The 144,179-nt window shown below is 37.4% G+C and overlaps 1 protein-coding gene across 2 annotated transcripts; it reads right to left on the reverse strand.

Annotated features, from left to right (window-relative positions):
* Positions 1-7,435: 7,435 nt before the first annotated feature.
* On the reverse strand, positions 7,436-113,377 carry ANKRD33B (ankyrin repeat domain 33B). 2 transcript variants are annotated; one of them, XM_016431419.2, is made up of 5 exons: positions 113,082-113,377; positions 111,524-112,767; positions 47,873-48,002; positions 25,096-25,236; positions 7,436-16,210 (listed from the first exon to the last, which is right to left on the reverse strand). In XM_016431419.2, exons 2-5 carry the CDS (start codon positions 111,947-111,949, stop codon positions 15,360-15,362), a joined length of 1,548 nt encoding a protein of 515 aa, XP_016286905.1. In that variant the 5' UTR covers positions 111,950-112,767; positions 113,082-113,377; the 3' UTR covers positions 7,436-15,359. The 2 variants fall into 2 exon arrangements, with proteins under 2 accessions (XP_016286905.1, XP_001372174.2); XM_001372137.4 differs by having other exon boundaries at positions 111,524-113,377.
* Positions 113,378-144,179: the final 30,802 nt, after the last annotated feature.

Genomic DNA, 144,179 nt, shown 5'->3' on the forward strand with positions numbered 1-144,179 from the left:
TTTTCCCCAGTTTATAGAGTATAATTTTTGTAAAATCCAAGGTTAAAATTTTTTGAGAAAATTTCAGGAAAAGAAGCTTGCTAACTCCCCAAATTAAGAAAATGAACTGTTCGGAGAAAATTCCATAAAGAAACTTACACTGCATCAGAAGATCCAGAATGAACTTTGGGGTATAATTGATTGAACTGAAGGGGGTTGAACACATTTATTCTGAATGTAAACTCTTATGCCAAAGGGGATTGCCCCCAATTAGCTTTTTGTCTAGCAAACATTGGTCTTGCTCTCTCTCTTTTATTTCCCTCTTAACTCCAACTATTGTCATTTCCTCTTAGAAAGTGCAATATTGTATGCATCTTTAGTTAGAAGATCTTTAAAGGTATAAGCTGGTTATGTTAAATGATTCACTAGGGAGATGAATCTCCCAAAGATTCAGGGGCAGGGGATTGTGAAGAGTGAATCAAACTCTCTTTGGACTTTTGAGTTAATCAATCAAAAACTTAAGTACCCTTACTTAGTACCTTATCAGTCACTAAGTATGAGAGTACACAAGTCACTTGCTAGAGTGGGTGACAACTCCAGAGGCCACTGATCTGCCCCTGGGCAGTGCTAGGCAAATTGAAAGACTATGATTAGTTCCCATAAAGTGGGGAAAAGACAGAAGTGATGTGGAAAAAGGACTATAAAAAGTCCTGAACTTCCTTTCTGAAGGACTTCTCCTTTGGAGTTTCTGCTCCTTGGATCCTCTCCTCTGGACTTCTTATTTGGAGGAAGGCTCCTTAGGGCTTTTGGATTTCAACTTTGAGTTGGACCATTGGCCTTTGGACTGGAATTTTTGGCTTTGGGACTTGGGCTTTTGCCTTTGGAACTTCTTGGAGCTGGGGACTTTCCTGTTGGCTTCACTGCTGCCTGTGAGCTTAGCTTATGAGGGTTTTTCTGCATTGGGACCTTGCCTGGATCCTGCCTGGCGTGCTGGTGAATTACTAGGATTCCCATGTGGAAACTGGAACTCTGTTGGGGAGAAATCTTCATTTTGCTGGATCAGCGTTTAGGATAGGATAGGATAGGCAGTCTCCTTAACTTTTTCTCTTCCACATTTCCTTCTTTTTACCAATATTCCAAACAAAATTGTTAAAAGCTGCTAATAGTTTTCCTGACTTAAAGGATAATAATTGGCAACCACTTTTTTATAATTCTCATTTAGTCAAAACATCAATTTAACCATTATAATAGACACAGAATTTGAGAGTTAGAAGGGACCTTGGTTGCCATTTAGTCCCACCCATACTCCAAATCAGACTCCCCCACTAAAATAAGTGGTCAAGACACCCAAGACTGCTTCAAGACACCCAAAGAAAAAGAAGTTTTACTTCCCACGGTATCTCATTCCATTTTTGGCTAACTCTTAATTAAGTTGCTTTACCCTCTGACTCTCAAATTCTCCAAAGGATCTTTTATCTGATCAATTGGGATATTCCTTCTTGGGGAATTCTTGAGGGTCCCCCTTCTTGGGGAACTCTTGTCCATGTCCTCCTATAACCTCAAGATGTGTGAGATAGCCATGGAAAACCTTTAGTTTTTTACCTTTCATCTCACCATGTGACCAGGTTGTCTTCTTTTTCCATCATGCTATCTTCATAGTATGTCAGATAGCTGGGGACCCAAAAAACTATGAATCAGGCTGAACTCAGGTCCAAGGCTGGGATCATAGAATCTTTTATAGCTTCTCACTGAGAATTGCTCTACTTTCAGTACTAGAATATTATTCTTAACAAGTCCACCAAAGTACACCAATTCTATCAATTGCTTTCCGGCGTCTCCTAATATCAAGTCATATTTTCCCACATTCTAACAGCACCAAATAGAACCCCATTTGAATCATTATCATCAAACAACTGCATCATTTTCCATCTCTAACTCTTTGCTCTGGGCATTTCTCTGGCTGTGTCCTATAGCTGGGACATTCTCTCTCCTCTGCTCTTACTACTGAGCTCTCTGGCTTCCTTTAAGCCTCAACTAAAAGCCCACCTTATATAGGAACTCTTCCTCAAACCTTCTTATTTCTAGTGTTGTTGTTCTTTTCTTTTCTTTTTTTTTAGTTGACAATCTAAAGATATTAGGAATATTACGTCTTCAGGGCAAGGGAAATGGAGGCAAGGCTCTGTCATCACAGGTTGGGATCTCGAGCTTGGGTCTTAGCTCCTCACTCTCCAGAGTTCAGAGGGCAAAGAGCTCTCTTTTCTCTCTCACTCCCACAAGCCTCTTCTCCTGTTCCAAATGCTGCTCCCCTTCCCAGCAACATTCTAAACGATGGTTCCTCAGTCTCAGTTTTCCTTTCCACACTTTGTACTTTTTGTACATTGCTTCTAATTTTGCCTCTAGGACCAATTGTATAGCAAAGCTCTTTCCTATTACCAACATTTCATATACTTGAGTCAACTATCACTCCTCTAACCCACAAATCTTTTCTCTAGGCTAAGCATTTCCTGTTACTCCAAGCAAGAAATCCTTAGATAACAGGAAGTCCAGGCCCTTCAGCATCCTGGTTTTCTTCTGGACATCTCCCAGTTTGCTATTGTCCTTCATGAAATGTGGAGCCCACAGCTGATACAATACAATACAATCTAACCATCCGGGTGTGGTGTGACCAGAGAAGAAGACAGCAGAATTATCAGCTCCTTAGTCCTGAAATCTAGGATTCTCTTCACACTGGCTGAGATTGTATTATAGTAACTCTCTTGGCTGTTAAGTCACACTTTAGACTCATCTCCACCATTCCACACCTTGTAATGCTGTCAACTCCAAACACTACCTGTTCTTCTCTCCCAAATGCTGTAGTCCTTCATTACCTAATACAAAGTCTGGCTCTCCATCTAAACTCAGGGCATCATAATGATTTCTGAATTGGATGTGGAAAGTTATTTTTCATAAGAAGGAACACAGTGATATATTTAGCTAAAATAACCTTTTATTTGAAGTCTCTCGTGTTCAATTTTTTTTTAATTTTTTAATTTTGAAGCCCACCAATTCTTTAAGTGGGGAAAAAAACCAAAGCACTCAAACCTAAATGAATGAAGGAGCAATAGTCAAATATTAGGGCTGCCCCCCAAATGGAACAGACTTCTTTGTAGGAAAGTGAATTTCTCATCACCAGAAGTACTTATGCAGAAGTTGAATGGCCATGTGCTAGGGATGCCAAGTAGGCAATTCCTTCTTCAGAGAGGGTTTACACTTGGAGATTCCCAAGCAAAGATCGTGTAATTGAAAATAATGTGGTACACAGGGAACAGTGAAGGCAGCTTCATTCCTCGGTGTCCCCATCTCTGTTACTGCGGCACCTGTCCTACCGTGCTTCACACACTTCCCCTTGGACCCCAGATGACTCTAATTTGTTAGATGGTGCTGCCAGTCCCAAACCTCTTTATTGAGAGAAGGAACAGTAACAGTTTGGGATGCAGCTGTTGGCTTCCATCTCACTGCTGACAACTCACTAGCACAATTTCCATATCAAAGCCTATTTTGTCTAGGGAACTGGGAGCTTCAGGGCAGAAGGAAACTTTCTCCTTTCATGTCCCTGGCTGGAATTCAGCCCAGGTCAATGGTGAAGGAGAGCAGCTCCTATGACACGTGCTTGGTGGCGGCATGAAATGAGTGGCAGGCAGGTGTTGTATTCAAAGAAAAAGCCCACAATTAGCTTCCTTCCTGGCAGCTGCCTCCAGAGCAAATGAAAACCCGGGCTCCAGAGGCATAAGTCTAAGCAATCCCCCAAAGAAAGGGTACACGTATGCCTGGAAGGGTCTGCTCTCTCCCCCATCAACCAGACTCTACTCAGTTTATCGCCTTTATTCCTGCTGGAAGCTGGCAGGTGTACCCAGACCACCTGGATGCCTGAGCACTCTGTTTTCTCGTTGCTGCTCTCTCAAGTCCAGGTGTGAACTCCCACAGCCGCAAGATGAGGCTATTTGTGTTGAATCCACACCAAAATGGCCTTTTCTTAGGCTTTACTATCCAAATTGCCTCGGTGTACTTTAGTTTAGCAGGGGGCCCGTACTGTCTCGGAGTCAAAATAAGGAGAGAGCGTGTGTGCATTGGCATGGAAGTGGAACAGAGGCACATGCAGTTCCATTGAGTTTCTCTGCAGGAAGGTGGAGATGGGCAAAAGAGGAGCTAAAAAATAAATAGAAATGATAAAAATGCATTTCTGATTCGGGAGAATATGACTGTTAAATGGCTGCTTAAAACCTTTGGTAAGAGTCAACATTTTAAGTTGTAAAATTTCTCTTTTTGAGTACCTGTCTCTCTACCAAAGGCTAACAAGTTCATTAAGTGAATGAATGAATGAATGAATGCACCTTTTTGTTGTTATTCAGCTGTGTCTGACTCTGTGACTCCATTTAGGGTTTTCTTGGCAAAATAAAGGAGTGGTTTGCCATTTCCTTCTCCAGCTCATTTTACAGATGAGCTAAATAATATTAAAAGACTTGCTCAGAGTCACCCAGCTAATAAATGCTTGAGGTCATATTTGAAATTACAAAATTGTGTCTTCCTGGCTTCAGGCCAAGTATTGTTTGTTTGTTTTAACCCTTACCCTTCTGTTTTAGAATGAATACTGTGTATTTGTTCCAAGGCAGAAGAGTGGTAAAGGCTAGGCAATGGGGGTCAAGGGACTTGCCCAGGGTCACATAGCTAGGACGTGTCTGAGATCACATTTGAACCCAGGACCTCCCATCTCTAAGCCTGGCTTTCAATCCACTGAACTACCTAGCTCCCAGTGGTTCTTAATTCATCACACCACCTAGATGCTCTGATTGCTCCCTTCTCCCTCCAAAAAAAGTAATCTATAAGAGAGAATAAAGAACTGGAAGATATTTAAGATAGTTAATTCAATTGTTTAAATTGTTATTTTACTGCAGATATGATGTTATATTACTAATCACTATTTGTCTTATTGTTCTTTTCTTTATTAATAATTTTATTTCAAGGTAGGTAAAATATGATGCAACCATAATTCTAAATCACCTTCCCTCTCTCAAGTCCCAAGTTTCAATTCACAGACCTGCCCATTAAAAATGAAAATAAATAGGACCAAAATACACATGAGACAGTCCTTACTTTTGTATGTAATTGGCATTTGTAGAGCACTTTCCAGTTAGAGACCACTAATATATATGTGTGTGTGTATATATATATATATATATATATATATATACATATATATATAAAATCTCATTTGATGCTCATAATTGCCTAAACCCCTTATTTATCCCCAAATTTGCACAGGAATTCAAAAGAAAATAACCTTCAAAGATAAGTTAAAAGATCAAGTTTAACGTTAAATTTTTGTACATTGGTGACCCTTCACCAGTTCTCTGTGGAGAACTTGGGGCCTAGGAAATAATTCAGAGACAGAGGTGGACAGAATAATTTCTGATTATCTGACATTATGATCCTTTTACTTTTTGCTACAGGAGAAACCACAATATAGGGTGATGCCTTTATTTTGATGTTTTTCCTCCAACTTTTTCCACTTGGGTACTTGCTCCCTCTGAGAATGCAGAGACAAAAGTCAAAGGGCCAGGTACACCTGGGGGACCCAGGAACAAAAAGGAATTGCTTATTGGTAAAATGGTGAATGTCAGAGAACACTAGAAATTCTGACTGCTGAGCCATGGAGGGAACATCTTCAGTGCTCTCTGTAACTGATGAACTTCAAGATAAGATGTTAAGATTAAAATTCCTTGGACCAGTGTCTGAATTTATAATTACTTATTAAATAACAAAAAGTCGTCCTGAGAAAGAGACCACATATGGCGAGCCGTTCTCTTAGCGCACTCTTTCAGGACTCAAATTTATGCCCTTAGTGATGTCCCTTTCCAAATCTCCCCTCTACCTACTTTGGAAGACTCCAACCTCACTCTGGGCAAGAGACAAGGGTCTTTACTTAGTTCAGGTTGCCAGGAGACTTCTAGGATGGCACCATGATCTTTCTTTTATCCCACGGTCTTATGTAGTTTGTTTACAGACAAGCAACAGCCTTTATCTGTTCTTAATTCAGGCAAAGGGTGAGTTTAGTTGCAACTTCATTCAATCAGAGGTTGAGGTTGGTTGAAATTTCAAACTTAAGAAAACTCTCTCCCTTTTTAAATTCCAAAGTTAATCTTGGAGTTCCAAAGAAAGTGGCACAAACTAGTGTTAATTTTCACAATAATGAAAGCCCTTCTCCACCTTACTCTCCACTCATTGTATTGTAGACAGATAGGTGGAGAGATGGATGGATGGATGAATGGATGGATGGATGGAGAGATGGATGGATGGATGGATGGATGGATATTCATTAGTGTATATGGATTGTCCAGTTTCCAAGCCAGAAAGATCCTGGAGGATAGAGGTGAAGAATAAGTCATAGAGTTTAAGCATTCTTTACATATTTGCTATTTTTAAAAATTCTGATCATAATTTATGTCTTTGAATGTAATAGGAAGTGACCCAAGAGTGAAAGACCTCTGCAGGAGGGAGTCTCGTCAGATAGAATAGATTCTATGTTTTGATATTTAACTGCTATTCTTCTTCCTCTCCTAGGCTAAGTTGAGCCCAATCAGCAAGTTAACAGGGAAGCCACTTCAGTGAACTGTGTTGAATTAGGGCTGTGTGCTACATTGTGAAAATAATAATAGCAGCTAGGTGGTATGATGCAGTTGCCCTGCCTGGAATCAGGAAGACCCAAGTTCAAATGTGGCTTCAGACACTTACTAGCTGTGACCTTGCGCAGGTCACTTAGTCCCTATCTGCCTCAGTTTCCTCAATGGGGATAAAATAGCTAACATTTCTACAGCTCTGTACCAAGCACTTGACAATTCTCATTTGATCCTCACAACTCTTGAGTAGATGCTATAATTATCTCCATTTTAAAGCACTTGGTATAGTGACTGGCACATAAGTGCTATAGAAATGTTAGCTACTGTTATTGTTAGTTATTTATTAGTTAATTATGGCTATTAGTTAGAATTTGTGTGCCACTTTAAGGTGTGCAAAGTACTTTACATCTCATCTGAGGCTCATAATAATCCTATAATGTATGTGCTATTATTGTCTTTATTTTACAACAAGATTAAATGACCTGCCCAGGGTCACATGGCTCAGAAGTGGTTGGCTGGTCTTAGGGAAGATTTGAACACAGATATTCTTGACTCAAAGTCCTGCACTCTATTTTCTGGGTCACCTAGCTGCTCTTTAATGACTCATAGAAAGTGCCAATTCCTTGACACTCATTAAGTCTTACCAAGAATGAAGTTCATAGCTCAGGCAGAGCAACATCTGGTGGCGAATTCAGGTATTTTGCTCAACTAACCTCCCTGCTGGAAAATTAATATAGGGACCTCCCTACCATCAACTTGTTTTGTACATGCAAGAAAGGCACTGAAACCAAGCCAAACAAGGGTGATGCTATATTTTTTTTATTTAGGGCATTACCTGATCAAGGCAATACCAAAATTAATTTTTCCTCCCATAGGAATTCAGAACTTTAATAAGATCAATGTAAGATCAACGGAAGAAAAAACTCAAAATACAACACTGCTAAATTTAATCAAGAATAACACAAGTCCTTATTAAATTAAGAATATAAATGTCCTTTGAAAACAAAGTCAAATGTTAGCTCAGAAATCTCACATTTGAATTAAAATTAATATAAATATCTAAGATTTTTAAAAAATCATGTATACTTTTTTACAATCATTTTCAAGTTAAAATAGTTTTATTCAAGCATTAGACAATTATACATTCAGAACAGGTTCACTGTATGCTTCTTTTATTCTCTACTCATGAATACTTTCCAATCTCTTCAATGGTCATTTGGATATTACCTTGATTTCACTTTGACATGAGGTACATAACTTGATAGACAGTGAGAAAAAAATTGTTTTTCAGTTATTAGATGATATTCAATTGAGTATGCTTCATTTTAATGGCTTTTCTGTAGTCCAAATACTAAAGATACTGTCTTTTCAATCTATGTTCCCGAATGTTCCTATAACCCAAATAAATCAAATCTCTTTATAGAGCTGTAGGTGATAAAGACATAACCTTGAAATAAACATTTTGACCCTCCAGTAATACAATTGGAGCCACATTCAACATCATTTTAACAAGACCTACACCATAAATAAAATTTACTTGAAAATGTTTTTATACTGACATATTGGGATTTTTTTTTTAATCTACACAGTGGCCATAAAAGAGCAAGGTTAAATTCTCAGGCTATTTTGTAGTTATTGTTGATCAGGACCAAAATATCTTGAAACTCTACAAATTTATGTACAGAGAGCTAGGATTTCATTGAAATGGGCTTTTATTATTCTCTCATTCTTCATTATCATTCAAAAGCTCTTTCCCCTAATTATCCCCTCAAAGGGCTGATAGTACAATTTTCCTGTACTGCTAGATGTATACATATGGTACAGCTTCAACAATTTATGTTCATGACAATGACATTTAACATTATATGTTCACTTTTTTTAAAAGGCTTGCAATTTTCGCTCTAAAACTTTATGTCAAATATATTTCCCTTAATCTATAATATAGAGGGGTTTATGTAGCCCTTATGGATTGATGTTAGATCCCCACTGTGGAGGGAAGATTGGGGAGAAAAACAGCCATTTTCTAGAAGCAAGATGAGGGATTGTGGGGCTTAAATCTTGTGTTGATTTTCCCTTTTTTTAAATTTTGAGTATTTTTCCATGGTTACATGATTCATGACACCCCTCCCCAACCCCAGCTCTTTCCTTCCCTCTCCTGAATCTAACAAGCAGTTCTACTGGGTTATACATGTATCATTGTGTTGATTTTCAAAGAAAATTCCAAAACCAGACAAGTGGAAACACAAAGAAACCATAGATTGTTAGGGTTAGAAAATACCTTAGAAAAGCCTCATTCAATGCTCTCGTTTATAAATTAGAAAAATGAGTTCCAGAGAAAGGACTTTCCCAAGATCACACAGAGCCAATATTAGAAACCAGGTCTCCTATATAGAGCCTAATAGTCTATATCACGATGGTGAATGTCACCATTAAACTTCAATAAATGGCCATGAGATTTGATTAGGTCCTAGATACAACTTTACACAGTGGGACTTCCTTCATTCAAGACCATAGGATTTAGAGTGAAAAAGAGACCTTAAACTTTCAATGTTGCCAACCTTTTAAGGAATTATTTGGGGCCCATAAAGATGTATTCGATGTCAAACAGTTAGTGTCAGAGTTGGAATTAGAACCTAAGTTTTTTCATTCCAGACTCAATGCTTTCCATATATCACACTGTGCTGGCCTTAGAGGGCACAACTTTTTTTTTCAAATACATAGGGCCCATTGAGAGTTACTTCTCACAAGGAGCCCACAGAATTTTCTAGTCTCACACTGAGCCATTATGCCCTTTTCTTGATGCATTTGTGTCTCACTATATCCTGTTCAAGTCTATTTAGCAAGACATAGCCACCCAAATATCTGCTTACTGTACCAGTGCTCTTTCCTTAAAATGCCATTTGTGACCCATATCCATACCGGGGAAATGAAATGATACTCATGTAATCTGAGTCAAGAAAGAGAATCAAACTAATTCATAGGGTTTTTTTTTCATTTATTTCTCTTTTATCTTCAGTGATTTTTTGTTATTTACCATCAATGTGCATAAAAGCATCAAAGTAAAAAAAGTAATTTCAAATTAATAGCTTATAGATGAACATTTATACCTTTGAACCAAGTACTTGGTACATCAAAAGATGGGAGAAGGAAGAAATGGCATAATCAACACCTTAAACAAGCTCCTGGTGGCTTTGCTGGGACCCATCTTGACTAAACCCCATTTTATTATCACTGACCCAATTTTGTTCTGACTTTTAAAGCAACTGCAGTTTTTTATAAGGGCCAATATTTTTAGTGTGGATAATGTAAGGTCCTTCCCGACCTAGAAGATTAGCAATCTTCCCAAAAAAATTTGGGAAACTGATGGCTTGCATAGCTGAAGTGCCTTGCACCATGACTGTCCACATGTAAACTACAGAATTGGAAAACATTATATAGTTGAAGGATCCTTGGAGTCTCTCTACTCCGACTCTCTCATTTGACAGATGTATAAATTGATGTCCAAGGAGACCAAGTGACTTTCCAAGATCAAAAAGTCAGTTGCTGGCAGATCCAGGACCAGACCCAAGTTACATCGCTACAAAGTTCAGCACCACCTTGAGAATGAACTATATGTTTTTTTAATGAAATGTCAAACTTATTCTCAGTACTGAAACAATAATACACAATGGGAAGAAAATAGTCCTGAGTTAACTCTTTGGCATCATCATATGGATTTTTATAATACTGTATATTGGGAATACTATAAACACTAAACAAATGTTGGTATCTTCTCCTATCCAAAAAAAATTATGAAAATGGATTTTCAGTATATTTTATTTATCTTCATGTGTAAACAAAATGTGCCAATGTTAAATAATAATGGATACATTGGAAGAGGACACCTCGAAAAAAACTGGGGAGATTGATGAGTTGCTTTTCCTTTTGAATGTCATAGGCACCACATCAAATTGTGAAAAGAAAAATCATGACCTCTCTACTCTCTACTTAATGTTAAAATTAGACAGCATTCTTGCCAATATACTATAAAGGAAAATCTTTTCTCCTAGCTAGATTTAGTAAAAATAAAAAAACCAATTTTCCCAAGGTGACTCTTTTTCATATTAATTTATCACTACCTACCATCTGAATAATTCAAGAATTTTGCAACTGGACAGGGTAGCACCTGAATCTAGCCTCACATGGTGAAGCTAAATTTGGGAGGCTTACTTCATCATAAAGCGTTCTCATTTCTGACCAGAGAAAACTGACTTTGGTCTGAAAACAAGGGAAAGGGTTTCACAAACATTACTTCAGAATTCATGTTACTACTTTATAAACATTGTGCATGATATTTATTTCATCAAACAAGAGGTTAAAATACAACTTTTGCCTAAACTGAAGGTCATCACATTCTTGAGGTACATAAGGTAGTGCTGCCAGGAAATTGCTATAAGTAACTTCAAAAAGAGAAAGAAAAACTTCAAATGCTATTTAGTGCTTCAGAGTCTGCTATATACCTTGCTCCGGTGGCCAACTAAAGTGCTTAAGCTTTTGGAAGTTTCAAAGATGCTGGATTAACTTCCTGCAGTCTTCTTTTTTCCCTAATTTTTTTTTAATGCAAGGCAGATCCTGGGGCCTTTTATTCACATTACTAGGTAGAAAACACACAAAAGAAGTATATATATTCTAACCCTAAACCTAGTATTCTGAAACCTAAATCAATGAAAATGTGTAAAAATATTTCTTAAAAATCTAAGCCTATCTATCTTTGACTGAAAATTTCCATGAAAGTCTTGATTTTTGTTTAACTGAGTATTAATTGTCACAAGAATTTATTGAAAGATCAATAATTGGCTTCATATGAACCAGAGTTTAACATTCTATTATATGTCCTAGGCTACCACAGATCCGAGTTGCTTAAGATCAAGGAAAATTCAAAAGGCAAAAGAATCTTACTGGGTAGTGGGGGAGCTGTGCAACTGCCTTATAACCTATTTATTTTATTTTTAGTCTAACTATAATACCCTTAAGGGATAAAAGTAAATGAAAATTAAAATAATGTCCAACAAAGTGCTTGACTGTATGTGTAAAAGTGAATTTTAGGAGAAAGAAAAAGAGAGACACACATTTGTCAAACTGCTACCCAATATTCATAGTAATTAAGAACTGAGATGGAATTTTCTTATGCCCTTGTCCAATATGGACTGTGCTTGGTTGGTTTTTTTTATAAATTATATTTTTCTATCTGCAAAAAGAAAATTGTAAAAAATTTCAGTCAAATGGACAGAAATAGGAGAAATCAGTCTTTCATTTCATGAAGTCTAAAAACTATCACTTGGGATTGCCAAAATAGGGAGCTACCATATCGCCCCTTTTTTTGCCTCCAGAATAACTGATGACAGGAATTCTACAAGGAATTTTGATAGGGAGGTGGTGAAATAGCCAGCAAAGGGGAGAAAGGAGAGGCCACTGAACACAGGGACAAGCTACAAAGAGCAGGCTTGGTGAAATAAGAAGTTGTTCAGGAGTCAAGGGGCAAAAGGTAATGAGGCAGAAAATGCCCAGTAGTCACACTTAATTCTTCCATTTTTGCTTTTCAGCCCCCAAAAGGCAGGAGTGGGATGGAGATGGAGTTGGGAAGTAAAGAAAAGAGTTCTCTGAAAGCAACTATTGAACCTTAGCAAATATGGCAAACGGGAAAAAACCAAACCAATCTGACTGCCATTTGGATAGTAACAGTGAAAGAACATTCTTAAAGTCTGCCAAGTTTGACACACTTGTGACATACACTTACTGAAATACTTAAGAGCAAGTTCCACAGTTTTCTTCCCCAGTACGGACAAAAAGGGTCAGTTTCTGCTCTAAATGAAACGTCTTTAAAAAAAGAGATGAGGAATAAATAACATAACTATCTTGTCTAAGAGTCTATGTCTTTTTTAAAGGCCTCCTTCATAAGAAATCTTCCTTTACTCAGCTGCCCTTCAGTCCCCCATCAGAGTGGCTTAGCTAGCTCACCCAAATAGCAGCTGATGAATAAGTGTAACTATTTTTCTTTAGTTTTCCAACCTGGTCTGCTGACGTTGACAACTATCGAATGGGCAGTGTGTGGTCTCTGGTGTGCTGATGATTGGGTCTGTGCAGAGTTCTGAAGTCCAGTATGAAAAATGACCTCATGTAAGAAAAAAGTTCCCTTGGAAAGGAGTAAATAGGAAATCCTGAAATTCCCAGGAAAGAAGAGACAGCAAATTATTTGGCTCTGTACGGTTGCACCCCTGCCTCTCCCTCCCACGGCTGGCTTAAAAAACAAGAACATAAGCGTCCTTGCTCTAGCAGAGAGACGGCCCTGGAAGACAACGTCTTTGCCTTGTGAAACTGCTGTACTAGTAAATCTGCTTATGCAGGGAGAAAAATGAGAAAATCTAAACAAGCTAGTCATGAGAAAGAAAGTGCAGAAATAACAAAGTGCTTTCCCTTCAGAATCTGGGTGGGACTGGAGTTAAGAATAGAGTTGGGTAAAAGACGGCACTCCAGGACGGTACTAAACGTTCTCCTTTGGTTCATTTTATGTTTTCCACATAATGTGGCCATCCGTGTATATATGCATACACACACACAAACACGTACACAGTAATGACTCCTCTGTCCTGTAACACACAACTAACTCTAGGCCTTCCATTGTGCCTTCCCCATCATATTCCTTTGACCAATTATCTTGTTTTCCTCAGTAACAGAAAAGTGACAAACACAGCATCTGGCTTGCCAAGACTTGTTTGGTCCAAATCTGCTGGCTGGGCAGTTTAGAAGAAAAAATATAAAGCCTGTTTTGCTGACATCATGAGCATTCTCTGTGCTTTTTGCCTATTCAGTATACAGACCCCAAAGTGTCCTTTGCCTATGGCTGAAAGTTAGGGGGAAAAAATGTAAAAAAGCATTCAAAACCCCCTCCCACATCTTAATAGTATATGATAGCTATGGGAATGTGGAGTGGGGTTGCATCAATAATCTGGCCAAATTCTGAAGAGCCACCAAAGGAGGCATATGATGAAGCAGGATGTGCCTAATAAATGCTGAGTCGCTGATATGGTATGAAATGACCAGCCTTTGGGGCAACATTGGGAGTACTATTAAAATACAAACAGCAGAGCAACCGCTGATTTGAGATAGCATTTGGCTAAAAAAGCTGCCTTCCCCAAGTGGCACCCCCTTACCTCACTGGGTACTGACAAGAACTTGGGGTATCAAATTTATTCTATTGGACAGAATTACTGCTCTGGGATGGATGATGACTATCGGGGAGTGAGAAGCTGAGCTGCTAACTACCCACTCAAGCCCGTTGCTGCATTTGTGTCCTCTTAGCACAAAAGTTGAGTGAACAGATTATCACCTCCCAAGTTTGATAAACAAGCCATTTAGATACATGCTGGCTCCTGACTTCACAGTGTTAAGAATGAGAGAGAAGAGGAGGAAGAAAATAAAGGGGGAGCTCTGGTCATCACATATTTCTTTTATAATAGCGATATGTTTCCACCTCAGGGATGTCATCACTTCCAAATTGCAGAAATGAGAATTATCCATATCTAGAAATATTTCTAAGTATAATTGCAATTCTGGGGACTTGTGAAGGCTTACAGATTTGCTCTCTCATCTTTCTCATCATGAAATTGTCTGTACTTATTTTTCTGACTGGCTTTAACAATTTAACAAATCCAAGTGCAAAAAGCAAATGACCTCTCTAGGGATGTCCCAAATAAATATGAATCTCCTATTAATCTAGGTAGGACATGGCTTTTCTTTATCATGTAAAATGGTCAGTCAGTGGTCCACATTTCAGGAACTGCTCATCTATATAAATTGATAGACAGACCCCTTAATAATGTTGGGACTGGCAAAGATAACACCCAAATAGCAAAGTTCTAGTATTATTGGACATCATTATGCACAAATTGGACGTGATTCAATTAAATTTCAATTTCCTAAGTATTTATGAAATGTATAGTGTATCCAGGGCACTGTGTTAGGCACTTAACTGCCCCATCCTTGAGTATGAAGGAGATGGGGGAGAGGAGAGTTTTGAGAAATGTATGGTATCTCTATGCTATCCTTCATGATGGAAGTGTAGCCAGTAGTGTATATATTACAAGAATTCTACAATACCCACCATCATGGATTCATTAGTCTCTCTTCTTGGTTCTGAAATACATGTGATGCAAAGGTTATTTCTACAGGCTACAGGCCAATGGGAGTTGTTTCTACTCCTTCCTGCTTCTCCTTAGCCACCTTTCTAAGCGATGAGATCTGAGCCAGATGGATATCAAGGAACACAATGAGGGGATAAAATAGTGGTGGGGGGAATGAAGAAGGGCCAGCATGACAGTCCCAACACCTTCCCTCAGTGACAGGGGAGGAAGTCTGGGAGATTTGTCTCCTACCAGCTGCCATGTTCATCTCCTTCATCCCCAGAAATGTGCCTCCCCATCTTCCTGCCCAGCTCCCAAGCCCCACAATCTCTACCAAAAACTTGTTGCCAGCCCATTTCTACTCAAACCAAAGGAGAGGAGCCCCAGAGCAGAGGGAAAGGGAGAAGCAGCAAGGGAGAGTGTCTCATCCTCACTCACTCTCTCCAGGTTCTTGTGCTCCCCACTTGCTCCCTCCAGGCTTTCTCCCACACTCAAAGGAACCCTCCCATATCCTGGATCCATGGCTCTGGAAGCCGAGCCCAGATGTTGGCATGCTGCCACCGAGGTTTCAAGTCCTATTTTTCCAGGGAGACACTCGTCTTTCTTTCAGGACCTCAGGAGCCTTCTTCTTTTCTGCCTCCTCAGCTTTCCTCCTCTCCTCTTTGGCTTCCTTGTATCTCCATTTGGGAATCTGCAAGTAGGTACTGTCCTTGGTGCTGGCCTTCTTCTTCACCCTCTCAGGCTGAAAGGTGGGAGTGGGGGCTTTGTTGATGCGCACCTTGGGAATGACAAAGCCAGGCCTCACACTGCTCCTCCGCAACAGGTGTAGGGGCAACAGACTGGCCTTCCGAGAGCCTGCTGCACCCCCCTGCGCCCCTGTGATGGGGGAAGGCTGCAGACTTGCTCTCCTCTCTGTCTGGTTTGGAACCACCTCACCCTGGGAGCTGGAAAGGCGTTTCTGGTGGCTCTCCCCTCTGTCCTCCTCACCATCACCAACCTCCCTAGTGTTCTGTCTGCGGAGGATCTCCTGCACTGCAAAGCGCCTCTTCCCCACACAGGGGGGGCTCTCGGGGCACACAGTCTTGCAGGCAATGGCCACAGCAGGGCTGTAGAGACTAGTGGTCATTCTGACCATGTGGTCAAGGACCCCCCCATCTTCAGGTTCTTGGACATAGTGAGAAGACAAGACTGACCGAAAGCACTCACTAAGCCTCTGTAAACAGCTCTTGGGCTCTGCTGGTTTGACAAGAACATCCTTGACCACTGGCCAGTCCAGCTTGTACTGCTCGCTGAACTGCTCAGGACAGGGCCTGTCCAACAGTCTCTGCAGGACACAGACAGCCTCGAACCTTCCTGTGTAAGATGCCCATTCCCGTGGAGTCATTCCTTTGTTGGGATCAGTTGCATGGGCATCTGCCCCTGAAAAATGAAAACAAAAATAAGTATGGCTGGATGTCACAGGAACTCTCCCTACTCTCTATCCAAGAGAACATAGATAACTGAAATTGAACTCAGTTTAAAATTCTTAACAACTCACTGAGTCACAACTGCAGGTGTCTCATCTTCAGGGGGAAAAAACCTCATTCCCAAATGTGGACATTCCATAGTATTGGCATAATCTCCAACAACAACGGATAGAGAAATCAAACTTTCATCCTAATATTGTTTGGTGCTTTATCTTTCCAGAGCTTGGAGTGAATGTATATATAAAAAGTTTTGTTACTTTCTAGTACATATGGTATATTATCTTATGCTAACAAAGGTCCCTTGGAACCTGCTTCAAGGAATAGATTAAAACAATTTTAATTATTTTATTAATTGGTGGTATTTTAATAGATGCCTATAAAGTACTTGAAAATAGTTTATACTCAATTAAGTATTTCCCTTCATCTATGATTTCATTGCAAAAGGGAATCATTATGAAAGAAGCTTCTACTACCAATACAGATCATGAGTTAACATACACAAAGCACTTTGCAAACCTTAAAAAGCACTACATACATGCCAACTATAATGACAAATTTTTAAAATTTTTCCCCCAGATGAGTCAATACAATTTTCAACAATAATTTTCTGACATTTTGTGATCCATGTTCTCTCCTTTCCTCCCATCCTTCCCTCTTCCCCAAGAAAGCGGATAATAGGATAAAGGTTGTCCATGTGTTATCGTATAATTTATATTTCTATGTTCCAATGAGAAGTAATAATAATAGCTAGCATTTGTATAGAGCTTTAAGGTTTGCCAAATATTTTACAAACATTTAATTTTATCTTTATGATAAATCTGGGAATAGGTGTTATTATTATCCCCACTTAACAGATGAAGAAACTAAGGCAAAGAGAAATCAAGTAATTTGTCCAGGGTCACACAGCTAGTAATAATCTGAGACCAGATTCAAACTTAGGTCTTCCTGGCTCCAGACCCAGTGTGCTATCTACTCTATCACCTATTCTTATCAGTACCTGATCTGCAACTTATTGTTAGTTATTTAAATTAATCTATAACTCAGAGAAGTGGTTATCTATAGTACTGAGAAAGTCAGTGACTTGCCTAGGGTCACACAGATAAGAAGTGTCTGAGGTAAAAATCTAAATTTGGGTCTTACAGGGCTCTACTCACTGTGCTACCTCACTGCCTATTTTTATTATTGTCAACATCAGCTCAACAACTTATAGCTATGTAACCAATAGAGTTGTCTAGGGCAGAGGTGTCCAACATGCCCCCATGGACCTCTAGAGTTCCAGGAAACAGATTAAAATCTAATCAGGAAAATTTTAACAAAATTAAAATCCAATAAAATATAACATAAATGTGTGTTCTTCTAAGTCATACCTCCACAGGGATCCCTTTCTATCGAGTTTGTGGCTACCACCAGTCTAGAGGGCTGAGTGACCTTCCCAAGATCATACAATCAGGGAGGAGGCTTGGAGACTCACTCTCAGTCCATTATATCACCCTACCTACCTCTCAGTAGTCCCAATGAACTAAGATTTATTGTATTGCCAATTCAAACGAAGCCAAATGCACAATGGCTATACAAATTACTTGAGACTTCTATCTTCAATGACAGAATCTTCAGTGGAAAAGCAATGGGATGATTTAGGGCTGTCAACTGCATACCACAGGTACTGACCATATTTGGTCTCCTTGTTGCTGTGCAGTTTTTCCCTTGGCCAAACACTGGCCTAGCTAATCTACACTATTTCGGTACATTTTCATCTTCAGACAAATTAAAGAGCTATGTGGGGAGTAGCTGCAATTATTTAGAACTGAAAATTAGGAAGTAACATTAGCTGAAGTACAATTTATAAATTGACTAAAAAGAAAACAGGGCACTAAAAATGTCATTACAAAAAATAAATGGCACATTAAAACTTAATTAATTGCATGTCACTTAAAAGGGAACAAACTGCAAAATTAAAATCTTAATGAACAATACATTGTTTGAAAGAGACATTTTTTAAATGCTAATGGAACACAAAAGGAACAGCTGTCAAAAGTTTAAGATTCTTCTCCCTGTGGAGAAAAATCTGCCCTCTTTTTTGCCCTCTATGTATAATCTTGGGATGTACAAAAGATTCAAAAGATCAGAAGACATTTCCATTAGGAGACATTAAAGTCTCAGATTTTCTGTGAGATATAACATAAATCATGGTGAACTCTAATTCAAAAGACTCACTATCGAATGGAATATTAATGCTATAGATAAAGCAATTAAATAATGGACTATAATGGGCTGATGTCAATTATTTTATACTTATGTCATGTCATTCAATGAAGACTTCAAAGAATCATCTTACAACATGACCATTGTTATCTATACCTTTTCCCCTACTCGGTGTTGAATTCAGAACTCAGCTCCCTGCCCATCATGAGAAGGAAAGGTTGGTCATCATAAAAGGTGCAAGTGTCCTAGTGCAGAGCTATTAATTGTAAAGACAAGAGACCCCCAAATCATCCTCACTGACTACATATGTCTAAAGGGCTCACAGTCAGAGACAAGAGCTTTTTTGCCCCCTTCCCGTAGCTAACTTATTATGGAGGTTTTAGAAGATGCTTTTCTTGATAATCATTTAACCAAAAGCCTAGCTACACTATTAATGAGGTGATTCCTTAGGGTTTGGAGGTATTATTATTAGGTCAACTGGTGCTAAAATTAAAAAAAAAAACTCAGCTCATATGTACACAATGCAATCACAGTGACAAAACACTGTATACTGTCTCATTTGACCTTCACAAAAAATATGGATGTTGGTAATGAACGTACCACATTTTACAGATGAGGAAATTGCGGATTAGAGAGCTAAAGTGATTTGTCAAAGGTTACACATCTCTTAATTAGTGTCAAGTTTTCTGATTCTAATTACTACTCTTAAATAACAACAACAACAAGAAAATAAACAAAAAAAACCTGGTGAGGCTCAGACAGGTACCAACATTCTAGGTAGGATTTCATGCTTGAGAACTTGGAACTTCTCTAGCACATCAACATTTTTCAGGTGAGGAAAATAAAGTAATTTACCCCAGAACACACAATTAGTAAATAACACAGGCAAGACTTATATCAGGCCTTCTGACTTCAAATCTACTGGACATATACTTAGCCAGTCATATATACAACATCCTCCAACTTTCCACCATCAGTAAGGCAAAAGAGGTTAGGAATGTATATATAACTCTAAGGTTACATGTTTTAGACATTTCCTTCCTTCAAAGTTGCTCTGGTTGTCCATTTAACTCAACTTTACTTGCATAAAAAATATTGGGATGGAGGGAAGGGGGAAGAGAAAAGTTGACTCAGTGGTTTATATTTTTTTTCCTAGTCTTCATCCATCTATTGTTCCCTTCCCCACAAGAGGTATGAAAAATAAAGACCCAGCTAGTACTGCTTCCTAATAAAGTCAATCACAGACAGTCATTGTTCCTATCCCACTAAGATACCACATTTGAGAACTATGCAGAGATGGTACTTGGGTAAACTCTGGTTCACATTCTATTTGTGCTCAAGAACAAGAATCAAGAGATGCTCCAAGTCCTTTAATCCCCGTTTGAATGACAGCTTTCTTGAGGAGAAGAGCTGCTTCACTTTTCACTTATATTCCCAGAACTCAGCAAAATGGCAGGCACAAAGCAGTACTTAATAAATGCTTCCTAATTTTGATTTTGCATTCTCTCTAGAGTACTGATAAGTAGCTTTTTAGGTTTTTAATAAATATTGACTGTCTGTGGTTTAGGGGAAAGAGAAATCAATTTGGGGTTCTAATATCTGGATACTAGGAGACCTTGTGCAATTCCTTTAACTACCCTGTGGCCTCAGTTTGCTCATCTATAAAATGAGGACATTCAACTAGATGATTTCAATGGTCCTTTCCAGCTTTAACTCCTATAATCCTAAAACTCTTATCTAGAAATCAGCAAAGGTGGTGATCTCTAAAGGGCAGGCAGAAAAAGCAAGTAGAAAGAGAACTTACATGAAGATTTAAAGAGACTAGTTCAGGTTCTCTACTAAGACTCAGTTTCTAATTTAGTAAATAACAGAAGAGAGTGTGATAACTGTAAAAGCTATACCATGTCTATAAACACAAAAGAAATAAGAATATGAAACAGAAAGAAATTTGGATTTCCATCTCAGAGTCTAACTTGGCTCCATGAAATGAAAACATTTGGAGTTACCTGAAGGCAGAATAGTGTATGTGACTAGGCCCTGTTCATCATTATAACTCTTCATTATATCAACTTTATGAAGTAGGATACGAATGTACATTTTGATTTTCCCAAACATCACAGGAGTTCTGGCTTACTCGGTATTGACATTTTGGTTTGAAACTGAATCCTGAAGCTTATTCTTAAAAAGGAAAAACAAGCATCACTACTGAGTTATGTTTTTGTGTAGATAAAATCATGCTCTGAATATAGCTTCTTGGGGCAACTTATTTAAACCGACCTGTCACTTTGGGGAATATTAATATTCTATCAAATTAATAAGGTTTCACATCCCTTGAGATTATAATCAGCACAGCTGGCACTGCTGATGTGTTTGTCCTTAGTAGCCACAGTAACAGAGTTCCAATAAATCAGAATTTCAGAACCTTAGAGAGAGAAAATCCTTTATTGAACTATAATTTTTTATTATTAAATTCCAGGGTTTCTGAAATTTCTAATATCTCTTTGTTCTGCTTGATCAGAGCAGATAAAAACAGTTATTGATGTGTGGCTATGTTATATACTCTATGAAGATGTTAGCCGTTTGGGAGGAGCAGGCAATCTAATAAACAATACATGATTTGTTTAAAAAAAAAAATAGGGGTAGGGAGAAACACACTTCCTGTTGAATACCAAGTATTTGGGACTGGGAAAAGTCAACTCACAAAGGAACACTGCAATGGATAAGTTAGAGGGCAAAATGTATTTCTATCAGCTGTCAATATGGAAGTATCCCTGTGTCTTTTAACTCTAATTACAGTCTCACAAAGTAACATTTTCTTGGTCAGAGTTCTAGAAGGAACTCTCTCAAAAGTTCACACACTGAAGTTTTAAGCTAAAGGAAATAAAATGTTATTTGACAATAACATTCCCCCCCCCCTCAAAAAAAAAAAAACCCTCCAAGATTAGACACTATCATCAATTTGCTTTTCTTAAAATTGAAGATTCACAAAATATATAGAATGTGAAGATTGGATTTAGCGATTTCCTGATTGTAAAAATGAAGATACTTAGTTTAACAAAATCAGGAATGTCTTGGGAACTCTAAATTACTCCACCCTACTTAGATCATACTTTAGGGGAAGATAAAGTTGTAATCTCCTGTTTGAACAATGAAGGTACTTAACTCTTACCTTATAGTGAAGCTAGAACTTTAAGCTAAGTCCATTTTAAGATCTTAATACAAAAAGGTGTTAAGTAACTATAAAGGTTAAATTAATTACAAAAAGGTTAAGTAACTAATAAAATGTGAACTTAACAAAGAAGTGTTAAGTAACTCTAAAGATATAATCTAATCAAAGGAGATGAGAACTAAAGAATGGGCATTTAGAGGAGGGGACACAAGGATGAAAGGTCTATACATTGGCTCATTTCCTCTCTCCGGTACCTTTTGTGGCAGAGAATTGGCTAATAGCAGCATGCTGGAAATTTCGGCATCTTAGTGTGGCTACAAGCTATTGTACGGTTTGATGGTGAGTTTCTGGCTGAGGTTCCCTTCTTTACTTTTCCAACTTTATCCTCTTAGAAGCCTCTAATTTTCTTCAGAGACCTAGAGGCCGGAATTTTAAACTCCCCCTGGCACAGGCCAGGCAGGAGAAAATCCTATATCCTCTTCCCTCCTTCTCCTTAAATTCCTTCCCTCCATATTAATTAAATTACCATAAATTTCCAGACTGACTTGGGTATTTTATTTGGGATTTTCCCTGGTGGCCAATTAAGTCTAGATTTTAAGTCACAACCCTAAAATTATCTTCACAAGAGTCAATGTTGAAGCCAGGAAGACCTGAAATCTACTCATACCTCAGGCATATTCTTACAAATATTATCTCAATTGAAAAAATTAGTGATAAACAGGTGTTTCCTCTTTTGGGAAGAAGTAGCTTCAGGGCTCAGTTTCAAACCAAAATGGTAATACTGAGTAAACAAAAACTCTTGTGATGTTTGGGAAAAACAAAATGTACATTTGTATCCATCCTACTTCATAGGGTAGATATAATGAAGAGGTATAATGATGAACAGGGTCTAGAACTTATTCTGCCTTCAGGTGACTCCAACTGTTTTCCTCAAAAAAATAAAAGGTCTAGTCCTTACCTTTATTTAATATTGAAGATAAATAAGCTAGAATCTAAATCCTGAGACTGACATAAAGTCCCCTATAATGGGCAAACTTTTTTAATTGTTTAGAGAATATAGAACTAGATGAGGGAGCAATACTGAAAAGGTGAAGGGAGATGGTTTATTACTGGTACTGATAAGTTCAACTCTGTCACCATTAATTAGAAAAGCAGCTGTTAATACTTCATCAGTGTGATCTGTTAACTATCAATAAAAACAGAGATGAAACAAACAGCACAATATTCCAAACTAATATTTCTTCCCAAAGGGAAGATGGCAAAAGATAAAGAATATGAACTCTAAATGTCCAACTCACATTATTTAGCCACTTTGTTTTAAGACAAAATTTAAACTCATCTATTGTATACTTGCAGTGAATTTATTTTTTTAAGACTCCAAAATCTCATCATTTTGGAACTGAGACACCTAGAAAACTAAAGTATTTGCTGATGTAGCCTGGCAAATAATGTATCTGGGGCTAAAACAAGGATCTCCTTTCTATCAGCAATTCGCTAAAATATTTTAGAAGCAATTAGTCAGGGAAAAAGTACAAATTCTGATTTATTTTTACCTAGATCTGGAATCAGGAAGACTTGAGTTCAAATCTTATCTCAGACACTTAACAGCTGTGACCCTGAGCAATTTACTTAACCTCTGTTTGCCTTAAGTTTCCTTATCTGTAAAATAGAAATAATAGCATTTACTTCTCCCAGGGTTGTTATGAGAAACAAATGAGATAATATTTGTAAAGTATTTTGCAAACCTTAGAGAGCTGGGTAATTTCTATTATTATTTCAAAGATGCATAATTTCATCAAGTCTTCAAATATATATATCACAACTTTCCTATGCCTTAGAAGACAGACTTCAGAGAACCATAAAAATTCATCAACAAGAACTCAACATTTTCATGACGAGACTTTCCAAACTTGGTCAGGATATTCCTCAGACAACAGATATAATGAATCTTAAGGTGAGCTCTTACAGATTTAAAATAAGAAGGAACCTCCTCAAAGGTCTAATTCAATTCCTTCATTTTAATGATGAAAGAGCTGAAACCAAGGAAAGAGAAAGCCTTTCACTTGTTAGGACCTGGCAGAATTTTTGCTCCACTAACATAACTTGAGGACTCAGGGCTATCTCATGGTTGATTTAAATAAACATTGGAGGGAGATTTTAGTACAGAAAATTATTAAGTACACTGCCTCTTGACAGAGGTGATTAACTCCTAAGAAGCATAATAAGATGTACACGGCCAATGTATGATTTTTTTTGGGGGGGTGACATGCTTGCTGAACCAAATTTTCAATTGGGAATGTAAAAATCTTCAACCACATCAACTCTTTAGAGGGGGCTTGATCACCATTGGTGAAAGGAACAGGCTCAGCTCACTCCTACATTATTTCTCACAGTGAAATAGTCTCTACTCCCTTAGATTCTCCTTTTGACTGTTTCCTCTCAGAATCTCAAGTTAAAGGATGTGACCCAAGTCAATCTGTCTTCATTTCTCTCTAGTCTACATTGGTAAATCCCATAACACTTTCTCTTTCAGGTCTCTTTTTCACCTGGTACCTTTAATTCCAACCCCCCTTTCAGCTTCCTTTTATGTATCATCTTCTCCCATAAGATTGTAAAGTTCTTGGGGTCAAGGATTGCTTTATTTTCTACTTGTATTTCTATTCCCAGCTACCACAACATAGTAAATGATTAATAAATGATTGTAGATTTTATTTGACTCAAGTCTAAGAAATCTTGAATCCATAAATCCTTCATTTATCCTTCAATTCCAAAAAAGAAGCCACTTATTGCTCTAGACCAATGATGGTGAACCTTTTAGAGACAGAGTGCCCAAACTACAACCTTCACACTGAATGTGAACCCCTCACCTTACCCCATACCCCATCAAGGGAGTGAAGAAGCACTCCCATTGGGCTGCTGGGCTGAAGGGGTAGGTGATATGAAAATTGTCCTCAGGCAATAGTGGAGAGTGGGAAGGGAGCAGCCCCCCTCCAGCACACATGCCATAGGTTTGCCAACACGGCTCTAGACCCTCATCTTTGATATAATAGCTTTGTGGTTAATAGGGTCAAAGAACAAACTACTGAAGGAGGAGGACACAGATAGTATAGCTACAAGGAAGGCAGTCAAATGGCAGACAGGATATATAGAATGAAACAACTAAGCATTGGTTCCAAGGCAGAAGAGCAGAGCGGTAAGGGCTATACTGTTTGGGTCTAGTTACTGCAACTTTTAGTAATTTCTTTTGTTTTTCTGAATTGGGATGGTAATACATTTTACAAAAGAAAATGTTATCTAAGACTACTAACGCTCAGAAATATAAGATTTTGTTAATGAATAAATTATTTATTAATAGAAGTAAAAAAATTGTCTCTTCTTGATATCTGTGAATGAAACCCTGAAATTTAACCTTCCCCAACCCTGTGAAGAATGCAACATAACCTACCAAAGGAGAGATTACCACATACCTGCCAACATTAAAGCTCGGATGCATTCAGTTCGACCTTGCATGGCAGCTTTCATCAGAGCTGTATATCCAAATATGTTCCTTCTTTCAAGGTCAAGACCAGGAAAATAGTTCAGCAAATAGTTGGTGATAGTTATGTGCCCTGAAAAGAAAGTTGTACAGACACATGGATATGCATACATATAAACACTTTTACTCTAGACTTATTTACCACTGTAGGGAATTCCTAGTATAGAAATTCTCCCATCTTTCAACAGGTAACTCCTCAGTAACTTAGTCAATTTGCTCTAAGAAACTGATTAATCTAAGATCATAAAGTATGTGTCAGAGGGAAGCTTCAAACTCAGCTCCTCCTGACCAAAGACACTATCTAATGAATGAGAGAGATAGAGAGAGGGAGAGAAGGAGAGATGGAGAGAGAAGAAAGTATGTGCATATGTATGTGAAAGAGGAAGGGAAAGGAAGAAGTAGCGACTTCATTATGCATAAAGCTAAGAATCAAATATATAGATAACTGTTGAATCAAATTTATAAGAAAATTTAGAAGAAATTTATAAGAAAGCGTACCCCACAACTGATAAATAGTCATAATTGCCTAGCAAGAGATGGCACTCCAGGTACCTCTTGAAATTGCCACAATAGTGAATCTCCTGACTAAAGACATTTAACACAATTTTGGAATCAGCCTTTGATGCCATCAACTAACAGCATGAAACATGGATAGGAACAGTGTAAAAGTACAAATAAGTTTCAAGATAGTTTCCAAGATTCTTAAAAATAAAGTTTTTACTACTGCAGTAAGATTCAGCTAGTAAGTGCTCAAGGTTCCCATCAACATACAATATGATACAAGAGCAAGAAATATTTTTTAGATTCTTTCTACTTATCACTAACTTCTCTGGTTAGAACCCCATTTCCTAATAATATTCAGTATGCTTATTAACACTGTAGGTGGCTGGGAGACTCAGTGGAGTGAGCACAGAACTTGGAAATCAGGAAGAACTAGGTTCAAACTCTGCCTCAGACTTTTTAGCTATGTGACCCTGGCCAAGTCATTTAATTGTCTGCCTCAGTTTCCTCATCTGTAAAATGGGGATGATAATATCTTGTAAGACTGTTAGCAAACCATTCAGTTCTATATAAACGCTTTCATTGTTGTTGTTTATAGCATTGTCTTTACATAGCCACAGTCTGGCATAGAAAAAAACAATGGATCAGAAAATCTTCTGGTTTGCCCATGGAATATCCAAATGACCCAAATGATTTGGCAAAATGGCACCAAACAAAACTAACCCCCTACTCTCTTATTCCAAGTAGAATCTTCTGAATGACCACTTATTCCCAGTTCCCTCCAGCTCTGGGTTACCATCAAGTCAACCTTGTATGCCCCAAACATCTCTTTTCCTACCTTAGGAGGAGGCTTTACCCCCTACAGGCTCCAACTTCTTCCTTGTCATAATCAACACCTATGGACCTAAGGTCACTGATATCTAGGAGGAAACATGAAAGGGGGGCACACTTGGCTTGCTTATTTATGGAGTCACTTAATTATAGGTTTAATTTTTTTACTTACTTGGAGCTAACAACAGAGCTACAGTGAGTAAATGAATAAGCTAGGATCTGGCCTCTTGGTTTAAAAGCAAAAGAAAAGCTTTTGATTAATCAAAAGGAATCATGGAAGCTTATCATTTCTTTCATCACTTCATCTACCTACCATCCTTCCTGCAGATAGTAACCAATGAAATATATTCAGCTCTGACTGTTGTGTTACCTAAAATAATCCCATTGTCTCAGGGTCAACAGTCCAAAAACAAATTAATGTTAGGTTATAGTCATGTACTTCACAGATCAAGACAAATCTCTATTTCCTTTTTTACTTATTTATACCATTCTCAATCTCCCTACTCCCCTTTGCTTGGCATTTATTTAGTGAGAGTGTGAAAGCTGGTCTGATAATGCAAGCTGTCAGGCAGCTGCAACGGCTTAATTGTGGCAACCTATAAAAGAATGCTCTTTGATCTCATTCTGCAGTCCAGCTGAATGCTTTGTGGTGTGGGTGCCAGTTAAATTTGAGTAGGAACGTAACTGAAGCAGATTGCGATTCGTTCAGAGCCATTTTTTCCTCTATCTGAAATAGCGTATCCATTGCAATTTTCAGCAGGAGGTGTTTTGCACTGACCATGTCCTAAACACTTTGAAGAGGAAAGAAAAAGAAAAATTGAAAATCCACAAAGCAAACGGCCTGTTATACACAGTCGGCAGTGTTCAAATTAGACTTTCTCTGTGTCTTATGCTTCATTCCAGAGAACTGCCATACAACCAATAAGTCCTGATTATGGGTTTGGCTTCTCAATGGTCCATGAAATTACTCAATGCTCCATGACATGTTCTGCCCATATCAACTGGTGCCTTTTATTGCTCAGTTGATCTTGTTTCAGTCAACTCAAGGATCGGCCATTAGCTGCTTCTCTCCTGTGCATCTAGGAAGGTGTGTTCAATTTTCTCCTAAAAAATAATGACAAATGGTCCATCTTTTCTTTTTCCTTTTTGTTACATACAAAAACACAGCCCTCATTAAGCACTGGAACTTTAATATTTACTACAAAGCGGAAGACATTATAAGACAAATCCATTTTAGATCTCATCTAGGGAGGTTCAATTATTGAAATTCCCAAAGCATCTTATCAGGAGCAATATCACCTATAAGGTATGTTCATGGCATAGGTCCCAAGGTCAGCTACGTAATGAGACTCCAGAGAATTAGAAGCCCACATGAGTCATAGAGGCAATGATGCTTCAACGGAACATCTTAAGTCAGATAAACTCACATCAATTAAGCACCACCACAGAACAATGAAAGCTTGGGCTTTACTTAGATTGGCAGAACTGTCAACATCTTCAAGCAATACTTAGCTCCAGAAAAGGACCTAAACTGCTCAGTGAAGGAAAAGCAAGAAAGTAAAATTCCCACAGTGTATAATTACTTTTTTTGTTCATGATTTTCTTTCTTAGAAATTAAAGCAAAAAAGTTATTAACTCATACCACCTATAAATGTATCATGTATAAAGGAAAAACTGAGATTATCCTTCATGAACTAGTTAAATGACAGCAATATTTAGGCTATTTATAGTCATATTTGAGTCAATAAAACCTTATGAAAAAAAAAAGTCTTTACCTTCTAAGAGTTTAAATCCTCTAAAGGGGTCAGAGAAATAACATATACCTAGTGAATATCCTCTTTCTCCTGTCCATTAAAAATATATTACTACTGGGGGCAGCTGGGTAGTTCAGTGGATTGAGAGCCAGGCCTAAAGACAGGGAGGTCCTGGGTTCAAATGTGACCTCAGACACTTTCCAACTGTGTTACCCTGGGCAAGTCACTTAATCCCCATTGCCTAGCCCTTACTGCTTGGGGGGTAGGTGGGGGAGACCTAGTTGTACAAAAATATTTTTATCAGCTCTTTTTGCAATGGCAAAGAATTGGAAACAGATGTTGCCCATCAATTGGGGAATGTCTGAACAAACTGCGGGATATGGTTGTAATGAAAAACTGTAAGAAATGATGAACCGGATGAGTTCAGAAAAAAATAGAAAGACATAAAATGATGCAAGGTGAGCAGAACCAGTAGAACTGTGAATAGAACAACAGAAATATTGTACAATGATCAACTATGAAGTACTAAATTATTATTAGCAAAACAAGATTCCAAGATAATGCCAAGAGACTCCTGATTAAATAAACAAATCCTGCTATCCACAATCAAGTGAAGACCAAAACATGCCATCATTTACTTTATTTCCGGCATGTGTTTTTTTATTGTATATGTCATGACATGGGAAATACAGAAATATGTACTGTGTATTGCATGAAAACACTGATATAACTTATATCTTACTGTTTTGAGTAGGGGGGAAGAGAGGGAGGGAGAGAATATGAATCACAGAATGTCAGAAAACAATTGTTTCTATATGTAATGGGGGAGGGGGAAGAAATAATCTCTTGCTTTCATAAAACTTATACTTAAGTAGGGGACTAAATATGACTGAGGCACAAGATAACAATTTAACCTTATAAAATTATGTAAAGATTGGGGAAAATCCCAAATGAATTTGAGAGCTCAGATACCCCCCACCCCACCCCCGATTCACTATTATCAGATTAACTGGTATCACAGAAGTGCTTTAAGTTACCAGGCATTGAATAGTCCCATGGATGTTGCCAGGCCAATGTGTCTATGAAAGGGTATAAACTTAACTAAGAGGAAAGGCATTGGATTTATAACATCTAGGGTCCTGAGAACTCCTAGATGAGGTAACTCCCTTTCCTACTGTAGCTTCTAAAAGGTTACATGCTTTACTTAGAGTTTCCTTAGAGTCACATAGCCAGGATGTGCCAGACAAGGGATCTGAACCCAGGCTTTCCTAACCCCAAGCCCAGCTTTCTATTCACGCTATTTCACTTGTATCTGTGTTTGGGTATATGCTGGCTACATGTATAAAAACTCAAAAGATCTTGGCAAACTGCAAAGCACTAAACAAATGAATTAACTTCTTACTACTATCATCTTATATCATATGATAATGTTGCCAATTTTATCACTAGTACAAAGTTACTAGCTAGTATATTATCTTTTGCTATTATTTCTATAGAGCAGAAACAGTTTTGCACAATGCAACACATTTTGCAAGTTGAACTTTGCCTGTTGAGTATTACATGTTAAAAAGAACTTTGAGTTTATTTTTTCCCCTCAACGGAAAAATGCCTATGAAATGCTGGACGTTGACCACTTAATTAAGGAGGATTTTGCCAAGGGTTGCTTTCTTGTCATCTTATCTTACAGGTTTATTATTGGTGCTATTCCTTGTCATGACCTAAATGCTCAAACTTCATTAATGAAAACTAACATTACAAGAGTTTTTTTAGTCATCTTATTACAACAATCAGTATTGTTCAATTATAGCCCTATGTCCTGCTGCTCTCTAATTATATTCTTGTAAAATTATTATTATCCATTTTTAAATTTTTATTTAAATTTAAATTTTTAAAATTTCTATTCTGCATAGCAAACAAGACCTATGTGTTACTTGTTTCAGTATCGGTCCCTGCTCACATGGTGTGGCAAGTGCATAGGTGCTTAGATTATTCCTCACAACAGCAAGGTGAACATCAAAATAAAATTCTTTTAAACCCTTACCTCCTGTCTTAGAATCAATATTAAGTATCAGTTCCAAGGCAGAAGAGCAGTAAGGTATAGGCAATTAGGCTTGAGTGACTTGCTAGGTCATAGAGCTAGGAAGTGTCTAAGGCCAAATTTGATCCCAGGTCCTCCTCCTGACTTCAGGCCTGGCTCCCTGTTCACTGAGCCACCTAGCTGCCTCTAACAAAGATTAATTTACAGTCTTGCTATATTTACTACTAATAAACAGCTACCATTTATATAATGCTTACTATGTACTACGCACTTTGCTAAATGCTTACAATTATTATCTCATTTGATCTTCACCACAACCCTAGAAGGCATAGGCTATTATTATTCCCATTTTAAAGATGAGGAAACCAAGAGAAACAGAAGAGACAATAAGTCTAGAGTAGTCATAAAGATCAAATGAAATATTTATAAAATATTTTCAAACTTTAAAGCATTCTCTAAATGTTATTATTTTATGCTACATTGGCATCCTATGCACATTCAGAAATCTAGCCAATAAAAATATTTATTAAGTACTAACTACTAGTAGTATATTATAACTTTACCACTCCTATGACTTCTTAGTCCCTATTCTACTCTAAGAATTGCCTTCTTCAATTAGAATATGAAATCCTTTCAGACAAGGATAATCTCCTCTTTCCCCATTTGAATACCCTAAATTGATCATAGTGGTTGACTTAAAGTAAGTATTTAATAAATGCTTGCAATTAACAAATTAATTGCATTAATTATTCTTTCTTTCAATGTGTATATGCTTTGGAATGCTTTTTAATGTTTTTTTTTTCCTTACTTGAGAAAGCAAATATATCCTGATCTATTTACACAGAAGCTGCCAGTTTCAAAAATATATACAACAATAATATTCTATAACTTGAATTGTAAAAATCAGTATTCTGATTCTGGGTGCTAAATCTGTAGTTCTCCAAACTAAGCCAGTAGAGGGAACTGTAGACTTTACTAATGAAACATTAGAATTCAAGTACAAGAAGTAGCATATACAGTAATCCATTTATCCTAAAAAGGACAAAACTGAATATAGAAAAATATTTTCAACTGAGGGTTTTTTTAGCTATACCAGCAAATGAGAAAACAGTCCTTTGGGAAAATAATAGACCTGAAGCGGCAATCTTGTAGAACAATTAGCATAACATCACTGAGAGGCAGCTACTTAACAACAGACATCATTTTGATGTGGTCCTTGAAAGCTTGGGTCAATATGGAAAGGAAAGACAAGGAAAGGATAGTGGATCTCACAAAATCTGCCTGCATAGTAATCTTCATTCTCCTTTCTCATTAAAAGAAAAGAATAGAACACATATAAACAATAATGAACAGGGAAACAACAGATCACAGAACTAAGAAGCTACTATAAATGAAAAACATATGCCTATAGTAGTCAAACCCCCTGAAAATGCTCCAAGTTATAATTTTTAAGTATAGGTAATACTAAATAACCCTCCAAAGCCCCAATTTTTCTAGTATGCATGTGAAAATAGATGAACTTTTACCGTGTTTTGGGGTTGACTGAACAGATGTTTTCAGATGCTGTTATTACTCTACTCTTTTCAGGCCATCCATTTTACATATAAAATTTTTTGTACGCTTTTCTTCTTTTTTTGTCTCACCTAAAAAAAAAATTCTGGCTATTTGATTTCTTGCTTTGGAAACACTGGAGACAGTAGTCAGTACTCTGGATATTTACCTATCCTGTTAAAACTTTTTCTTTTGAGGGAATTATCTTTTTGTACTTTAAATACATTTTTTTAAGTTATCAAGCAGTTTTTTTTCCTCCATTTCACTTGCCTCTAACCACTTTTTTAAAAAAGGAAAAAAGAAATATAGAGCCTTTGTGTAACATAGACAGTCAAGCAAAATAAATGGTCACACTGGGACTACATCCAAAAATGCATTCTTATTCTCTGTATCAACATAGAATCTTTCTTGTAGGAGGTAGACAGTGTTCTACTTCATTAGTCCTCTGGAATCAGGGTAGATTATTTTGTTGATAAGAACTGTTAAGCCAGAATTGTTCTTATTACAATACTGATGTTATAGTATAAATACTGATGTTACAGCATAAAACTTTTTTCCTTGTTCTGCTCACTTGACTATGCATCATTCCTATTTACAAATATAACCAGGTCTCTGAAATTATCTCATTATTCAATTATCATACACCACAGTAGATTTCTACTACATTCATATTCCATAACTTGTTCAGTCTTTTCAAATGATGGGCATTCCCTTGGTTTCCAATTCTTTGCCATTACAAAAAAAAAACCCTACTATAAATATTTTTGCACATATAGGACCTTTCTTCTTTGATCTTTTTGGGGTGTTTAAGCTCACTGGGTTTTCACTAACTCAAAGGACTTACAAAATTTATTAACTTTTGGATGAAAGAATTATATATGTTATTTTACCCACTATACATAGGTTTTCTAAGAAGTTCAAATGTGTCTCCAATAATCTATAATTTTAAAGTTTTGAGAAGATCATTGACAATTTCTTGGTAGTTTTCTGCCTTGTACTGTACCAAAAAGGTTTTGGTCACTTTAAAAAATGACTTCTGTGAAGTTCTTTCAACTTAATTCAAATAGTCTTCAAAAGATTGGATTTTATAATTTCCCTTTTTTGAAGACACACAAATATTTAGTCTTTAATTTCATCTTTACTGACTATTGAAAATTTGTTTTTTAGATTAAAAAAGCATGTACCATTATTTCAATAGCATTTTTTCATTAAATAAAGTTTAATATGCAACAAGTGTAAGGAAATCTTTCAGAATTAACCAACTATTTGGTTGGTTTTTCTTTTCATTGAGAACCAGTGTTGTGCTGTGAATCAAAAAAATTTTTTTTCTATTGTTCTATTCACAAATGTATCAATAGTATTTACTATGTCTAAGTTGCAAACTGAGCATTACAATGATCAATTACTTTCAGATCCCTTCAAATTGACCCATCATACTTGGTATTTCTCAATTGAAGTTTCTTATTTTGAACATGTTTTGGTAACCTCTTGCAGGAGATTCCATACTTTCTTCCTAGCAGATTTTAGTTTAGCTTGAATTTTAGATGAAAAAAAAAATAATGCCATTTACTTCATCTTGAATTTGTATGTAAAGATCTGGGGACAGAAAGATTACTTTTCTGGGCTCTTTCCTTATCACATTGAGTCTCATTTTTGCTATCTGTATCATCAGGTTCATCTACTTCATCTAAATTCCATGTGTCTGGTTGTTGGGGACAGGCAGTTCTTCAATAGGTGAAACAGGTTTTATAGCTGATAGAAGGTTTGGATATTCTGAAGTTATTCCACCCAATTCATTAAAGCAAAAACAGCACCTATTAAAAGATCTTGTTCTTTTCCTATTGGAGGAATCATAGATGGCTTTGTAATGAGATCCAAGTTCTAACCAGATAGTAGTCCTAGCACAAACAATTTAGTACACACAAGGGGGTCTCAAGTTTTGTCCTGATCATGAATTATTCAACCAAGATAGAGTTTAGATGCTTTCTTATTTCATCTAGAGTAAAGCTGACATCTGAGATTTACAAATTAGCTCACCACATACATAGCAAAAACTTTTGAGGTGACTGACACATTTGTGAAGCACATTGAAAATTTAAGCAACGCATATCAACAGAATAAATACCACTTGAGAAAGCAGGATTAGAAACAATATTGAGGCTTATCAAACTCCTGATATAAAACTGATAGAACAGAACATACCATACTGAGTTTCAGTGCATGACTAAGTGCATGTATGTAAGCCCTGGCTCATCCTGCCACATAGCACGGAAACTGGCATTTTGCACAGCATGAAAAACAAAGCAAAAGCTAACTAGTGACTTTTCCCTGTTTTCCAATTCCTTCTACTTCCCCAAACTATTTATTACTGCCTCAAACTGGATAATTTCTATGGAAATTTATGCATTCACTAAATAGATGAGTCCTCTTCTACTTTTCTGGCATCAAAAATATATTTAAAACAAAGAAATTTTCATATGACCACAGGTATGTTGAACAGTAATCTTGGTGACTACACAGTATCTGGACAAAATGAGTACTTTATTCAAAGTCTGTAGCTTATATCATATGATATAGACAGCAGGGATCTTAAAAATCATATAAGTCAAACTACTTTGTTTCAAAGGAAGAGAAAGAAGTTTAGGAGAAGTTAAGTTCGATGTCAACCCAATTGTTCTGTCTCTCTTTCTAACCCTCTGCTGACAAGATAATCTCATTTTAACTAAGAACAATATCAAGAGAAGAGCATACCAAGCCCAAACAAGCATTTTTAATAATTTCCAAGCTTAATGAAGTATAATCAAAAAATGGATGGATGGTCCCAAACCTTTTAGGATCATCATCAGACAAAAAGAAATGCACATCATGAAACTTGCTCTATGACTAATTCTCTTCATGAAGTATAATGTTCATGTATCAATAAAGAAATCTCTAAGAAAGATAGAAATGCTTTCAATAGCTAACAAAATAGTAAGCAAATGGAATGCCTTTCCAGGGAGATATCAAGCAAACCTCAAGTAGCAACTATTAGTGAGAAAATAGCAATGAGGTAAACACACATACACAGAGGTTTAAGGTGGAAAGGTCTTATAAAGAAATATATCACATGAATCATTTAATTTACTAGCCACAAAAATCACTAAAATTAGTAGAAACACCAATGCAGAGGAAAACTATATAGAAATTATGCCTTTAAAAATAGCTCATCCTTTGAAAAAAAAACCTTAAAATTAATCATTATGTATATAGATTCTCTTGGCAAGTAGACACTAAAAGTAGGGAGATTATTTGGTAATGAGAAAATCCTGTAATTACCTATTCTGTAATGAAACTATAATTCAATGCCCATATTTGCATAACAAGTTGCTAGCAGATGTAGAAACCTATAAAAGAAAAAAAGAACAGTCCCTAATCTTACTATATTTATGGCAAACAATGTTAATTAAAAAAAAAAAGAAATTGAGAAACTTAGCTGAAAACTTAGCATTTCAGTCTTTTTGTTTTTTGGTCATTTGCAGTTGTCTGACTCTTCCTGACCTCATTTGGGGTTTTCTTGGCAGAAATACTAGAGTGGTTTTCCACTTCATTTTACAGATAAGGCAAGCAGGGTTAAGTAACCTACTCAAAGTCATAACAGCTAATAAATGTCTGAGACCTGATTTAAACTCACAAAGATGAGTCGGCCTGACTCCAGGCCCAGGGCTCTATCTACTAAACCACCCGGTTACCCAAAATTTTCAGTCTACCTAAAACTTTTTGAGCACAGCCATAAACATAATAACAAAAGGTTCTTAGAGCCTTAGCATTTATTTACAAAAAGGAAACAAACTGATTACCCTATTGTATATATAAGTATAGTAGGGCCTCCTTATTTACATTTTCCCTTTTCCTCAGGCCAGGAAGCTTCTAAGCCCTGAGGTCTTCCCACCCATCCCCCTTTTCACTTTCTCTTTTTAATGTTTGGGGGGGGGCGTGAACAGGGACAAGATAAGAGGTCTTGGGGCTCAGAGTTGAAGGGAGAACAGGGAGAGCGAATACATATATAGATGGGGTCAGCAGGTGTTTGCTTACATCCAAGGTAGGTCTAGGAACATATCCCATATGGAGCCCTACTGTACTTTTATTAGCAGTAATAAAATCATAAAAGGCAGTAATGGAAATAGCAGTTGTTTGGAGGAAGTAAGGGAGGGAGGGAGGGAGGGCGGGAAGGAGGGAGGAAGGGAGGAAGGGAGGAAGGAAGGAAGGTAGGAAGGAAGGGTTATCTTTTAGTCTCTGCCAAGTTAGTTTACCTGTCTTTATGTCAGCCATAAAAAAAGATAGTGCTACAGTAATGATGGCAAATCTATGGTACTCTCTGTTGGAACTTGGCCGGACCCCTCCCACCCCAGTTCGGATTTGGGGGAAGCTGCTCCCCTCCCCCTCTCCAGCATTCCTGTATACCTTTTTTCACATCCCTGCCCCTCTGTCCAGCAGCCCAATAGGAACTCACACCTCACAGGCAGCAGAGCTAGAGGAGAGTGGAGAGCTAGGGCCACTCCCCTCCCCATCTCTACACTAGCTGAGGTCATTCCTCACTTCACCCACCCCTCTGCCCAGCAGCTCAAAGGGAGTGGTTCCTCCCTCTCCGATGTAGGGTAATGCTGGGGGCCATCAAGCCAATTCATTTTCACTCTAGTCACTCATGGAAACCAGGAGGTCACAAAGTGGCTCCTTGGATGGATGGAGACATCCACTTAGCCCCTCTCTGTGTGACTTCTCTCACTAACATCCCTTACTATTGGAATTGCTATGATTATTGTTCTCTCCCTAACTTCAGGAAAAATAATATGAGAGCAAAATACTTGCAGGATTAATACTAATACTCCACATTATTCCCCCAGAATACCACCAAATGATCACACTTACAAAACCAAACCTAAAAGACAATCATGGGTTAACTTCTGCTTATGCATATAACTTCTAACAAAGCTGTGCTCAGAAATTCCCCACTCCTATACACAGAACAAATTCTCCTAAGTCAGTACATCATTCACCCTAGTGAGAGACCAGTACACCCTGCCTCTGTGACTCAATTGACTAACTAAAATCCATCTTGGAAACTCCCCATGAAACACTGAAAAATGATTAGTCTAATATTAAAACTGAACTGTGTTTCTATTACCCCTTTGATTCCTCAACTTAGCCACAGTGTTTATTGACTGTTTTCTAGAATTTCTGATTATCTATTTTTATTAAAAGTAACAAATGATTTTCTTTGATTGTCCACAAATGCGCACCTTGCAGGTTAATAAAAAAAAAAAAACTGCCCTCTAGCTAAGCCACCTGCAACAAAATCATTTATCTTTTGCAAAAGCTTTGTGTGTGCTGTCAGAATCAATGGTAACAACTATATAGAATGATCACAGAATGTTTATCAAATGATTTGTTAAAATTTAATGTATCACTTATCCAATTATCTGCATTTGAACATGTATGTTGAATAATGTATCTGTGTGTTAAGAAAGTAGGTAATCCTTGGGGTATAGAAATAAAACCAAGCCTGGGCCTAGCGGAAGCAGTTTCCCCAGGCTGACTTCCATCATTCATTTACACCTTCGTTGCCACACCTAGCAGAGGATCCCCAAAGCTGTGACAAGGGCTGGACCCAAATCCCAGCAGGGTTAGGGGAGGAGGGACATGGTACAAGGTCTCTTAGGGGTGAGGGGACTGGCACTTCATCTCTAAAAGGTTTATCATCACTGTGTTATTAGAGCATATATATCTCTAAGGCTCCTGTTATCCCTAAAATTCTATGAATCTTTGGAAAGGAGATACCTCTGGAAAGAGCAATGGAGTTGGAATCAGAGGGGGTTCAAGTCCCCTCTCCTACACCTGTGCAAGCTTGGCTAAATGAATTAACAATTCCATTTTCTTCATCTGAGGGTGCTAGGATGAGATAGCCTCTGAGATCCCTTGTAAACTCTACATCTGTGATCCCAACAAAGTATTCAATGAACTATTTTTCAATTAATTCTCTGCAGAAATTCTACAAGGACACTTCATCATGGTACAAAAGTGAACTTGGGTTCTTGAAAGCTATGCCAGCAATGAGCAAGTTCTGGAGGGTCCTCCCAAGGGTTTGAATTCAACCTTTAGAGTACACATTTGCTTCATTCTTTGTATTTTTATGCCCAGATTCTAGGACAGAGTAACAAATTTGCTTAACAAATGCAGTTTCCTATGTTAGTGAAATCAAAGGTCTGGTCTAGAAACAGAAATAAGAAAAACTACAAAACCAAAATAACACTATCCTTAAAAATTGTACATTGCTTTGTGGGGGAGAAGATACAAAACGGTTGAGGAAATTTGAGAAGGGATTGGACAACAGTTAAGATTTTTTTTAAGAGTTGAAATAGCTTGTGGAAGAAAGTATACTAATGTACCTCCCCACACATACATCCCCCTTTGAGTAATCTATGAAAAAGATTAAGAAATCACTCAGCCCTTGGTCATAACTATATTCATGCTTGGATATAATTTTTCGTTTAGAGTAACACAATATTTTAGTCCACTTCCTCAAAGTTTCTTATTTTACCTATCTATATTAATTTTTCAGATTATTTAAATTTTATTCTTGTTTTCCCAGTACCTAACATGTCTCACATAGGAACAGATGTTTAATTTAACTAAATTGCCAGTGTTCTTAATAAAATGATAGGAACCTAGAGAAGCTACTCAAGAAATAAAGAGAAAATGTGTTATAAGCAAAAGAAAAGTATATGTTAGAAGTTCATGGGGCAAATCATTTAACTTGAATCTCTTTTTCTCATACATAAAATAAGGGAGAGAAATTATATGGTTTCAAAACTTCCTTTTAGTTCTGACATTATTCCAGAATTGTATACATCTTTCATTCCAAAAAAGCAAAATATAAAACTAAACATCTAAAGGTTGGTTAAACTGAGTTTCATAAGATTTTCAAGGTCAAAAATGCTGTCAAAGTTCTTTCTGATGCCTAACCTATAGTTGTGCTGCTATGGCTTAAATGGTTTAATTTACTTTGATTCTCTAAGAAAAAAGAAATTGTTCAGCATCTTTCACCCCAACAAATAACTACTGAGAACCCACTGTGAGTGTCTGTGTATTCCCAGGACCTAGCACAGTGCTTTGCATATATAAATAATCTAATAAATGCTTGTTTTTGAATGATATTATGTCTTTGTACTTATGTATCAGAGCTGAAGACAAAATTCAAGATATTGTCCATAGTCACGGCTTTGATGTTCACTAGGTCCTTAATAAAGAATTATCTAGATTTCACAAATAATCTTATATTTCACATTAGGGATCTAGGTTTAACAAATTCTTTTTTATGCCCATGGATCAAATCAAGACAAAAATCTAAAAGAAATAACCTTTACAAAACAGATTGTTCTTTACTGAGGATATTGTTATACTAATTCACTCGTTAGTAAATCATATATAAGATATCAGTAAAGGTCCCCTCTTTAGCCATTAGTCTGTCCCAATTTGAGAAGAATCTGAGTCATAGAGAAAGATAACTACAGGAAACAATTAGCCTCTAGAAACTGGAGTTCTTAACTTTTTTTTTAATGTGTCATCACAGTCTGGTGAAGTCAATGGGGCCCTTTCTCAGAATAATATTTTTAAATGGATAAAGTACATAGAAATGCAAAGAAAATACATGATGCTGAAATCACTATCAAAATATTTTTTAAACAAATTCAAAAACATCAGCTTAAGAGAGCCATTATTCTAGGGGCAGCTGAATGGATCAGTGGATAGAGTCAGGTCTGGAGCCAGGAGGTCTTGGGTTCCAATCTGGCTTCAGACATTTCGTAGTGGTATGACCCTAGGCAAGTTACTTAACCCCAACTGCCTAGCCCTTACCACTCTTCTGCCTTGGAATCAGTTTAGTACAGAAGATAAGGGTCATTAAAAAAAAAAGAACCACTATTCCTAGAATAAGATTAGCCTTAAAGAACAGACAGAAGATTATCTGCCTTACTTTGTGCAGGAGTTGTGTTCCCGGATGTGAGACATTAGAGATAACAGTTTTTTCCCCTCCAGTACTGACTGGTTTTGTTCATTTTTTTTCCTTTTTCTTTTCTAAACAATTCTTTTTCTATAAGGAATGTCTCTGTGGGAAACACATGAGGAAAAATGTATGTGATATAAAAACAATAATTAATTTTTTTTTTCCTTAACAGATGTTACCCTGATGGTACATGGCTTTCATCTCAGTTACTGGGGTGTGGAAGTAGTATCACTATAGTAACTTACTCCCCATCCACCATATAAGGGCCACCAGTTCATATTAGGAAGGGTGAACTGGCCCAGGATGGAAACAGAGCAGGTCAAAGATTCTTTGCTAGATAAAAGTGAGATATGACCTGTGAGTAGCCTCTATTGCTCAAGCCAGGGCAAGGTAAGAAAACCCAGTCTTTCTGTTTGTTTGTTTGTTAGCATTAAAACACTCAGTTAACTCCTCCTCCTCCCTCCCCCCATCAGAGAAGGCATCATTTGCCAAAGAAATGTATGTATATTCAAAACTATGTCTTACTTATTTCTATTTATCATTTTTTTCCTCTGGAGGTAGACATACATAAGTTATTCTTCAAACAATAGTTCTGTTGCTGTACATGATGTTCTCTTGGTTCTGCTTGTTTTGCTCTTCATAATTTCATGTAGTTCTTTCCACGTTTTTAAAAACAATTAATCTGTTTGTCATTTCTTATAGTACAGTAGTTATTTCATCACAAACATATCAGTTCTTTTCCTTTTTCCCTGATCACCTAAACCCAATAATGGTATTGCTTGGTCAAAATATATAGCTTTATAACTCTTTGAGCTTAATTCCAGATTTCTCAACAAAATGGTTAGTTCAGTTCAAAATTCTACCAACAGTGTATTATTAGTGTCCCCATTTTTTCACATTCCCTCCAACATTTGTCATTTTGCCTTTTTAACATATTAGCCAATCTAATAGGTGTCAGATGATATCTGAGTTGTTTTGATTTGGATTTCTCTAATCAATAATGATTTAAAGCATTTTTTCATATACTTATATATGACTGATTTAGTCATTCAAAAACGGTATTCATATCTTTTGGCCATTTACCAATTGGGGAATGGCTCATAGTCTTATAAATTTAACAAAGTTCTCTATGTATTTTGGAGAAGAGACCTCTATCCAGTAAGTTGTCCATAAAATTTCTCTCCATCTTACTGTTTTCCTTCTAATGTTGGCTACATTAGTTTTACTTGTACAAAAACTTTTTCAACTTAATGTATTCAAAATGAAGATAGTCTTAGAAAAGGGTGGTGGGTTCCATGGAACTCAAGGAAGATTCAAGGAAGATTCAAGACAGGGAGGAGTCCTAGGTGAAATGAGGCTGTTGTTTTCTCTCCCAGAGATCAGAACTTTAAAGGTTCATCCCTTCTTGGCAAAGATACTGGAATGGTTTGCCCTTTTTCTTCTCCAATGGTTTAGAGAACAAAACCTTTGTTTGCCTTAAGAACCCACAGCTAGTATCTGAGGCCAAACTTGAACTCAGGTCCTTCTTGACTGCAGATCTAACACTATCCATTGAGTCATCTAGCACTGTTTACATGATATTAACAGTAATAGTAGTCAAAGTACATAGACATCAACTCCTAATTACTCAGGGTCCCTTCTTTGCCCCTAAATATCTATTGCTATATATCTTTCAGCCATTTCAACACCCACAAATCACAAAAAGAGGCCAGGGAAATATGAAAGGAAACCAAAAAGGGTTAGTTCACTGTCTTATAAAAGCTTTGCCAAAGGGAGCTGGGGGAAGGCGTGGAAAAGGAGGTTGAAACTGACCCAATTTCATCCCCCAATTACTTCAGAATTCTTTATACAAGCTTTCCATTTTACTTCAATTAATTGAGAACTAGCTGAAACAAAATTTAATATTTATTGAACATTCTTCCCTTCTCTCCCAAAAACAGTCTAGGCTTTCTGAAAGACAAAAACCACAGCTCAATGAATTTACTTCCTAATTTTATTATAAGATGTCAGCAGAATTCTATGCCCCCTATATCTTAGGTATTTTCATATTCAACACAACTATAGTAGCAAGAAGTACAAAAATATGGCAGTTCTCTACTTCCAACTGGATGCTGCATGGATTTGTTACAGCTTATTCATTCAACAAATTTTTATTAAGCTTCCACTTCATACAAACCGCAGTGGGGATACAACTGTGATTAAGTATTCATGACTTCCAAATTATTTAGCTCACAGAATTTATTTAGTTTTTTACAAGTAAAAAGAGCAAAGTGGTCTTGGCTTTGTCCTTGGGGGACATTTATTCCAATTACAAAACCAATACACAACACCACACAAGAGTTCAGAACAATGTTCCTGGAAAAGTAGAGGGTATTATGTGTCTAACAAAATCCAGTTGCAACTCCCCTACAGAGTTTGTGCAGAATTTGTCCATGGGCCGCCTGATTCCACCTGTTTTCATAAGTCTCTAACTCCCAGAAGCATTAAACATTTACTAGACTAAATAATTTATAGATTACATACAAGACTATTTAGATAAAACATCTAGAAAAAAAAGGAGTGATTACAAAGAACCAGCATGGTTTCATCAAAAACAAGTCATGACAGACTAAATTCATTTTCTCTATTTGACAGGATTACTAGACTAAGAGATAAAGAGCATGCTGAGAAAATAGCTTACCTAGATTCTGACAAAGCTTTTGATAAAGTATTATCAAACTTATCTTATGGAAAAGATGGAAAGAAAGATATGGACAGATTTAAATTCAATTATATGGCTTCAGAACTAGTTAGTCAGACTAGGAGAATAGTTGTCAATGATACAATATCAATGTGGCAGAACAACTCAAGAGAAAACCCTGGGATTTGTATTTGGCTTTGGGTTGTTTAATATTGCTATCAAAAATTGTATCATAAATACATAAAGGGAATGCTCATCAAATTTGAATAAAACACAGTGATGACACATATTGATGCTTTCACTACACCAATTTCCTAGTTCCTTAAATATTAGGATCTACTCCCTTCACATCAGTCACACACAGATGCTACCCTTGACCTTCCCATAAGCCACAACTGCTCTACTTCCAAGTTAATGAACTCTAAAATACTTACTTCTGATCGAAATCTTTAACTATTCCATCTTTCCTTATGCCTTATTGAACCCCATCCCTATTCTTTATTCTCACTGAGATCTGTTTCCTTCTTCTCCAAGTCAATACCCTAGCATCAACTACACTTTCTGCCTTCCTGATCCCTTGAGTGAATCAATTTAACTCTTTCCTATCTTCTACACTCAAATCCCTTTACACCCAACGTCAGATGGACAATAATGCCTTGCCAAACCTCAAATTATTTCTACCATATACTTTATTACTTCCATTAATTTGCTACTGAATGGAGCCAAAGAAAATAACAAAACCATACTGATTAAGGAATATACCTCATCTTAATGACACCCTCACTACAGCAAGGCAATTCTTGTAACATTTCCCTAACCAATTCTCTTACTACTCACCAGAATGGCTATTATAAACTTTTTCATCCTCTTCTCAAGCCTCCTTACAGCACCAATTCCTTTCATACTTCCCCCAATAAAATCAAGTCTTCATTCTCCTCTTTGACATATCTCATGAAACTCCTCTCTCTATTCACCCATATCTTTTAGATCCCATCCTGTGTCCTACAACAGACTGACCCCACTATTATCCCCATTCTCTCATAATCTTTAATCTCTTCTTTTCTGCTACCTACAAACATATCCTTTTAAAAATCCTCACTTTATCCTCCTCCACTAGATATCATCCTATATCTCTCATCATTTTTGCAGCTAAACTCCTTGAGGAAGCTATCTATATTCATCATTCAATTTAATCTACTCTCTCCAAAGTCGCCAATGGTCTCTTCATCCCCTTTCCTTAATCCTTCACATTCTTGAGCTCCCTGTAGCTTTTGACCCTGTTGATCACCTTCCCCTCCTGGATAATTTCTCCTGGCTCTATCCCCTACAAATCTCTTGCTGGATCTTCATCCAGGCCACACCAACTTACATTGGTAATTTTTAATGCTCTAATCTGGGCCCTCTTCTCTTTTCCCTCTATACTACTTCACCTGATTGTCTCACTACTTCCGAGGATTCAATTATTGTCTAGAAAGACGATTCCCAGATCTATAGTCCCAATTTAGTCACTCTCCTGAGTTCTAGTCTTATATCATAATTTCCTTTTGGACATCTTGAACTGGATTGCTAGTCATCCCAAACTCAAAAATCAAAACACAATTCATTGTTTTCTCTCTAAAATCCTCCCTTCTCACTTTCCCTCTTCTCTTAGCCACTTAACTCTTGACTCTCATATATGGCACATACCCCATCATGTATTGTCAAATCTTGTCATTTCCACTTTCACATCATTTCTCATATATATGTGTCCCCTTCACTCCACTCACAAAACCACCACCCTAGTAAACAGGCCCTTATCATCTCTTGCCTAGACTATTATAATTGCCTTTTAATTGATCTCCCCCTTTCTTAAGTCTTTTCCACCTTCAATCTATCTATCCACTCAACTGTCAAAGCCATTTTCCCAAAGCACATCTGACCGTTTTGTCTTTCCTCCACAATCAATAAGCTGAAATGGCTACCCAATATCACTAGGGTCAAATGTAAAACCCTCTGCTTGGCATTTGAAGCCCTTCACAACCTGGCCCCTTCCTAGACTTCTAGTGTTCTTACATTTTACTCCCCATATCGTACAATATGATCTACTACACTGGTCTACTTGATGACCAAAAAAATTACATTAGGGCTAGGATTCTTCTAGTTCTATTCCTGAAGTTTCACAAACAGTCAGCAATGTTCCTAGAAAAAGGCTCTAAATGGTATGGGTATAAACTTAGCCTGTTCACTGGTTAAAAAATAATTTTGATGAGCAGGATCAATGAGATCAATTTTTAAAAAATAAACAAAACAGGGCAAAAATCACTCATATAGAGTAGTGCCTACATTTGCATTATTTTAAAGTGAAAACCTATCCCCAGTGCAAATAAGAGGGGAAAAATGATCCATAGTATTCCTTTTCTCAAACCACCTAACCACACAAGCCACTAATAGTTAAAATGCAGAGCAGTCACAGCTGATACAACACTGAGGATGGTGGGTAATCACAATGAACTCAACAGCCAAATAACAAATCTAGGGCCCCATCAAGCTCAGGGAAGTCATCCTCCCTCTTGGAGCATAAAAGAGAAATATAGAAGCAGAGGGCTACAGGTGACTTTGAGAACCAAGTGCATCATCATTTCTGCAGTAAGAGTTTGTGTCTCAAAGAATACTGAATACAAGCGAAACAGAAGACCAGAGCATATCTCTCCAAGTAGACATTATTTTTGTTGTGGAATTCTGAATTTCCAGCCTCTTATAAGAGTTCCTATGGTTGTCTATGCAGCTTATTTGGTTGGGCCAAATACCCGAAGGCTTAGATCCCATGTCTTCCTTGAGAAGAATGGCATCTAGGGGTGCCACAGACTTATTGAAACTAAGATGTAGCATAGGGCAGGTAGGTGTTGCAGTGATTAGAGTGTCATACCTGGAGTCAGAAAGACTAGTTCAAATCTTGCCTCAGAAACATACTAGTTGTGTGACCTTAGGCAAGTCACTTAAACCTATCTGCCTCAGTTTCTTCATCTATAAAATGGGCTGGAGGAGAAAATGGCAAAATATCTGCCAAGAAAATCCCAAATAGAGTCATGAAGAGTCAGACTCAACTGAAAAGATGACTGAACAACAAACAACAAAAGATGAAGCATCACCACATGGACCAGATCACTTAGACTGAAGGCTAGGTCTTTCCAATTAGGCAAGCAATTAACTGGTATTTATTGATCGCTTACTATGGACAAGGAACTGTGCTAAGCACCAAAGATACAAAGAAATCCACAAACCAGGCAATCGCAGGTTAGTGGGACTACGTGAAATCAACACATATAAACTAGTGATATTAAAAATATGTCAGAAGCAGTCTCAGAAGAAAGGCGCTAAAATTAAGAAAGCCTGGGAAAGACTTACAGAATATAGAAGCTTGAAGAAAGCTGAATAAATCGGGAAGTGGAGATGGGAAAGGAGAACGCTGCAAGCATGGAGGACAGCCAGTGAAAACACACTGAGAGCTGTAATGTGGTTTTTGAGGAATAAGAAGGCGGCTAGTACATGGGACTGCAGAGTGAGGAAGCGAATTCTGGGATTTCTAGTCTTCATTCTCCCACATTCTACATTCTTCAGGCAGAAATTTCTTGGCTTGTTATCTTTTGGCTTGTTTTAGCTATCTTTATGGTTTGGTTTTTCTTCCTTCCTGGGTTAAATCAGGCTTCTGACACCCCCAAGGTCAGGGTGGTCTAGTAATAGTCCTAAAACTATTTAAGAGGAAGAAAGACCCCTAAAACAGAGGTATTCAAAACTCCAGAGGTTTGGGAACTAGATTAAAATACAATTGGGAAATGTTAATTTTTTTTTACTTGACAAAAATATAACAAAGATAGTGTTGATTTGTGGTTTTCTAAGCCAATAGGTGGCCTTCAGGGATCAGGTGCTGAGTGTGACCCCACTGCTCTGGAAGACCTCTTAAGGGTCTGCCATAAATGGGTGAGATATCACAGCATCCCCAGGTATCCACATACTAGTTATTTTCCTTAAAAAATATTATTTTGGAGACCTTTTTGGTCAGAGAACTAAAGGTTACTCGTATCATTCCTTGGTCTCTAGAGAGCAAAAAGCCAGGAAGAACACAAATTCCTACTGGATGTTTGTCCGGGGCAGCAACTCAGCTGTCTGCTCCTAAATCATTGCTGAATATCCTTGTTGAATATCCTTCTCCTGTCATGTTTAAGTAAATCTTTTTTGTAAAATGTTAAGTGGACTAAGAGTGCCTCATTTTACATCTCAAACTAAAAATATAAGTCTTTTGTCAGCCCTGGCCTTCAACAAAGACACAAAAAGCAATGAGACTGATGTTTCCTGTATAATCTGCAAAAAAGGCATTTCTAAAAGAGATTTTCAAGTGTGTTAAGTGGGAAAAGTCCAAACATATTGAGTGTGAGCCTTAGCCTTAGCATAGGATTAAATAGCCAAACTAGGAATAATAACTGATCACATAGCTCTTTAAAATTTGCAAAGCACTTTACATGAATTAGTCATTTGCTGGGCTGGGTCCTCTTTAGCTTGCCTAGGCAGGAAATGTAGCAGCCTGCTCATGCTATTTAGCCATTTTTTTTTCTAGTCATGGTTGACTCTTGGTGACCCCATTTGGGGTTTTCTTGACAAAGGCACTGGAGTGGTTTGCTATTTCCTTTTATAGATGAGGAAATTGAGGCAAACAAGGTTAAGTGACTTGTCCAGGGCCACATAGCAAGTAAGTGCCTAAGGCCATCTCTGAACTCAGAAAGATGAGTCTTCTTGATTCTAAGCCTGGCATGCCCAGATTGTAGGTCATCTATATGCTATCCAAGCTACCTAGCTGTCCCCAATCATTCATGAGCCCTAATTTAACTACTGAACAAAAGGGAAGCTTGGATCCACTCTCTGTCTGACCTGGGATGGTTCACTCCTTTTAGCAGCCTGCCCTTCTCCCCAAAAGGCAAGGAAATCCGCCATATTGGTGTTGGACTTAGGGCAAAAGGCATCCTAGTGGGCTTTAGACCTACTAAATCCCAGCCTCAGCCTCCCCTAGCAGTGTGGATTACCAGCACACACTACAGGATGAGGCAGCTCTACAGGAGTTATTGTTTACAGACCTCAAGACAACTGTGAAATAGTATTATTTAATATTCTTCCCATTTTACAGATGAGGAAATAAAGCCCATGGTCCCAAAACTAGTGTCATGGGATGAGATATGAAGCAAGATCTTCCAATTTTAAAGTCCAGCACCCTATCCACAGGGCCACAATACCCACGTTTTACAGCTAGATATTATCCATAAGGGTGAAATAAAAAGAAAGCCTTACCTGCCTGTGCAGCTGTAATTAGAGCTGTATTTCCCTCGTTGTCCTGCCAGTTTACATCAATATGGGGACACTCTGCTAGGGCTACTACAATATCCACAAAACCTTGGTAGCAGGCAACAATAAGGCCAGTCTATAAATAAAAAACAGAAGTAGGTCAGAGGTGGCAGATTCTTGATAACTGTCTCGTTGACATTGCTGGCTCCCCTCCCCATTTTAACTATACTTTCCAAATGCTAGAGAAGTCATAATGATCCAGAAAGCAATAATAGGCTGAAAAGATGGTCTTTTAGTCCATCAGAAACTTACAGATTAGTTGAGGTGATTATCGACACATAGAAAATGAAATACATACAAGAATTATCTAGAAAATACAGTAGCTACAACAAGGTTCCCAACAGATCTTATTCAGCTGGATAATTAAGTCTCTGGACAATGACACAAAAAAAGAGGAAAAGGATATCATAGGCAGCCTCAGGACTCTTGAAAAGATGACATCCTATAAGGTAAGTAGAGTTTTCTCTATATTCGACATATAAAATTCCAGAGAAGCTTGCTTACAGAATTTTCAAACTTCTGAGACCTAGAAGGATCCAGGCTACATATTTCCAGCAATCATTTCCCACTAATACTCTCAACAACAACAAAAAAGTAGTGTGATCAGAAGCTACTATGATTAAATACTGACAGGTAACAAGCAACATGCCCATCTCTTTATGGGAAAATTACCCATCCGCCATGCCTTCTCTACCACCAACTTTTTTTTTTTTAACAATTATTTATCTCTCAGTAGCACTCTCTTCTGCCCCTTTGCCCAACAGATCAAGACTTTGTTTAACTTATAAATAATTTAAAGAAGTAGAATAACTTTAGATGAATTAGGTAGAATAACTCATTATCACAAAAATGCTAGATTCATGTAATATATAGATAAGCATATTCTGTCGGGGAAACGTGTACTTAGTCAAATTGAATTTGGTTTGGAATTAATAATTCCTTAAGCCTTTTCAACTGGGTTTTAAGGGAAAATGAATCTTAGAAATAAAAAAAAATACTCTCTGTTCAAGTCTGCTCAAGAACCTTAATGCTCCCAAATGCCTCTAGGATAAAATAGAAATGCCCCATTTAGCATTTATAGCCCTCACAATCTGTCTCCAGATTACCTTTTTAGGCTTATTAAATTGTATCTTGTCTCTCTTCAAGTAGTCTGCATTCCAACCAAACCTCTTCTTCCTTGCATAAAATATTCCATCTTGCTTCTCTTCCATACCTACGCATGGTCCCTCATTGCTAATGTATACTCTCCTTCCTTAACTTGGCCTCTCAATATCTCTAGATCCCTTTGAAGAGCAGCTCAAGCTCTATTACCTCATATAAAAGCATTTTTTTTAAGATTCCTCCAGCTACTAATGATTCCCCAAAGTCCACTGCTCTGTGTTTACATGTGTGTGTAAATAATATTTCCAATGCAGAATGCAAGCTTCTTGAGATAAGGATGGAGAAGATGGCTGTTTCCTCTACTAGATCCTTTTCTAGTGTTAGATGCCCCTTAGGGTTCCATCCTGGACCCTTATCTTTCTCCCTTTATACTGCTCAGATTCACCACTTAATGCATATCTTTATCACGTCACACCTGCACTGCTGCAATAATCTGCTGGTCTACCTGCAACAAGTCTCTCCTCACTCCAATTCATTCTCTCTTCAGCCACTAAAGTGGTTTTCCTAAAGTGAAACTCCAATCATGTCATTCCCCTACTAAATAAATTCCAGCAGCTCCTTATTACCCCAAGGATCAAATATGAAATGTTCTATTTGGCACTTAAAGCCCTTTATGATATACTGCCTCTGAAGTCTTCTTACACCTTACTCTCTGCCATATGCTCTTCGATCCAGTGTCAGGGGCCTCCTGGCTGGCCCAGAAATTAGACATTCTCATCTCTCAGTACACCCTCGTCTCATCTGCTCTGTCTACTGACCTCCCTGCCCTTCTTTAAATCCCACCTAAAATCTCATATTTTGCTGGAAGTCTTCCCCAATCTCTTAATTTCAGTGCCTTCTCTGTGTTAATTATTTCTATTTATCCTGCTACAATCTCCCTTATTAAACTGTAAACTCTGATAGAGCAGAAATCTATCTTTTGTGGTTTTTGTATACTCGGCACAGTTCCCAGCACACTGTAAGTGCTTAATAAATGTTTAGTGACTGATTTTAAGAGTACTTTTCCTTATTTAGCATAGGACTTGACAAATAAGCATTTAATAAATCAATCAAGAATAAATTAATCAAAAAGGATTTATCAAGCATTTGCTATGTGTCAGGCACTGTTATTGAGTACTAGGGATATAAATGTCATGAAAAGAAATAATTATTACCTGTATGAAACTTAATAGTCTAATAAGGAAGATGAAAAGGATATATGACCAAGAACAAAGACTACTAGTTCTGGCAAAGACAACATTGCTGGGCAGATACAAAGACTCTGGAACATTCCTTATCCAAATCAGAAAATGAAACCAATTCTACACCTGATATAGTGATGAATCCCATAAAGTACACCAAAACCAAAAGGAATGAAGCTATCTTTAGGCAGCTGGTTGTCACATGATCCTTCTTCCACAGGAAAGTTGGGGCTGCATGTGCTTCCTTGACTCAACAGAATAAATATAGCCATTTCCATAAATTATGAATCATAACCAGAGCCATAAATAAAAACTGCAATTAAGGTTTTAAAAGACCAAATTTTTTTTATTATTAAACCACACTAAGGACCTAATAGTATCAAGCCCAGGGAAAAAAAAAAAACTATAATAGATAAGAGGAATGAATAATGAGCCTTTCTTGCCAAAGGAGTAGAAAATTAGTAAAATCTAAAGGACTGAAGGATAATGCCTGCCACTGGTCCAAAACAGACCATATATAAAACAAACCACGCCAGATGTCAAAGGCTATTAGGTGATGTACACCTCTTAGTAAGCCCTAAGGGCTTTATGTCACAAGCATGAGGTTATTCTATATAGGTAGGTCAGAGTAGAAGTCCAGACCACATACCACCTAGATTAACAACTTCCTTTTCTTTTTGCCAAACAAGCTTGTATTAAGTGCCTACCAATTGTGAGGCACTGTGTTAGCTTTGGACAGATAAAAAGTGGGGGCTGGGGGGGAAGCATAAGGAAGATCTTCCCTGCTCTCAAGTAGCTTATTCCATCAAGGGAAACAACACAGGCTTGTGAATAAATTCAAAGTTATTCCAGGGGAATACTCATAGTTGGAAGAAAAGTGGAGAGGTCAGTAAATCATAGCATTGCTCTAGAGTTAGAGGGGTCCTCAGAGGACATAAAGTGTGATTGCTTCATTTGACAAATGAGATAACTGAGAACTAGGGAAGTTAACTGAATTGTCCAGGGTTACAGGTAGAAAACATCAAAGGCAAGATATAAATCCAGGTCCTCTGGCTCCAAAAATCAGTTATCTTTCCACTGTATCACCCTACTGCTCCTCAAATAACACCTTTGTTAAGAAACAATATAGAAGTGATCAGAACACAGATACTGCTGCTTCAGGTGGCCATGTGAAGCTACTATGCATACATATATATTATAAGTATTAAATAATATACACATTATTTTTATATGTGATATATAACAGAGTTCACAATTATTAACAATAGAAAAGTTAATAGTGCCTGAGTTGAAATGCAAGGATTCTCTATAGTTCTATTTGCAGGTACATTCTAAGGACAGACTAGTGATCTCTGGAACACAGCTCTAAACTTAGAAAAAAGATCGCTCTCAGATCATGATGGAATAAAACCAACAACCTGATACCTATCAGAAGCAGGCATTCTGACAGATGCGGAAGCTTCATAGGAAAAGAGAAAAAAAAACCCTAAAAACCAGACACTGATCTAAATTAATCTTGATAATAATGATCTTGAATCATGAAGAAAGAAGGATAATCATTTCTTATACTCTAAGAAGGCAAGAACATGTAATAATACCCAGGGCAAGTGATTAGAACTAAAGGGAAAATGTGTGCTGATCCTCTAAAATCTCATCATCATAGTGACTTAGTTTTTGATACTTGAGACCTCAACTTTCCCAGCTACCTCTCCTCTATGACTGGAGGGCTGAAGGGTAGAGCAATTTCCCCTTCCCAGAACCTTCTTTTAGAGAAGGCTCTGAACTTTCAGAACTTTCCAAGTAATTCTCCCTTTTCCATCAGCTGCTTTGTTTGGTTTTGACCACTGAAAATATGATGCTCCTATTCCAGGCCATCCATTTGCCTCCCTTCAGCAACCACAGCCCGTTCTTCCTAGCTTCTTTTTTGTGTGCTTCTTCCCTCATAAGACTATAGGCTCATTGACTGTCTTTTTTCTTATTTGAATGCATAGCACTTAGCATAGTACCTGGTACAGAGTAGGTATTTAATGTTTGTTGAATTAAATTGAAAATGAAGGGGTAAGTTTTGTATGAAAACTGTATAAAAATATATATTAAAACATTTTAAAATCACTGCAACACCTAAGGCAATAACATGGAAGGCTTTTTACACACAGGAAAGAAATATTAATGCTACCACAGTGGCATTTTGGAGTTTTAATTCTGTGACATAGCATGATACTTCCCCAATACACACCTCCAAAAATAAAACTTTAAAATGTGAGCCACAGAGGTTTCTAAATGGCAGGTATCACTTAAAACTATTATGTATTCTTAAATGGATCAAACAAAATTTCTATATCCCTGTGACTTAATGAACTTTATTAATTTTCATTCTATTCAGGAAAATCTCAATCTCAATTGACACCATCAGTTAATGGCCACAGCTTTAGAACATTTGATGCTATTAAGAGTCAAAGAGGATGCTGACTTGTAGCTTAAAGACTAATAAACTTTAACTCTGGACATGTTCTATGGAAATCCAATCTGAATGAATGCTTTAATTTCGAGAAGTGATGTTATAATCCTAGAGCAGTAATGGCGAATCTATGGCACAGGTGCCAAAGATGGCATATAGAGTGCTCTCTGTGGGCACACAGCTACCTTCTCCCCTCCCCCCATCACAAGTTTGATATTAGAAAGGCAGAGGGACTCAGGGGAGCTTCTCCCTTCCCCATCTCTACTGTACCTAACAACATCTTTTCACATAACCCTTCCCTCTGCCCAGCAGCCCAATGGGAGCACTTCCTCCCTCCCCTGTGTGGGGTAAAGGAGAACCAGGGTATACCCAAAACTCAGAGGGATGAGCACAGTACTTGGTCTATGGGGCAAGACCCTGCACTTGGTCTCCAAAAGGTTTGCCATCGCTGTCCCAGAGTATCTTGGTCTAGTCAAACTATTTAGTATTTTCATAAATTCTGCCAAATTTTAGGGAAAAAAACTGAAAAGCTGAAACATACCCCCAAAAGTCAATAAAGTTGAGGATAGGGTAAAAACCATTCCATAAGAGGATAGATTTGAGGAAAGATTATCTAGAAAAAGAATTGGGGAGCTTATTTATTAGAGCAGCCTTTAAATATGTGAAGTTCTTTAGCATAGAAGAAGAGTTGTATTTTACTTGGAACAATAAATGTTACTTACAGAAAGAAGATATAAGTTCAATATGAGCAGACATTTTTTAAGAATTATAGCTGATCAGAAATGAATGGGCTATTTCAGGATATATTGATTTCCCCATTTCTGGAAATACTCAATCAGAAGTTCAAAGCTGGAAGGGACAGCAAATATGTTGGATGACAGAATCATTGTCTGAAAAGGCCTTAACTGGCTAAAGTATGGAGATGAATCCAATAGTTCTTTTGGTAAATCAACTGCATGTGTATAAGATTAGGGAGATATAGATCTATAGCAGGTCATATGAAAAAGATGTGGGTTTCTGAATAGTCTGAAAGGCACAATGTGATTCGACATAATAACCTGGTAACTCCCTGCCTCCCCTCCAGTTCCCTTCTGTGTGTCAGCTCTTTTAGGTCAAGGACTGTCTCTTTTCTGCTTGTATTATTGTAACTCAGACCATATCAGAGGTTAGCACACAGAAAGCACTTAGTATATGCTTGTTGCCTTGTCAAGGACACATCTCTGAGATTTTATGGAAAGAATTCTCGTAACTAGACAATTTTAGATGCCCCTTCATGTAAGACTCGATAATTTAGGAGGGGGGGAAGGAGATATATTCAAAAAGTAAGGCATAAAGGCAAAGTTTTAAAGGACTCATCATAACAACAATAAAAACTACACAAGATAGGATGTTTATATGCCCTAAGTGTTTCAAATTTATGAGTTGGGTAAGCCTAAACTAGACTCCAGTGTAAGAAAGGTCTCCCAGTCACTTGAGACTCATTTAAACTTGGGATCACTGATTAGATCAGAAGCAAAGAATACAATAAAATTATTCAGATCAATAGTCTCAAGAGAATAATTTACATTTGAGTTTCAGACATCTCTAAGGCATTAAAAAATATGTCTATGGTGTTCATAAAAGACATACCAGATCAATCTTTTAGAACCAGAACTGCAGTGAAGTTATTCATTCATTTATTTATAAGCAGCAGCTAATTATTCTAAATGGCTGAAATAGCACCATTAGATTTTTTAAAGGTCTGATTTCTTTAAGGCAAATTCTAAAGGGCACCAACATTCAATAAAGAATAACTTCTAGTTTCTAACTTTATATTTGAAAGTATAATCACATGTACACATATCTGTGAACAGAATTGTACTTTTTTACTTATTTGCTCATATAAAAAATTCTTAAAGTCATTTTCCTGGTCATTTCTTAAGTTTTCCTCCAATATATCAGATATGGGTAAGAAAAGCACACAGAAAAAGTCAACTTAAAGCATATTCATAGTTAAAGTAAGGCCATATAAAAAAGGTAAATGATGACCATACACAAATTTATCTTCCTATTGCACTCTCCTCTCTAAAAATGAACATATTACAGTCATTTAATATAATATTGACATAACATTAATATAAAAGGACCTAATGTGTAATGAGGCACATATTAATGCTGGATAGAAACATAAGTGGGATCTCATAGAGACTAATATAGCACACAGATCAAGAAAAATGAATGGTCTTAAATTGTTTTAATTAAATTAGTAAACTAGGAGGGCAGTTAGAGGGCTCAATGCCAGGCCTAGAGACAGGAGGTTCTTGATTCAAATCTAGCCTCAGACACTTCCTAGACACAGAATGGGTGGTATATGGGTGAATGTGTGTACACATGTACAAAATCAAGTTATGTTTGGTTTTATGAGTATAAGAAGCCACAGACTTACATATATACTTTACATATGACTGGAGATTGTGTGATAGCCACAGAAATTTCCCTTCCTTCCTCACTTTTGCTGTTTGGGATTTCCCTTCCTTCTCCCTTACCCATCCTGGGAACTACCTCCTTTACCCAGGCTGGGCCAGAGCTGAGCTGTTAAGAGGCAATAATAATGGTTGTGACATATATAGGGAAAACCCTTCTTTCCCACATCCCACTTGCAATATTCTCCATTACAATCCCAAAGTCCCATCTCACCGCCTAAAATCAGGTCCTGCCTTTTACCCCCAAGCTTTCACAGCCATCCCAAATATTGTAACTCAATGGTCAAGACAGCCTGAATCTGAATTCCTCAGAATTGGTAGGTAAGTAAAATTTCAAGCTAACTTAATCCTGGACAGCTCCAAAGATTAGAAATACACAAAGCCTTCCAGATGATGATGCAAATATCAGACACAGGCTATGAGGATCGGATGCTGTGTGCCAATGGGACCCACTGTAAGAAGAGAAAGGATAAGTGTGGAGGAAAATTGAGGGAGGGGGGAGCACTGATGACATGAGGATATGATGTAAAGAAATTACATATGAACAGATGAACAGATATGGACCAAGAAAGTCAGAGAGGAAATTATTCATAAGTATACCCCAAACAGGTAATATATCCTCCTGTAGTGTCAAATGGATGAATAATAAGCAAGCATTAGGGGGAGATAGTAATGGCCATGCAGGAATAAGTTGAGCAGTAGAGGGCAGGAGGAAGAAAAGTTCAATGCCACAGGCTCAGGGTACAGATGAGTGATCTAGCTTTCGGTGCATGTCCGACAAATCCCTATTCCTCATCGGTCCTCACCAGCCTAAAAGCTTCTCATGGCTTCCTATTTATTGTGAGTGTGCCCCAAGGCTCTGTCCTGGGCACTCTTCTCTTTCTACAATCTCAAGGCTTAGATTTCATTTCCATTATGATGACTCCCAAGTTTATCCAGTCTTACTCTCTTGAACATCAGCCCAACATCGACAATACCCTTTTGGACATTTCCAACTATTAAGTCCGAAGGCATCCCCAACTCAACATATGAAACAGAAATCATTGTTTTCCCTCAGTTCTAATCCTAACCTCCCTACTTCTGTCAGGGGGTGGGGTGTCACTACACTTCTGGACATCCTGGTTCACACTATCAGTGCTATGATAGATTCCTCATTCTCCTACACCCCACAAAATCAATAAGTAGCCAAGTGTTCACAATGATACCCCTGTATGATCTCTAACCCAAAGGAAAGGTATAGATATTTCCTTCCCTTATTCCTTCCTAGAATCTATGGGGTCAGCAACACCATTAAAGATCTTAGAAGGCAAGTGGGACAACTGTCAGAAGTGGCTGGAAGTGAACTTATCTATAGAAAAGTACTTATTCAAGCTCCTTTCATGTAATACCACACATATACTTTGTGACCATAATATGTCATCACTGAATCTACAAAAGGGAAGGAGGAAGAATAAACTGAAAAAGCAAAATCCAAGTGGTATAGGAACCTGTAAGCTACAGTTTTTACATTTTAATATTTTCATTAATATCTCATTTCATCCCCAATTTCCTCATCTGTAAAATGGAGGTAATAGCACCTGCCTTGCAGGGTTGTTCTGAGGATCAAATGAGACAATATTTGTAAAGCACTTAGTATACAGTGCCTGTAACATTGTAAGCACTATATAATGTTAGCTATTAGTATTACTGTCCTCTAGACTAGATTAATTCCAGACTCAAGACAGCAAGGGTTTAACCAAAGTACTTAGTGCAGCTGAAATCTTAAATTTGAAGAGAGAGGGAGAATAATATTCAGTGTGTCTGCAACTAAGTCTCCTCTGGTGCCTCAAATGGATAATGCAACATCATAAGAAGACAATCTCATGTATATGGAGCCATGAGGCTAATCATTCAAACAGATTTCTATTTGCTGAATAACTCATTACACTGACTCACTGGACAATTAATTCAGTGACATACCATATTCCTACAGACTTAAGAATGGCAGAACTCAAACCATTCAAGCAGATATGGGTGCTGTTTGAATGAATGTTACATGTATATAAGGAGTAAGCCTAGAGGCATCATTTGAGAAAATTCTTCCTATATGTTGTTTTCAGGATACTAACATCCAGAGCTCATAGTCTAGCTTGGCCTGAAAAACTGCTCTTCTTGACATTTAGGTTTTCTTGACTTGTTAGGCTCTACCCTGACATGTATCTCCTTAGAGGATATCCTCTATCATCATCCTCAAACTTTGGGACAGTGTGTCATTTATTTCTCCATATGGAAATGAATATGAGAATAAATAACAGTAAATAAACCAAGCATTTGAAACTTAAAAGACAGCAAGACTAGGGGGCAGCTGGGTGGCTCAGTGGATTGAGAGCCAGGCCTAGAGACTGGAGGTCCTAGGTTCAAATCTGGCCTCAGACACTTCCCAGCTGTGTGACCCTGGGCAAGTCCCTTCACCCCCAATGCCTAGCTCTAACCACTTTTCTGCCTTGGGACCAATATACAATACCAATTCCAAGATGGAAGGTAAGGGTTTAAAAAAGTAAATAAATAAACAAATAAATACTATGATTCTATTTTCTACATTGTTTTTTTTTAATTTTTTTTTAATTTTAAACATTATTTTATTTGGTCATTTCCATACATTATTCACTGTAAACAAAGATCATTTTCTTTTCCCCCCCCTCCCCCCTCCCACCACCTTTCCCTCTCCCATAGCCGACGCACGATTCCACTGGTTGGGAAAAGAACTTGAAAACTAAGATAAGTCATCTGGAAACAGAAAATAGTGTCTTGAAAGCCAAAATCAACCAGCTGGAAAATGAGGCAAAGGAGATGAAAGATGAGGTGAAGAAGATGAAAGATGACCTCCAAAGAAAATCCGACCAAAAGGAAAAGGACAACCAAAAAACTAAGGATCCAGTCTTTAAGAACCAGAATACAACAACTAGAATCAAGTGACCTCACAAGGCAGCAGGACACTATAATTCAAATGCTTAATAATTGACTTGCTAGTCATTTTACCAGTCCTCTCACTACTTTTTACAACCCATTAAAGGTACTCTTCAATCCAGTGACAATAGCTTCTTTGTTGTTCCTTGAAGAAGATACTCCATCATTCAATTGGAGGCATTTTTGCTGTCTGTCCCCCATTCATAGAATGTTCTCATCTCTGCTTCCTGACTTCTTTGGCTTCAAGTCTTAGCTAAAATAACCTTCTTCTGACATTATCTCCAGTTTATCCTGCATACATCTTATTTGTTCATTTGTTATTTAGTCATTTTGGTCCTGTCTACCTCTCTGTGACCCCGTTTAGGGTTTTTATTGGCAAGATAACTGGAGTAATTTGCCATTTCCTTTTCCAGCTCATTTTAGAGATGAGGAAACTGAAGCAAACAGGGTTAAGTGAGTGGCTCAGGGTCACATGGCTAGTAAACATCTGACCAAATTCAAGTTCAGGAAGAAGAATCTTGACTCCAGGCCTGGAACTCTATCCACTGTGCCACACAGTCATTTATATGTTGTCTTTCACATAGAACATGAGCTCCTTAAGGGTAAAAACTGTTTGGTCTTTCTTTTGTGTCCAAGATTTAGAAAAATGTCAGGCACATAGTAAGGACTTAATAAAAATAAGATCAAGTGAATCAAAAGGCTTAACTTTGTTGACTTTGTTTCCTTCCTGGTTGTTTCCTTAACTGACTTCCTAAGCCTGGTTTTCTTATACTACTTTCTTTTTTTCTTTTTATAGGCAATGGGGGTTAAGTGACTTGCCCAGGGTCACACAGCTGGGAAATGTCTGAGGCCAGATTTGAACCCAGGACCTCCCATCTCTCAAGCTGGCTCTCCATCCACTGAGCTACCCAACTGCCCCCTCTTATACTACTTTCTAAACATTCATTTCTCCTTTGCTGAATGATCATCTATGTCTTGCTTCCCTAAATGTTTTGGTTACTCAAGATTCATGCCTTCTCTTCTCTGGATGATTCCATCAGTTCTCATGGGGTCATCTCTAAACATTTGACTTTCAACTCTATGGAAAAGGTGGCAAAAGTCCTAGTACTGTTTAAGCTATTAAACTTTAATACCTCTTGGGACTCCCTGTATAGTCAGCTGTAATCTCCTTCTAGAATCTGGACTATATCACTAACTGCTTGTTAAGCAGTTAATCAGTTTTTTCTTCCTCTTTTTTTTTTAACCTTCTAAGGGATGGCTCTCTGGAAAAGGAGAAGAAAGATATGGGGGAAATTTAGGAGACATCAAAGCAAAAGATATGAATACAAATCTTTTTTTTAAGGTATATCCTGAATTAAATCCATGAAGGATGGCTGCCTTTTTTCCTACCCTCATTTCTAGAGAGAGAATATTACAAGTATTTAAGAAAAACTTCAAAAAATAAAACTCAATCTGTCCCTTTTGCTAATAAAACATATTCCCTCTAGTATATTCAAGGGCTTTTATGTATTCAGATTTTTCAATGACTCAATGATTATATTTTCAGTTCATTCCCCAGGAAAATAATTCATGGATGGAAGAACATTTCAAGTTTAAACATGTTCAACCTTTTCTTCATTTAATTTTATCCTATTACCCATAGTCATCAACTTGAGATGGCATAAAATGAAAAATAATTAATAACATTTCCCAGAGCCATAGCAAAATTGCCACAGTCGGGCAGCTGGTGTGGGGGAGTTAGGAAAGATAAGAAAAAGTAAATGGCTTAGGGGACAGAGAGAGTTTTAAGATGTCAGTAACAAAAAATGGAAACTAGAAATCTCACTATCAATGTTATCCATAAATATTCCACAGAATAGTGACTTAAGGGGTTTGGGAGAAGTCTCAGATTACAACATAATCAAGGCTAATAATAGTGTAGAAGAAAGATCTTCATCCATTTCTCTTGTCTAGTCAAATAAGTGTTAATTATTTGGAAGCCGAAAACCAAAACTAACTAAAACTACATCCAGGGTAAAAGCACAGCAAGTTCCTCATGTGATAATCTTGATTACTTGAAATTGGAAAGCTGCTATACAGCTTTCTAGGATAAGAAAGGAAGTACAGTCAAATGGGGGTGTGGGGTGAGTATCAGATTTCTCTGATAAAAGGCTTGGTATACAAGATATATAGACAATTAACCAGGATATATAACACCAAAAGCCATTCCCCAGTGGAGAAGTGGTCATAGGAAGTTAGCAAATGAAACACAAACTACTAACAAGTATATGGTTGTGTGTGTGTGTGTGTGTGTGTATATGTGTGTGTGTGTGTGTGTGTGTGTATACATATACATATACATATATATGTAAATATATGTATTTACATAGTTCATTCAAAATAGTAATATTCTATTATTCTACAGATTGTTGATTGAAGTGTGATTGGACAAGTTAAAATATTTTTTGGAACAAACTAGCTTTTTTCCTTCCTGCTAACATCAACCTTTATGATCACTGTTAACACTTGGTTAAATGGGAAAAGTGAGAGGAAAATGGTTCATCTTTGCTGCATTAAATTAGACAGAAGAAATGAACCCCCCCTTTTTAAAATTGCGCATTAAAAATGGGGTTGGGTTATATAACAAACTGAGAACTTCTTTTAAGCCTAAATTTGTTCTGGTGGTAAACAAAAGAGATTAACAGACCCATGAGACAAAGGAGAAATAAGAAAGAGTACTCACTTATACAATTTATTTCAGTATTTTAACATCCAAATCTATTACTAGACTGAAGAAAAATGTTGTTCCGCTAGAAAATAAAGTGAAAGTACAACACACATCAGTATGTTTCTTATCTCTGGACTGGGTTCAGCCAAAAAAACAAACAAACTTTGAACAAAAGATGTCACTAGCAGCTGAGTAAACAAACAGAAGTAGGCAAAACATTACTTAGTGGTGTCTTTGTAATAACTGAGAATTCTCCCCCTAAAAATTATATAGGGGCTGTATAAACATGAAACATTCTTTCAATTATGTACCTTTTCATGTATGTACCAAAGATGTCAATTCCATCAATAAGCAGTCTACTGAAAGATTTTTAAACCATTGGTTCTTCCAGAAAATGGTCTGATTATTTGGACACAATCATTATTCTAAAATGGCAAAACAGTGTTATAATCTTTTTTGGGTCAATTTTGTAAAAAAAAAAAAATTAAAAGTGTGGTTTGTACCACTATATTAAACAATATTGTGAAACTATTTAAAATATTTTAATGCTTTTCCCATATGAACAGTTCCCATAGGAATAACCTTTGAAGTCAGTGTCTCTCACACTTTATTTTTTGTTTCAAGACCCATTTACTCCCTTAAAAATTATTAAGGTTCTTGGGGGCAGCTGGGTAGCTCAGTGGATTGAGAGCCAGGCCTAGAGATGGGAGCTCCTAGATTCAAATCTGGTCTCAGATACTTCCCAGCTGTGTGACCCTGGACAAGTCACTTGACCCCCATTGCCCAGCCCTTACCACTCTTCTGCCTTGGAACCAATATACAGTATTGATTTCAAGATGGAAGGTAAGGGTTAAAAAACAATTATTAAGGTTCTCAAAGAATTTTAATTTATATAGATTATACCTATCAATATTTACAATATTAGAAATTTAAACTGATAAAATTTAAATATCCATTCATTTAAAATATATTACATGATAATTTTTTTAAAAAATAACTTTTCTAAAACAAAAATGATAATTATTTTAAATATCCCTTGAATGTTTGGCTTAATAGTTAGATTTTCTTATTTGCTTCTGCATTCAATTTGTTATGATATGCTTTGGTTCATCTTCCCATTTGCTGAACTCCTCTGGACTTCTCCATCATGCTCCCAGGAGCCTCATCATCCTGAAAAATCTATCAGTCCTGGTACTCATATGGATTCAGTTTCCTCCTTCTCCCTCACTGAAAGGAAGAACCTAGAACTCCTCCCCAAAACTTCCCTTTAAGGAGAGATTCCAGGTTAGTCATCTTCATTCCTCAAGCAGCTGCAACTATTTTAAATTTCATTATCATCTCCCCAGCCCTTTCCTCAGTGTTCCCTTTTGTATGATGTCTTCCACTATACTGTTAAACTTTAAGGTCCTTGAGGGCAAGAACTGTCTTTCTTGTTAGTATTTTTAACCCCAGAGCTTTAGTAGAGTGTATAGCAAACAGTAGGTGCTTAATAAATAACTGACATTTACCAATGGTTGAAACAAATAAAAAAAATCTGGCTCCCCATAGATATGTAGATGGAAAGGGAAGAATTTTTTTAATAAGCACGTGTAGTAGTATTTTTATAAAAATAGTCTTGACCTCATTGACTCCTTAACAGGTCTAGGAGGGGGAAAAAAAAACAACAGAAAATGCTAACACATATTTAAAGACAATTCATAATGAAGCTTCTTAGGAGGAAAAAATCTCACAACAATTTACGCGATGAATTATAAGACAAAGTTAGAAATGTTGCCTGATTATTTTTCTGTATATATGTACTTTCTTAAAGCTTCACATTTCTTACTGTTAGCAAGAACGATCTTTCCATGTTTAACTTTGTTCTTATCAGTTTCACATAAGGTCACTGTTATCTGTTTTGATCAAATTCATGGCTATTTGCTACATTTGAAAAAAATCAGAAATGACTTTTTTTGGGTACTACTTTAAAATATTGAAACTACCTGAAGATTTGTTATGCCTTTTCTCCCCAGCCCCTCTGACTTCAGTTTTTTTTAACAAAAAAAAAAGAAAAGAAAAGAAAAGAAATTGTGGAAGGTTGAAAAATACCATCAATGCATTTTTTTGTATTTATTGTAAAATGAAATCATATTAAATAAATACACTGCCATGTAAATGGCAGAAGACAAGCACAAGGCTAAAGTCAATACAATTCTTTAGTGGCAAAGAGGAGTCAAAAGAATGAACATATTCAAAAGTCTAAATTCTCTGAAATCTGACTTAGACTTTGTTTAGGGTAAATCTATTAATCTCTAAACCAACCATTCCAAATGTTTAACTCGTTAATGAAATTAAAGTAGGTTTTACCTGAACAATCATCGTAGGTTGACAAGATGGCACCTGTAGTTGGTAGACTTAAATATGGCTGAGATCCTGTTATACTATCAAGGAGCAGAACAGAAATGATAAATAGGATGCTAGACTTGGGAGTTAGGAAGACCTACTGACATTTGAATCCTGCCTCAAATACTGCAATCAAGTCACAATCTTTTTACATCTCAGTTATCTCAGATGTAAAATGAAACAAATAATAATCTGAATTTTTAGAGTTCTTTTGAGGGACAAGTGAAATTATAAAACACTTCATAAATCCTAAAAAACTATTCATGAAAGGTATTATTATTTCTACCAGATAACTATGTAAAATTAATTCAGAACTCAGCTGGATTACTCAAACCACTGGAAAGGATTTGCCCAACTATATGCCAATGAAACAGACAATCTAAATTAAAAGGATGAGTATTTATCAAAATATAAATGTCCCAGATCAACAGAACAGAAAATTGAATATTTAAATAATTGTATCTTACAAAAGAAATTAAAGGGGGAATTGGGGTGGGGCTCAATGACTTGAGAGCCAGTTCTAGAGATGGGAGGTCCTAGGTTCAAATCTAATCTCAGACACTTCCTAAATGTGTATGACTCTGGGCAAGTCACTGTGAGGATTAAAATCAATATACAATACCTCAAGTATTATAAGATTTATTAAAATAAAAACTAGAGTTAAAAGGGAGATAACACCAGCCACAGACTCGATAAAGAAGAAAGGAGAGAGGGAGGAGCCACAGAGAATTATAAACAATAACATAATGCAGCAAACGTGAGGAAGCAAGGAAAGGGATGCTGGGAGATGAAAAAGAATTCTGGAGAATGTAGTCCTGGAGTTCAAGATTTTCCAACTATACATCACTTAACTCCCATTGCCCAGCCCTTACCACTATTTTGCTTTGGAACCCATACACCGTATTGATTCTAAAACAGAAGGTAAGGGTTTAAAAGGGGGGGGGGGGACTGAACAAACCATAAATGAATTCTCTAAGAAAAAAACCCCTAGGATCACACAGATTTACAAGCAGTTTCTACCAAACAATTCAAACACTACATAATTCTAATACTACATGAAAATACTACATGTATGAAAAATTTTTGAAAAAATAAGGAATCTTCCTGAATTCCTTCTATGACACAAATATTGTCCTGATACCTGAAACAAGGGAGTCCCACCCCCCCCCAAATAGACTAATTTCTCTACTGAATATTGATGCAAAATTTTTAAATAAAATATTATTAAGGACATTACAACAACATATCACAAGTATCAGAAACTATGATCAAGCTGGATTTATACCAGGAATACAGTTTAGTTCAGGGTTAAGAAAATTATAAGCCTGATTGACCATATCATTAACAAAAACATTATGTAACTGTGTCAATGATTGGCTTGATTTGTGTATGTGTGTTTTAATTTTTTTTAAGCCAAATCATTCACATATGCCATTTGGAATTGCTTTTAACTACAGCTGTTTGCTTTTTTAAAAAACAGAAAGAACAAAAGTGGATGTGTTACTATTATGGAAAAGCTTATGGTCTTTGTTGAAACAGGACAACAGCCCAACCTAAACATTAAATTGAAACCCACTAGTAAGGGAAATGTACCATCCCCATTTCCCATTGTCCCCCAAGGAAGCTCATAGTGGTTTGGGGACATTAGGGTGAAAGTTTTCTTTAGATGCTTAAATTATTTTCTTGTTTTTATCTCTTAATTGTCTGTTTTTGAGTATTTGGGGGAAACTGAAACTATAGCACAGATTATGACTTTTTTTAAGACCACTTTTATTTTGTTAGGAAAAGAAAACATTAGCAAATAGTGTCAATTGGTTTTGTACAACTTTAAAAAAATAATGTATTTATAAATTTTTAACTTTAAAATTAAGATTATTTCAATAGATACAAAAAGAACGCTTGACAAAATACAATATTAATTCCTACTAAAAAAAACCTAGAAAGCACAGAGATAAATGGAGCTTTCTTTAAAATGAAAGGTAGTCTTTATTTAAAACCAAAAGTAAAGAAGACAGTTGGGTAGCTCAGTGGATTGAGAGCCAGGCCTAGAGAAGGGAGGTCCTCTAGGTTCAAATCTGGCCTTAGACACTTCCCAGCTGTGTGACCCGGGGCAAGTCACTTGACCCCCATTGCCCAGCCCTTACCACTTTTCTGCCTTGGAACCAATATACAGTATTGATTCCAAGAGAGAGAAGGTAAGAGTTTAAAAAAAAAAAAGAGTAAGCATTATCTGTAATCAGAATAAACTAGGAACCTTTCCAATAAGATCAGGGGTGAAGCAAAGATGTTCATGATCATTATTATTATGCAACAATATACTAGAAATGCTAACTATAGCACGATCACAAGAAAAAGAAATTGAAGGAATAAGTATAGGAAATGAGGAAATGAAACTCACTTTCTGCAAATGTTATGATTTATTTTGAGAAACTTATAAAGTCAAAAATTTTTTAAACTACTCAAAACAATTAATGATTTCAACTAAGTTGCAGGATATAAAGTAAACACACACAAATCATCACCATTTAAATACACATATTATACATTTATGCATATTATATTAAAAAAAACCAGGAATAAGATATAGAAAGAAAACTTACATTTAAGATAACTACAGACAGTACCTGGGAGTGTACCTGATCACTCATACAAAGGAACTATATAAACACAATTACCAAAAAATTCACACAAAGACAGATCTAAATACTTGGAGAAAGAGGGCAGCTGGGCAGCTCAGTGGATTGAGACCCAGGCCTAGAGACTGGAGGTCCTAGGTTCAAATCTGACCTCAGACACTTCCCAGCTATGTGACCCTGGGCAAGTCACTTGACCCCCATTGCCTAGCCCTTACCACTCTTCTACCAAGATGGAAGGTAAGGGCTCTAAAAAATAAATAAATAAATAAATTCTTGGAGAAATATTAATTTCTTGTGGGTAGGCAGATCCAGTAAAATACAAATAATAATAGATCCTAAATTAATCAATTTATTCTATGCCACACCAATCAAATTTTCAAAGAATAATATATAGTTAGAAAAAAATAACAAAAGTTATTTGAGGAACAAAAAATCAAGAAAGTGAAGGAATCAAAAAAATGGGAAGGATGGGGGCTTATCAGTACTAGATTTCTAATAATACCACAAAGCTATAATAACCTAAGAAATTTGGTATTGGATAAGAGATAGAATGGTCAATCAATGAAAAGATTAGGTACACAATGTACTAAAATAAATGAGATTAGTAACCTACAATTTGATTAACAAAGATCCAGCTACTGGGGCAAGAACTGGCTACAGTAATTCCCTTTCCATTTCAAGGATATTAGGGGAAAGGCACCCCCATGATCTGGAAAATCCATGTAAAAAATTTTGGCCCTCCTTTTGTATCACAGAAGTCTGAATTTTTTATGTTTCTTTTATGGGTGTTTATCTTATTGTAAAATTTGGATAAAGAGGTGGATCATAGGTTATACCATCTCTAATAAACTTTTTCTGTCATCTGCTGGTAGTCTTCACTGGTTATCTGCAGCTTCTGCAAAACTTCCCCAAAATTCCCATTTAATTTCTTATGCTGATCTGGAATATATCGAAACCACAATAGAGAAAGTTAATGTGGAAAGGATATCTGTACTTGACAAGAACTGATAGAAAAATTAGAAAGTAGTCTGGCAAAAACTGGGCATAGACCAACATCTCACACCACATACCAAGCTGAGCTCAAAATGGGTACATGATTTAGAAATAAAGAGTCTTCAGATCTCTAGATAGAGGAAGAATTTGTGACCAAACAAGAAGTAGAGAATTTCACAGGGGTAAAATGAATAATTATGAATTATATGAAACTTTAAAGTTTTTGTACAAGCCACTGAAAAAGACTTGATTACATATGCATCTGAAATGCCTACATCTACACAGTATTCTATTCACAATATAAATATCTGAAATTATCTTTTGAGCAAGTTAAACCTTAAATGCCAAATATGTTCTTGTATTCCCTCTTTCCTGGATTAATTATTCCAGAGTGCTTGGTAGGGACTGGTACTAAATCTAAATCATGTACCCAAATTTACAAAAAATTTACAGAAAGATTCCAATTTAGATTCCATGACAGGCAGATATAGGGGATGTTATATTTTTATAATACTTCACATTTTAAAAGTGTTGCCCTCATAATTTGGTAACCTAGGTAGTACAATTATTATTATCCCCATTTAAAGATGCAAAATACCAAGGAAAATTTAGTGGTTTCCTAGAGTCACACACAGCTTGCAAGTTAAGTATCAAGTGTCAGGCTATAAATACATACCTGCTGATTCCAGATCAAGAACTCTTAACTAACCCACATAACTTCTCTCATAAGGAAACATCAGGATTAAGGGAGCACTATATGAATTTAAGCTGCCACTAGGTACCCCTGTATCTACCTGCCACCCCCCAAGAAAAGTAACCTGAGCACATAAGACCTGGCTCTAAGAGCCACATTCATTCTGACTGCTTCTTCACCTTGCATCCTCTTACTCCATTTCTTCCCTTCCAACTTGGCTCAACAATGATTTCACTTCCACAGCTTCCTTATGTACCCTGCTCCCATCCTGAGCACTAAGAACGAACAGGAACTTCAGGATCATGCTAAGGGAACTATGCTATCACTGTTAATTTCAAAGACACTGGGAAACAAGTGTAGTTTGTTGGCAATGTCTTTTTCTCCCTACCTTTTTTTTTTTCAATAATAGAATATGAGCAATGGAGGAAAGGCTAAGACCAAAAAAAAGTGGTGTGCATTGTGAGAAAACAGTGATGACCCTATACAGCATATGACTCTATTAAAAAAAAAAAGACAATGAAGTCACCACATCTATTACTCAAAATCGAAATGTAAAAATAAGGAGATAGAACTAATGAGACAGTTGAGGAGTGATCAAATCAGTGAGCTATCCTCCAAATAAATTTCAAGTTTAGCTCAGGAACATGTGACACTGATGATACTGAGGACTTTTCATCTGTCATTTGGTCTAATTTAGTATTATTTCTTCCCCATAACCCCAAGGTACCAAATACGTTCTTGTATCCCCTCTTTCCTGGATTAATTATTCCAGAGTGCTTGGCAGGGACTGGTACTAATGAATCAGAACGGGTATCCTAATAGTTCTAATTGGCACATATGTCACCTTGACTAAAAGAATCCATGATAGTATGAAGACAAGGGGAGTAAATAAAAACCAGCCGATTAAGTAAAATGGTACTGAAATATTTCCAATATTTTATTTAATTGAGTTCACTACCCAAAGTTTAAATTACCAAAATAATTTGTATAAATTGACAGAAGCTGTAATTTTGCTCTAAGTTAATTTGCTTTTGGTTTTTAAAATTACCTTTGATTGGGACTTATCTTCTAGGTATTTGACATATCAGTGAAAATATCTTCACATTAGTGAAAACAGTGACACATTATTAGTTCATTAGAGAATCTTTAAGGCAACCCAGGTAGTAAAATGAAGAATTGATTATTCAGCATTATTTCTGATTGGCAATACTCCTGACAGGGTATTTACCTGAAGGCATAGATTACTGTTTCATTTTACATTAACTAGAGCAGAAAGTTTCTCCATATGGAAAATTTGTCCATCATAACATATCTGCTATCTAAATTAAATCTCAGCAGACACTAAAATGAATGGTTTATGTTCAGATGGGGTTTAAGCTAGATCCTAAATCTAAGCCTTCTTTTTACCTTTTACAAATTCTACAGAGGAAACAGCTATAAGATAACCCAAAGATAAGTAATAATGCCACAGACTGACAGAACAGAGGTGGGCTCAACTCAGTATGAAAGAGCACTAAAGGGAAAGAAGTCAGGAAGAAAAGCCTGAGTTCAATTCCAGCCCTAGATAGACACTTCCTATCTGTGTGACCTTGGGTGGTGTGCCTAGGAGGAAGCTAAGTGACTCAGGGAATAGGATGCTAGGCTTGGAGTCAGAAAGATCCAAGTTCAAACCCAGCCTCAGACACTTCCTAGCCATGTGATCCTGGGCAAGTCATTTAACCTTTGATTGATGGATAAAAGAAGCACTGAATTCACAGGAGAAAGAAATGGCAAATTACTCCAACATCCTCACCAAGAAAAGAAAGCTAGGGTCCATGGGGTCACACAGAGTTGGACATGACTGAACAACAGTAGACTGACAGAGCTTCAAGTTCTCAGAGTGTGTTGTTCTGGGTACCTCTGAAAGAACCTACGACCCTTTACAATGTATCCTTGCAGTCAAAATTATTTTCATAATAATACGAAGACTAATTTTAATTAATTTTATTTCTAATATGATAAATATAGCTATAGTATAGATATAACTCCCATTAAAAGGGTCTTTTTAATTTTAAGAGAGTAAAGAGAACCAGAAATTGAATTTGAGAATCAATAATACAGTCCAGCTCCCTATTGAGAGTGTGGAGCTCTAGTAGGGATACAAAGTTTTCATAGAGTTAAATGTTATACACAAGTGATAAGTAGTTCAACAGGAAATCAATGCTTCCATGAAACCACTGGTTTGGGCCCAAAATAAAGGAAAAAAAGGTATACTTTCTATGCAATGCTAATCTTCCTGCTTGAATACAGTAAGGATGGCATTTTGATAGCTTGATGTAGGCGGCACTGACTAATTAAAGAGGGTCTTTTCACCAAAGATTCCTGCCCCATGCATTATTCTGTGAGATGAGGGCACCTCCAAGTCCTTCTTTAGGTTTTTAAACACTCAAGCTGTCCTTATTCATGCTATCTCACTTACACAGCATGGCCAAACTACTTAATTCCTGATGATAATAACCCTAATAGTTTGTAAGTCAACTTTATATCTAGAAAACCATTTCTTCTGTATCATTCACAAGGAAAACAAAGACAATCTATTAGCAGAGGAGCTTTCTAAATTTAAAATGTTATAAACAATCTTTCTTAGAAGTAAAAACTCACCAGATATCATTTGGAATGTAAAGAAAAGTTGTATTTTTTAAAAAGAAACAACAATTTTGGACTTCATGAAATGCTATAAAATTGCATTCAGTGTATTTGAACTAATATATGGAAAGCATTAGACCAAGTTTATGGGACCTATATACACACTGTTTTCATAATGAATTAAATATCACTGTTGATTCAGGAAGGAATGAGCAGTTGTTGGCTGCAACCAACACCTGTTCCTTTATGGATTTTAATTATGTCTTATCTCAAGATGGATCAGAGAACCTGGCAATTAGCCCAACTAATGTTTGAAAAACCACAAGGTGAAAGTTAACACTGAACTGCAAGTCTGTACTAAAGAATGCACAAAAAAGTTAGGAAGAGAGTAAAAGACAGGAAGTAGTACAGAAGTAACATAACCATAGTACTTGATTTCTGATTAAAGTTCTTGGGGGGGGGGGCGGTAAAAGGGGAAAAGACCTCTAGAGAATTTGTCAGACAAACTAAAACTTGGTGTTTTGAGGGTTGGGGGAGATAACATGAAAATAACTCCATGTAAATAAAATGAATGTAGAGTAAATTGGAGATAATAAAATTAAGGCACTAGCATTAAGGGTGGCAAGGCAGTCATCAGATATCATCAGATACATCACAGTAGTACTGTGACCCTGGGCAAGTCATTAAACTCCATTTGCCTCTGTTCCCTCTTTTGTAAAATGAGTTGGAGAAGGAAGTGGCAAAACCATTAAAATATCTTCGCCAAGAAAACCCAAATGGGGTCACAAAGAATCAGGCATGACTGAAAATGACTGGACAACTAGTATTAGGAGGATCAGGAAAGATTTCTCTGAGAAGATGGAATCAGTCAAACTAAACACTGACTATTTCCTGAAGGACATCATAATGTTACACTGTTTTGACTCTAGTATGAGTTCAATGAGGCAATACTGAAATAACAATATTCCCTAAAAGTTCAGCATAAATGTCATTATGACTATCAAGTCAATAGGAAGAGCAGGGTTGGACAGGAACAACATCAATTACTCCTGGAATTCCTTCTTTCTCCCTAGTAAAATCCCAGTTTATAGATACCCCAAACAAGCAAGAGTGGTTTCAAAGATACTTCATGGAGTCTTAACTTCCTCCTCTGTACTATAGCCCTTCAAACATTTTGAAGACATTTAATCAATCAATAATCATTTATTAAGAGCCTACTATGTTTCTGGGTACTACAATATGCACAGGACAGATACAAAATGTAAGAGAATCCTTGTCAAATCTCTTCTTTAGCCTAATAGCCTCAAATTCTTCAATGGATTCTTTACCCATATCACACTCTACTCTTGTAAAATACCTAATTATTTTCATACCCTTCATACAGTGGCTCTATCAATTGCTACCTATGTGTCCTTGGGCAAGTGACTTGATCTCGCTAGGTCTCATTTTCTAAAACTGTACAATGAAGGAACTGGACTAGACAATCTTAAAAATCCTTTCCAATCTCTAAATTTATGATTCCATCCTTCCTAGCATGAAGTGAGCTCTGGTGGGGACAAGTATAGGGGATATAGTTATTTTTTTTAACTTTTGTGTTTTATCTAATAGAGAATATTTGAATAAAAAAAACAGAAAATAGTTCAAAGAGAAAGAATAGGAGAAGGTATTGAGAGGAAAGAAAGTTGGTAAGATAGGATAATCAGACAAAGGAAGTAAGGCAAAATACATATGACTGGCAGAGTGGTGAAGTGGATAGGATACCAGACAAGGAATTAGGAAGAAAAAAATAAAATCAAAGCCAGTCTCTTGCACTTACAGCATTATGATCATGTCCAAGAAATTCAATTTCTCTGCACTTGTTTCATCTTTAAATGAAGATAATACCTAAAATGACTCTCATAAAGCTGTTAAGAGGCCCAAATACAAACAAAGCTACTATATAAGTGTTGGTTATTATTAAGTAGACAATTAAACCAGGCTTTAAAAAAGCATAATTTTAAACAGTCCCACAAATAGTTCTCCAAAGAAGCTACCTTCAAAAATCACAAAAAAAGCTTAGTATCTCACTTCAAAAAATATGAACATGAAAAAATTTGCAATATCCTGCATAGAATGTGCAAAATTCTATGTCATCTATAGCTACAACTCTCAATTCTCAAAGTTATCAGAGAGAAGGAAACATCCTTTTAAAAATCGGAAAATAATATCAAAACAAATGTAATAACAAAAATGAAGTATGGAGAAAGAAAACCAAACTTGTGGCAGAAATTTGGAAGGTTGGAAAAATATGACCTAGAAACAGATAGGCAGGACCCCTCAATACTCAGATATAAATAGTAGATATATTGGTTTCTGGAAGAGGAGAGAGCTAGGACCAATACAGAGAAAGCTGAATGTCTTCTAAGGAGTAATAAGGATATGGATAGTCACTGACAGGTGAGAGGTCAGATGAAGAAGAGACAGCGCTTGTGGGTTGGAATTTTGAGTACAGCAACAATAGAGAAGTCTTATCTTTTGAAGGCCTACAGGATATGAAAGTGAACTTTTTTTTTTTAAACCCTTACCTTCTGTCTTGGAGTCAATACTGTGTATTGGCTCCAAGGCAGAAGAGTGGTAAGGGCTAGGCAATGGGGGTCAAGTGACTTGCCCAGGGTCACACAGCTGGGAAGTGGCTGAAGCCAGATTTGAACCTAGGACCTCCCGTCTCTAGGACTGGTTCTCAATCCACTGAGCTACCCAGCTGCCCCCGAAAGTGAACTTTTAAAAGATTTATTAAGCCAGATGATTACTAGCAGCTTCTAGTAATTCATGTGGAAACAAATGACACAACCAGAAGACATTAAAAAGCACTGTAAGTTTGGTTACAGAGAAGGGAGGAGCATAAGGAATTAGATTTAAACATTTTAGAAAATATAACAGGGTGAAAAGATAGCAGCATCCTAGGACACAGCAAAGCCTAACTAAATCCCCCAACCTCAGAGGGTCTTATAAATGAACCATTCAAAAAGAAATAATCACCTGTAGACTTCTAAATCTAAACCCAGAGAACCACAGAATTATGTAAATACATTGAGACACATAAGCTAGGAAGTTGGAAAGTGGAACACAGGAAAAGTTCTGGGTAAATCCAGGCCTGGAGTCAGGAAGATTCATCTTCCCGAGTTCAAATTTGGCCTTAGACACTTACTAGCTGTGTAACCCTGGGCTAATCACTGAACTCTGTTGCCTCCGTTTCCTCCTCTGTAAAATGAGCTGGAAAATAAAATGGCAAACCCTTCTAGTATTTTTACCAAATGGGAAAATGAAGACTTGGACACAACTGAAATTACCAAACCACTATCATGCAACTATGAAACTGGGAAGATTGGGGGCAGTTTTTCTGATAATGGCCTCAGTTATAAGATTTGTTAAGAAATAGATTCAAATTTGTAAGACAAAGAGCCATTCTCCAACAGAAAAGACAATGAATACTAATAGGCAATTTTCAAATTAAGAAATTCAAGCTTTTCACAAACAAATAAAAATGCTCTAACTAATCTGCATTAGAGAAATGCAAATTAAAGCACCCACCAGATTAGCAAAAATGAAGAAAGATCAAAGTGACAAATGTTGGACAAGCTTAGGCTTACTAGCTCACAATTGATGTAGATATGAATTGGCCCTGACATTCTGGAAGGCAATTTGGAGTTATGTCCCAAAATTGTGTATACTTTTTGATCCATCACAACTAATGCTGGCTATTTCTCCAAAAGGCAAAAAAGACCAAAGGAAAGGACCTATATATGCCCCCCCCCCCAAAATGACAGCAGTTCTTTTGGTAGCAATCAAAAAATGGAAACTAAGGAGGGAATACTTCTTCTGGGGAATGGCTTAACAAATGACCACATATGTCAAAATGGACAGTTAAGAGAAAAATGGGAAGATGTCTATAAACTGTTCCTGACTAAAGTGAGCAGAACTAAGTGAAAAACTTAAAACAATGTCAGCATTCTTTTTGAAGGACTTTAGAATTCTAATCAATATAGCAAGGGGGGAAAAATTACCCTCCAGACAGGTGATAAACTTCAAATGCAGGGCCATCCAGTTTTAGAAATGACCAAAGTGGGAATTTGTTTTGCCAAACTATGCATGTTTGTAATAAGTTTCCTTTCTTTTAAAAAAAAGTTCAAGGAGATAAGGGAAGCAGTTAGAGGGACCACATAAGTTTTTTAAATCTTTTAATAAGAACTTGGTACAGAGAGACTAAAGATATTTCTTTAATTGGCTTTAGGCCTAGGGTAAAATTTTAAGTGTCTAGTTAAAGGGGTGTTCCTGGTGGTGAGACAAGAGGATAGGTGAAAAGTCTCTGCAGTCTCTGGGACTCAGAATCCCTCTCCATGGTGCTAACTTCAGTATTCATTAATTCAGGGTAAGGGAGTGGGTGAGGAAAGCAGGGGAAGAAAAACATTCCACAATCCATTAACCTACTTTTCAACTTTATTAAAATATTCTCCTTTACTCTAGTTAGAATTTGTCTTCTTAGCATGGGACCAGATGCTTAGCCTTAGTCTCCCCTTAGGCAAGGGTGCTTTTCTCAAGGGACAGAAAGCTGCAAAGGATGTAGGCAAAGTCCAAATGATTTTGTTTTTATTAAATTGAGATGTTATCAATTACATATCAAGAGCTGGGAGAATCTTAAAGAAAGGGAGGGGTCATAATGGCATAGAAGAAAGGGGAAGAGTTAAGAAAACTCAGAGTATGGGGGAGAGACAGGGCAAAGAAGTTACTGGCATAGAGGAACAATAACTCCAGGGACATTTTGGGAATAGAGACATAAAATTGTGGGAACACTGGGAGAAAGACAAGGCTGGAAGAGACACTGAAGAAAGGGAGGACTGGGAACTTGGGGCTATGAAGGAAAGGGGCATGGTAGATAGTAAAGTGAAGGATCAAAGGTAGAGAGATTCTAGGCAAAAAGATCTGCTGTCTTCTCTGCTCAATAATACTGAAGAGCTTCCTACAGCTGATAAGATTCCTTCAAGACACTGTTACTGTCTTCATTCATTTTTTAAATAACAATGTTGACTTCCTCTTCCAATAGAACCTACCACCTCCCTACACCCCCACCACACTCCCACTCAAAATGTTAAAAGTCATCTCCATGATTCCTCATACTCCTTGCTTGCACCTAGCATGGACCTCTTTTTCCAGGAAGGGTTCAGAAGTGTGAAAAGGGTCTTCATAAGGGCCTAACATAAGTGAGTGAGTTTATAACAGTCAAATAAACCTCCAGGGTCACACAATAAAAAGTCAAAATCCCTTAATCTTAAACTGGATGATGACATCAAAAGTATGATTGTCAATACTTTTTTTAATTTTTATTTTTTTTACTATGAACTTAACAAAGCATCTGAATAGACAGAATGACAAAGTAGGTTCCACTTAAAATCATGAACTTCTGTTATGTAGTTTATTTTAAAATTTTTATTAAATTGACCAATATGGTAACAAAATCATCTTGGCTGTGAACTCTTCTGGAGAGGAAGAAAAAAAGAAATAACTGCTAAAGCTTACAAAATATTGGGCAAGAAACTGAAACCCTTAGGGACAAAGGTAATATTTTATTTTGTTTTTTAATCTCTACTGCCAAGCCATGTGCTTCAGAAGGGAAAGAAGGATCTGGGAACAGCTAGTTATATAAATGACATCTAAAAATAGTATTTTTTTACTCTAGGCCACAGTTTATAATGCAAGAATGGCAACAAAGGCTAGCAAGAATATCTTTGCCTGGTGTGTTACAAATCAAAATAGCCTTAAACAAAAAATGAAGGGGCTGGGAAAAGCAGCCTAAGTATATATAAGTGTAAATACATAATGCGTATATAATATGTATACACACACACACACACACACACACACACACACACACAAACACACATACACCATATGGCCTCTGAGGTCACTTTCAATTCTGAGGATTAGTGATTGTATAACCCAGATTCCTCACTTGTAAAATGGGCATAGTGATATTTATTGCAGAAAACAGCAAAATGTTATATAAAAACAAATAAATATCAATTATAAGTACCCTAGACTTTAGGAAAGAAAGCTTCAGAAATTTTAAATTGATGCATATAATCTTACGGTCTAAGTTTCACCAAGAAAAGAGAGATTCAGGCAATTCTCCAGACAAAATTCTTACACACAAATCTGAGAACACAAAATTCTCACAACACAAATGTCTTGCTCATTAATCTCAAGGAGGAAGACACGATGTGATTACATAAGACATCAAATAAAAGACAGAACATGAGGCACAGAGCCAAGAAAGAATAAAAACAAATATACCCCTCCTGGTGTCAGGAAGTTTAAACCTTAGAATAAGCTGAGACTTGCAAAAATTATTAAGTACAATGAAAAGAGTTTTTAAGGAGACGTTTGCTGAAAGCAAGGATAGAACTGTCCTACAACCTGGGACACATGTAACAGAAAACAAAACCAAAAAATACTCCAGGCATATTTTGCTCCATACTCTATTAGGGTGAATGTTCTTCAAACTAGAAAGGGTTAAACAAATTTGATTTGATGAAGTTTTTGACCTTTTTAGAGACCCATCAGTTATGCAACTTACTTTTTTGTCTTTTCTAGAATCTTCTAAATCCCATTCTTTCTTTCCCTATTTTTGCCACCAGCCAATCCCAAGCATCCCCCTATGTCTGTGAGGTGAGAGATGGGGGGGAAAAGGTACACCTCAGTAAAAACCTGTATCTTCACTGTAAATTCACCAGACATGACAAGCAACCTTGGGGTGAAGATAATGAAGAAGAGTTGTTTCCAACATGACTAGGAAGACAGATGGAATTGGGCAAAACCCGATTATGCTAAGTCTGAGTGACTTCACCAAAGGATTAGAGTTGGACTCCATTCTTCTTCCTGCAATAGCATGACGTTCCTGGCATGTGAAGTTCTGGTGATTTTCCTCATTGTATCCTGCCCTAGGATGCCCCAGCCCAACCCCAAAAAGTAACTGAATTTAGGTCTTAAACTTTCTCTTTTGTAAATTAAAACATATCATTATAAAGGCCTATTGCATTCCATGTGATTTATCTGTTTGATTGTTTTGTAAAAAAACATCCTCTAAATTCCAAAATTGTTGAAATTACCCAAGGCAAAATTCTAAAATAGATTCTTGAATAATAATAATAGCTAATGTTTATATAGCATTTACTATGTGCCAGGCACATGGCTTTACAAATATTATTGCATTTGATCCTCACACCAACCCTGGCAGGTAAGTGCCATCATTATCTTCATTTAACAGACAGGGAAACTGAGGCAAACAGGTTAAATGTCTTCCCAGCATCATATAGCTAAGTAGTTGAGCCAGATTGGGGCTTGGGTCTTCCTGAATCCAGGCCTGTCACTCTATCCAATGCACTGCTTAGTTGCTTCAAGAAGAGATTTAAGGGTCTGCTAGATGGCTCAATAGATAGTCAGGCCTAGAAAAACCAGGAGGTCCTGGGTTCAAATGTGGCTGCAAGACACTTCCTAGCTGTTAATTTCAGAGAGTCACTTAATCCTAACTGCCTAGCTCTACTGATCTTGTAAGACAGAAGGTATGGATTTTAAAAAGAGAGAGAAGAGATTGGCAATGCCTATAAAGGGAAGTAGCACCAAGACAAATCTTTCCAAATCTTATTTCCTTTTCGGAAAAGATTATTAGACGGGAGATCAAGAAAACATTATGCAACATACATGTGTCTCAGCAAAGCATTTAACCACATCTGATATCTTTGGGAACAAGAAAGAGAAATGTGTTCTCAGGGGCAGTTTAGTTAGGTAGATTCATGGTGAATGAATGACCACCCTCAGTATTGAGTTATGTCAACCCAGAATGAGTTGCCTCAAGGCTCAGTTGTTGGTCCAGTTCTATTCATTCACAGATCAACTAAATTGAGATCCAAAAAGATATTAAAAGGCTGGGACAGAGACTAAATCTAAACTACAATATTTAAAAGCCTTACACTTGCATTTTTTCCCTTAAAAATAAGCACAATTAGGACAAAGGTAGTATCATTTCATCATAGTACCCTTTTGTACCCCACCCTCAGGCACCTATCATACTGTTTTCTATATACTAATTGCTTAATGTTCTTTAAGCAGAAGTTAATTAAGCTGAATTATACAGTTATAGGTTGGAGGAAAAAACAACATGGCATAAATTTATTCAAAAAAAAGATTAGTTTACCCAAGTTATATAAGTCAATTGTCTGAAACAGGTTCCACCCTCACCCCACTCCCCAAAAAAGCACTAATATAATTTAGCAGAATTAGCTAAAATTAAAAATACTACTTTCACCTCTATTCCACATTACTCCCCTTAATGCATTATATGTTCCATCCAAACTACTGTTCTCCAAACTGGACATTCAATCTCCTACTCACAGGCATTCATGCAAACCAGTTCCTATTCCTGGAATGCAATCTTTCCTTATCTCTGCCTCTCAGAATCTTTCTTTTCCTTGAGGCTTAGCTCAGGTGCCACCTCCTGCTTCCTTCCTGAAGCTGTCTTGATCCCTTCCAGTTTTCTTTCTCCTCTCAAATAACTACTTATCTACAAAAATATCAAATTCCCCCATCAGAATACAATCTCCTTCAGGGCAGGGATGGGTAATTTGGCTATTTTTTAACCCTTACCTTTTATATTAGAATCAATATTTAAGTATTGGTTCCCAAGGCAAAAGATAGGTAGGCAACAGGGGTTGAGTGACTTGCCCAGGGTCACACAGCTAAGAAGTGTCTGAGACTACATTTGAATACAGGACTATTGGCTTCCAGGCCTGGCTCTCTACCCACCGAGCCAACTAGCTGCCCCCTTAAGCCAACTCTTTAAAATACAGCCTCAGCCTCACACACTAACTGGGTGACCCTGGGCAAGTCACTTAACCTCAGTCTACAATAGTTCCCTCTTCTGTAGAATGGGTATAACAATAACAACTCCCAGAGTTATTATGAAGATCAAATAAGATTAGATAGTGCTTTGCAAACCTTAAGGTGCTATGAAACTTGTGGCTATTATTGTTTTTTATTCTGCTTGACTCACCATTAGCAAAAGCATATCTGTGGTACAGTGTTCAAACTAGGGACCACATATTAAAAAAGAATGATAAATCGGGGCATATAAAGAAGTCGACTATAGCATAAGAAGTATGAAAATTATTTGAAATTCAATTCAAAAATCCTTTATTCAATACCTCTGTGGCATAATAATGTACTAGGTAAAAGGATCAGCTATTAAACTGTCACTGACTTCACGAAATATAAGCAGATTATGAGAATAAGACAAGCACAGATAACTATAATATACAATATTACATGATAAACATATTAATAAAGTGGAAGTGCTGAGATCAAATCCAGACTCAGATATTTACTATCTGTGTGTTTCTGGGCAAATCACTTAACCCTGTTTTGCCTTCAGTTTCCTTATCTGTAAAATGAGATGGAGAAGGAAACGGCAAATCACTCTGGTATCTTTGCCAAGAAAACCTCAAATAGGGTCACGAAATATAGGACACAACTAAAAAACAATAGACAAAGAGAAATATAACCTTTCAATGAATAATTTAAAGAATTCAAAGACTGGTAAAAAACTCATAGATGCACACAGAGCAGCATATTTTGTTACAGTAAAGAACAAGAAACATCAAATAGGGGATGACTGATTATGGAATTATTACAGAATATTATTGTACCATAAGAAATATAAAAAGAATGAATTAAAACATGGAAAGCCATACTAATGATATAGAGTAGAAATGGAAAATAATTTATACGACTACAATCGTATAAAGGAAAACAATTATTAAAGACTTAAGATCTATGAAAAATGAATGAAATGACCACCTGTGACTACGGAAGATTGAGATAGTTACCCACCCCTTAGCAACAACATAACAGGCTAGAGATACAAAATGAGAAGCATATTTTAGACATGGGCAATTAGAGAATATGTGAGACTAAATATTTGTTACAAAGGAAGGCTTCTATGTTAAGGAGTGACGGAGGGATGTACTGGGATAGGAGAATGATGATTTTTAAAAATCAATCATTTTTTAAAAAATATTCACAAGGGAGCGGAAAGAAATTCAGGAGATAATACGAGCAGGCCCCTTTTGTTTCACAGTGTTGTGTTTAATATACATTTTTAAAACTACAAACTCGATGATAATTTATCTTCATAAGCAATACTTATTCTGTTCCTTACCCACTAAAATTGTTTTTAATTGAAAAGAAAATATCCCCAAACTTGTGAAACCTATTATAACGTGAGATCTGAAGAAAGAAAAGTCACAAGGGAACAAAAAGTGTCATTTGAGTCAAACTTTAAGGATAGATAGCTAGGAACAGGCAAAGATGGGGAACAAACTATAACCCATGTGGAAAGAAAAATTGAAGCAAGTTTTGGACTTTCTGCCACTCAGGTGGAACAAACAGCAGTTGGAATGTTAGAGAGAAGATATTGACAACAATGGCAGTTGGTGGGGGAGGGGAGACTTGGAGAGTGACAGTTGCTCTCAAGGGCTCACTTTCCTGGCACTTGGACTAGAAGGAGCACTCCCTCCCTGTCTCTGGATAGAAGTACCTCTATTCCTGGATATTTCCCAACTGTGTGCTCTACTTGGATTCCTATGATCGTGTCATTGAACAAAGGGATTTAAGGGAAGCAGTGTGAACTGTAAGGCTGATCTATAGGGCGTTAACCCAAAGAGACAGGCCCAACCAGCTCTGAACGTTTGAACCTTTTCTTCCTCTTGCTGTCTACTGCTAAGACTTTGAACTTAAGAAAACTAGCACAGATTAGCATAGACAGGAATAAAAGAAACCCTCCACTAGCATGCAAGGCCTGGCCTCAGCTCAAAAGCTGGGAAAGACTCAAACCCAATCGAGGGCAATTCCGATTCCCTCTTCCCTGATACCCCCCCAATCCAAACTTGTTATTAAAATTCACCTTTATTTAAATAAACCACAGTCAGATAAGAGGACTATCATTTCAGGGGGACATAGAGGGAGCTGAACCCAAGGACATCCATTCAACCATATATGGTCCTTATTGGACCACTGCTGGGTGAGCTTGGTCTACGGGGAGGCTGGTCCCTCAGGGGGGGTCTGTGCCTACCTGCTCTGGGGTATCTTCAACATCAATCAATAGAGAAGATGTCCCCTCAGGCTATCATACATGGCCCATTTCTCAGGAAACCCAATTTTCAAAGATAGCCTCTCAGCAGGGGTATCTCTATCCTTTAACCTCACCAGAAGCCATATTCCCTCTCTCCCTTCAACTCCTCATTTCCCTGTTACAAAACCTTCCTTATCCCCTGTCCCTCCTCAATCCACTAATAATCCCTTTTAAAATTATACCCAGAAATCGTATGAATAAAGGCAAAGACCCAAGAAGCTGAGATTTTCTTCAGGGGACCAAGAATAGATCATCTGGTTTTAAACAAAGAAAAGATGCTGGAGAGAGTAACATGAAAAGACTATAAAGTTAGAGTTGTGTCAAATTGTGATGGGTCTAAATGCCTGTGATGGGAGTTGAACTATACCCAATCAGGTAATAGGAATTCAATTTTGAGCAGAGGAATAACACAACCAGATGTGAGCATAATGAGGAAACTGTTGTCAGCATTATTCAATTCTATTTAACAAGCATTTATTAGGCAACCACTATGCTACTGACACCGTGCTGGGCGCAAGAAATGCAATGACAAAACCAAAATAGTACCTACCCTGTAGAAGCTTATCTTCTGCTGCAGGAAAAATCATATACTGCAATTCAAAACATAAAAGTAATTTTGGAGACCAGGAAGCAGGTGGATAAAATTCAGGAAAAATTTTATGTAGGAAGTAGTGTTTGACCTATATTTCCTGAGCTAGAGATTTAAAGAGGTGGAAGCAAGGAAAGTATTCAGGGGACTTGGAACACTGCACTAAGACTTGTGGGCAGATGGAATTTCATGTACTGGGGGAAAAGCTACTCTGCTGCAAAGTAAAGTACTTGAAAGTAAATTATGTGTAATAAGCCCAAAACAGTAATTCCTAAATTAGAGTCTATGATTTTGTTTAATATTTTGTAAATTTGTATCTCAACATAATTGGTTTCTTTTATAATCTTATGTTATGACTATAAAAAGACTGCTCTTAGTAGTGGTCCGTCCATAGGCTTCACCAGATCCCAAAGGGGTCTATGACACAATCATGATTGCAGAAGACTGATAATGTAACACAATCAGTTATGGTTAAGATCCCCTGATCTAGAAATATAAATTGAAGCTGTACTTCAAAGGGTTTTAAATAGCAACAGAGGAATTAGTGTTTTATTTTAAAGGTAACAGGGAGCCAATAAAGATTCTAGAGTAGTAGAATGACAGTTTTTTGTTTTTTTAATATCTGACTACTTGGAAGACGGAGAATATGGACATAAAAGTCAAGGAGATCAATTCAGAAACTAATGCTATAGTCTCTAGTTCAGAAGTGATGAAGTAGAGTGGCAAGAAAACTATAAACCTGAGACAGGATGATGAACAAAGCTGTGGTATGAACTGGAAGAGTGCGGAAGCAGGAAGACCTATGAGGACTGAGTTAGGATATTGAAATAATACAGGAAGATAGTAACGAGGGCATGTACAAGGGTAGCAGCAATGGGGAAAAAAACATTGTGGAAGCAGAATCAACAAGATTTATTAATTGTTATGGATAAAAGGTAAGAAAAGGAATATTTAGAGATAAATCCAAGATTTCAAACAATGGAAAACTGTACCACAAACAGAAATAATCAAGACATGAGGGGAAGCAGATCTACATGGGGAAATAATGAGTTTGATTTGGGTATAGATTTGAGATACTGGTGGAAAATCAGATGAAGATTACCTGTAGTAGTTAAAGATTTATAAAGCAGTGGGAATAAAAGGACAATAAGTCAGACAGGGAATCAGAAAAGTAATAGTTATTAATCCCAAATAAAAGACATAAGAAACCACTTTTAGCTCCTTTGAATCAATATTAATGGACATAGGACATTGTAGATAGCAATAGGTTTAGAGATAAATGATGGTCAATGTTGTTGGGTAGTTTTTCTTCCTCTTTTAAAAAAAATCTATTTTAAAGGATGACTCTCAGAGGGGATAGCAAATGGTACAGGGGGACATTTAGGTTGGTAGGGAGGACATTTAGGTTATGTAAAAATAAAAGATATGAATAAAAATATCTTGTTTTCTAAAAACAAAAACAAAGTTTAGAGAAGTGAAAGAAAAAACAGGTGGGTGCAATTACTCAGAAGCCAAGAGAATATACACACACACAAAGGAGGGAGTGATAGATATTTTCAAAGGTTGCAAAGTGTTGTAGGATCACTGATGTCTGAAAGGGCAGTTTCACTAGAATGATGGAGAGAGAGAGGGAGAGAATAAAAGAATATTGCAGAAGTGAAGACATTGGGGTAAACTAATGTTTTGAGAATTTTAGCCATTAAACAGGGGATAGGGTGGAGGAGAAGATGGGAAAGTAGCCAGAGGTACAAAATCAGAGGAGGACAGACGGCCAAAATCTCAAAATATCAGTAAGCAGTATGGTGATATTCTTTCATTCCCAGTCAAAACAAGCCAAAAACAACAACAACAACAACAACAACAACAAAACTCCAAAAAGGCCTAGAGAAAGTCCCAGATCAAATCCTGCTGGGGAAATCCAAGAGAAGGTCACAGTGAGTCACTTTTCCAGCCCAGGATAACACACAGACCAAAAGTGTATGCAGGTGATATATTCCGCCCCAGTGGCCAGAGAAGCTGAGAAGGTCCCAGACCCATACTAGGACACCAATATGGGACAGGAGTAAGCTAGCATCTTTGTAGCCCTCTATCATGCTCCAGATCACAGATGCAGAGCAAACGGAGGAGGGGACCTTTATCTATCTTTCCTTACACTTTGTTTCAGGCCCTAGGAAGTGTAGGAGAAACAGGTTCAGAAGCAAACACATGTGGAAGACCAAAGGGGAGTCAGCAGTCATGCTACTCTGAACCAACAGCGCTTGTCAGATGGCCAATAGAAGATGAGTCTGGCAGCACTCTATCATTGCTCAAATCCAAACTCAGGTCAGGAATTTGCAGAGTTTGGACTAGGGGAACAGCAATCAGACTTTGTCCTGGATCAGACCAAACCCAAAATATCTACAAGCAAATCCTGGCAGGAAAATTACAGCTTAGGCACAAACTCAATTAGAACTTTCAGAAAAGATGAAGTAATGTTTAAAATATTTTCCTCAGTGACATGAGAGGGCTAAAGAGAAAAGGTGAGGGTTGGGAAGAATGTGAAGCATGAAAGAATTAGAAAGGGAATTAATAGCTCTTCATAAAAGGTACAAAATCTTGCCCAAGCAACAAACTCCCTAAAAATTAGAATGGAGCAAATAGAAACCAATGAGACAGGAAATACTAAAACAATATCCAAAAACATGTAGGCAGAAAATAAAGAAAGGAAAGGAGAAAAAGAGAGGCAGTCAGACCTAGAAAAGAGATTGAAGAGAAAAAATTTAAGAATCATGGAACTATCTTAACACCATGACTAAAATGAAAGCCTACACATCCTATTTCAAGAGGGAACTAAGGAAAAATTATCTCACATAATCAGGGTACACATGTATACATATAGAAATATGTAGGAAGGAACAAAGCAATTATTTAGCACCTACTATATGTTAAGCACTTTGTCATTTGACCCTCTCAACAACCTTAGGAGGTAGGTACTAATATTATCACCATTTTATAGTTGAAGAAACTGAGGCAAACAAAGGCTAAGTGACTTGCCCAGGATCACACAGCTAGTAAATATCAGAGGCTGAATCTGAATTCTGAAATTCATTCACTTCAGGCCCAGGAAGAAGAGTGGGGAACAGTTAACACTTGAACATCATTTTTATCTGAACTGATCAAATGGCAGAAGAACAGACATACGCAGAATTAAGTGCAAGAATACATTATATTCCAAAGGAAATAGTAGGAAAAAGAGAGATGAGAAATAGAAGAAGGGTAAATTAAGGGAGGAATTAGTCCAAAGAAAAACAAAGTATGTTTAAGGATATACATAAATAAGTATAGCTCTTTTTGATGTAGCAAAGAATGAGGATCTGAGGAGGTATCCAAAAATTGAGGGAAGGCTAAAAAAGTTGTTATATGAAGGAATACTATGTTGTGCTGTAAGAAATTATAAAGGTGATGGTTTCAGTGAAACTTGGGGAGATTTATGTGAACTGAAAAAGAGCTAAGTGAACAAATCCAGAAGGACAATTTTTTATAAAGGCATATATATATATATATATATATATATATATAAAATAAAGACAAACAATTCTGAAAAAATCAAGAACTCTGAAGTGTCATAACTATGATTTCAGAGAACTAAAGATGAAGCATGCTACCCTTCTGATAGAGGTGAGAGACTAATAGAGTGAAGAATGAAGCATAGTTGGGGCTTTTTTTTTTAACAAAGCTAATGTTGAAATTTGTTTTCCCTGACTATACATGTTTATAACAGATCTTTTCTTGCTATTTGGTTCACAATTGAACTGTGTTGGAGGGAAGCTGAGTGGAAAGTAAAAAAATAGACTTTTACTGATAAAAATTATTTAAAAAAGAAAAAAAAGGGGTCAGGGAAGCCTGCTTATGGTTATAGGAAGACAAAAGAACAAAGGCTTAGGAAGATTAAAGATTCAATAGGGAAGTCCTGGAAGAGGCTCAAGGGTACAAATAAGGGAGCTAGTCTCAGTAAAGAGTATGGATACCTCTTAAATGACCAGAAGGAGCTGAAACAACTCACATGAGATGGCCTCTTAGCAAAGGAGAAGGTTAAGCCATATGTTTTAACAGTGGGTATGAAGTTGGTAAAAGAACTGGAAATTTTAGGAAAGAGAGCAAAGTTTAGAACAGTCTCTATGGAGTAAAAAAAAAAATTCAGGAAATGAATAAGAGTATTTCATGAGGAACAGCTGCATCACTTGGGATGTTTATTCTGGAGAAGAGAAATCTCAAGCGGCAAGAAAGCTTCATCTGGATCAGATTTATTCTCTGTATCAGCAGAGCATAAAACTAGGACCCCTAGGTCTGAGTTCAAAGTATAAAGCACCAAGAGAGAGAACATTCTAACAAGTCAAAACACTCCAAAATTAGAATGAGATGCCTTATAAGATGGGGTAGGTTTCTCATCACTGCAAACCTATGAAAATTGTTACTGAGGGGTGAAACGTGCCTCAGATATATGGTTGGATTAGATGATTTCTAAGATCCTTTTCAACTTTAATAAAAATAATAATGAGTGCATATTAAGTGCTTTAAAATATCTCATTTGGTACTGATAAGGTAAAATGGGAGGATAGAAAAAGCTGGGTTTGGATTCAGGAAGATCAGAAACATAATAGCTGTCTGACCCTGAGCAAGTCACTTAACATCTATTTGCCTGAGTTTCCTCAGTTATAAAATGAGAATAACAGCACCTACCTCACAGGGTTGTTTTGAGGATCAAATGAGATAATACTCGTGAAGCACTAAATGCAGTGCCTAGCATACATTAGATGCTATATAAATGCTTATTCACATCCATTGCCCCTTCCCAATGTTTTGACAAGAACCCTGTGAGGCAGGTGCTATTATCATCCCTACTTTATAGATATGGAAACTCAGGCTTGGAGAACTTGGGTGATTTGCCCCTAGCTAAGTAGCTATTAAGTAATTAAAACATTTGAACAGACTTCTTAATAATGCTAAATCGAATATTCTATCTGTTATACCTATGAACTGCTATAAACTCTCATATGGTCAGTGAGGTAGAACGCTTGATTTCTGATCCACCCAAAGCCACTGAGCTCAGGGGATAAGGAAGGCTGAATCCAAAGCAGTCATTTTTTGTCCCTACTTTAAGTTGCTACAAGAAAATTTCCTAAATTACTCAAGGTATATAGCTTAAGTGTCAAGTTCCACAAACGTAGCCTTAGAAGGGATAGCATTAGCGATTGGGAATGGAGAGAAGGGAGAGAAACTAGAAAAGGAATGCTAGAAGAGATGGAGCTTGATTTAAAGGAAATCAAAGATTCTAAGAATTGAAAATGGGAGAAAGAGCATCTCAGGAATGGTAAACTGCCAGCACAAAGGCATCCAGACCAGAGATGGAATGTGGTGAGGAAGGAACAGTTAAGTAGACCTCTATGACTGGATCATAAAATTCATGGAGCAGGATAGAATATAAGATTGGAAAGGTAGGAAAGAGTCAGTTTGCAAACAAAAGATCACTTAACCCAACTCACTCATTTTTCAGAGAAGCAAACTATAATCAAATGAGTTGACTTGCCTAAGACTTCAACCACTAAGCAGTGGCAAGGCTAAATTTCTCATCTGCAAAAAGAAATAATCTAAGTTGTAAATTCATGTTGATAACATTTCTTACTCTAATAATAGCAAGTAATATGATTTTAAAGAATTGTAATCAAAAATTAACAAAAATGTTATTCCCTTGATTAAAAATCTATTTAGTTCTTCTTAAATATGTGAATTCTATTTTCATGTATGCAGTAAGATTTGTTCATATACAGAACCTAGCCCATATGAAAAGTTACTAACAAGACCAGACCATGTGCAGGAATAAAGCTTGATTTGTGACTTGGAAAGTGAGGCAGCATTTTTCCTTTAAAATGAGGGAGTTTAAGACCAATTGGACAAATGGCCCTTTAAAAGTATAATTTCAGAAATTTAATTATATGTATCATTTAATTATTTAGAACAATACAATTGCAAACCTTATATGTTAAAATACAGATTTAAAAAAAAAAAAGATAAGTGAGGGAAGTTTTTGTTTTACAAAGGAATCAATACAAGTATTTTTTAAAATAGTAACTTCTGGGGGCAGCTGAGTTGCTCAGTGGTTTGAGAGCTAGGTGTAGAGATGGAAAGTCTTAGGTTCAAATATAGCCTCAAACACTTCCTAGCTGTGTGACCCTGGGCATGTCACTCAACTCCCATTGCCTAGCCCTTACCACTCTTCTGCCTTAGAATCAATACACAGTACTGATGGAAGGTAAGGGTTTAAAAAAGAAAAAAAGCCTTCAGTTAGAGGATTTTGACTAATGATTTTAGAACTATACTTTTTAGTTTTACCAAAAAAAAAAAAAGATAGGAATAAGAGATAAACAGACAATGCCTTTAACTTTAGCTCTGGGTACAAAAAGGATTGCCCACTGGTTATCACACAACTGCATGTACAACACAAGTCTAGACTATTTGCATATTTTCCTATGTCCATTTGAAAAATAAACTAAAAATTCAATCAGATTCATTTCCAACATGTGCCACCTCAGAGAACTAGACAAATAACTTTAACCAAATCTCTGTATAGTCTGACAGTTCAGGCATGAACTGCTACCTGGATCCCTTCCTGACTATAAATACAATTATACAATCATTAGTCCTAGAACACTACAGCAGAAAAAAAAAAAGTTCAAAGTCTGGGGGTCCTGAGAGTTCAAAGTTTCCTTAAAGTTACTTCACAGGCCCACCACATTTCTAGTCATCTGCCCAGATGGACTCTTCTTCCCAGCCCATTGACCATAAAATGTGCAGAGATTTGAATCCGCTTAGTATCTAATGAACCAACTTCCAGGCTAGTACAGCTCTTTGTCCTTATTTTTCTAGTTCTTGGTGGTTTAAGCTCCTTTCAGGTGGTCAGAATAATTTCCCATTCAAAACACATAATAAATGAATGAAAAACATTTGCTAACATTATGTGTTAATAAGTACTGTGTTAACTGCTAGCAATACAAATATAACAAGAAAAACCACTCCTGCCCTCAACCTTATGTTCTAATTAATTTATACTGGGGAAATGAAGGCCAGGATGACTTATTTTGTTTTGTGAAGTTACAAGGATAGGATGGTAAGTAAAGACTACAAATTGACATTATTTCCAGAAGCAGTGGCAGAACTAATTTTGATTATGGTTCTATTACTGAAAAAGGAGTAGGGAATACAGGGACTGACTGGTCCTTGGAAAAATTGTAACCTGAAGTCTGTTTCCATATCTACCATTTCCAAAGCCCCACATCCCCTTTTTTAAAAAAATAAATTTATTAAGTTAATTAGTTTAGAATATTATTTTTTCAAATAAATTTATTAAGTTAATTAATTTAGCGTATATTACCACATCTCCTTTATTATGCTCCTGATGCCCTATACCCTTCCTTGATAACATTCTATCATCCAGAACCCTTACTGGCCAAAAGTCCCCTTTAAAAAATCTGTCCCACTTCTTGTCTTCCCTTCTCTGGGCTCTCTGATGAGTGAAAGCTGACTAATCTGATAAACTAATGTGTGCTAAGGCATTAATGTTGGGAAATACTCAAACATTTCTTTTCTCTAGACTATGCTTTGGCATAAAGGGATTAATTTAAAGGGAGAAAGTTCAGAGGTCATTGTGGGTTGAAAGAAGCTATATTTTGGAGTAATTAGAATTTTATTCCCTAGGACTCTCCTACCCAGCACCCCATTTGCATCCTTGAACTGAGTGCCAACACTGTTTGCATAGGTAGGATAAAGTTCTGGTTGAATCCACCTCTCTCTTTTCCCCTGATCATGGCTGTAGAAGCTGGCTTTGAGCCAGGCAGGAGAATTTACTCACAAGGTCTCACTTTTGTTAGATAATTAGTTTGTATACTCCTATTTCTTTTTTATTCCTTCTACTTTGAGTGATTATTAATAAATTTTATAAAATTAATACTTGGAGTTATTGATAATGATTTAAATCTTACAGGAGTCAAGGGGTCTCTTAGTATACCTCAAAATACCATTATGTGATGGAATACTGTTGTGCTATAAGAAATGACAACCAGGATAATTTCAGAAAAATCTGTAAAAATTTATAAAGTATTGTAAAGTGAAGTGAGCAGAACCAAGAGAACACATTGTACATAGCAACAGCAATATTGTTATGGTGATCAGCTGGGAATGACTCAGTTATTCTCAGCAATAAAAAAGAGTAAAGACAATTCTGAAAGATGATGAAAAATGTCACCCAGATTCAGAGAAAGAATTGATGGAGCTGAATGAAGATTGAAGCATACTATTTTTTACTTTATTTTTGGTGGGGGGTTGTGTTTTCTTTCACATGACTAATATGGAAACATTTTGCATGAATGTACATGTATAACATATCATATTACTTGCTTCTTAAGTAGGGGGAGGAGAGGGGAAAATGTGTTTTTACATATAACTGGAAAAAATAAAATATTTTTAAGAGAAAAAAAGTTCACTTACCAGCTTCTAGATGGGAAAATGAAAAAAGACAAGCCAAAATAGTGAGGTACAAGGGACAAGTGCCAAAAAGTAATTACATACCATGGCTTTCTCTTGGTTTTTCTGGAGGTAAAATTCACATAGAGCAAGGGTGTCAAACACCCAAGTTACCAACAAAACAGATGAAAGTAATTGGCAAATATTTAACAAAATAAATAAAAATACAATAAAGTGGGGGAAAATACCATTATGGAGGCAGGCTAAATACAGGATTGATCTTGTAAAAAAATAATATTATTTATCTGCTAAACCACTCAAACCAAGAAAAGGATCACTAGAAAAGACCTTAGGTTCTTTGGCCAATCTCCTCATTATACTGATAAGAAAACTGAGGCTAGAAGAGGTGACATGACTTGCCCAAAGAAACAAGTCAGAATCAAAACAATGTAGAAATAAAGGGGGAGTCTTCTTGTGATAATAATAGGTTGAGGTGTTACACCAGTGAGGTGTTGGGAGGATTAACTGATCAGGAATAGGGGTTGAGGTAAATCCTATGAGAGAGGAAATAGCTGCTCTTCTCTCTCCCTCTAGCAACCAGTTAATACTTGAGGTCTCTTGTTCTAATGGCTGAGGAGTTGAGATGACACACTCCCCAGTCAACACCCCTAGAGGAAGGTTGCTATATCCTTTTCCCAAGAGGGATTTGTGGAACTGGCCTCAAGTTTTGAGACCTGTCCCCAGTTCCTTGAAGCTCTCTTCCTCTTCTGGTTTCAAGTCAACACAGGAATCTGACTTCTATCAAGGGATTTATTAACAGGATCAGGTAAATGGGTTGAGAGAGGGTGGAGGTAGCCCTGCCAACTTCCTATGCAGTCCTTAATTCTATGGGCCAGTAGCTATGCCCTCGAACGTCTCTGCCCCTTTCCCAGCTAACAGCCCCTTCTATAGTCTAATACTAATGTATCCTAAAGAATTATACAAGAAACAGTTTTGGGAGGTAAGGAGGATTCAGGAGGGCTGGGCTATGGTTTGAGAGTCCTAGTCAGCCAGCCCTCCTTCAGGGGTCTGACATCTTTTCAGCAGGTGGAGGAAACAGTGGTTGAGTATTAGGAGAGAAAACAGCTACTAGTTTGTTTGAGGCAAGAAGCAGGGTCTTTATTGGTGGTTTCAGAAATTCTTCAGCCACCCAGAAACCGGACCTTTCAGCTCCCCATCTCAAGGTAGAAGACCTAGAGGCTCTTCAGAATCATCTCAGCCAACCATTCTTGTCCCACAAGCCCTTGCTCCTCAAACTGCCACTCTACTCCTGCCAATCATCTGTAGAATTTCAAACCTCTTTGCTCCATCCTCACAATAAGAATTCATGTTTTCTTTTTCAGAGAATTATATACTCTGCTATAATAATAACTAGAAGAATACTTCCCCAGGACAACTAAACAAGATGCAAAAATCCCAATATTTAAAACCTTTCACTGTTATGGTTTATCTGGTTACATGATTAATGCTGTCAGTTCAGTTCCTGGAAATATTCAAAGTTTCTAATGTCAAAAAAAAATAAAGTCACAGGATCAATGCCAATGAAAACTACAGGTTCCCACTACCAGCAATCACAGGGTCTCAGGTTCCTGTCATGAACCATCTTGTTTTAAAGCACTCAGATCAATTACTTGATTCTTTTGTCTCCTAAAAAGACAAGATAAAAATGCCAGAAAACAGATACAAGGTAAGAATTACTGAGATATATGCTCAAATGGACAGAAGACACATTCATAACTGAATCAAAGAAAAAAAAACAAAAAAATCCTTTCTTTTCTAACACTGACTGTCTAGTTGTATAGCGATGAATCAGTTCAAACATTCTGGATAACAATATGGACTTCTGCAAGAAAAATGACTAAACTGTTCATACCCTCCAACCCTGCAATTTATGGCTTGGTTTACATAAATGAAGTCAAAGACAGACACAAAGGTCTATAGTAGCACATTTTGTGGTACAGTCTATCACTAGGAAAGAAGCTGCATTGTAGTAATTCTGGGTAAGATTATGAGTTTCAAAGAAAGTAGAGAGAGAGAAATTGGTTTTCCAGTATACAATTCCTTAACATAATTATGAAACTACCGTTTAATAAGGTTATAGCAAAATATCAACAGAAAATAAGATCCTTGATTCAAAACAAGGACATTTTAACATATTCAAGAATATGTTAATACATGTAAAAATAAAATTAGTTACATATTAAGATACTTTATTTGGAAAAATAAAACTCACAGGCATGTTCTACTATCATTCAAGAATTTAAAGACTAGAAAGCAGCTAGAGATGAGAGGTTCTGGGTTCAAAAATGTCTTCAGACACTTCCAAGTTATGTGACCCCAAGTAAGTCACTTAACCCCTATTCCCTAGCCCTTACCACTCTTTAGACTTGAAACCAATACACAGTATTATTGAGTCTAAGTCCAAAGGTAAGGATTAGGAAGGAAGGAAGGGAGGGAGGGAGGGAGGGAGGGAGGGAGGGAGGGAGGAAGGAAGGAAGGAAGGAAGGAAGGAAGGAAGGAAGGAAGGAAGGAAGGAAGGAAGGAAGGAAGGAAGGAAGGAAGGAAGGAAGGAAGGAAGGAAGGAAGGAAGGAAGGAAGGAAGGAAGGAAGGAAGGAAGGAAGGAAGGAAGGAGGAAAACTAAAGATCATCCAGAAGAAGGTTTAAGTTGGTTCTGCTTGGCCCAAGGGCAAAACTAGAGACAATAAATAAAAGGGTAGAATTCAAAAAGAAGCAAATCAGGTTTGTGGTTAAGGAAAAGCTGGACCAAGGAGCAAGTCAAAGGTGGATTATGCTGTTTCTGGGAAAAGTTCTTCAAGTGGAGTTTAGATTAAAGCTTGTGAGTCTCAAAGCAGTCAAGTCAAATTCAAATTGAAACTTCTGAGCTTCAAAGTAGAAGTTCACAAAGTAATATTATCTATGTTATTTTGTTTTTTATAATAATTTTTTTCAGTTTAGATGTACACAATTTCTTTTTTAAATTAATTAGTTAAGAATATTTTCCCATGGTTACATGATTCATATTCTTTCCCTCCCCCTCCTGGAGCTGACAAGCAATTCCACTGGGTTATACATGTATCCGTTGTTCAAAATCTATTTCCATGCTGTTAATATTTGCAATAGAGTGATCATTTAAAGCCAAACTCTCCATTTACCTATTGAATCATGTAATCAATCATATGTTTTTCTTCTGCACTTCTACTCCCACAGTTCTTTCTCTGGATGTGGATAACATTCTTTCTCATAAGATCCTCTGGATTGTCCTGAATCAATGCATTGCTGCTAGTAATAAAGTGTATTACATTCGATTGTGCCACAATGTTTCTGTCTTTGTATACAATGTTCTCCTGGTTCTGCTCATTTTGCTCTGCATTAATTCCTAGAGGTCTTTTCAATTCACATGGAGTTCCTCCAGTTCATCATTCCTTACAGCGCAATAGTATTCCATCCCCATCAGATACCACAATTTGTTCAGCCAGTCCCCAATCAATGGACATACTATCATTTTCCAAATTTTTGCCACTATAAAAAGCGTAGCTATAAATATTTTTGTATGATTATTTTTCTTTATTATCTCTTTAGGGTACAAACACAACAGTGGTATGGCTGGATTAAAGGTCAGGTAGTCTTTGAAAGCCCTTTAGGCATAGTTCCAAATTGCCCTTCAGAATGGTTGGATCAGTTCACAACTCTACCAGCAATGCATTAGTGTCCCAATTTTGCCACAACCCCTCCAACATTTATTTTCCTTTACTGTCATATTGGCCAATCTGCTAGGTGTGAGGTGGTACCTCAGAGCTGTTTTGATTTGCATTTCTCTAATTAACAATTATTTGTAGCATTTTTATATGACTACAGAGTTTTAATTTATCTAAGAATTGCCCAGTTCATATCCTGACCATTTGTCAACTGTGCTTTGTAGTCTTATAAATTTTATTCAGTTCTCTACATATTTGAGAAAAGATGCCTTTGTCAGATTTGCTATAGAGATTTTTTTCTCAGTTTGTTGTTTACCATTTAATCTTGCTTGCATTGCTTTTGTTTGTGCAGAAACTTAAATTTAACATGGCCAGAGTTAAGTTACATCTGAAAATGTTCTCTATGTCTGGTTTTGACCTAAATTCTTCCCTTATCCATAGATCTGACAGGTAAACTAATGTGCTGTAATATCTTTATGGTATCTCTATTTCCAAATCATGTCTCCATTTTGACTATCTTGGTTTGTGGAGTGAGGCATTGGTCTATATCTAATTTCTAACCATACTGTTTTCTAGCTTTCACAGCAGTTTCTGTCAAATAGTAAGTTCTTCTTCCAAAAGCTTAATTCTTTGGGTTTGTCAAACACTAGGTTACTATGGTCATTCATCATTGTAGGATGAGTACCCAATCTATTCCATTGGTCCTCCATTCTATTTCTTAGCCAGTACCAGAATGTTTTGATGGTTGCTGCTTTGGAATATAGCTTGAAATCCAGTACTGTTAAGTTACCTTTCTTCATATTTTTTTTTATCAATTCTCTTAATATTCTATGATTTTTTGTTCTTCTAGAAGAAATGCTATTGTTTTTTCTAGCTCTATGAGATAATTTTTGGGTACTTTGATTAGTGTGGCACTGAACAAGTAAATTACTGCCATTGGCTTGACCTACCCATGAGCAGTTAATGTTTTTCCAATTGTTTAAATCTGACTTTTTTGTGTGAAAAGTGTTTTGCAGTTGTGATTATATAGTTCCTAGGTTTGACTTGGCAGGTAGATTCCCAGGTATTTTATATTATCTATAATTATTTTAAATGAAATTTCTTTCTCTTGCTGTTGGGCTTTACTGGTTGTATAAAGACATGCTGATGATTTTTGTGGGTTTATTTTATATCCTACCACTTGACTAAAATGTTTCAATTAGTTTTTTGGTTCATTCTCTAGGATTTTCATCTAGCATTTCTAGTACAACATTGAATAATGGTGATAATAATGGGCCTCCTTGTTACACTTTTGATCTTATTACAGATAATGTTTCTTGATGGTTTTACATAAATGCTATTTACCATTTTGAGGAATGTTCCATTTATTCCAATGTTTTCCTGTGTTTTTAATAGGAACAGGTGTTATATCTTGTCAAAAGCTTCTTCTGCATCTACTAAAATAATCATGGTTTCTATTGGTTTTGTTATTGATATGGTCAATTATGTTAATAATTTCCCTAATATTGAACTATTCTTGCATTCCTGGCATAAAACCTACCTGGTCATATTGTTTGATCCTTGTGATATGTTGCTATAATCTTCTTGCTAGTATTTTGTTTTAAATTTTTGCACTGATATTCACTAAAGATATTGGTCTTTAGTTTTCTTTCTCTGTTTATGTTGTTTTATATTTTAATTTATGTTGTTAAACATTTCCCAATTACATTTTTCTGGCTCCAACCCCACTCAGGAGTTTTGAATACCTCCTCAGGTACAGTTTATATTAGAATACTTTTAAAAACTTAATAAAATGCTAAAACCAGGCAGCTAGTTATGAAGTGTCTTCCAATTCTCAAGATTCTGTCACCCTATATATAATATCAAATACAATGAAAGTGCATTGTAAGATAAAAGACCTAAAGTGAATCTACCATAACAATAATGAGTCCCAGAGAAGTTAAGTATCTTAGTTGTCCAAGGTGCCACAAATATTAAGTTATAGTTGAGATTTAAACCCAAGTCCTTAGATACATCAATGAGTGTTCTTTCCACAGTGGGTAATACAAATATTATCATCTTAAACAAATAGCCTTCTAGAGGTGAAGGGATGCTAAATCAGTCACAGGACTAATAATCCTTCTAGCCAGAATTTGAGAAAAACATTTTATAAAATTTAACACAATATACCTGTATCTGGGAACTTTAGATTCTAAAACTGACCCTACTTATCTCTGGTGTTTTCTAGGTGTGAAGAAGTCACAGAGAGAGCGAAGACTGAAGAAACCTGGTAAATACCACATAGCAAATTTTTTTAATAAAAATGAAAAATTTCCCAAAAATTTACTTAGGAATTTCATATTACTCCTCCTAATAACAAAGTCATGTTGGAATAGTTTAAATCACCATTATAAATCATGGACTTAAACATGCAACTCTGCAGTTGCTCTTGCAGGCAGCTCTTGGAGTTTATCTGCAGGCTTAAATCTCAGTTCATGTAACTAGGGTGAATTATTAATTTAATCCGAGATTCACTATCTTCATCTAGAAAATGAAGCAGTTGTATTAGATATGAGTTTCTTAAACTTTTAGGTGTCATGGATCCCACTGGTCATCTGGTGAAGCTCCTTTCTAAAAATGAGTTTCAAATACAAAAAATACAATGAATTACAAAGTCTATTATATTGAAATGAAGTTACAAAATATTCAAATAAAAAGCCAGCCCATGGACACCTGGTTAAGAACCTTGTACTGGATGGCCTCTGAAGTCTTTCTGATTTTAAATGCTACTTGCTGGTGGTTTCAGTTTTATTTTCCTATGCACTTATATGAAGACTACTAGGAAACCTGCCAGGAAGCAAGGAATCTCCTTTTTACTAAAATCTTGCTATAGAAGTAGAATTTTAAAACTCCTTTTCAGCAAAATTAAAAATAGTTAAAACAATATTTTCCTTGGAATCCCTTTCCAAGATTATGTGGCAAAAAGATTTTTTTTTTTAATTAGGGAAATGGATTAAAAAAATAAAAAGTAAATACTTCATTCACCAAAAAAGGATTTGCTCTAGAACTCATCATTCTCCATAGAGGAAAAGTTAAGCTATAGATAGAAAAGGATAGAATAACTTTGTTTCTCTACAACTAGGTTTCTCAGTAATTCTGGAAGTTTAATACAAACTGCATTTTTACATGTTGTGATATTTTTCTTCTTCAAAGAAAGTTCAAGATCCTTAATAAATGTTACCTGGAAACATTTTAGGACAGAGAATCATCTTGGGAAATATGAATGACTATGCCAATCTGGACATCTGTCTCTCTTTACAAGCTAAAAATAGCCTGAATATAGCTTAATAATTAAATAAAATTGCTTCTGGGAGACCTGAGGCTGAAATGTAGAATACTGTATTAGCATTCATATTTTTTCTTTTTTAAGCTATTCAAAAAGGATAATCAAAATATTTCAAAAGGAAAATTCGTCCTTGTATTTTAAAAGCTTTTAAAGTTAAAATAGATTGCAAGGTTAGAATGAACAAACTCTGGAAAATCAACATTGTTTACCAAACCCCCAACAGAGAGCTCCCAGATCACTTTTATTCTGATAGCACAATTATATACTTCCCTCCACACCCACGTTATCTTTTTTAGGAAAGCTTCCACTAACTAAACATCTCATCATTCTCAACTTTTCCTGGGGGAAGGACCCTACATTATCTAAAAGCCTATCAAAACTTAAAACTAGAGCATTTAATATTTCCAAAGGAAATTTCAGCACCACAATCAGAGGATCAGAATTTGAAAGCTACCTCGGACATTCAAACCCATCTCGTTTTATAGATGAGGAAAATGAAGCTGAAATGTTTAATGACTCTCAGTCCCACAGCTAGTCCATGTCTGAAGCTGGATTTGAACTCAGGTTATCCCAACATCAACTGCTCTAAAAAGGTGCTGTAAACCAGATTAGAAACCACAAGTGTTTCTCGACCTTCCAAGTGATTGTCTACATTCTTACTAAGGCCTGTTTTATGCAGCTTCTGTTTTTATTTTTCTGGCCGAAGTTCTCATCTTGGTGTAGGGCCCATTTTCCCATCTCATCCTCTTTTCCACTCATAGGAATTTGGCAGCACAACCAGAAAAAACTAAAGCATACTCCTTACACAAACAAAACCCTTTCCACTCATTTGACACCATCTCTGAGATTTTACAATCTAATATTATAATCTGATAATACTAGCTTACAAAAGCAACTCAAACATAAGCATGAGGAGAAAAGAAGGTAAAAAGGAATTTTGGCCATATTTAGACAGCTTTTGCATAGCATCTATTCTATAACGATGGCCAATTAACAAAAAGCAAAAAAATGAAGGCATGAGCCTAGAAACAAAATAGCAGCTGATATTGTGTTAGGAAAGTATTACTAATTATATGAACTTTTCTGTATAGAATAAAAAATTTTCTAATGGAACACATTGTTTTAAAATTCTAAGCTCAGGTACTAAATTAATCTTTATGATGGAACAGTGCCCAAGAAAACAAGGGGTCATTCTCTTCATACACCCAGGGTGCATGGATCAAATAAAAACTCTCCTGTTCAGCTTTTGGAGGCTTTCAAAGCTTCCTGCAATCTATCTTTACAGCCTCATTGTATGTTATTCTCTGTCCTGCACTCTCTGATATAGCCAAATTGGCCTTTTCTCTGTCTTCTTCATATACTTCTTTCCCATGTCCATGCCTTTGCCCCAGCTGTTCTCCATTCCTTCACCCAATCCCCTCAACTAGGATGGCCAACCTATTCAAACTCCCCTGGCATTTAGCTACTTTATATTTCTCCTTAATTGTTTTATTCTTAGTATTTATTCTTTGTAAACTTCACATATGTCCTTGCTAGAATATAAACTGAATATAAACCTCTTATGAGTAGGAATTGTTTCACTTCTTTGTATCTGTGTCCCCACTGCTTAGCCCAGTGCCTAAGTACACAGAAGGTACTTAATAAATGCTTATAGACCGAATTTTTCTTAGAAAATAGGATAAAATTAAAACTTACAAAAATTTGCTTGAGAAACTAGAATTTAAACTTACATCAATCAGTAAGATTAAAAATGTTAATGGTAATGCAATATGCTAATGAATTTAATATATAATCAGATCTAACAGTTTAAACTCTAAGCTTGACTTTCACATCACTGTTCCACACCAATAAAAATAGCAATTACACACCTTCAGATTTCAGTGCTTTCCCAGGAGTGATTACTCTATTGACTTGACTGGAGAGGCACTCCAGGTAATAGCATTAGAACAAAGAAAGATGCAAAATAGGACAGAGAGGATGACAACATGTTTCAATGTCACCAGGTCAAAGGAGGAAGGAAAAAAACCTGTAATTCAAAAACATATCGGAACATATTGAAAACCCTTCAGAATTAACTGGAAAAGTGTAAAAAGAATATTTGTATTTTACATGCTAAATTATGCAGCTCTGTTTATAGTCATAAATATTTTAAAAGGAAAAGTATATGCTGTAACATTCTCAATAGTCTACCACTCACAAGAGTATTGGAAAGAAGACAGTCTTTAAACAAAACAAGCCAGACATTTATTTACCCTTCCCAAGTCAAACATTAAACAGCTTAAGGAAGACCAACTAAGATTCAAATACATAATGAAATTAATGGAGTTTTTCAAACCAATGCACATTTTAAGAACTGTATCTCCAAGAAAACTTTCTCCCCTAGGCATCATTAAATTATTTTTCCAGAGAAAACTGGTTACTGCAATAGGAACAAGGAAAGTTTCTTAGGAATTTTTCACTTTTATTATAGGTTTTACTACCTCTGGGTCCCAAAACATTTTACGTTTTCTCCTATCATGTTATCATTTAATACTTCTTTTGAACTTCCTAGTATGTTCTGGGATTATATTATCAAACAACAGCTGTTCGAGTAAATAACAGCCTAACACTGGGAGACCATTTACTTCCTGTTCTGAAGTTACTTCTATCATCTGTAGAAGGTAATATCCCCAGTTCTAGGACTGGCAAGGTGCTGCAGGTCTAAGAGCACTATACCTGAAGTCAGATTCCAATCCCATCTAGGACACTTACTCATTGTGGGATCATGAGCAAATCACTTAGTCAAGTCAAAGCCTTGGTTTCCTCATCTGTAAAATAAATCCTTATTGTACTACCTGTCTCCTTGAGATGTTATAAAGAAAATACTTTGCTGTCCTTAAAATGTGAGTTATTATTTAAGGTCTCTTCTGGAGTCAAAACAATTTTTAAGGAAATTTGGTGATGGTCATCCAGATTTTATCCAAGTAAAAAACAATCACCAACTGGAATAATGTTGAATTAATGACTACCAAAGAGAACATTAGGCTTAAAATATCTGATCAGAGTAGCCACCTATCAGTGAATGATTTTCAATTTTATGTCTTACTACCAAAAAGAGGATAAGTAAAAAATTAATCACAAAATATCAAAAAGAAAAAAGAATCTAAGAGTTGGAAAGGCCCTCAGAAGCCATCTGGTGTAATCTATATCTGAACATGAATCTACTCTAAAAAGTACACAAGTGATGCTCAAATTGTTGCTTGAAGATCTTCACAAAAGGAAAAACTATCATCCCACATGGGCAATCTTCTTTTCAATCTGAGGATAAGCTCCAAGAGGTTTTTCCTTTAATATTGTCTTTTCTACTCCTTATTCCTAAACTATGCCTTCTAGGACCAGCATCTACAAGGACCACTTCTCTCAAATGATGGCAGAATGCTAACTTATCCTCTTCTCCAAAATAAACACCCTTAATTTTATCAACCAATACACTTAAAGATCTCAAAGAACTTTAGCACCATACCCTGGCTACCTCTCTGAAAGCTTCCCCCCTCTTATCAATATCCTTCCTAAAATATAATGCTTAGAAATGAACACAGTATAGTTATTTCAGGGATAGTCTGATCAAGAGAAAAAAATAATTCTGTAGACATTTTAACTAAAACAAATGCTAACTCCTACCCACATACCTTTACTTCCATTATACTTTGTATTTGAAATGCGATATAATGATCAAGAGAAGCTCACTGGTAGAGAGAGCACTGAATTTGTAGTCAGAAGATTTGAGTTTTGTGACAAGGAAATCACTTTAAAAGACTGATATATATTAATTTAAGGTCGCCAAGGAATTCAGCTATGTAATTCCTAAATGAAAACTCAAGTCAGCAGTCAACCTTTTTTAGAGTTTAATTACAAACAGGAGGAAGAAAGGAATTAGAGATAGAGATAGAGAGAGGGAGAGAGAAAGGGGAGAGAAGGGAATAGGGCTTAAATACCCCTTCTGTTTAGGCTGGGCCAAAAGGCCCAAGCCCTTAGATAGCTGAGGCAAAGAAAAGAGATCAGTCCCTATCACTCACGTGACCAAAATGGAGAAACAGTCTCAGGGGCCTCCACCTCCAGCTTCCTTCAGAGCCAACTCTCAAAGCACCACCTCTCAGAGCCAAAACCTCTCCAACCAACCAACCTCATTCCTCAGACCCCTCTATCTTTAAGGAAACCATCCAAGTTCCCTCCCCTCAGTTCTCACATCTACCAATCACTGTCCATGTCTTCCCTGTGCCAATGGTGGCTCTAGCTTAACCCAGGACCGCCCAGAGGTCTGTGGCTTTGCACATGTCTGTTGAAGGTCATATTCTCAAATAATTAAATCTTGATCCTTTGCTGCAGCCCTTCCTAAATCCTGTTAGGACTGAGTGGGGTGGAAATTGTATTTTCCAAGACTTGGTTCTGTCATTCCAAGTATCTCTATTGTATCAATTCTAAAATCAATCATGACTCAAAGAACTTCCTGTTCTATGCTTAAGCATAGGTCAAAGCCCTTTCCATTGTTCAGCAAAAGGTTTCTGTCCTAAAGTAATCTTAAGAAGGGAGGAGGAGGAACCTCCCATGCCAATGGGGTTCACATTCCAATAGAGTTCCCACTATCAATAGGAAATTTTTCAAGTATGAAATTTCCCAATGGTGAAATTTCCAACATTTATAAGTCTAAGAAATTTTAAGGTTTACAGTTTGAATCCCAGCTCTGCCACTTACTACATGAACTACCAATGAAACATTTTAAAAATCCTCAGAAGAAAATTAAAATTAAGTTCATAAGGTGACACAGAAAAGCTAGATAGGATTGATACTGTATTAAATTTAGCTTTTACTTTTGGGAGGGAAGTTTGGAAGAAAATTCATCATTTCATAGAGAACAATCCTTTTTCCCCCTGTTCTTTGTAATAATCTCAAATTCTTAACCAAAAAAACTTTTAAAAATATTTATTTGATGTCTTACAATTGTGATCAAAAGGAATTGTAATAAAAAAGAATGGAAGGAGAAACTGCTTATATACCTAGCAATCAAGATACGATATAATAAATAGCAATAATGAAATAAGAGTAACAACTGAAAAACCATAAGTGCATAGGATACAAAACTCAATAAAGGTATCAGAATCAAAACAAATCATGTCAAATACCTATCTACAACTAACCAAAGTTTCTTTCTCCTAGTGAGGAGTTTCATATCTTTTTTAGGTCAGGACCTCTTTGATAGTCCACAGGTGAAGTCCTTTGTCAGAATAATGGTTTGCTGTCTCCATTCTTATTGAAAGAAATGCTTACGTTTCAGTTAGAGGCAAGGGAAAATAAATATGATCATTTTTTCTCCATTCAAGTCCAGAGGCTACCTGAAATCTGGCTATTCCCTAAAGACTCCATGGACACCTTTATAAGTTAAAAAAACCTACTATCATAGAAAGTTCCTTGAAGGCAGGGACCACTTTTGTATTCCCATCCATAGCACAGTGCTCGACACTCAGTAGGTACCTCAAAAATGTTTGTTAATAGACTGAAGAACTAATGACAGGAAGCAAATTTGACCTCAAGGGTCAAAGACTTGGTAAAATGATAAACATGGGATCCTGGAAAAGTGTACCTTAGTCAAAAGAAACAAAATAGAGAAAAGGGGTTGAGTTGGAGGAAGGGGTACCACTGTATATTAAGAATGAATGAATCAAAAGGAATTTATTAAAAGCTTGTTATTTATAAGGTGAGGAAGATACAAATGTGAAAGTAAAGATGGTCCCTGCTTTGAGGAGTTTGCATTCTAATGATAAAAATAACACATATGGGAGGTTTCAACTCTAAGTTGGATGGGAAGTCCATTGTCCTTAAATTTTAAGGATAAAAAGTTATAATTAGGTGAAGAAATCAATGAAGGGTTAAACAGCAGCAATTTTGTTATCAGAATATTCTACCAACTACCTAGACAAGAAGAAACTGATAAGAAATTAAGGAAGTAGATCACAACCTTGGCCCAGGGTCATGGCAGAGTATGCTGTGCCTGGTGTCTTCAATTTTCCAAGTGCCAGCTGGCATGCTCTCTGTCAAAAGCAGAACTGCTAACACCTTTTCAACTAGGATTTCATTCTTCAAAAGTATTTAGGATACAACACTAAGAAAGTCTACTCTGAGAAGACTTACCAAGGAACTGGTTGCTTGAGTAAAATTTATGAGAGCCTTGAGAGGTGACCATTCTCTCCTAGTGTTTATAGAGAGGAATACTGAGAACAATGTGACCTGTATCCCAAATTTTGAGAATAGTACAATGGAAGAGAAATAGATGGGAAATTCCTACAGATTCTAAAGACAGAGGAAAACAATTCCAGTGAGAAAGAGTGAAGAGAGAAAGGCTTTGTCAGAAAAAGGAGGGGGGGGGGGAGCGACACAAGAATATCCATGAAAATGAACAGGGAATGCACCAACTAACTTAGATTTATTTTTTTATAGATGATGTACAGAAAGTAGAAGCAAGAGCAAATAACAAAGGAGGAATAGTCTTGTTAAAATGGCACAGTCATATGAAAATAAGGAATGTGAATGCTAAGAATAAGCTGAGGCTGTCAAAGAAAGCTAAAAGCAATCAAAAAGTAGGGGGGAGGAAGATGACAATATGGGGGGGGGAAATAACATTAAAATTGGCCAAGAATTGTTACTTGTGGTAGATGAAACAAAAAATGACGATAAAGAGGAGGAATTGCCCATCATCATCTTGCTGCTATTTTCTCTTCCAAGAATGATCTTTACAATGGAAATGACAAAAGGGGGGGGGGGAGGGGGAGACACAATACCCAAGAAAGCAAATAGCAAAAAAAGGCACCTAGTGAATTCAAATCACTTAGCCCAAATGAACTATATCCCAGAATGCAGAAGAAACTGGTGAATAATATTCCTGAGTCTCTTTCCATAATAACTGAAAAACCATGGAGAATAAGATACCACAGGCCTAGGGAAAGGCAAACTTTCAACAACAACAACAAAAACAAGGTGGTGATAGTGGTGGGACAGAGTGTGAACATTATAGGCCAGAGGGTAGCTAGTTGTATTGAAAGCCAGGTCTAGAGACAGGAGGAGATCCTGGGTTCAAACTTGGCCTCAGACACTTTCCTAGCGGTGTGACCTTGAGTAAGTCATTTAACCCCCATTGCCTAGCTCTTACCACTCTTCTGCCTTAGAAGTGAGTCTCCGTATCTATACTAAGACAGAGTGGAAAGGTTTTTTTAAAAAATAGGCCAATGAACTTGAATTCATTTCCTAGGAAAAAGATATTCATTTTTTAAACATCTAGAAAGGGAAGTGCTGATTACAAAGAAATAGCATAGTTTCATCATGTTAAAAAAAAAAGGATTGTTTCAGTCACTGTTTTAACTCCAGCCCCTAGCAATGTAAACCCATAATAAAGATCTGATCACACACACAACCCTCTCAGATGGGGACCTTGTCTCATACTTTATATAGAAAATAAGTTATTCACCAAGATCTATATTGTCAAAACCCTTTGACCTCATTTCCCATTCTTTTAACCCACTCTCAGATGGAGAGATGGCCATTATCCTTACCAATCCCTCTATTTATATCTTTGATCCTATCCCATCTAACTCCTCTAGAAAACTGCACCCACAATCATGCCCCCTCCCTCTAGCTTTCATTTTTAATCTACTGCCTTCTTCTCATTTTCCTAAAAACCTCAGGTTCTCCCCTGGGCTTAAAAACCCTCACTTAACTGTAACATCATCTTCTAAAGCTATTATCTTCTACCCCCTCTCAGCACTCATTTCTAAACAACTTGCAATCTGGCCTCAAACTTCATTTAACTGAACCTGTTGGCTCCAAAATTACCAACTGCCAAGTCCAATAGCCTTTTCCAAATCCTCAACCTTTCTCCATCTCTCTGCAATTTAGAAGTGACAAGAACTTATATGTGCTAAGTGTTAAGGATACAGATATCAGCAAAAAGACAGTCCTTGTTCTGATGGGAGAAGACAACAAATGGAACAAAAAAGGGGAAAGAGTGGGGTGGACAGTATCCATGTCCTTAACATCAAGAGGACAGCCAGGAGGGGGATGAGGCAGGGTTGCCCTGGATCTGTCTCTAAAATGTAAGCCCCAAAAGGAACTCATCTATGGAAGGAAGGAACTGATCCAAGGGAGGGGTATTGCCTCAGGCACTGAGGGAAATTCCAGGGTTAGATGGCATTTGACACTGCTGACCATTCCTCCTCACTATCATCTCTTCCAAAAGAGTCTAACCCAGCCTTTTTGGTTGTTTTTCTACCTGTCTGACCACACTCCAGTCTCCATTGATGAATTATTCCCCATGCCCTAACCCCTAACTATAAATATAATCCAAGAGTCTTTCCTGGGTCGCCTTCCCTTCCTAAACATTGAGACCTCATCATCTCCACCACCATAGTTTCCTTCTCCCATTGGTGAGTTTAGAACCTCTCCTATCAGAGAGCTCCTTGCATCCTTCTCCTTCCTCCAGCTCCTTTTTAAATATTGTCTCTCCTCTTGAGAATGTAAGTTCCTTGAGGGCAAAAGCTGTCTTTCTTTTTGCTTCTAGTAATATCCTTGAAGCTTTACATAATGCCTGGCATGTAGTAAGAGGTTAACACATGCTAGTTGATTTGACAGTGGGGCATAATTACCATCTCTAAGCAGATTACTCTCAGTGCTATCTATCTATCCAGGTGTGGACTCTTCAGAGCTGCAATCTTGAATCAGAAACTGCCAACTGGACATTTCCTATGTTAAACTCTAGATAAACTCAAGGGCTGGTTCTAGGCAAAGCCCTGTCACATCTAGCTTTCCATCTAATGGAATAAAGAAATATATATTGCTTATAACCTTTTGTGAGCTCTCTGTGAAACTCTAATAAAGTAACACTTAAACACCTCAAGTTCTGCATATCTGAAATATAATTTAATCACATACCCCCAAAACAACCTTTTTCCAAATTCCTGTTTCTGCCCAGGACATCACCAAGTTTCACAACTGCAAAGTCATTCTTGATTCCTCATTTTTTTCTCCTAACCATTCAGTAGCCTGGTCATTGACTTTACCTCATGACTTCTTGCTTTCCTTCCATTCTCTCAACTCCATAAGTTACCAGCCTAGTTTATGAGAAAGAACCCTATCCACATTCAGAGGAAAAACTGTGGGAGCAGAAACACTGAACAAAAACAACTGCTTGAACACATGGATTGAGGGGGATATGATTGGGGATGGAGACTCCAGATAATCATCCTAGTGTAAACATCAACATGAAAAAAGTTTTTGACCAAAGGCACATGTAAAACCCAGTGGAATTACACCTTGGTTGTGGGAGGGGGTGGGGGTACAGGAGGGAAAGAATATGATTCTTGTAACCAAGGAATAATGTTCTAAATTGACTAATTAAATAAAAAATTTTAAAAATAAAATAAATGTGTATACCCCAAAAATAAATAAATAAGTTATCATCCTAGTTCAGGTCTAATCTTCTCACCTGGGCTATTGCAAAAACCGCCCAACTGGTCTTCCTGCCTTAATTATTCTCCCTTTTAAAATTTACCCTACACAGAGCTTAGAAAATAATATTCCTAAATAAATAACAGCTGACCACAGCACTCCTCTGTTCATTAAATTTAAGTGGCTCTCTTTTACCTGGAAGATAAACCCCTCTATATGGCATTTACTTCACAACCTAGTTCCAATCTACTATTCTGGGCTTTTCAAAGTCTATGGTCCAGTCATGCTAGTCTTTGGCTATACCTCACATACAAGAGTCCATCCCCTCTGCAACACACAAACACCTTCACTCCTTAGAATACTTAGATTTCTTCTAACTAAACTTAACTGCCACTTCCCATATCCTGACACCCCATAACTGCTTGTGCCTTCCCCAAAAAATTATATTCATTTTGCAAATGCATATTTGTATAGATATAGAATACCAGGTCCTTGAAGGTAAGGGCATCCATTTTTATCACTATATCCCCAACACCTAATATAACAATTGGCATGTAACAGGTGCTTTATAAAAATACTTATTTATGCTAACTTGGCCTTATTTCTTGTTTTTTTTTACTAATATATCAAGAAAATGCTATTGATATAGTTTACAAAGGGTCTTTTACTATTATTGGGGAAAAGATGAAGATATCTACTAGATGATCATTTTAATTAAATGGATGTGGAACTGTTTGAATGACTGGACTCAAAGAGGAGTCACTAACAGTTCAGTCTCAAGTAAGCACATCTCAGTGGAATATCCCAGGAATCCGTGCTTAGCCCTGTGCAATATAATTAATTTATAGCTAAAAAAATTGGTAAGAGAAGTTAACACACCATACAGGATAGCAGTCTCCTAAAAAGTTGTTGACAAGGTACAGAATTGGGCTGAATCTACTGAGATGAAACTCAAAGGTGATAATAAATGTCTTCAACTTGGGTTCAAAAAAATCAACTTCACACACATATGATAGGGGGTGGGCATATAATTAGGCAGCAGTTTGTCTGAAAAAGATCTTGTGGGTTTGATTGAATTCAAAATGAATCAGCATTGTACTGTGACAGCCAAAAAAGTTAATGTGACTTTGGGTTACACTAAGAGGCACAGCTTACAAGAATAAAGTGGCAAATTGTCCTTGTTGTTCAGACATGTCCAACCCTTTGTGACCCTATGGACCTTAGTTAACCTTGGGTTTTATTGACAAGGTTACTGGAGTGGTTTGCCACTTCCTTCTCCAATGAGTCCTTTTTCTCCTCCAAGTAACTATCCTGATTGGTTTATATCTGGAACATCTTATTCACTTTTGAGCACCACATTAAGAAGGATGCTGAAAAGCTATCACGAGCAAAAAGAGCAACCAAGAAGGTGAAAGGTCTTTCAAGGCCTTCCATGTGAGTATCAGCTAAAGAAACTGGGGAGATATAGCTAGATAAGGCCTTGAGGCAATAAGATAGCTGCAGTGGAGAATTTAAAAGGCAAATACCCTGCCTGATGATTACCTCCCTTGGAAAATAATTTCAGGAGCATCATAGCCTGCATAGCCAGCAGGCGTTATTCCTCACTCACCACTGGCTAGTTCTAGAACCAAGAATAAGCTAGTCAACTCATTGTTCCTGAATGGGCTATATCTATTCCACTGGAGATATTAGCACTACCCACCATCCCCATACCCAAGAGCAGCTTCCCCACCATTCTTCTGAGTGATGTTTTTTCCTCCGTTAGAATGTAAGCTCCTTGTGAGCCAGAACTATCTTATTTATATTTGTAGTTTCAGAAGTTAGCAGTGCTTCTGTTGTGGAAGGAAGTAGCAAAGAGAAAAATTTAAGCTTATTACAAGAAATACTAACAATCTGAGTGAGCCAGAAGTGAAATAAAATGTACTGGGATGTAGAAATTCATTTGATAGTAAGTTTAAAGATGTAAGGGACCTCACTGGCCATTTACTCCAATCTCTTAAGAGATGAGGAAACCGAAGCCCAGAGAAGGGAAGACTTGCCTAGGATCAGGTAACTAGATAACTATCAGAGGAAGAATTTGAACCCAGATCTTCCTAACTCCCAGTCCAATCTCTTTGGAGAGATCTTCAAGTAAAAAGCTAGATGATCACCTGAATGTCCCTTTCAGATGTGGCTTGGAGCCTAAGACCACAGAGGTCATTTCCAACTGTAAAAATCTTATAATTCTATGTTTTTAAGTGTGGAAAGAATAAAAAAATCTTTGTAATAAAGTATACACTTGTGATGGAGAGTCACTATTTTTAATAAATTTCAGGAAAATTTCACAAGCTCGGGTTATACAAATAAGACACTACCACCTGATATAGGGTGCCAAAAGTGTAGAAAAACTAAGGTTCAAATATCAGTGTCTTAAATATCAAAATTGCATAAAAGTAATGAGATATTCACTGGAGAGGTCTCCTTTCTATAACTGATGACTGAAACAAGAGTCAATCCTACCAGACTCTCAATAATGTAAGGATTACTTTTAAGCCTTTATCCTCCATCTTAATATCAATACTAAAAATTTGTTCCAAGGCAGAAGGGCAGAAAAGGCCAGGCAATAGGGGGGTTAAGTGATTTGCCCAGGGTCACACAGCTAGGACATATCTGAGGCCACATTTGAATCCAGAACTTTCTGTCTCCAGGCCTGGCTCTCCATCCACTTATCTGCCTCCATAACAATTACTTCTGACAGTGATTGTAAAATAGTCTACCAAGTAAAAATAGTGATAAATTCTGAGAGTTAAAGTAATTTCTAGGAATTCTAATGTGATCCTATTATCCAGCAAGTCCCAACTCATCTCATTTGAAGTCCAGGAAGCCATCCTGGAACATCAAGCTGCTTTGATCTCTTCCTTCTTTGAACCCCCTACCCATTCTTAGTCCATGCAACATAATTCAACACTTAATTATATATTGTCTTTTATTCTTCAAGAATGATTTGAAGTTAGCATTTATTTTTCTGCCAAATAAATCCTTACTTTAGGGCAAGAAACAATTTTTAGTTCCCTACTATCCTTTATGGTGCCTATCACAGGTATCACAGTCCCTCAGTAAATAATCAGATTGATTGAATGATTGGAAAAGAATACTCCTCTTGCCTTTACTGGAAAGCCAGATGGTTAAGAAACCAATTCAAGCAAATGGTTTAAGGAAAACCGGTAAAGTACCTTAATTATAAAGCTCAGAGAGCTGAAAGGGGGAATTTTTAGCCCAGCCTGGAGGACTTTTCAGTTTATATGAAAGACTTGGAAAGGGGGGGGGGTCGTGAAAATTTCTGAGGAGAAAACACTCTGCATATATAGAAGCAAATGTGAAAGTGTTGATTTGGGTAAGCTTAGCTGAGAAATATTATTTCGGTTGCAGAATAAACTAATGGTGCTGCCATTTGCAGAACACTTTAAAGTTAGCGAAGCCTCTTACATCGGTCATGTCTGTTGATTGTTGTTATTCCTATTTTACAGATGAAGAAACTGAAGCTCTCTGAGATTATGAGGCTTACACATTATTATTAGAGGTAAGACTCACCTCGGTCCAAGTCCGGGGCTCTTTCCTCCCTAAAGTTAACTTCCACCTAGTTACACATCGTGTATGTAACTTGATTTGCATGCTATGTCCCCATTAGAATGTAACCTCTTGGAAAGGAAGATTTGGTTTTTTCCCTTCCTTTGTATCCCCAGTGTTTAGCTCAACACCTGGCACATATTAAGCACATAAATGTTGCTGGCTGATTTCCATTCCTCTGCCTCTAAACAGGAAGTTTAAGTGAATTTTGCCCAGGACTTTAGGTGTTTATGGTCTAACACCAGTACGACGCTAATTTCCACTCTTCTAGGTTGGCAGGGGGAGGGTTAGATTGGAAATATGCAGTCATGCTTCCTACGGCACTGGTGATGAAACATTTAATTTTAGGATGGGGCACTGGGAGGTTCTCTCAATATGAGAAAATAGGTATGTCACTTTATCTGCTGGGTGTGAAATAAGTAGGTCTCAGGTGAGTCTGAGTGCATGAGGGACCAAGGCTTTCGAACTTGGTAGAAACAGTGAGGAAGAAACTTGTAAACTGGGTTGGGATGTGCTAGGGCAAACCGTGCTAAAAATGGACTAAATCTGCAGCTCTCGAGAAAAGGATGAGCAGACAAGACAATGTGTTTGACGGGTCCGGGAGGAGCAGTCGCGGTCGGCTGGGTGCAAAGTGAAAAGCCCGGGGCGGGCGGGCCAAAGACTAGAGGGCGTCGGACGGGATGTGTTTACAGGGGATGTGGAGCCGCGGTGATTGGCTAGTGCAGCGGGTGGACCAGCAGGGAAGCTCGGTGAGTCGCGGGGTGAATGGAGAAAAGAGGAGTGTGGAGAGCAAGCCCGGGGAGAAGTACTCGGCCCTGGGAAGTGAGAACTGTCACACACACACACACACACAGTCTAACACTAACACAAAGACAAGCGCACGCCTGAGGTACCCCGTTCCCTCTCTCTTACCCGGCGGTTGCGGTCGGTCTCCAGCACCTCTTCAGCGCTAGGTCCCCGGAGGATGAGCTCTCTCAGCAACCCCACATTGTTGGTGCTGGCCGCCTGGAAAAGGGACACCACCTCCAGGTCCTCCCCTGCGCCCAAGTCGTCCTCCGTCTCCGAGCACCAAGACTCGCCCCGCTCCAGCCAGTCATCCTCCCCGTCGGGCGGGTAAAAGGAGTCGTCCGAGGCAATGCTGCGAGCGTCGGGCAGGAGCGAAAAGTCCACATACTCTTCATAGTCTTCTTCCGCCCCGTCCTCCTCCTTCTCCTCCCCGACTCTCAGGGCCGGGAAGGATTCCTCCTCCGCTACGCAGCCCGGGCTGGCCGGTTGCTCCCCATGGCCGCGGCCGCCGCTGCCTCCTCCTTCCTGACAGTCCCCCGACAGCAGCCCCATGCCGGCGCCCCGCCCCACTCAGCTCCGGGCCGCGTGGGCTAGGCGCGAGGGAGCCAGCGAGGCAGGCGGGGGCGTGCGAAGCAGCCCCTCTCCGGGACCAGTAGCGCTGTGGTGCGTCCCCGTGTGCTCTCCCACCTTTCTTGGCCCAGGGAACTCCACGCGAGTCGGGTGCCCCAAGCTGCAAAGTCCCGAGGCTCAGGACCAAGGCGGGAGTCTACCCGGGAAGCGTTTTCTCCTACTTTCACTCACCGCTCTCCCCCACCCCTCGACAAGTACATTTTAAAATAGAGCAGACTCTCCCTCTAGCCTCCGCCTTGCCGGAAACCGGAGACTTATCTTTTTCACTCCGCAAAGAAAAGTATGAAGCTGCAAATGCCGAGCCCCAAGAGGGCTCGGGCGGAGCGGCTGGGGTTTTCCAGGTGCCCCAGGAGGAGGCAGGGGGCGGGCGCCGGGGCAGCCCAGCGTGGAGCGCAGGCCACGGGGATTCACGCAGGGCACTCACCAAGTTGCGCGTTCGATGTAGAGGGCAGCAGACGGGTTAGCTGGCTGGCTGGCCGATTGGCCAGAGGCCGGCTGCTTTTACCCCTCCCCCTTGAAATCCCCAGGGATTAATTTCTCCGACAAAGGGAAGGTGTGGCCGAGGAGGGAGCCCCTGTCCGAAGTAGAAAAAGAAACAGGTGGGGCTCCCCAGGCCCCAGGGTTACTTCCAGCCCCTCCCTCTTCTGGGCGCGGGAGCGGGTTGTGAACGCGGGGTCTGGGAGGATGCGCCCTAGGCACCAGCTCCAGCTTTCACACTTTGGGAATCCTCAGACGAATTACTAGAGGTGAGAGAGAAAACAGAAGTAACTAACTGCATTCTTCTCCGTGATTCCAAGTTCAAAGGAGGCATACTCCCTCCCACATCTAAAGTTAAGCAAAAAGCGACTTGGGTTTCCTGTGTCAGAAAGGTCTGATTCCCTCGAGTCCTGCCTCGGATTCAATACAATTCTCCCTGGGACCGTTTAAAAAAGAAAAAAAAAGTCTCCGTAGGTACTTTCTTTCGCCTAATCAGATACTGAGTCCATTTTCTCTCCACCCCAGGGATCCCGGAGTCATGACAACAGCCCGTATCTTCCAGAATGAACTCACTCACCTTCTGTCTTCTTCCTCTTTAAGATCATGTAATCATTAAAAGTACATGAAGAAAAAAGGAGGGGGATTGGGAATAGGGAGCAGAAAATACTGTGGATCAGTCTTAAATAGTCCATTCTAAATCCCTGTTACTTTACTAGAGGGTAATTGAGTCCGCCTGCCCTTGGGTAAAAAAGCTCTCTTTAAAGATGGTAACCCCCTAAATTATTAACCTCTGGGGGCTGCCTTGTGTGTAACAGCTCGAGCAACCCCACAAGATAGGAAGCAATAATCAGAAGAACAAAGTCAAATACAGAGCGTTTCTTAAAGAGTCTGGGGAAAGGGGAAGGAAGGAGATAGCCAACCGATGTGTGCTCTCTAGGCTGGTGCCAAGTGATAGCAGCGGTGCCAAGAAATGCCCCTCCTCCCCTTGTCTTCGACGATGAGAAGGGAGTAGCAACCTAATTGGAAAAGGGAGCATGAAGGAATGGGAGGGGGAAGAGAATACAACCCTTCAGAATAGAGTCTAGGGGAAAGGGAAGAAAATCTCAGAATGCGTTAGATTTGTGGGACAGAAAAGAAGATAAACTGGAAAGAAGAGTGGTGGGGAAATCTGATTTTTGTTGTCATCGTTGTGGAGTTTTCTACGGCAAAAATCTGGGTGAGGACAGACTGAAGACACTGCACCCTAATTGCGGGGAAGAGGGGGAGAAGGGAAAGCTCATAAATGTAAGAGTTGGAAGGAACTTCAGAGTTCAAGTTGCAGACCCCTTATTTTATAGACAAAGGAAGGAAGACCTGGAGAGATTAAGTACATTGCTCCAAATCTATGCATAAATGAAAGATTGAATGATCAAATAATTTATTAATCTCTTAATAGGTGCCAACACTATGCTAAATGTGGGGGATACAAATAAAAAAGCAAAGTAAATTCCTGACTCCAAAGAATTTACATTCTGCTGTGAGATAGTTGAAGTGGTGCCTTGCAGATAGGTTTAGAGACTTGCTGGAATGGAGAGTGGAGCCACAGAAGGAGTAGATTGCCACATTTTTTTCCAATAATACTGACTTGATTATGATTCCAGAACCTGAAGAATCAGGTTGAGAAAAGGCAAGAAGTAAACTGGAGACTGGGGATAAGAGGAAGTAAAATGAAGCATGCTGTATAGCCTCCTTTAGATATAAAGAGTTACATCAGACACATACCCATCAGAAATAGTTATGGAGCTAAACAGGGCAGATTCTTCCCTCCAGACATGTTTGAATCCAGGATCTCTGACCAGCACATGTGATCCAGCACATTTTCCAGGATGCCATTCAAATTTTCCCCAATGTCTATAATAGATCAACCAGAATTTATGGGAAGATAAAGTGTCTATTATCACACTTTCTATATAACAATAAATATGACAATCTAGGTGAAATGGGTGAATATTTACAAAAATATAAATTGCCTAGCTTAACAAAAGAAGAAATAGAATTCCTGAACGATACCATCTCAGAAAAAGAAATTGAACAAGCCATCAAGGAACTTCCTAAGAAAAAATCCCCAGGGCCAGATGGATTCACAAGTGAGTTCTATCAAACATTTAAAGCACAACTAATCCCAATACTATAAAAATTATTTGACAAAATGAGCAAAGGAGTTTTACCAAATTCCTTTTATGACACAAATATGGTATTGATTCCAAAGTCAGGCAGACTAAAAAGAAAACTATAGACCAATCTCCTTAATGAACATAGGTGCAAAAATCTTAAATAGAATATTAGCAAAAAGACTCCAGCAAATGATCAAGAGGATTATTCACAGGTAGGATTTATACCAGGAATGCAAGGATGGTTTAATATTAGGGAAACCATCCACATAATTGACCATATTATTGCTCTTTTTATGTGTGGGGAACAAAGACAAAATGAAAACAATCACAGTCTTCAAGGGCTTTACATTTTAACAAAAGTTCTTAATATGTTCATGAATAAGAGACAAATAGAGCATTTGTTAAGTCATTATTATTATGATAAGTGCTAGGGATTCAGATCAAGCAAATAAGACAATCTTTGCCACCAGGGGCTTACTTTCTAAATGAAGAAGGCAGCAAAGAAAGGGGAACTGGAAGAGATGGGTGCTGTATGGCCATAGGGATATGGGTAGAAATGTCACAGGCCTGGTTCTAGGCAAGATGATATGCAAATCATTTCTCAGAGCTCCATCACTGGGCAAAGAATCATGCCACCTGGTGTGGAAATGGGGCCTATAAAATGCATGAAAAACATATAAAAGGTCATTTTAGGGATGGAGGACGCTACTGGCTGCTAGGAAACCAGGAAGGGCCTAACACAGAAAGATGTTATTTAAGCTGAATCTCAAAGCACCTAAAGAAAAGAGAGAACATTCAAGGCACAGAGATGGATGGCAAGTACAAGAAAGCCAGAATGGGTTAAACTATAGACTTCATGAAAAAGAGCAATGTGCAATAAGGGGGGAAAGATAGGATGGGGACACCGCATGAAAATTTTTAGATGCCAAATAGAGAAATTTATATTTGATACTAGAGGTAGTAGGGAGCCACTGAATCTTGTTAAGAAAAGGAGGTTGATTTGACAAATCATTTTCTTAGCTATGTAGAGGATGGATTGAAGTAGAGAGCTAGGACAAATTATAAGACATTATTAGTTCAAGACAGAATAAGAGCTTGAACTAGAGTGATGGGTACAAAGAATAGGATGACTATGAGATATATCATGGAGAATAGTTGATAATTGACTGATTGGATATATGAGTGAGATAAAGAGATAAGACTGACACAGAATTTGCCAACCTGGGTGTTTAGAAGGAGGATGGTGCTGTGAAGAGTGAATCAAACTTTTTGTCTATCAATTAGCAATTTTTAAATTAAGCAACCAAAAACTTAAACACCCCTACTTAACACTAAGGGAGTTCCCAAGTCACTTACTAAAGTGAGTGACAACTGCAGAGGCCACAGACCACCCCCTGAGCAATGCTAAGCAAATTGAAAGACTGCAATTGGTTCCTGTAAAATGGAGGTGGCTTTGGACTGGGAACTGGGCTTCCACTTGGGACCTTGACTCTTGGACTGCTTCTTGGAGGACTGCTCCTGGATCTTCTCCTTTGGAGTTCATCTTGGGTGAGTGGGCAGCTGAAGACACCTCCAGTCATGGGGAAGCCCCTTCAGGGTTGAGCCTCACTTCACTAGAGAAGGCTGGTAGGCTTATTAAATCTCTCTCTTTCACTACATTTTTCCACTTTCACTCTTTCTACCTCTTTGTAAATAAAGCTGCTAAAAGTCATTTTGACTTAAGCTATAATATTTTAAAATCAGCAACCACAATATTATCTTAGAATTCTCATATTTAATCAAACCCTAGATTTAATTTCTTATAGTGCACTTGAGAAAAAAAAGAGAGTGCATGCTACTGGTACAAGTTCAGGTAGGACATTTTCCAGGGCAGGCTACCATCTATCCACTGACCTTTTTTATCTCATTTGACATCTACTCCTAATGTTCTACAGCTCTCTGACTTTAACAGGTTTAGTAACATTGCAGTTTTCTGGGGAGATCAATTAGAAAATACTCCTTGGCATCCTGCTCCTTCACAATATGGAATTTAGTGTTTTTCATTCCATAAGTAAAATGATTATGTAGCCTATTTAAATCAGGGGACATTTTATGGGGAACATTTTAAGCAAAGATAAAAATAATTCCATCTCAGAGCCCCAAGTCTGATTGAGGAAAGTGTTAAAAGAAGGGTTATAATTCAAGGGAGGAGAGGAAATAGAAAACTAGTGGGTAATCCGATCATCATCTCTGAGTGAAGACAAGTACAAGCTTAGCATGCTGACATCAGGGACACATTCTAAAAGGGATTTACTGAGGAACACGCAGCTGTCAGGGTTAGGCTGGGTTAGGTTTTCTCTTCGACACAGAATAAAATTGTACTTGACAGACCAGTAATTTGAATTTTAAGAACACCTTCAGCTTTGGTTTGTTAAACTGCTTATCCTTGTTAGCATGTTTACTTGTTTATTTGGCCTGTCTTTAAAAGAAGAATATTGCAAGAACCCAGAAAATTGCCCTGAAATCTGTGTTAATTATCACACCCTGAAGTCTATAGGAGGATTAACATCTAGCAGGTATATATATACTCACACACATATATGTATATATATATACACATATATGTGTTTGTGTGAATACCTATATTTCTAGACTGTATATATACGTACAGTATATGTGTGTATATAATATCTTTGTGTGTGTATGTGTATGTATCATGTACATAGTATATATATATGTATGTATGCATGTATATACCAAATATATATACACATATAGTCATTTCCTTGTTCAGACACATTGGTACACTGATTATGGTATATGGGAATTTCTCTAATTTCTAAAGTGTTATCCTATCTAAAAATGCTTCAGTTCATTTTCAAAAAGAGCTTTGAATGAATAGAAATAGGTCCCATTAATTTTATTTTATATTCCATCTTTAATGCCATTTCTGACACCAAAAATAGTTTTACCTCTGAATTTATAAAAATACATAGAGTAAAACACCCAGACAAAATCATTGTGTTTTTATCAGATTTCTTTAAATGGTGATATATAAATTTTCAAATATCAGATTTTTAAAAAACTTAAAAATTTTTTTTTAAATATCAGATTAAAAAAAAAACTTACACAAAGGCCAAATGTAGTAAAAATGTATGAAGTATCCCTTTTGGAACGGGAATCCCAGTATAATATGCTAGTATGGTAGAAAGTACATTAGTGCTGGAATCAGAGGACTCTGGGTTCAAATTTGAATTCTGACATTACCCATATGACCTTGGACAAGGCACTTAACCTCGGTTTCCATATATTTAGATTGTGTCTGTTCTGTCCTGGCTTATTCAGACTAGTCTCCTGGTAGTCTAGGCTGGCTATGGGAATAAAATGAGATGTTCATAAGTCATTCAACAGTTAACAAAAAAGAGATTACTTAGTCTTAGCTGGAGGATATTCAATTAAACACAACAACAATAACAACAACAACAACAAAGACAGAGGATACCCTGGGGAGGAACTCTACCCAGGCAGATCAATACCTATTTCTCTGGTTACTTATAGTCTAAGAGAGTTGAGTGAGGCACTGAGAAGTTAAATGACTTACCCCAAAACACACAGCCAACAGGTGTCAAGAGGTAGGACATAAAACCCAGCTCAGCCTCTTCTAAAAGACTATGAAAAGCACAGGCAGGCACTCAGAGTCCCATAGCCAGTCTGGGTCAGAGACATACCTTGGACCCAGCTCTTCCTAAATTGGAAACCAATTCTCTGTCTGCCATGCCAAGATCTTTCTTTTTATATTCATTTTAATTCCATTTTTCCCATCCAAGAACCTATATTGTTTACCATTTGCACAGAGGAATTCCTGGCTTCCTTTAAAAAAGGACTAGTTCCTCTTTTTTTGATCCACTTAAGGAATAAAGCAACCAGCCATCCTCTGTCTGGACTCTCAGTATTTCAATGGATTTTTTTTTTTTTATCTCAGGAATGTGTATACTTCCTCTATGCATATCTCAGTCCAACTACACCTTCTCATCTTGCATAATTCTTATCCATATTCTCCTATAGATCCTCAATTAGACAAATAATAATAATAGTTAGCATATATATAGTATCTACTATGTGCCAGACAAGGTGCTGAGAGCTTTTCACAAATATTATTTCATTTAATCTTTACAATAATAACTCTAGGAGGTAAGTGTTATTATTATTATCCCCATTTTACATTTGAGGAAATTGAGGCAAAGAGAGGGTTTTTGGTTTGTTTTTAAGTCACTTTCCCAAGGTCATATAGCTAATAAATGTCTGAAGTTGGATTTTAATTCAGGGCAGCAAGGTGGTGTAGGGAATTGAGTGCCAGGCCTGGAATCAGAAAGACTCATCTTCCTGAGTTCAAATCTCACCTCAGGTACTGACTAGCTGTGTGACCCTAGGCAAATCACTTAACCCTGTTTGCTGCAGTTTCTTCATCTGTTAAAAGAGCTGGACTATTGCAAATATTAATAATATGAAAAGAGGTTTTGAACAATGATACATGTATAACCCAGTGGAATTGCATGTCAGCTCCTGGAGAGGGTGAGGGAAGAGGAGAGGGAGAGCACATGAATCATGTAACCATGGAAAAATATTCTAAATTAATTAATTAAAAAAAAATAAAGATATACTAAAAGGCTTCATTTAAAAGGAAAAAAGCTGGAGAAGGAGATGGTAAAGCACTCCAATACTTTTGCCAATAAAATTCCAAATGGGTTAAGGAAGAATTGCACACTGAACGACAACAATAAAACCTCCTCCCTCCAGGCCCAGCTATAAACTTTAATAACTATTTTATAGGGCCTTTTACCTACAATAAAATCTCTACAGAGGATGTTGCAGACTTTTTATAATTCAATTGTTAAAAGGAAAAAATAAAAATTAAACAGAAATATAATGATAGTACATTCCTTTTTTTTTTATTTCAGCAACCTTTTGTCTTTGACTAATATTGTTTACATCAGTCAGGCAGCAAGCACTGGTTAAGCACTTACTTTGTGCCACATACTATATTAACCAATAAAGTTACAAAGAGAGGCAAAAATATTGTGCCCTCTAGGGGCTTACATTCTTTGGAGGGAGGAGACAATATATAAAGAGCTATCTATCTATATCTATCGAGAGAGAAAGAGAGAGAGAGAGAGATATGAGAGAGATATGAGAGAGAGAGAGATGATAGATAGACAGACAGACAGACAGACAGGTAGACAGATAGACAGACAGATAGATAGATAGATAGATAGATAGATAGATAGATAGATAGATAGATAGATAGACAGACTAGATATATGGAGAGTAGATGGAAAGTTGGTAGTTGTCCTTTGTACTACTCCCAGAAGACCAAAATGACATCCTGCTGATGTCTTTTTTTACTTGAGCCTAAATTAGATTTAAGTGATTCAGAGTTGCACAAAGTCATCATCCTTCCTCTCTTTTCAGAGTCCCCTTCAATATCTAGCCAAGTTCTAAGTACTCCTGAGTGTTTCTTTCCACTGCCTTCTTGGTCACTGAAACAAATTGATCTCATTTACCCATTCCTCCAAGGAAAGTCTTCACATGGTTGGGGTAGACAATCTCCTAACTCACTCACAGGTTTTTGTCCTATTGGTTCCCCCCAATCTGGTTTAGTCTACCTGCCAAGACAATTTATTGGAGTGTTGCTACAGATTCTTGGAGCTAGAGGTGAGAGCTAAGTGGGAAGTGGACACCAAAGGAGGAAAGCAGCCCTGAAAAGGGCTTGGCAAGTCCTCCTACCAGAGGAACTTGTCTTCCCTGAACACCATGTATACTCCAGATGGAAGGTAATCTCATAGGAAAGGTACAAACAGCAGTGGAACCTGGCATAGACCTCCTACAGAAAGGAAGATTTGAACTATGTCTTGAAGAAAAGTGAGGAAAGCTAGGAGGTGGAAGTGAGAAGAGAAAGCCTTATGAGTATAGAGTATAACTTGGGCAAAAATGGGGAGTTAGAGAATGGATTGTCATCTGTGAAGAACTGCAGGTAGCTGATCACTCCAGAAAGGTTAAGATTATATATCATTTATTCTTTTTTCCTTTAAATTGTTTTTGGAAAGTTCTTTCTATATCTTTTGAAATGTCTTTTTTTCCCTTGTTGCTTTGAAAAGAACTGAACAGTGATCATTCCAAAATCACTGAAATTCTTCATCAAAATTTCCCTTAATGATATGATTGGGGATATAGACTCTAAATGACCACACTAGTGCAAATATCAATAATATGGAAATAGTTACTGACACATATAAATATATGACAATGACATTGTCAATGACACATATAATGACACATATAAAACCCAGTGGAATTGTGCATTGATTATGGGAAGGAGGTGGAGGTAAGGGAGAGAAATAACAAGAATCTTGTAACCATGGAAAAATATTATAAATTAATTAATTAAATATAATTTAAATAAATAAATAAATAAGTTTCCCTTAATAAGGATTTCTTGTTAAGTTATTTCATTATGGGAGCAAGTAGGTGGCTCAGCCAGGCCTAAGGACAAGATATCTTGGGTTCAGATGTGACCTTATACACTTCCTATGTGACCCTGGGCCAGTTACTTAACTCCTATTGGCTAGCTCTTACAGCTCTTCTGCCTTGGAACTAGTATAAAGTATTTATTCTAAGACAGAACATAAGAATATTTTAAAAATAAACAAATAAATCTGCTATACAGGCTGATAGATAATAGGAACTGCAAATAGAGTACATATTTAAGAATGCTAGAATGTTGGAAACAAAAGTGGTTGATGAGTTATGAGAATTCAGATGATCCAGATTTTAGAGACCACCTGAAAAATTCTCTATAATTTTAATGAGGTAGGGGATAATAATGAGCAAAAATTCCAAGGGCCTGGGTTCCATGGAAGAAAAATCAATTTATTGATTAGACTAGCAATAACCAATAAATTAATTGATCCGTGATCTCTTGAGAAGTAAGCATTTTAAGTCTTAAGTACAGTTTTGGAAGCTCATTATTCTTTTCTCCCCTACACAGCCCAACACATCTCTAATTGTGGACATCTAATAAGGAGGTAGGGTGATATTTTCTAGTCCCTCCCTGATACCCTCTTATTGATGGGGAAAGTCACAGCCTGATGATAGGATTACAATATTCTTGTCAACTTAGATGGAGAATTCAAGTTAGGCCAGGCCAAGATTGACACCCTACCCCACTTCTTCCCAAAGAGATTGTGAAGTGAGGATATGGTCATTGTATAATTGAAAATCTGTTACCCTAAAAAACTAACTACATTTCCCAGGAGCCCACTGACTTCCCGTCATTGCATACTTCCTGTAGACAGAGGATATTAGCAAGTGGGCAGTCCTCTTGGGCCTTTTTTTTTTTGGTTTGCAGCAAGCATGGTGGTGGCAGTAAACTAAGTGTGAGGATTTTAAATGGGTTAATCAGCCACGGGCACGTTTTGTATTTTCTTTATTCCTTGATTTCTAATGATCATTAATAAACCTCCTAAAATAGAAGAGTTTTATTATTTGAGATTTAATTTTAATTCTTATATTTTGGGCAACCAGAAGGGATGAGAAAAACTCTCAATTTTTTAAAGATAGCCTAGATACATTTTTAAGCCATGTTTATCCTGCCAAGGCTTTTCACCCATCCCACCCACCTTCACAAACTCCATGAGAACTCCGCAGCTGCTGCCTTACTTTTTCTTTCCCTATTTTTTGCCAGTTTCCCTCCCTATTGGCTACTACTAGTTTGAGGAACTTAGCCTGGGACTCTTGCTAGAGAAAAGATAGGCCACTTCTCTTGCCCATCTGCTTAAGCCCGTGTTCCTCAGTTCCTCGCGGTTGCCTCTGACATTGCTGCTCCTGATTCTGCTTGATTCTGCTGCTAAATCCTAGCAGCCTGCTTCTCTTCCTGATACTTCTTACTTCCTGAATTCTCCTCCTGATCTCTGGTCCCAACCCCAACTACTATTGTGTTCCTGCTGGGTTACTGGTAGCTGCTGCTAAGAAGCTAGGAGTCCTTTGACCCACTCTCCAGGAAGCTGGTAAAAATCGTGGTTTGTTTTCCTTAGGCAAGGATTAGCCTCCTAACTCCCTCTCTATGTGGCTGGGAAAACTAGTATTTTACCTCAGGGGGGAAGGGAAGAAGGAAGTTACTCTTCCAAACAGGAAGTAAATTACAAGCATGGTTCATTCTATGAAAGAGCAATGCATTATCTATTTCAAACAAATTCCAGCTTTAGGATATTTTTTCATGAGTGCACTAATCCTTTCACTTATCTTGCCTAAGATTCAGGGGAGAAAATTCTTCTCTCTACAACCCTTTTCCATTTGGACCTGTCCAATTTAGACAATTCATCCAATTTGGGATTCCTCCTCACCATGTTCAGTGAGGAATTCTCCCTCACTAGGTGAGAACAAAAAAAAAAAAATCTGACAAAAGGAATCTGGATGGATAAAGAAACTTTTAAAGAGACTGAAGGCAAAAATTTTAAGCCTTTTCAGACTACATTGTTTTATGAAAGTCTCTGTATTTTATTGTATTTTGTTGATTGTCTGCTTTAAGATTTAATTTTGTTGTTTTAAGTTCATATATTAATGTATTCAATACTATTCTGTTACACTGAATCGGTTTAATCTACTGTGTTTTAACTACTGATATATACCTTTCCCCTATAAGTATACTTAACAAATATTATTAAATAAGCCCATATAAAAACAGCTTTTTCTTCCATTTTGGCTTTGTAAATTGTCACACAGATGATGGATGGACTTCATCAACCTGGTTAACAACCTTTGGTAAATTTAATGAGCTAAATATCTCAAATTGATTTGAAGGGATCTTTAGACATGATTTAAGAAAAAAAATTTTTTTCAACAACTGATGATTTTGCCTACTTCTGAGTTATTTGTAACAAATATCCATTAGCTTTAAATGTCATACAGCAGACTCATGTAAAATATGATAGTGGGTGTGTTTGCTATTGTCATTAAATTAGCTATTATAACTTTGGGGATTTTTCATACTTCTTAATTGTGCATTACCTGTTGTACGATTGTTCTTTATTGAAACTGTTATTTTGTAAACAGTGGATCATGGCCAAGTTTGAAAAGGAAATGGATCTCATTTTTGGGTGAGAAACCTTTGTACTCTACCTTTCCTTAGCTGACATAATGAGTCAATTATTGTGAGCTATATCTTTTTTATTTTAAAAAAAACTTTATTATTGTTTTTGCTTGCATGTGCAATATAGTATTTTAGTTTTTTATTTTTTTCTCTCTTTTTTGTATTTGAAGCACATGTCAACAGTATTGAGAAGATTTTTCTTTAACTTTTTTGATTTTGCAATAATATAAGTTTAAAATACATTTGTCCTGATGTCAATACATACCAAAAAGCTTTAGACTATAAAAATGATTCCATTGATTGTTTAAAAAAATCTATGGGACTTTGCTTAATGATTCTGTCTGATTCCAGTGATTCCAGGAGAAGGGAATACAAAGAGAGCTATTGCACAGTGCCAAAGCAGCACAAAGCTACTTGCATAGTGCCAATAGAGCACAAGGTCAAAGAGACCAAACCAGTCTTGTGTGGATTGATGACATTCTGTGCAAAGAGCATAAAGACTTAATCATGTGTGAGACTCAAGATTGAGGCTGTTTAACATGTGTTAAATGCAGATCTTCCTTATACCACATACTCTATATGAAATACATGACATTGATTATTCTGGCTCCATCCTGGCTCCCATTTTCTCCTATAATCTAGTCCCTTTCCTCTCTTATAGTATGGCAACTTCCTGTAGTCTTGGCTGCAAATGGGTAAGTGAAATATTACTGTATTTTGTCCTATAGACTTGTGGGATAGAAATTACTTTAATTGGACCCTGATTCAAGGACCTGTTATAAATTTATTTTTCTTTTACTCAGAATATTTACACATAAGATTTTGATAGTCTATATTTCATCCACAAATTATTTTCTCTTTTATATGGATTTTTTGATGTTTTTTATTTCTCTTGCCAATTGATTCATATACCTCACAACTCAGCTATGCATTCCTAAGTGATCCCTATGTTTTTCAACACCCTCTTCAGGGGGGAATGTATTATTATTATTATTCTAAATTGTAAAGTTTAAATTCTTTTTGAGAGTAATTTTAGGAAAAGAAAACACACTACCACTCTAAATCCAGAAAGTGAACTATTTGGAGAAGGCACCATTAAGATGCCTCCATAGACCACAAGCTGCACCAGAAGATCCAGAGTAAACTTTGGGATGTGGTGATTTGAACTGTGTGGAGTTAATTGCATTTGTTTTTTATGTATATTCTTATGCTAAAGGGGACTGCTGTGAATCTTAAAAATTGCTCAGACTCTACCTTAGAAGATTTGGTTAAGATATTCCCTTATTGTAACAAATGGAGGTACTTGATCAGGAATGTATTGGGAATTTTAACATTACTCCACCTATACTTAGGCATACTTTAGGGGAAGATAAAGTTGTAAACTCCTGATGGAACAATGAAAAAGTCCCTAACTCATACTTATAGTAAAGCTAAAACCTTAAGCTAGGTCTACTTTTAGATCTAATACAAAAGGGTACTAAGTATCTATAAAGGCTAATTTAATCACTGAAAGGTCAAGTAACTTACAAAAGGCAAGCTTAACAAAAGACGTGTGAAGTTTTAGTCTATCCAGAGAAGGTGAGAACTAAAGAGTGGTGAGAACTAAGAATGGGCAGTCCTAGGAAAAATCGTCTACTGTGATTGGTAGATGTGAAAATTTAGGGGAGGTAACACAAGAGAAATTTCTCTTTAAAAGGAGCTGGCTCTCTGAACTTAGGGGGGAGTTCAGACTAGTTGGAGTTTTGGAGTTAGTGTGGAGGAGCTGGCTCTCTGAACTTAGTTGGAGTTTTGCTTGGGACAAAATCTTGTGGTGAGTGGATAAAAGACTGACTAGTCTCTCTTAAGGCTCAGGCCTAGGCCATTTGGCCTAGGCCTTTTCCTACTATTTCCTCTTTCTCTGTCTCTCTCCCTTCCCTTAATTCCTTCATTCATATTAATTAAAATCTCCATAAAACCCAGCTGACTTGGGTATTTTCATATTTGGGAATTTTTCCCATGGTGACCACTTATTTTTGATAAAAATCAAGACACTAAAATTATCTTTACAGTTTTGGCAATTCACACTGCTCCCTAACTGGCTTTTTGTCAATGTGCCTCACAATCATTGGCTTTGTTCTCTTTTTCTTTTATTCCTAAATTATTGTAACTTCAAAGTTGGTTATGTTTATAAGATCCTTTGGAGAGATTAGTCTTTCATGGATCTCAAGGGAGAATGTATAATTGAAAATCTGTTACCCTAAAAAGGAACTTCATTTCCCGGGAGCCCATTGACTTCCTGTCATTACATACTTCCTGTAGACAGAAGATATTAGCGAGTGGGCGGTCCTCTTGGGCCTTTTTATTTTGGTTTGCAGCAAGCATGGTGGCAGCGGGAAGCTAAACATGGGGATTTTAAATGGACTAATCAGCCATGGGCACATGGTCTTTATTTTGTATCTTCTTTATTCCTTGATTTCTAATGATCAATAATAAACCTCTTAAAATATGATATTTTTATTATTGAGACTAATTTTAATTTTTACACTATGCCTGTCCCTCCCACCCCCACCCCCCCAGACATATTTTACTAAAACTAGTTTTTGTTTACTAGACAGGATGGAGCTCATATTCTCAATCTTAATTATCCCCGTTTTAGAAACTGCTATAGGAATGTAAAAGCATTTCTAGGATTGTCAGGACAAGAGAAAAGACTTGAAAAATACAATGTTATAGAACCTTATTAGAAATCAAAGTGATACGTATTAAGAATAAATTTTTTCATGGTAGAGTAAATGGCTAAATCTCAGTCCTTTTCTCCTCATCAGTAGATTTTTATAGATGCCAGAAAGTGGGTTTTTAGGAACACAAACATCAAGCATTTGTACTTTAAAATTAAATTAGAATTTGTAAATGTTTCATCTGCCTAAAAGAGTTAATATAGTAAATGTTATTTAATTGAATTTAAATATTAACCATAAATAACATTTACATAGAACTTTTAAGAACTACAAAGAGCTTTCTTCATTATGACTCTATAATTTATTATCCTCGTTTTTCAGTCTGGGAAATAAGATCAGAAAGGTGATATAATTTACCTAGAGTAACATAAATATTTATTGACAAAACTAGGATTCAAACCCAGTTATTCTCATCAGCTTGCATTCATTCAGGAACTGCTAGCAACATCTAAAAATCACAAAATTCACCTCAGAGATCATTGAGTCCAACTCATGCCTACCTAAAACATGAATTCTAGAAATTCAGCTATATAGAAAATGCTCCCTCAAAACAATCATGAGTTTTCTATTAAATTTTTTTTTCTTTTGTCTGAGACAAGCAAGATCTATGAGGCAAGTATGTAGCTTGGTGGATAGAGTTTTGGGCCTGAAGTCAGGAGACCTGATTTCAAATCCAACTTTAGATACATACACTAGGTGTATGACTTTGATAAAGTCACTTAACCTCTGTTTCCTTAATCCACTGGAGAAGAAACCATTTCAATATCTTTGCAAAAAAAAATATCATCAGTCTGTGTACCACAGGATCACAGAGTCAGACACAAGTGGAAAACAATCAGGATCTATAACATTTTTACAAAGCCAAATATGACCCACTTTGGTGTATGTAAGGGGGATCCCAGTAGGGAGGTGCCATGAGTTACATGAAAGAAAATTATTCAATTTATTTGTATCTTCATAGTGACTTCATCATTTCCCTAGATGGGTTCCTCCTCTCTCACCCTTCCTTAATCTCTCTTTTAAGTGTTGTCTTCCTCCATTAAATCTAAACTTCTTGAGGGCAAAGATTGTCTTTCGGCTTTAATTTGTATCCCCAGTGATTAGAACAGTTACTGGCACATGGTAAGTGTTTAATGAATGCTTGACAGCTGCCTGACAGCTATCTGGGATCACCACCTCTAAACCTACCACCATGCAGGTAACTGTAAATTTTAAAAACTACTTAGACTGAACTTTAGAAGATTTGATTTAGCTATTTCCTTATTGTAACAATGGAGATACTTGGTCTAACAAGAATCAGGAATGTCTTGGAACTTTACATGACTCCACCCATACTTAGACATACTTTAGGGGAAGATAAAGTTGTAAACTCCTGATTGAACAATGAAGGTACTTAACTCGTACCTTATAATGAAGCTAGAACTTTAAGCTAAGTCTATTTTTAGATCTAATACAAAAGGGTGTTAAGTACCTAAAAGGTTAAATTAATCACAAAAAGGTCAAGTAACTCACAAAAGGCAAGCTTAACAAAGAGGTGTGAAGAACTCAGAAGATATAATCTAACCAGAGAAGGTGAGAACTAAAGAGTGGTGAGAACTAAAGAATGGGCAGTCTTGGAAAAAGCATCTACTGTGATTGGTAGATGTAAAAATTTAGGGGAGATGACATGAGAGAAAATTCTCTTTAAAAGGAGACTAAAAGTCAGTTCAGTTTTCTGAACTCAGTTCAGGAGATTGAGTTCAGTGGAGGACTGGAGCTTCCATGGAGATGGTCTCATAGTGAGTGATAAGACCAACTCCCTTTCCTTTAGACTCAGGAAGGGCCACTTTGACCTAGGCCTTTTACTACTTCCTGGCTCAGCCTGAGCCAGAGCAATTTAAATTAGTTCTCTCTCTCCCTCCCTCTCTCTCTCTCTCTCTCTCTCTCTCTCTCTCTCTCTCTCTCTCTCTCTCTCTCTCTCTCTCACTTAGTTCCTTCATTTATATTAATTAAAATCTCCATAATTCCCAGCTGACTTGGGTACTTTATGATTTGGGAATCATCCCTGGTGACCAATTATTTAGATTTAAGTCAAAACACTAAAATTATCTTTACATAACTCAAGTAAAAAAAAAAAACTACGTCGATTGATACCACCTCTCCCAACCTCCTCTCCCTTCTGTTTGGAGGACTGAATGACTGAATACCAAACTCCTCCCAATGTTTCCTTTACAGAGGATAGAAACTGGATTCTCAGATCACTCCCCTTGTATCTGCTGCCCTGTCTGGTTTCAACTCCACATTGTTAGATGTTCCCTGTTAACCTCATCACCTCCAGATTTCCTGCCTCCTTTTATCTCCCTTTAGATTATAAGCTTGTTGAAGACAAGGGCTGTATTTCTTTTTATTAATTGTACCCCTAGAGCTTAGCACAGTGCCTACTACATAGTGGGCACTTAACAAATGCTTGTGGGATTGGATTGAATCTGAGCATTAGGATATTGGGCTGGTGTATTATGCAATATTCTGCTAGTAGAAGCAGTTCAGAAATGGCATTACCCACCCACTCCCATACCCTTAAAGTCAAATGTTAACTATATAATAGAGACCATCAGCAAGTTGGCATTCCTTAATAGTAATCATGAAGCTTCTTAATATGTATTATTGAGGTTTTTTCCCCAAATCAGTTCCTTTAAAAAAATCTCTTATTAACTATTTTATAACCTCTAGTGAAAAATATTTATGGATTTTTCCATTAATTTTTTTCCTCTAATTTTTCTTCCTATAGTATTTCTAACAGTCCATGACCATCTAGTACCCACTCTCTTCCTAGAGGTTCCCCATCTGCACAAAATAATTTGGAGATGACCACTACTCATCTTATATTTGGTGTTTTTCTGATCAATTCACATTTTCTATCCTATAAGAGATGACCTATAAGGGCAAGTATTTTTTTCTGCCCAGTGAAATTAAAGTGAATTTTTAAATGTATTTTAAAACATCATGTTTCTCATTGTGCCTATTCCTCTTATCTCTCTCCCTCTCAGATAACTGTCTTTTCTTTTTTTTCCCTTTACCTTCTGAAGAACCAGCTCCTATGCCCTTCCCTGATCCCCTCTCCCCTCGACCCCCTGCAGTCAAGTTACTGAAGAATCAGTGACCATACCCTGGAATGTGCTAGGGACTGATAAGGACTCAATCCCCAAGATCCATGACCTAACCCCACCTAGGGCCTCCCAACTTTTTCTGAGGAGATAAACGGAACCAAGCACCATGAGCTGACACTTGACCGCAAGGACCTAACCCTACCCAACTGTTCTGATAAGATGTCCTCTTCTGCAACTCAAACCCACCCTATATAATCCTTTTCTCCCCTTTTTTCAGGGCCCCATCTGCCTTGGAGGTGTGAACTTGGAAATTACTCCACCCTACTCAGACAGTGCCTTAGGGGAAGATAAAGTGGTAAACTCTTGATTGAACAATGAAAGTCCCTAACTCATACTGTATAGTAAAGCTAGAATTTTAAGCTAAGTCTATTTTTAGATCTAATACAAAAAGGTGTTAAGTACCTGTAAAGGTTAAATTAATCACAAAAAGGCCAAGTAACTTACAAAAGGCAAGCTTAACAAAGAGGTGTGAAGAACTCAGAAGATATAATCTAACCAGAGAAGGTGAGAACTAAAGAGTGGTGAAAACTAAGAATGGGCAGCCCTGGGAAAAATTGTCTACTGTGATTTGTAGATGTAAAAATTTAGGGGAGGTGACATAAGAGAAAATTTTCTTTAAAACGAAGGGTAAAAAGTCAATTCAGGCTAATTGGAGTTCAGGAGATTCAGTGGAGGACTGGAGCTTGCTTGGAGATGGTCTTGTAGTGAGTAATAAGACTGACTCGCTCTTCCTTAGGCTCAGGGAGGCCACTTTGACCTAGGCCTTTAACTACTGCTTGGCTCAGCCTAAGCCAGAACAGTTAAAATTAATTCTCTCTCTCTCTCTCTCTCTCTCTCTCTCTCTCTCTCTCTCTCTCTCTCTCTCTCTCTCTCTCTCTCTCTCTCTCTCTCTCTCTCTCCCTCCCTTTCTCCTTCCCTTAATTCCTTCTTTCTTTATTAATTAAAATCTCCATAAATCCCAGCTGACTTGGGTGTTTTCATATTTGGGAATTTCCCATGGTGACCACTTACTTAGATTTTAAGTCAAAGCACTAAAATTATCCTTACAGAGGCGGTGGTACCCAAGCTCATTCGGGGTTCCATCTGTCCAGGAGGCTGTGGGACCCAAGCTTGAGCTTGTAATAAAGCAGTACCTCTTGCTTTTACATTATCCTGTGTGCCTCCTAATTTGGGAAACCTGAACCGGGTCTAACATATGGGGGCTCGTTCCGGGATCCCATGAAGGAAACAGAGTATGAACAATAGAGGGAGGACCCCGGTCACTGGGACAACTCAAGATGATGGGATCCAGAACATGCTACATCTTGGAGAGGACAGTAGGGTTTGGTGAGTAGCCTCTGGAGGTGTTGAATGAATGTGTGGAGAATGTTGTGTGAAAGTGAGGAGGTAAGGTCTCCTGAGTCATCAACATATGGCTAAGCGGCTGACCACTGGTCACTGACCTGGGGCGAGATGGCCTATTGCCAAGTTGGACTCATCAAGGGAGAACTGTTCACCTATTTCTAAGTGTGTACCGGGAAAGTACTCAGTACCTATTTCCCATGAGGGGATAGGTCGGAAATCCTGGGAAGCATGTGGGTGGAGACTGTGACACCCCTCTTGGCTACCTTCACTTAAGGATCCCTGACTCCCTCTCCCTTGGATGGGCCGTGGAAAGATTCCGTCGGGCTCGACTCCCTTAAGCAGGGTATTCTGGACATTTGATTTTAGTGGAGTTAGGGGTGGTTAGAGGCCCCCCAGTATTTGTGGGCTTAGAGGCCCCACTGCAGGGGTTAGAGGCCCTTGCACAGGGTTAGAGCCCCAAGTTCTGGGTGGTTAGAGGCCCCCTGTTGGAATTCAGGGTGGTTAGAGGCCCCCTGGTTAGAACTGGGTGGTTAGATGCCCCCCCACCATTGGAAGTAGGAAACCCAGTGGACGCACTGGAGGAAGGGAGTGCAGCCTGGGGGAAACTCAGCCACACCACTTTGTTTTGGGGACCACTCACCCCTAGCCCCTTGGGTAGAGGAGTTGAGTAGAGGAGCACATCCAGCCCAATGTTCATATTTGTTGTGTCTGTCTTGACTGTCCAGTCCGTCACGTATTGCCCTGTCTGCTTTTGTGCTGGGAAAAATTGGCTCTTAATAGCTTGGAAAAAACTAATTTCTTTTAATGTTAAATGACCATGTTACACCTTCAATAAGCAAGAGGCATGGCCTATCCATGGCACCCTAAAATTGTAATGCCGTTCTCTACTTGGGTGGTGGCTGTGCTGGACTTCTCCCTTTTCAGTCTGGGAAGCCTCAGGTGTGGAGTGGCTACCAAGCCAGATAGGGACTAGCCAATCCAATTAAGACAAAGGGAAAAGTTTCCTCATAGGCCCCTCCTGTTGGGAAGAGATCAAATCTAAGCAGCCAGAGCAAAAATTCAATTGGGTTTTTTTTTGTTTGTTTATTTGTTTTCTCTCATGTTAAATAGCTGAGCACCATCAAGGGAAAAATGAGGCAATTGGCTTTTTGATACTCTAAATTATAACAGCAGGTGGCAATTGGACATATCTTACAAGAAAGAGGGCATCAACCTGGAAGCTATCAGTTCACTGATCAGATCTATCTTCCTCCTCTGCTACAGGGAGCAAGAGGATTGATTCTGAACAGAAAGACAACTGGTGAGAAAGCCCTACTTTTGGGATTTTTTAATATCTTACACTTTTAAACTAAGGTGTTTTTTTCAGCTTGTAGAACATCCTATTAATTATCCTGTTTCTGGGTAAACAGGGATAGATAAGGAGTCCTGATAAATCTCCTTTCCCTGTCTGCTAGTGTAAAAATAGAGATTTGAACCCTAGACTTCCATCCCCAGAAGTCTTTGGTACTTCCCAGAATTCCCTATAATCTCACCTTAGATTCCCACCTGGGCAAGATCAGAATTTGTATTTAAACTGGCTGTAACGCCTACTTGGCTCCCTTCCACTTCTAAGCACATACGTCTCTCTACCTGGCATGCAAGATGTAGTGAGCAGGTTGTGAATGGGCTAATGTGCCCTAGGCACGTGCTTTTCTTATTTTGTATTTCTTTATCCTTGATTTCTAATAATCTTTAATAAACCTCATAAAAATATAATACTTTTAGTAGAGAAACTAATTTAACTGTTACACTAGCCAGAAGGAAGTAATGCTTAAATCTCTCCATTAGAGTTATTTATTGGTATTTTATTTAAAAATTGTGATCATGTATATATGTGGGTTTAGAAAATAACATCCAAATTTTAATTTTGTCGGACAGTGAAATTTCAGTCTGTATAGAAAAGCCACAGATCAGTTTTGTAAAACAGGTTTTTTTACCAGTATAGCCTCAAGCAGACTGTGTTCCATCCTTATCTATCTTTCTATCATAAGATGTTTAAAGGAAAAATGGGTTTAAGTGTTTAAACTTACCAAAAATGGGTTTTTGTTTAAAATTATCAAATGGTTTTCATCTCAATGGTTTTCATCTAGTGTATTAAAGTTGGACTAACTTTATTATTACCTTCTTGGTCTTGAAAATAGATAATCAGCCTGCTTGTCAAAAGGCTTGCTTTAAGGTTTATGGTCCTCAACCCTTAAAAGGTTTCAAATCTCTAAATTTAAAATAGATCCCATAATACTAAATGCTTTATGAAATTTTTTTAAAAATATGTTATGTGAGTTGCTGCTAAAATATGTATTTTAAGTATTATTTGGATGCAAACAAAATCTCATTGTAAACCTTACTGTACCATAGATTTTGTTCATTACTCAATGGTTACCTCAGTTTACCAATTTGTACTATGAACTGAAATTTATAATTGATGATCCCTATGCTAAAGACACAGTGTTTCAGTGATGTAATTCTTTAAATCAGAATTCTTTTGGGTTACCGATTAGCAATTGAAGTGATACCACTTCAATTCAATGAAGTGATCTTTGTTTGACTTATGATGGTAAAAGCAGGTCAGAGAAGGTAGAGAAGGTATGTTGGTTTTGGATTCAGAAGAAAGAGGGACTTTGCTCTAAAGTCCATAAAGTTTGAGTATGCGGGTTTGTAAAAGAAGAATGGAAGTTGTTTTCTGCTTTTTAAGCAGAGGGTTTTGAAGGAAGAGAGAGAGGGAGAGACAGACAGACAGAGAAGGTGAAAGAGAACAGATAGATGTTCTGCTCTCATAACTAGATCTTTAACTTAGGGATAATATCTAGAATTGATGTATGTGGTTTTGGAAAATCACAAATGATTCTGATGATTCTGGAATTTTTCTGAAATTCTTAGAGAGATTCCTGACTGATCTTGTCTTAGTTCCATCAGATGGCCTAAGGTCAGGATTTGATTACTGTAGAGCTAATGAAGGCAACATTCCTGTTCAGATTTTGTGACTAAGTTGTGATAAATTAATTATTGCCAAAAATATGTAAGAATAATTGCTATAATGTAGACTCATAGGCTTTAAGGAATTCTTAGAGAGGGCAAATGGTTAGAAAAGCTTGTTTGAGGGTATGGAAATTTGTTTCTGGACTGCTGATAAGCAGAATTTCTCTCAGCTGAAATGGATGAGACTTGTCTTTTAAGGAGAAGGAAGGCTTCTGCGATCTAATGATGACAAAGTACACCAAGTATAGAGAATATCCTGGGGTGGTTACAGAGGCATATTCTGGGCTCATCTGGGAATGGACCTTTTATGACCATCTAGGCTGTTAATCCTTGAGTGATACAATAACGGCAGGAGCCAGTGATAGCTTTGGCCTGTACGTGAAGCCTTCACAATGTGTCCCTTGAGACATGAAGAAATGCTTTCCCTGTCTGCCTTCTCTTTTGTGACAAATTTTGTGACAAAAAATAATCAGCACATAATGCAAATTGTAAAATTTAAGTTTCTGTTTCCTCAAATAACCTATTAGGTTAATAATTGAAAATTCTTAAATTGTTAGGGAATATAATTTGAAAAGTAGGTGAAATTTATTACTAGATGGCTTGTATTTGTAGCTTTAATTTACCACAGTTGAAGTTAGAACTTGAGCTTGAATATATAGCTCAAAGCTTTCTTGAATTTCCCCCAGAATATGGGGTAAAGGAATACATCTGTAAAATATTGTTACTCAAGTGTTTATAGATGTTTATCGTTAATGGGTACTTTGCAAGAGGATATTCTTTTTTATTTTTTTTTAAGTTTTAAACATTATTTTATTTGGTCATTTTCATGCATTATTCATTGGAAACAGATAATTTTTCTTTTCCTCCCCTCCTTCCCGCTACCCCTCCCGTAGCCAACACACGATTCCACTGGGTATCACATGTGTCCTTGATCTGAACTCATTTCCATGTTATTGGTTTTTGCATTAGGGTATTCATTTAGAGTCTCTCCTCAATCATATCCCCTCCACCCCTGTAGTCAAGCAGTTGCCTTTCCTCTTTGCTTTTACTCCCACAGTTTGTCCTCTGCTTGAGGATAGTGTTTTTTCTCATAGATCCCTGCAGAATGTTCAGGAACATTGCATTGCCATTAATGGAGAAGTCCATTGTGTTCGATTGTACCACAGTGGCTCAGTCTCTGTGTACAATGTTCTCCTGGTTCTGCTCCATTCACTCTGCATCACTTCCTAGAGGTTGTTCCAGTCTCCACGGAATTCCTCCATTTTATTATTCCTTTCTGCACAATAGTATTCCATCACCAACATATACCATAATTTGTTCAGCCATTCCCCAATTGAAGGGCATCATTTTCTAATTTTTTGCCACCACAAAGAGTGCAGCTATGAATATTCTTGTTGAAGTCTTTTTCCTTATTATCTCTTTGGGGTACAAACCCAGCAGTGCTATGGCTGGATCAAAGGGCAGACAGTCTTTTATCACCCTTTGGGCATAGTTCCAGATTGCCCTCTAGAATGGTTGGATCAGTTCACAACTCCACTAGCAATGGATTAGTGTCCCCACTTTGCCACATCCCCTCCAGCATTCATTACTTTCCTTTGCTGTCATGTTGGCCAATCTGCTAGGTGTGAGGTGATACCTCAGAGTTGTTTTGATTTGCATCTCTCTGATTATAAGAGATTTAGAACACTTTTTATGTGCATATTAATAATTTTGATTTCTTTAACTGAAAACTGCCTATTCATGTCCCTTGCCCATTTTTCAATTGGAGAATGGCTTGATATTTTGTACAACTGATTTAACTCTTTATAAATTTGAGATATTAGACCTTTGTCAGAGGTTTTTGTTATGAAGATTGTTTCCCAATTTGTTGCTTCCCTTCTAATTTTAGTTACATTGGTATTGTTTGCACAAAAACTTTTTAATTTGATGTAATCAAAATTGTTTATTTTACATTTTGTGACTCTTTCTAAGTCTTACTTGGTTTTAAAATCTTTCCCTTCCCAAAGGTCTGACATGTATACTATTCTGTGTTCACCTAATTTACTTATAGTTTCCTTCTTTATATTCAAGACATTCACCCGTTCTGAGTTTATCTTGGTGTAGGGTGTGAGGTGTTGATCCAAACCTAATCTCTCCCACACTGTCTTCCAATTTTCCCAGTAGTTTTTATCAAATAGTGGATTTATGTCCCAAAATCTGGGGCCTTTGAGTTTGTCATAGACTGTCTTGCTGAGGTCATTTATCCCAAGTCTATTCCACTGATACTCCTTTCTGTCTCTTAGCCAGTACCAAATTGTTTTGATGACTACTGCTTTGTAATATAGTTTGAGATCTGGGACTGCAAGGCCACCTTCCTTTGTATTTTTTTTTCATTATTTCCCTGGATATCCTTGATCCTTTGTTCTTCCAAATGAACTTTGTTATGGTTTTCTCTAATTCAGTAAAAAAGTTTTTTGGAAGTTCAATGGGTATGGCACTAAACAGATAGATAAGTTTGGGTAGGATGGTAATTTTTATTATGTTAGCTCATCCCACCCATGAGCAATCAATGTTTTTCCAATTGTTTAGATCTAGTTTTAATTGTGTGGAGAGTGTTTTGTAGTTGTATTCATATAGTTCCTGTGTTTGTCTCAGCAGATAGATTCCTAAGTATTTTATATTGTCTCGGGTGACATTAAATGGGATTTCTCTTTCTAATTCTTGCTGCTGAACTGGGTTGGAGATATATAGAAATGCTGATGACTTGTGCGGGTTTATTTTGTATCCTGCAACTTTGCTAAAGTTGTTGATTATTTTGACTAGCTTTTTGGCTGATTCTCTGGAATTCTTTAAGTAAATCATCATATCATCTGCAAAGAGTGACAGCTTGGTCTCCTCATTGCCAATTTTAATACCTTCAATTTCTTTTTCTTCTCTAATTGCTACTGCTAGTGTTTCTAGTATAATATTAAATAATAAAGGTGATAATGGGCATCCTTGTTTGACTCCTGATATTATTGGAAAGGCTTCGAGTTTATCTCCATTGCAGATGATGTTTGCTGATGGTTTTAGATATATACTGTTTATTATTTTTAGGAAAGGCCCTTCTATTCCTATACTTTCTAATGTTTTCAATAGGAATGGGTGTTGTATTTTATCAAAGGCTTTTTCTGCATCTATTGAGATAATCATGTGATATTTGTCAGTTTGCTTGTTTATATGGTCAATTATGGGGATGGTTTTCCTAATATTGAACCATCCTTGCATTCCAGGTATGAATCATACTTGATCACAGAGGATAACCCTTGTGATAACTTGCTGGAATATTTTTGCTAGTATCCTATTTAAGATTTTTGCATCTATATTCATTAGGGAGGTTGGCCTATAGTTTTCTTTCTCTGTTTTTAACCTGCCTGCCTTTGGGATCAGTACCATGTTTGTGTCGTAAAAAGAGTTTGGTAGAACCCCTTCTTGGCTTATTCTGTTTCTTTTCCCATTTCTTTTAGTATTAACCTCTTTTTTTTTAGTTCTGGTTGTATACAACACACACACATACGTATATGTATTTATACATGTATATATCTATATACCTATTTATGTCTTGTCCTTTCATCCTATACAGTTTGTTACTGTTCCCTCTAAGTGTAATTCTTCTGGCTGCCCAGGTGATAGCAACAGTTTTTAAGTTTTAAGTTACCAATGACCTCTTTTCTTATGAGGATACATATCATTTAAACTTATTGAATTTCTTTAAATTTTTTTTGTTGTTGTTTTGTTTTGTTTTTCTTTTTCCCCTCTTTTTTAATTACATTTTGATGATTCTCTTGAGTTCTATGCTTGGACATCAAATTTTCTGTTCAGGTCTGGTCTTTTCTTTATGAATGCTTGGAATTCTTCTATTGTATTGAATGACCATACTTTCCCCCGTACGAATATAGTCAGCTTTGATGGGTATTTTGTTCTTGGTTGTAGACCTAGTTCCCTTCCTTCCCGGAATATCATATTCCATGGCTTTCGGTCCTTCAGTATGGATGCAGCCAGATCCTGCATTATCCTCACTGTATTTCTGGGGTATCTGAATGGCTTCTTCTTGGCAGCTTGTAATATCTTTTCTTTGGTCTGATGGTTTTTGAATTTGGCTATAACATTCCTGGGTATTGTCAGCTGGGGATTAAGTACAGGCGGTGATCTGTGGATTCTTTCAATCTCCACTTTCCCCTCTTGTTCTAGGATATTGGGGCAGTTTTCCTGAATAATTTCCTGTAGTATTATGTCCAGGCTTTTTCTTTTGTCATGGTCTTCTGGTAGACCAATGATTATTAAATTTCTCTTCTCGAACGATTTTCTAAATCGTCTGTTTTGTGAATGAGATGCTTCATATTTTCCTCAATTTTTTCATTCTTTTCATTTTGTTTTATAGTGTCCTGCTGCCTTGTGAGGTCTCTTAATTCCAGTTGTTGTATTCTGGTTCTTAAAGACTGGATTTCATCCCTGGATTTTTGGTCATCCTTTTCCTTCTGGTCTGATTTTCTTTGAAGGTCGTCTTTCATCCTCTTTACCTCATCTTTCATCTCCTTTGCCTCATTTTCCAGCTGGTTGATTTTGGCTTTCAAGACACTATTTTCTCATTTTAGTTCAAGTGCTTCTGTTTCCAGATGACTTATCTTATTTTTTAAGTTCTTTTCCCAATTGTCTTCAGGCTCTCTTAATTGTGTTTTGAGTTCTTCCACAGCCTGTATCCCATTCCCTGGGATTTCTGATTTATTGTTTGCTGATCTCTCCCCCTCTGTTCTGTTTGCTGAGTAGAAGCTGTCCATTGAAGTTTCTTTCTTCTTTTTCTGTTGTTTGCTCAAATTCACCCCTTCTTTACTCCCCGTATTTGTCTGTGCTCTTGCTCCTCTCATTTTTTTTTTGGTTTTGGGGGCTTCTGTCATTCTCCCCTCTTGGAGCTTTAACAGGAGTCTCTGGTGTAGTCTCTGGTGGAGGTTTGTTGAGGTTTGAGCTTCCCTGTCCTCTGGAGGCTTTTGATTGGATTAAAGTGCAGCAGTCAAGGAGGATGGGTGTGGAGTCTGGGCTTTCCTGAGTTCTGGAGACTTTTGATGGGATTACGTTCAGCTTAGTTGGGCTGGATGTGCTCTGAGTCCAAAACTTCCTAGAAGGCTGGAGCAAATATGGAGGATCTCCACAGCTCTGGCCAGGCTGCCAGGTCTATGCTCCCTCTCTAGCTCCTTCCCCAACATCTGTGTTGGACACTCTGAACTTGGCATAGCCCTGCTTGCAAGGTAAACCCTCCAGACCAGCACCTTTGCCCGCCCAGAAGTTCCCGCTGCCACTGGAGTCTCAGCGCTCTGGGTGAGAGGGGGGAATGGGTCCTCGAACATTTCTTCTGTCTTCCCCTTAAACCTGAGTGTTCTCCGATTCCGGCTTTTGGGGGGACATACCTTTTGAATTAAGTCCAGCAAGAGGGTTCCTTGGCTCTGTCTTGTTGTTAAGTTCATTTTTCAGTTCCCTGGGAGCATTTAGTTTTTTATCAGTTAAGAAGGGTATTCAGAGGTCTGAACTTCTGCTCCTTCTAGGCCACCATCTTCAAGAGGATATTCTTTAACAGAAACATCACATATAAATTCTGCAAACAACTCAGGAATCTGATTTCCTAATGGGATCTATTCCTGTCAGTAGATGATTTCTGAAGATGAAGTCTGTTCGCTAAGATACCCAAAAGCAAATGTGTAATGTCAATTACTATTGTATTAATTTTCCTTGTTTCTATCTGGTGTTCTAGTTTTTGCCCCAGTCCTGGTTTCTACACTTCCATCTTAGGGGCTGACTCTCCCCCTTGTGACTGTCTGTCAATCAGGTGAAGCAGTTGCTGGACATCCTTCAGATCTCCAAGCAAGTCCCCACCTACCTAGGATCCAGGCATTCAATGAAGATACGCCCCTAATGATCCTGTGTCCACAGCCTTTCCCTCTCTGTTCAAGTTTTGGCTACTCTCTTGTGGGATAGGTCTTCTGGGAGTCACCCAGATGCCACTGTAACCTCAGCAACTTTTCCAGCCTGAAGCTCTGGACATTGTGTACAGTCAATATCTCTCCTAACAATATGCAGGGACAGCTCTACAACCATTCTCAGCTCTGAAGAAACTACAGAATATTGAGACCATTTCCCCTTTTCCCTTAGATATTTGGAGAGAGGGGAGATGACATGGGCATTGCACCCCTGGAAACTTGGGCAAACTATTGTCAGGGAAATTTCTTTGCTCCCTTACATCCTCATTACTCCTAACCTAAGGATTCTTTGCTTTTATGCTGATCATACTGGGCTAGTTAATCTCCAAGTAGCCTTAGTCAAGGATCGCATTAATACTGTCCAGCTATGGTCCTTCACCAGCAATATCAAACTCTGACTCCTACTGAATCACTTTATGATGATAGGGTCGCATGAGGAAAATTCCTCAGGTATAACAGAAGAAGTGGGGGATGAAGAACCAGCTCCTATGCCCTTCCCTGATCCCCTAACCCCTCAACCCCCTGCAGGACCCCCTAGAGCCCCTGCAGTCAAGTTACTAAAGAACCAGTGACCATACCCTGGAATGTGCTAGGGACTGATAAGGATTCAACCCCCAGGATCCATGACCTAACCCCACCTAGGGCCTCCCAACTTTTTCTGAGGAGATAAACAGAACTAGGCACCATGAGCCGACACTTGACCGCAAGGACCTGACCCTACCCAACTGTTCTGATAAGATGTCCTCTTCTGCAACTCAAACCTACCCTATATAATCCTTCTCTCCCCTTTCTTTCAGGGCCCCATCTGCCTTGGAGGCGGTGGACCCAAGCTCAAGCTTATAATAAAGCAGTACCACTTGCTTTTACATTATCCTGTGTGCCTCCTAACTTGGGAAACCAGAACTGGGTATAACACCTTCCACCTTAGAATCAATACTGTGTATTGGCTCCAAGATAGAAAAGCAATAAGGGTTAGGCAATGGGGGTTAAGTGACTTGCCCAGTGTCACAGAAAGTGTCTGAGGCCAGATTTGAACCTAGGACCTCTAGGCTCTCAATCCACTGAATCTCCCAACTGCTCCCTAACTGTCTCTTCTAACAAAGATTTTTAAGTGTGAATTAAAATAACACTGAGGTACCACCTCACACCAATTAGAATGGCCAATATGGCAGTAAAGGAAAGTGATAAATGTTGAAGAGGATGTGGCAAAATTGGGACACTAATGCATTGTTGGTAGAGTTGTGAACTGATTCAACCATTTTGGAGGGCAATTTGGAACTCTGCCCAAAGGGCTTTAAAACTGTACATATTCTTTGATCCAGTAATACCACTACTGGGTCTATATCCCAAAGAGATATTAAAAAGTGGGGAAGGCCCTACTTGTACAAAAACATTTGTAGCCTATCTTATTGTAGTGGCAAAGAATTGGAGATTGAGATGCCCATCCACTGGGGAATGGCTAAACAAATTATGATACATGTTGGTGATAGAATACTATCATAATATAAGACATGACAAGCAAGACAATTTCAAAAAATTCTGGAAAGATCTGAGGGAACTGATGAAGAGTGAAATAAGCAGAACTGGGAGAACATTGTATATAGGAATATTAAACAATGATTCTCTGTGAAAACCTGGCTACTCTCATCAATTCAATGATCTGGGACAATCCTGAAAGACTTATGACAGGGAATGCTATCCACCTCCAGAGAAAGAACTGTTGGAGTTGTCTTACACATCAGTGTATTTTTATTTTTGAGTTTTGGTTATGTATGACTTTGTTCTTACAATAATGACCAAAAATATATAAGTATATTGCAAGACAATAAAAATAAAAATTTTTTAAACCAAAGAATTTTAAGAATAGAGGGAAGAACATAGTGAAGCAAAACTAACCATCCCATCATAAAACATCTGATCTCATACCTGGTGTTCCATACTCATAGTGCTCCATCTCTGCCAAGAAGGTGGGGAGATGCTTCTCCATCTCTTCTTTGAGGCTAAGGTTTATCATTTTAATTTCATAGTGTTCAGTATCCCTATACATTGTCTTGGTCATTGTGCATATAGAGCCAAATCAAATAAAAAAACATTGATTAAGTATTTACTATGTGCCAGGCCCTATGCTGAAAATATAAACAGAAGCAGAAAGATAGTCTCTGCTCTTAAGAAACTTATATTCTAATGAGGTTTAGACAATAGACAAAAGAAATATGAAAAGGGGGTGGTGGGGAAGAGAATGACAGTAAAGAAAGTAAGTAAAATAGAGAAAATCTGTTGAGGCTGGAGTAGAGGCTGAAGAGGAAGCACAACATAGCTGCCCTGCACAGTTTCCTTAAAATGGAGGTTTGGGGAAGAATCAGCCAATCAGAGAAAGAAGCCCAGGATTGGAGAATACTTCTACTGTGAGGAATCTGGGAGGCTGGAGTGAACTTTCAGGCTGAGGAGAGGTTCTATGGAAGGGTAGATAAAAGTCCAGAGAGTGAAGAGTTGGAGTCTGGATAATAGTGAAAGATAAAGTGGTTTGGGAAGGAGGATCAGGAAAAGTGCCATGCATAAGATTGTGCTTGGTCTTTGTCTTAAAGGAAGAAAAGGACTCTATAAGGTTGAGATAAGTAGATATGGGATAAGAGAAAAAAATCCCATTATAGATATGGGAAATAGACAGTATGAAGGCCCAGAAAAGAGAATGAAGTAGTGACCTGTATGAGAAACAGAAAGACAACTAGACCATATCACAGAATGCTGGAAGAGGAGTAAGGGCCAAGGAGGCTGGAAGGAAGAAGTACTGCCTTAAATATTTTTGTGTATGTGGGATTTTTCTTTCTGTTTTTGATCTGTTTGGTGTATATGCATAGCAATGGAATCTCTAGATCAAGTGGTAAGGATGTTTTAGTCTAATTCCAAATGGTTTCCAGAATGGTTAAACCAACATCCACAGCTCTCCAATCCTGATTATTCCCATCTTCTGTCCTCTTTGCTAATCTGTTGTGTATGAAATGAAAATTGAGGGTTGTTATGATTTGTATTTTTCTAGAGCTTAGTGATTTGGTGCACTCTTTCATATGATTGTAATAATTGCCAATCTTTCTTTTGAGAACTGTTTATTCGCATCCTTTAACCACTTAAAGTGAAATTTAAAAATTAAACTAAAATAAAAATTTTTTTGAGAATTCATGACACCCTTTAAAATTATAGAAGCATTCTGGAGATGAGGTCACAAAAACCAATGTTAAGAAAAGTGAGCCTTAGGGAGCTGTAGTCACTTGATCAGAACTACTTGGGGAATACATTTAGGTATTAGAATTGAAAATTTTTCCAGTTCTTCTGACTCCAAGACTAGTGATTGTTCTTCCCGTTACAGTTTTCCTTAAATGTTGGTTGACATTTATATCTCATTTTTATGCTCTACAAAGCAATTAATTTCCACCATTTTGTTTCAGACTCATTTTGCAGGAATTTAGGTTGGAGAAAGAAGGGCTTTGTCTGAGGATGCTAAAATTTTAGGGGGTTAGAAGGAAGGTAGGGAATGCTATACAGTTTATGTGAGCTCCTCTCAGCTTCAATCCATGTGGTCCCACCACCTGGGGTGCATTTTCTCCCCTCCCCTCCCCTCACAACTTCAGGTCAAGGTGTCCCAAGGCTAGCTTCTTTCTTCCCCTGCACTAATATGTACTATACAACCCTGGAGAAGCAACGCAACAAAGATTATGATCTCTATTTTCTAAATGAAGAATCTGAAACTCGGCGAGGTTAAGAGATTTAACCAAAGTCATACAGATACTTTGTGGTAAAGGCAGGTCTCAAAGTCAGGTAACCTTATTCCACTCTCAAGACAAGGTATGGCAATTCTTGATTCTTAATATTGTAGACTAATGCTTTTTGCTCCATTACCTACTAAATAAGCCTGCCCTTTCAGTCATTCTTTGTTTGAAAGATAACTTTCATTTTAAGCATACATTTAACACAAGCTTGGCACATTCCAACCATTATTCCTGTAAAACTGCCAAATTCAGAGATGTATCAAAGGCAGATAATGGTATTATCTATGCAAGAAGAATTAGTCCTACAACCTTTCCCCCTTTGTCATTTTTAAAGCATTACTTATGTTGAGTATTTGCCTTGTGCCAAGTCTAATATTTGGATCTAGCCAAAATCAGAGTGTGTCAGAAAAGGAACTGGATGTGTC

Source organism: Monodelphis domestica, chromosome 3 (genome assembly GCF_027887165.1).
Source record: "Monodelphis domestica isolate mMonDom1 chromosome 3, mMonDom1.pri, whole genome shotgun sequence".
Classification (NCBI taxonomy): domain Eukaryota; kingdom Metazoa; phylum Chordata; class Mammalia; order Didelphimorphia; family Didelphidae; genus Monodelphis; species Monodelphis domestica.

Coding starts and splice junctions, on each gene's coding strand:
- ANKRD33B (XM_016431419.2), bottom strand. CDS start 111,949: ATGGGGCTGCTGTCGGGGGACTGTCAGGAAGGAGGAGGCAGCGGCGGC. Junction 48,003..111,523: donor AGACCGACCGCAACCGCCGG/GTAAGAGAGAGG, acceptor TTTTATTTATAG/ACTGGCCTTATTGTTGCCTG. Junction 16,211..25,095: donor CCGAGCTTTAATGTTGGCAG/GTATGTGGTAAT, acceptor TTCATTTTTCAG/GGGCAGATGCCCATGCAACT.